Below are 144,179 nucleotides of genomic sequence, written 5' to 3'. Positions count from 1 at the left end.
TTGAGTGCCTTGGAAAAGTGACTCTGCTGTGCAAATAGTGCTTGGAAGGTCCTGGGTTTTTTGGAGAGTATGTGTGTGAATTGGCACATAGGGTTTCTGCACCTGAACAAATAGGGAGGGGAGAAAAGGGGGGGAAGAAGCTGGGAAAAAAATGGAAGTGTCCTCTCTTCCAAGAGTGTCTGCATTTATTACATGAATCAGAATGACAATGCTGATCCTTTATTGGATTTTAATTAGAGAACCCAAACAAGCACTGCTCAAAGAAGCAGATTTTCACACCTCTGCCAATTCACTGGCATGTTTGTAGAGCTGCTACACTACTAGATCTATTCATCAAGTCCCTGAATATGCAAACAAAGCTCTAGCCAGACCTTTACCGCCGGCTTGTAGGAAGGTGTAGGTTGCTAGCGGAGGGCTCCACATAAAGCACATAGCTTGTTTGTTGCCATGTCCTCCCTGAAGAGGCCTCAGAGATCTCCCCGCTTCATTTCTGAAGGAGAAGTGATAAAGTCGTTAGCAAATCAATAACGGTCTAATTTTCACCCTTCCTGTCCTTCCTGAGAAAGTCATTAGGAGACACTCCAAGGATTTATTTAAATCATAAGAGCTTCAGTAGCCGCCACAGAGGCAAAATATAAAATCTGACCGCCTTTAGGAGATAAATCACCAGGACTCTAAACTGGCATAGGGAGTAACTGGGAGAAACCAGGGGAAGGCAAGGGAGGGATGAGGAATCTCAACAGCTGTAGCAAAGCCACTTGCTACTGTGACATACCGTGGGCTACTACCCCAGTATATATAGAAAATGAGAGCTTTTAGGAGCACTGCAGAGTTCCTCGGTTAACAGAGACCAGCCTGGCACAGGGCAGAGGTCCTCTCCCACCTCTCCTCTCCACGTGGCTGAGCTTCCAGAAGGGGGGTTGCGAGAGAGACTTAAAGTCTCATCGCTATTTCTGCTCTCTTTAAACCTGCGATTGTTCCTCTCGGTTGCTCTGGAAAGCAGCAGCAGCAGCTGGTGGCAGCATTTAGTATCTATATTCTGAGTAACTCCAAGAACTGGAGGAGGTGAAAGGGGGATGTGCTTGGGTCTGGTGCAGGTGTGGGGCTGCCCAGGGACCACACGCCTTGGGACAGGGAACAGCATCCTACTTCCAGTAGGGTGGGAGAGGTGAAGGAGAGGCTTTTTTTTTCGGAAAGCAGAGTGAACCGGAATGCTGGGGATGCCAGGCAGGGGTGTTACGGGGGGTGGCATGTGCCCCAGCAGCCACCGTGCCAAACAGGAGGGTAGCGAGGGCGGGCGGCAGTATGGGGTCATGCTCAGGGTGATGGAGGGGGGCTCAGGAAATTCGGGCTGTTGCTTTCCAGTGGGGCGATGGCTGAATTCACGTGCTCCTCGGGGCAAAGCCTCCTCCTGCTCTCTGCTGTTTGCTGCCCTAGGTGGGCTCCTTGAGTAAGAGTCGAGTGGGGACCCCGAGCGTTGCGAGCACAGACGCTCGCCTAGAGGGGAACCTTATGCCAGTAAAACCGCTCATCTTTTTGAAAGCCTGCGAGTTATCTGGCATCAGGTGTCGGTGCAGGGCAAACAGTAGCCAAGTGGGGAGCTTGTCCAGAAAAGATTTGTTATGAAACAGCTTTCTCAGCGGAAATATTTTGGCCGATTTCCTTAACGGGACAAACGACCCTTGTAACTCCTTAACCCAGAGGGAGATGCGCCGGCTCAAATCTGGCAGGAAGGGGGCTCTCACTTGACCCGCTGAGTGCAAATGGAGCGTGTTCGTAGATGAGGATGGAGGAATTTCGGAGGGGAGCGAGGCTGCATCCTGCACCCCTGCCTCTCGGGCGGGTCGGGGTGGCCGGGGAAGCGGCGTGTCCCCTCGAGCCCCCGTGCCCCGGCCCGGCGGGCGCCCCCTCTAACCCCGCTGTGCCTCTCTCCTTGCGCAGAAAACTCGGTGGCAGCCAAATCGGGGGGCTGCTTCCCCGGCTCGGCCACGGTGCACCTGGAGCAAGGTGGCACCAAGCTGGTGAAGGACCTGAGCCCCGGGGACCGGGTGCTGGTGGCCGACGCGGAGGGCCGGCTGCTCTACAGCGACTTCCTCGCCTTCCTCGACCGGGAGGATGGCTCCCACAAGCTCTTCTACGTCATCGAGACGCGGCAGCCCCGGGCCCGGCTGTTGCTGACGGCCGCCCACCTCCTCTTCGTGGCCCCCCAACACAACCAGTCGCAGGCGGGGACCCCCAGCAGCCGGGCGCTCTTCGCCAGCCGCGTACGGCCGGGCCAACGGGTCTACGTGTTGGGCGAGGGCGGGCGGCAGCTCTTGCCGGCGGCCGTGCACAGCGTCTCGCTGCGGGAGGAGGCTTCGGGGGCGTACGCCCCGCTCACCGCCCAGGGCACCATCCTCATCAACCGGGTGCTGGCCTCCTGCTACGCCGTCATCGAGGAGCACAGCTGGGCGCACTGGGCGTTCGCTCCCTTCCGCCTGCTCCAGGGGATGCTGGCCGCCTTCTGCCCCTCCGGCGGGGGGGCCCCGACGGGTGCCCCCGCCACCCCCGGCATCCACTGGTACTCTCGCCTCCTCTACCGCATCGGCAGCTGGGTGCTGGATAGTGACTCTCTGCACCCGCTGGGCATGGTGGTGCCGTCCAGCTGAGAGCATCCCGCGCCACCCCGGCCGCCCGTCAGCCTCCGAGGGAGAGACAGAGACACAGACACACAAGCAGAGAGAGAGAGAGAGAGAGAGAGAAAGGAGGAAAAAAGGAAAAAAAAAAAAGAAAAGAAAGCCTAAAAGAAAAAAAGAGGAAAAAAAGTACATATTTTTAAAAGAGAGCACGGATTAAGACTTAAAAATAATAATAATAAAATAATAATAATTAAGTAGGACAGTCCAAAGTAGACTTTAAGGGAAACAAAGACCCCGGGAAGTTCTGTTCTGTTTAGTTTATAAATATATATATATTTTTATTTGTTCTTTTGTTTTGTTGGTTTTTTTGTTGTTTTTTTTTTTTTTCCTCCTCTCCTGGATATTTATTTCTTTGGTATTTTGAATAGATGTTTTAAATGATATGAACCGGACCTTCAAGAGCCTTAAATAGTTTCTTTGATAATTTATTATCATGTGAACTGTACTCACAGGGGAAAAAATTATTTTGTGAGGCCAAGCAAAACTGCGCAGAGTCTATTTTTCTACATGTCACGTGTGTCCTGACTTTCAGAAAGCAAAATTCTGTACTTTCCCATCTCTCCATTACATTGCTCCTTCATTTCAGCAAGTCTAAAAAACGAGCAAACAAACACACACAAAAAAGACAAACTTCATGGGGGTCCGTAAATTATATTTTTATACACAGAATTGTAAATTAGATTTTTTTGAGAGATCAATACTTAACTGAATCACATTTCGTTTTTTGAAATAGTGTAAAATATGAGAATATATTATTTTAATTTAAATAGTTTCAAATGTAACGTCATTTCCTGTATTGTTTTCCATGTTTTGCTTTGTAAAAACACCATTTGGCCACATTCATGGAAGTCAAGACTGTTACACAAACTTTTTATTTGCAAAAACCGTAAGAAACTTTGTTATTTTTAACTTCAAAAAAAATTTATTAGAAAATAATATTTTTTAAAAAGCGCACATGGCGGCAATTCTGTGACGATGGAGACGGTAGTTTGTACAGAAGGGAGAAAAGGATGTTTTGCATTAATAAATTGAGAAATAACTGCTGTAAATTTACTAAAATGTATTTTTGAATATTTTGTAATAGTTTTAATAGTTTTATAGAAATAAAATGTGCCATGCACAGTCTGGTTAGTATATAATAACTAAGAGTTCCTGGTGCATCCCATTTTTTTTTTCCTTTTTGCTTATTGGTTTAGGAAACATGATGCCTAAAGGAGTGCCCGTTATTTTATTTAGATGTGTTGCTTATAACTTTTAATTTTGGTACTTTAATTAAGGAAAGGAATCCATCACATCTGCACGTAACCTGGAATCTCTTGTACTAACAGTAGAACCTCACTTATTTGCACGAGCGACCGGGAGACGCGGTTTCCCTTCGCGGGAGCCCCGGCTCCCCGTCCGCGCTCGGGCCACGCTCCCCTCTTCCAGCTCCAGCTCCCTGTCCACCTCCCGGTCTGGTCTGGAGAAAACAGATTTCCGAGGGCCTTAAATCAAGTTTGCCCTTTGAAGCGTGTTAATCTGAAGGCAGGCAGCCGCCTTCACCTTGTGGTGGCACCGGCATTTTAATCGGCTTTCATTTGGGTGCCCGGAAGATAGAAACCTGGGGAAGAGACACTGACTTTGGTGAATTAACTGGGATTCTTGTGGCTGATGCTGGAAGAAGGAGATGGCCACCAGATTTCACTGGCCACCTTGCCGGAGTAACAATGCGGGGCTTGGGGCCACCAAGAAAAGAACAAAACACTCTTTGCGAAACAAAAAAAAGGGATAAAAATTCTTCCGTTTATTCTGAGAGACGTTCCCTAGCTGTAACGCATCAGAATCTGCCCTGAGCCATCGATGGGAGAACGTACTGTAGACGTGTTTTAGGAACCGAGTGGTGGGGCCAGCGCTGCACCCCCTGCCTGGTCCCAGCCCCAAGTCCCGCCGAGGGGCTCGTCCTCGATGGGTGCCGATGAGTGAGGTTCTGCTGCGCTGCGTGGTCCTCCCCGGAGGGTTTCCAGGATCCCTTTAAAAATTTTGCAAAACATTGTGTGTGCGTGCGTGTGCGCGTCTGCGACAGGACCGTGCCGGAAGGGAGCTTTCCTTGAATGTCTTCTCACCTTTTCTTCGGTTTCCATTACTCGCCGGTCTAGGACGTTCATCCACTGGGCAGCCTTTCGCTCCAGAGATGCAGCCACGTCCTCCACCGGGATGGACGGCAGCTCCGGGTGGCCTCCTGGGATGTCTCTGCCTGGGGCCACCTCCGGAGAGCGTAGACCATGCTCTTCCACGCTGAAAGCCTGGGAGCTTCCAGAGCGGTGTCAGGAGCTGGTGGCCGAGCCCTGGGCACGAGCACCCCCGTGTCAAGCCCTAACAGATGGATCTGGGCTCTCCTTCCCGGCAGCTTCTAGTCCAGGGCCAATTCCACCCTCTGAAGCTCGGACATGGCCGGGGTGGTGAGACTTTGGTGCGACCGCCGGTGTGCTGCAGCATCCGTGTGGACCGCCGGGATAGGAACCAAGCCGCCCTAATGCCCCCACGGTGTGGGGCATCGCGGGGGGACTGTGGACTGCCCGGTGGGTGCCGGGGACCTTCTGCCCGCCCCGGCTCGGACTCTGCCGCCTCCGTGTCTTTGGGGTCTGCTGGTGCGTCAGGGGCTGCCACCGTGGCTGGTTTGGGGCATGTAAAAATGTGATCGTGGAACAAATGAGTCTCTGCTGTAAGAGTCTGGCCTTTGTACAGCGGTGTCTGGGCATCTGAGCTCTCTTCCCCCTGTCTCTGAACGGCGGCTGGCATTTTGTAAAGCCTTTACACTCAAAAATTGACCGTGTTGGAGCCTACCTTCTCCAGAGGTCAGGCGGTGGAGGTGTTTAGGGATGTCAGTGATCAAACTTCAAGCCGTTGGTTTGGGGGCTTTGGTCTAAATCGTAACTGAGATGAAAAAGACCCATTAGACCAGAGCCCATGTGTCAGGTACGTGCCCCGGTAGGGACCATATCAGACATTGCCGCATTTAATCTTCACCGAAAGGCTGAGACGAGCTCAGAGCTTTGTGGTGTGAGAGAAGCTAAAATGCTGTCTTGTGCTAGGATCAACCTGTTTCGCCAAGCAAAGAAATGCTGTGCCGTGTTCTCCATCGCACGTATTTTGAGTGACTGTATGCCTCCCTCTCACTGTGTATTTATTACATCTCTTCCTTCGGCGCCTCACGTCCGGATCACCCCTCCGTGGTATGCATTAGAAGCGCTTCGTCAGATGGACCAATCCAACCTATAGCTACAGCTCTCGTATGAAGGATGTACTGTCATAACATTGCGCAAAATGTCTAGGAGATGTCACCGTCCATTTTCAGGGTCCGAGTATGGCAATAGTTTGTATAAAATGTACACATAGTGGTGGCTACAGAATAGTTTATGACTAAATACATATCTATTACTGTTAAAATAATGTATAAGAATGTACTTGAAGCTATTATCCTTGTGCTCTGTTGTCTGAATAATTAAAGAAATTACAGAGACTTCTTGAAATGTCTCTTATGTGACAGCATTCCTATCGCACTCTCAGTTCTGTGGTTTTTCTCCTGGTGACCTCGAAACGGGGTGTAGGGAGCCTGGCGGTCCGTCCTGTGGGATTTGGCACCGGACCCTTCAAACACGGCAGGAATTGTGCCCGTGCCGCTTCATGCGATGGTGGCAACCTCCCTCTTCTCCCACCTAGAGCCACATAGACAGTCTCTCATTTACCTGCGAAATACCGCGTGGCTCTGCAAAGCCAACTCATTTGGCAGCGTTTTGGGGGGAGGTCAGCCCATCAGCGGCTGCCTGTCCTCCCCAGCCTCCCCCACTCAAACCAACACGAGACGTGTTCCTAGTGGGACTGGGGCTAGTTTGTGTTTATCTGACTGGTCTTTCACGCAGAGCCCTGGTGCTCAGACGCCAGATAAACCAACCGAGGGGAAGCTTGGATGTGCCAGTAAAAGAGGATCACATCCCCCGTGCAATTAAAATCCAAGCCAAACACTGGAGTAAGCCAGGTCTTTCACAGCCAGGTAACCATGCCGTGCCACAGCCAGCAGCCTTTTGTGTCCTCTCATATGAAAGTTTGCTTATCTATATCTTCTTATATATATATGCACATGTATGTATACATATATAATATTATTATCCCTATATTAAGAGCTCAGCATATCCTACTGGGCTATAAATTTGTTTACATTGGCCCTCCCGAGCATTTCACATCATGCCAAGGTTGAGCAGGCGATGTAAATCAGCCCAGTTGCCTGATAATTGGGCAGCAGTTTTGCAACTCCAGTACAACATCTATTTCAATTACAGGGGGAAGGAAATCAGAAAGAGCATTTTATTTTACTCATTACTGCAAGCCATAAGGGACTGCTAGATTTCCTAAGCCTTTGAAATTCTCTCTTCAGCAGTTTCTGCCTTAAAACTAGTGCAAACTTCACCCCTCAAAAGGTCATTTTTTCCATGTACAGACCATTTCAGAGCTTTCAATGGAGCAATGTTAATGCAATCCCTGGCCTCCCCAGACTGAAAGGGAAAAAATCATATTTAAAAAGTGCATCTTTACAAGTGATGGGATTGTCTGAGGTTTTGATGGGAGCAGGATGAGGCCCGCAGGGGCTGTTTATGCTGAGATTGTTAAATATAATTTTTAACACTTTGCATTTGGGGTGTTTAGGCTTACTTATTTAAATAATTTTGGTTTTCAGGACTGAAAAGATGCGAGCAAATCCAGGAAATATGAGTTTAATAATCCTGACCTGCTTCCAGTAAAATCAAGAGCAGCATCCAGCGCTGATCCGGGTGCACAGGGAGTTGTGCTGTTACCTCAAAGCCCAGTGCAGGACTCTATATAACTTCCTTTCCTTCCATTTTTAAGTGAGAGCAAGTCAGCTCTTTGGACAAATATTGCTGCAAATCGGGAGTGAAACCACAAGGTCAGGAAATCTGTTTGGGGTAAAAATATTTGTTTTGATGTCCTGTGACCTAAATGTGAAATAAATATTAGATTTGCTCAGTTCGGTGTAAACAAATGTCCGTTCGTATTACCGAGGAGGAGAGGTGACAAGGGATGCTCCGTGTGGCGTGACCGCGGAGGGTCCCTTGGCCACCAAACTCGCATCTGGCTGCTGCCCAAGGGCAGGAGGGCTCGGACATGGGCAGGGATGCTGTGGGAGCTCCGCGTGCTTTGTGCGGCTCTGCCCAGCTCGCTCGGCTCCAGGGACGGCACGGGGACCCCTTCCTCACCCCATCGCTGGGGCAATGCTTCTCCGGACCAGCTCTCTGGGACACCACGATGTCTCCCTTGAAAAGGGGATGTGCTCACAGGAAAAATAGACTTGGGAACGCTGTATCGTTCCAAGTCTTCAGTCTTTTGATGGCGTTCACTGCAAGGGAACGGATGATAAATCTGTATGCAATTACAGCAACATCCTTTTGGTATCATCACACGCAGGCACTATGTCACAGACCTGCCGTAGGGTTTCGCTGGGTGGAGGAAATTTATTTTACAAGCAGGGTATAGCTCAGACTTTGGCCAGTTCAGAGCATTAAAACATGTTTTTTTGAACAGTTTAGGCTGGAAGGTGTCTCTGGTGGTCCTGGGTCCAACCCTGGCCTTTACGGGGCCGGCTTCGGGCAGGCTCCTGAAGGCCATCTCCTGTCTGGTCCCACGTGTCTTCAACGACGGAGAGCCACCACCCCTCTGGGTAGCTGGTATTGTTAAATAAGCTAGCATTTTGCCTAAATATTGCAGTATTGCGTTCCATCTACCAAGAATCTCCCTTTATATTCTCTTTGTTTGTCTTCTGAGGGGCAAAAGAAACCCAAGAGTTAAAAGAAGATTAATTTTAAGAAAACCCAGGTTCAAAATCTGGGATGTTCAGAAGTCTGCTGAGCTCTGCTTCTGCTCCTGCAGCCTGCACCGAGCAGAGACAGCTGAAACATTACTCGCCCAGCTAGCCTCTTCTCTGGAAATCAGTCCCGTCCTGTTTTCTACAGCAGTAAGCACTGGTTTTAATTATTAGACTGTGATGAATGCAAATAAATATTAGTCTTGGGATTGCTCATGAACAATTCTCTTGGAATAGTCACCAGTTTGGTGCAAGCTTTGTTGGTTCTGCCAAATGATGCCCTTTCTACTCTGCAAAGTTTTTCTAGAAACAGGAGCGTAATATATGTACAGTATCAAACAAGTCTGTTCTGGCACAATATTTGTATGAATAACCATTTTGTGCTAACACCGGTGGAAGCTACGGGGTTCACAGGCATCAGAAAGTCCAACTGCCATTCAAATATTTGCAAATAATGAATCATGTGATCCCACAAATAACAACAAACCAACCTGGTTGCTTTCATTGAGGAAAATGATTATGAATCACTGTGTACTGTGGGCTCAATCCAACAACCACCAGCGTCAAAAGGAGTCTTTCCACAACTTCAAACAGGCAGGGAGCTGAGCTGTGTTTGCTCAGCTTTACTCGGTGTATCCCTCGCTTTCATATTGCATGATTAAATAGTAGAATTTATCAGGCAAGCAGGAATTTCCTACAGCAGCCAAGAGTGGGCAAATGTCATCTCCTGACTGCATATGTGCAGCTCCCACTGATGTCAGTAGGGTTATGTATGGGCAAAATGAGGTCAGGCTGTGTTGTCCTACTTTACGTGCCCTGTGGTATTACATTCAATTAAGTTTTGTCTCCCAGGACGCAGCCTCCCACTTAAGTCACCGGGAACTTTGTCACTACACAAGAGTGCAGGAGAAGGCATGAAATACTCGTCTTTGATCTAGAGTGCAATAAGGTTTAACTCATGTATTAAGGAGCAGGCAGCTGCACTTTGAAAAGCGGGGGTTAAATTCAGTAAAAAAAAATTAAAAAATCCATGACATGCCAATGTGGGGCATCTTCAGGAAAAGGTAAGAGCTTTGCAAGCTCATGCACAGCCTTGCAGAGTGCAGTGGCCTCGGCAAGACTTCCCAAGGCAGCAGGGCATCTTCCCCGCCTTCTGCCAACAGCTCCCCACGGCTGCTTGCAGAAAGATCCTGAATATCACGGGCAACACTTTTTAGGCAGTGCAGGAGGGTCAGCCACATCTTCTGTGTGGGTGACCACATGCTAGACTACTTTGAAAATATTAACCACTGGTTATGAAGTGAAACTATAAATAGCCGTAGGAATGTTAGCCGAAGGAGAACGCAGTAAAAAAAATCCCTCATCACAGACAAACAAGTTGCCAGAACGATGCTGTGCTTTGAGTGAACCGGGTTTGGTCCTTGCTCCTTTGATGGGGTTTCTTCTGATTTTGAGCAAGTAGCTTGTTGTCTCTCTGCCCTCATCAGAGATGTGCAGAAAAACATCTCTGAGGATAATTTTCTGTGGTCTATGTGGTCTACATGATGAGAAACGTAGTGATTCAGATATCATCTACTGCCTGTGTGTCACTCTGAGGGATCTCCTCTGTGTGTACATGGTGAAACCCAAGGACGATCCAGAACCTTTATACGGCAGCCTATTTGAAAGCCCTCTTATTTATATATTGGTTAACAAATTGCATTTAATTTTTAAATCTCTCACAACTGCCTGTATTGGGCATCTTCATATATAAAGTAAACATGTTTCCTATGGGATTTTTTTTCCATTCTAAATACCTTTGGAAAGGAGGACAGCTGGCTTTTTACACGATGTTAAACTTTGCACTGCACATAAGTCACAAGGAAGACCCACAAGGCAGTAGCCAGCTCAAGGCTAAGACGTGATTTTTGGCTTCTGATTGTGTCTCCACGTGTCTTTCAGTGCAGTCAGTGGGGCCTGGGTGGCGGTTTGGTTCCCCCTGAAGTAGGTACCCCCTGACTGGCTGGAGGGGTCTGGGGGGACAAGATCTCCATGGACTAATGAGGGACCTGAGACACCAAGAGCTCAGACACGTGCAATTAAGTGTCTGAACAAAGGTGTCCTAACTTAGAGCTGAATCCTGCCCAGAATGTCATTTCAGCCCTCTGTTTTCTGCGGAGGCTCCCCATGGGGTTACACTGGGGTTACACCGGGCACATCCTTGACTCATTGAGTGGTCCTGGTGTGGGGCGTGTATAGACTTTCCATGGCTCTGCAGAGTAACAGAGCTCTGGGTGTTGACATATTCACCCCCACTCTGTGTCCATGCTGGGGTAAGCCCAGTGTGGTCCAAAGCCAGAGCTTTCTCTGGGGCTGGTCCTTCACCGTGGGACGAGCTCAGGACTTCAGAGCGGCCACAAACCTCAGCACCTCTCTTTCCAAGAGCGAGGCACGCTTGTTCAGCCTTGCCTGCGTTGGTATAAACACCGTGCACGTACAGTGTAGTTAATTAAAACTATTCCCACTCAATTTTCCCCTGGGGCAAGGAAGGGAGAAGAGATAGATGCTCATGGGAGAGGTGCTCATCACACCGCTTACTGCGATCTGGAGGGTTACACGCAGTGCCGTGGGGATAAAAAACTGCGGAGGGCTGAGGGAGCACCATGGAACACATGGAGAGCTGTCCCTGGAAAGAAATTTCCCTTAATCTGTGCACTGTCAAAAGGAAGAAGCAGTGTTTCTACGAAAGAAAACAAGGCGAGGAGGCATGGATGGAGGCTTGCCCTGATGCCCACCCAATGCTGACTTCTTGCTTGGGACCTTTTGGGATCTCGGGAACCTCCTGTTTTTGGACAACTCATGGAGAGGACAGGAGAAGTCACAGGCAGCTGGGTGTGGGTGTGAGACAGCCGGGTCTGCGCGCCGGCGCTCGGTCTCGGTGACTCAGCCCTGACGCCAGGAGCCATCCGGGTGTCGGACACAGAAGAAGAACAGCCTGCAGCTTTCCTGCCCGCTGCTCCCAAGTTACTCATGGAGACACCAGGGAGTTGCTCGGGCCTTTATTTTGTGGTGTGTGGATGAGAAAGGGCTCGTTCATGGAAAGCAAGTGTGATGGTCCATGCAACTAACACCATGACATGTAGGGCTGTTTTCCAGCTCTGGGAGAGGCTTGGTTCCCAAGCATGAGGGCAGGTGTCCTCTGCACTGAGCACAAGACATGGAGCAAGCCCTTCTGAAGCATTTTCATTTCAAATCAGCTCTGGTGTCTCACTTTTGTCAGTGCTGAGCAGCTTGGCACTGAGCTGGTGGTGCCGCAACGGGAGGGATGCAGCCGGTACCCACCAGTGCATGGGGTCGTGCTGCTTCATCGGGTCCCCTGGTGCCTTCCAACGGGTGGAACGATGAACCCAGAACAATACTGGGCGCAGAAGAAAAGGTGAAGCCGTGTGGGACCTCGCCAGCGGGCCTTGGCAGATGCTGCAGCGGTTTGCAGCAAAAGCTGATGTATGCAGAGCAAGAAGGACCTGACCACCAAGGGATTTCCACCTCCCTGGTTTCCCCAAAACAAGAATAAACGAACTGCACTTAGCGATGGGCAGGATCCTGCCGCTCATCAGGCAGGGGGCTTGTCTCCGTGCAGCCCCTGCCCCACCAGGGATCGAGCGGGCAGGCGGCTGGGCGGCAGCAATGCCGTTTCGGAGGGAGCTGTGCAGGGGTCCCTCACCTGGGGCTGAGGTGCTTTTGACCCCACAACGAAGGGAGCTGGCAGAATGGGGCCTAAGCGAGCCCAGAAGTCCAAAATGAAAGAAAAGTCATATTTCATGGTATAGGTTCCCAAGGAGGCAAAGTGTCACTTTACAAATGTAAAAGAAGTCAAGTTTGGGCTCCCCTTGGAGTTGCTCTTCGCAGCAGGAAACGTTTCACCTGATCACAAGGTGTTCAGCTTTGGGGTTTTTTTCCTCTCATCGAGGAAATGTCTGCACTTTGGCTATCAACCGAAGCTGAGGATGAAACACACCTAAATACTATTTCACCTTTGGGTATAACAGAATAAGCAGCAAAATTAGAATATCTTCTTGCAGATTTATACATGGGAGCTATTCTTTTCCTATTTATAGGGATCCTGACAGGACAGAACTATTTATTGAGGGTTAAATAATGACATCTGTTATCATGAATATCGAATCCAGTGAAAGCTGTTTCATATTAAAAAAGAAACTCAGGGCCAAATTTCCTCTTGATGAATATAGGCACAGCTTTATAAACTTCTTTAAAGTTTCACTCTTTACACCAGAATAAAATTCAGCCCAAGGAGCTTCTATAAACAAGTACTCTACACATATGCAAAAAGAATTTGCTTTTAAAAAATGCCTCACCAAAAAAAAGAAACAGAAGCAAAACCCCAGACCTTTTAGAATTTGTTCCTTTAGGTGGAATCAAAGTGACCTCTAGTGATTCCCTGTTAACCATGCAGCTTGGCAGCCGCCAGCACACAGCACGAGTGCTGCAATGGTACGCTGCTCTCTCATCTGGTATAAAATGCAATCGATACCTGATTAAAGCTAAATTATAGCAATTAATGACTGTTACAATGACCATTCCTACAATTCAAGTATAAAACATTTCCCCAAACTCTGCCGTTTCTTTTCATGCAAGCCGCACACAGTTAAAAGAAGAGGATTGTTTTTATTAGCCCATTAAAAATAAGCAACACAATGAATTTATTAGTAACTTATCATCCATGTGTCTTCTGGCACTGCTGACGTGCTGTTCTTTGGGAATAGGCAGGATAGGAAGTGCGCTAGATTTGTGATTTAACTCGTTTGTTCTTATTTTTTGGAACAGTCACAGGCTGATCACAAAATTATTACCAGTTGTGTAGCGAGCACAAAGTGCTCCTGCGGGGCTAAGTCATACCCATCCGTGGGTTCAACCAGGCTGGACAACAGGAGGAAGATTTTCACCTTTACAAGGTCGTCTTTTTCCTCCTAAACTATGAAGTTTAAAAAAAAAGGAGTGTAGAGCAGATGTTACAATTCATCAACAGTGGGGAAAGCTAAAAATATGTATCAGCCAAATTATGTTGGTTTACCCTGAAAATCAATAGAAAGGGGCTTAGAAATGGGATGTAATCATTCAGAGGCAATGTGGGGGAAGCTCAGTCAGCAGCAAAACAGTTGCGTGCCCTGGCCTAATATTCCCCAAGGATATTTCAGGGTTGGGGAAGGCAGCAAAGATGATCGATTCCTTTGGCACAGGAGACAGGGACAGGCACGAAGGAGATGCTGAGCTCTGCTGAGACTCAGAATGCAGATATTTTTAAAAAATATATCTTCCTTAAGTTAGATGTGTCAATCTCTGAACCAGAACTGGGTGAAAAACAGGACACTACTCCTGCCAGGGTAAAATCACCCAACCGCATTAGTTTCATGCATGTTTCGAAGAAGTTCATCTCCGACCTCTGATTCTTTCCTGCGCCATCTCCACGTCTGTTCCAGACCACGAGGTTTGGCATCTGCAGGAGGAAGGACAAGAACATTGCTTCCCTCTTGCTCTCTTTCTCTGTTGCCGGCTCTCAACGATGGTCATGCCGAGAGCAAATTGCTGTTTGAATCCTCTCCAGGGCTGTTTTAGCATTCCCTGTAATTTTCGTGGAGGCTCTGCCGCAGCCACTGTAATGAAACGTGCTCCCTTGTTGTGGTCAGTGCTACTTTCATCACCCACTTGCAATAAAGCTCCTTTTTTTTGCCCGGATTTGTCAGCACCTTCCACTCCCACCAGCAAGTATTATTTAGGACATTCCTAAGATACGTTTCAGAAGGACTTCTCATGGAAATGAGAAGGTTTGCAACTGGTGTCGTTCAACTCGCCGGCTCGGCCTGACCCTTTGCCTGTCCCACCAGACCCGTGAGGGATGCTGGGGGACCCTCCTGCCTCTCTGGGGGGGTCCATGGTGTAAAACTGGGCCATATTCCTAATAACTGCTGCTCTCTACCCCCAAAATGCCCAGGTCAGACCTGGATGCTGGGCTGTTATTGTCAACCTATGGTTTCACCTGCTGCTGCTCAGGAGCATCTTCTGAATTCAGCCTCCTCCATCCTGGGGCATGAAGCAACTTGAATGAGTAAAATTATGCACGTGTTTGTCCAGGGCTTAGAAATTAGCCAGAGAAGATGGATTTGCCATCAAATAATGAATCCAGCTACCAGCGAGACCCAGCCCATGTTCTCTGCTCTGCCTGGGTAAGCCTTCTTCAGAGCCACGGCTGGGGGGGCCAAGTAACAGGTCCTATCCACGTTTCTGTGCTAAGTCAAATATAACTCGACCTGTGTTTGCTTTTAAGGCTTAGACACTGAAGGAAAACATTATTATCTGTTGTGAGAAGCAAAGCCAATAAAAACAGGTAGGTAAGAAGAAGCAGGGCACTCAAGGCACAATGATCTGGTGCTAACACTGAATTATCTTTTAGACCCAGATATCTTTATTAGTGTTAAACCAAACCAGCATCTTTCTTTATTTTGGTTCATTTCTTTCCCAAAGAAACTTGCACATTTTGTTAAGCTCCTTATTAATTTTATTTTCATTTTGGATAAAATGATATAATTTTAATGAAAGGGAGCAGCTAGAAAAATGCATCTTGTCTTGAAAGAATCACTTTCTGGTAAAGAACCATTTCCATATTTTTAAAGCCAGGGGTGTGATAATCTGAAATACTTGCACAGCCTTTGAGTCCCAAACCTAAAAGCTGTAAAAATATAATTTATTTTATACATGCATGCTGTGGGTTTATTTTTCCAGCTAAGGAATGAGAATACAGAAGCTGGTTTCACTTTTGTGGTCTAATAGGTCAGTGCAGATTTACCATTTTAAACATGTGCAGCCATAAATACACAACAAAACAAATTGTTGCTGCTGCTGTGATCCAAACCCCAAATTAAAAACAAATACAAATTAGAAATCCCCTTTAGAAATCTCATCTGTCTAAAGCTGCTGAAATATCATCTTGATGACAGAACTTCTCAGATAACAACAGTGCATAATAGTTGGACTTTCTAGAGTATTTTTACTAAACATCTTTTTTGTTTGTTTTGAATATCTTAATGCTCAGAGGCTTTTTTAAATTTCTGACTCTGTAAGCCATGTGATTGCATGCGAATTTCAGATTATGTTGGGCTTTTTTCAAGTTAGCTTCCAGCCTTCATTGTTTGCAGCAAAGATGTTAAGAAGGTGAACCTGAAATCTTGAAGACCTGGAGGCAAAAAAAAAAGGAAATTAAAATAAAATTTGAGTTTAAAATGATCTTGTATTTATGTCATGGTGAAGTTTGCACAGTTGAAGTTGGCGTCAGGAGACGAGTCAAAAGTAGCACAGTGGAACATTTAAATTCTTTGATGCTGGAAGCTACAGAGAAGTATAAACCAGCCAGCTGGATACCAGCCCACCCAGCTCAGCCTGTCTGCAAGAGAGTAGGTCACCCTGGTCCTCCATGGGCACTTGTTTGACGGAGGTGAAACACGATGGTGTTGCTTATTTTATAAAAGGTTCACGGCTGTCTGAAGGAAAGTTTTCCTAAGGAAAGTAGGTTTGACAACCTGTTCCTCAGAAAAGGTCTCATCGGATTTATTGGGAAGGAAAGCAGTGGTGGAGTGCAGAAACGGAGCCTGCTCAAATAGCCTGGAGGAATAACTGGTGCATAATACGCTCCTGCAGATCCTTCACAACTGTCTGTGGAGTTTTGCTTTTCCTGCCCTGGCACCCAAGAGTGGATTTAGAAACGCCGGAGCAGGGAGCGAGTGAGAAGAGGGACTAGCACTGGGCTGGGGAGGTCCCTTCTGCTCCCACCTCCCCGGCATCTCCCGACACGGGTTTCCAAATGGAGCCAACCTCCCTCCTACCAGAGGGGAGTGAGTCACAAAATGGTAACAGCACAAAGCTCCGTGGCTCCAGCGGGGCTGTGCAAGCTGTTAAGCACATTTTGGGGCCAAAAGCAAAAAAAAAGAGTTTGCCAACAAAACCTTGTGTTAACTGAAATGACAACACCCTGATGCGCTGCCCGAACGCATGATGAAGCCCTTTGGAGGTATTGAAACTAACAGCTACTCTCCTTGTATCTTCCTGGGCCGTGTCTGTGTTTTAGCCAATTTTTAGCCAATTGTGATACTAATAAGGTGTTCAAAAAACATTTCTAGTCCGTCTTTAGGTAATCTTGGACAAAACAGAACCAGACACTAACATCACTGCAGGCGAATCACACTCCTGGAGACAAGCTGGCAAGCCCCTGAGCAGTAAGGAAACCAATCTTTTTGAAGGTTTACAAGGAAAATTGCCAACAGCCAGGTTTTGTAGCTCGGCTTTGCATAGGAAAAAGCTAAAGGTTCTTGAAACATCGAGATAAAGATGAAGCCGTGCAAGGATAACTTCGTTTATCCTGCAGAGGAGGGAGTCAAAGATAATTGAGGTACGGCTTAAAAAGTACCTTGCTGTGGTTTGTAGAAGGATGCTGATACTGAACATGGGAGGAACAAAAAAAACTGCTCATGGTAACAAGGGTGTGTATGGAAAATGACTGCATCCACCATGGAAATTAAACTTGTTCTTTTATGCCCTTAAGACAAGAAGCCTTGTTGCTCTCCATCCAAGAGCAGAAGGGAACCAACATGTGAGATGACACATTCAGGAAGAATGGTGTTAAACACATCCATCAAACTGGTTGGGTTGGCAGGTGACTGGACAACAGCGAAGGTAGGTAGAAACTCTAATTTGGGAAGGGGGGGGGGGACCTCAGCAAGTGCAGAGCAAATACCTTGACCCCAGCATTGCACAAGAAAACAGAAACAAGAAACAGGTTTTAGATGAAAGAAGGATCAAAGAGAGCCAAACAGAAAATGGGATATATAGTACTGGATTGATCGGGTCAGTTAATGTAGAATGGTTCTTTGAAAAAGTCAGCGATTTGGTTTTATTTTTAGACAGAACAATTGATCTAAGAAGAATTTGCAACAGTGTTACATTAGTATATGCTACCTAAGCCCAAGAAGATGGAAACAAGGGTGCGAGCTGAAGGCTTGCCAACAAGGGGCTGTGAAGGTCTCAGCGTGAAAATGGAAGGAGGAGACAAATGGATTTCCTCAAGCATTGATCATTTCACTCATCTATTCTAATACCCCTGGCAGAAATTTGGGAGTATGCTGTGGTGGTTGACAAGACGAGAGCTGCCATGGTCAATAAAGGTGACCAAAATGCTGGTCAGGAAGCACGAGATGACCTTGACTGGATAATAGAAATGATGTGAAAATGAATAATCAGAAGTGCTCCTTGTGCACATAAGGAGTAAAAATAGTTATTCCTATTAGAAACTGGAGGTAAGAGAGGAGAAATGAGTCCTACAGGCATTAGCCACCTCCATGTAACCATCATGAATGTGGCACACCCATGCAAAAAGTTAATAGGATGCTAGGAGGTATCAGGCGGGGTATTTCTGCCAGAGTTTGGGGAGAAGCTTTGGGAAGCAGCACATATGCATAGGAAGGAAGGGGTTTTGAAGTTGACATTTTTGCTTAGGATTAGAGTGACTCTGATGATGACAGAGATGCAGGAAGAAACCCAGGGGGTTGTGAACTCTGAAAGATGAAGTCTTAGAGACAGGTCCTCTGCTGAAAATTTGCCCATCCTTTGTGTACATTAACCCTGGTCAGTGGCACCAGTCGTGGAAAAATAAGCAGTCAGCAATACATCACGACTCTCCAGGAATTTCATCAGGTTTCACGGATATCTCTGTAGCTAATTATTTGTTATTTAAAGCAGTGTTTAGCTTGCACTTGTATGTCAGAACAGATTTTTAGGGCTGACAAGCCTAACCTGTAGGTGTAGGAGCAGCAGTTAAGAGACAGATAGATGCACAGGTCACGCTGAAGATATCCAGCCAGATTCAAGCACTAGTAAATCAGCGTGTCAAACCCAGAGGGTAGGTGTTTGGCAGGAGAGAGCTCCAGACTCAGCTGCGGGGCAGGTGTGCAGAGCCACAGCCCTGGGTGCCTGGATGGGACGTCCAGATAAGATGCCCGGGAGGGCTCGCTTATGCCTGCCATTATTTTTGGTGGCGGCAGCAAAAGGGCTGGAGTGACGTGGGTTAGGAAGTGAAGTTATGACCTCTGCGGTGTGGGCACGGGCCAGCTCTGCTCCTCTCCAGGACCATCACCCTGCGTGGAGAAACAGAGTACGCTGGTCAGAGCGGAGCCCAGTTTCTCCTCAGTATGATGAAGGGACCTTTGCCTGGCCAAACCTTCAAGTGCAAAAATCCCACCCCAAATATCTGCTCCCAGCCCTGAGCCGGTCTCTGTGCTCAGCAGCATCCCTGCCTGCCCCGCGTCCTGCCCGCCGCGGGACCCGAGCCCAGGCAACGCTCCGAAGCAGCTGACGGAGACAGCCGAGACTGCAAACCCGTAATTATTTAAGATGAATTTGCATGTCGTGCTGGACTTCATTTTCTGTTAGATTTGCTGGGTTAGCGCTTTGATTAGCAGGCAGGGCGCTTCCAGGGCGAGCTGTACTTGAGCACATAGAGCCGGGCTCCCTGTTTGCTTTTCCCCGGCTCCGCATCCTTCCAAGGACCGATGTGCCTGGCAGCGGGTCCGAGCCCCACGTTAATGGGCTCTCCAACCCCTGCCTGGGAGGAACTGGGAGCTTCCAATCCAACTACACAACAGGCGTCTATTTAACGGCAGCCAAAAGGAAACAGGGAGGGCAGGGGAGCGGCTGGGGCCCGTCCCTCGTCAGGAATGCGGGTGGCTGAGTCACGGCCCCGCTGCCCACTGGGGGTGTCCGCTCCATCCCCCCCGGCTCCGGAGCCCACGCTGCCACCCAGCTCTGCTCGTGTCCACCCCGGTTCCCGATTCACTGTTTCTCGTAGTGAGTTTCTTTCTCTTCAAGATCCTGCTTTTCTTTAATATATCCACAGTTATTATTGAATCAAACCCTTCCCTTTTTCAGCTTCACTCCAGGTAAAGAAAATGACAATTAACCTGATTTGGTTGTGAGTTAATTCATTTAATCTCCAGGTGCCCTTAGTCTTGAAATTAATACCCCTAAAACACTGCTAAATAGCATTCAAATCTCTTCCTTTAATTATGTGTATAATGAAGCTCATTTAGAAAGCAGCCAGCAGGATGGAGATCACATCGCAGGTTTTATGCCTCTTTCCCACTACCATCCAAATCACTTTTTCCAGGTTAGGCTGACACTCCGGACTTCGCTCCCCTGCCCTGGATGGCAGCCCGGGGATGCTCTGCCGCCCTGCCCAGGCTCCCAGCACCACCTGCCGACACCGGTCCTGAAAACAGCCTCGCACAGCAGCAGGGCCTGGGAATTTTCAGCTCTGCCAAATACGGAGAAGAAATGGCCTCGGTGGACTCAGTTCGTGGTGTGTTATGGTTTTCTCTGCCATCCACCAGCAAGTAAAGAGGTTTCGCTGGCAGCAATTGCTTCTCATTCCTCCAACCTCTCCCTGCATTAACCTTCCCCTCTGCCACCCATCAGCCAGGCTCCCGCATCCCACAAACACTGTAACTGAGCAACAAAATTGAGTTAAACTATTGTTTTCTGCCTGATCTCCTCTCTAAGTCTGGAGAAAAGGAGACTGAGGGGAGACCTCATTGCTCTCTACAACTAACTGAGAGGAGGCTGTAGTGGGGTGGGGGTCAGTCTCTTCTCCCAGGTAACAAGCGATAGGACAAGAGGACATGGCCTCAAGTTGTGCCAGGTGAGGTTTAGATTGGATATTAGGAAAAATTTCTTCACTGAAAGGGTTGTCAAGCATTAGAACAGGCTGCCCAGGGAAGTGGTTGAATCACCATCCCTGGAGGTACTTAAAAGACGTGTAGATGTGGCGCTTAGAGACATGGTTTAGTGGCAGACCTAGCAGTGTTAGGTTTACAGTTGGACTCAATGATCTTAAAGGTCTTTTCCAACCTAAATGATTCTATGATTCTGTGATACTTTGGTTTCCTACCTGGAGGAGCGCTGTGAGCTGGGCAGTGTTTCCACCGAGTCCTCCAGCAAAGTCTTTGCTCCCATCTGCAAGGATGACACTAGAGCTTGGGGAACCTTCTCACCTGAGGCTAAAACTCAGTAAAAGGACTGAGGACATATAAATCTTGCTGTGGCCTCCTTCGGCCGCAGCAATGAGGGTGGCAGAGAGTGCCAAACACCGGCAATGGGCTGCAGCCCCGCAGTGGTGGGCAGCAAGGGCAGCACAGGGGACAAGACTGAGTTTGGATGTCCCCATGCTGGGTGGTTTGAGCTCCCCTGCCATCGCAGCACGGCATGTGTGGGCTACCTGGGCTCACATGCCCTGGTGCAATAGTTAGCTTTTTACTCACTTTGGTTTTTGGCAAGTTGAGTGTTTTCTTCCAGGGTTACTTTGGATGAGCATCTCCAGCTGGTCACCTCTCACGCACAGGTCCCCAGGCACCAGGGGTCGAGTAACCGCCTTCCCTGGGTGTTTTGCTTGGTTGCAGGTCACAGCTGCTCGGCTCCTGGCGTGGACCATGAGCGTGGCCAGCTCACGGCCACCCCACGGCATGGAGATGTGTCCTGCAAGGAGCATCGTCCTTGCCACCCCACGCTGCAGCTGGTTGCGTTTCCAGAGCTTGTTGCTTCCTTGCCTGTTCATTACGCTTCTGTCTAAAGACTTTGCTGGGGATGCCAGGGGAAAAAAAAGAAAAAAACCAAAACCCACCCCAAACCCTTCTAATTAGTTCCTGTAAATGGGTGTCAAGCCTGGTTACATCTCTGGCTCAGTCTGACCTAAGGTTTTTTCATGCCCTTTCCAAAATCACATGTTAAAACTGGTTCTCTGAGAATATTCTGGGGCATTTGGTGTAAACAACGCTGCTCTAAAACTGCAACTGGGTATTTTTGTGTTTCCCTGGGGTGTTTCTAATAATGGCACAAGGACTATATTCCTGTGGGAAATGTGACCTCGCTCTCCCTGCCCGCTGCCAGCCCCCAGCGAGCTTGGCAGTGCCTGGCTGGGCAGCCCGTCCGCCCACCATACACCTCTCGGCACACCAGCCCCTACCCAGACCCCTCTCCCAGCACCTCTAGGCTTGGCATGAGCACGCAAAACTCCAGCACGACCAACACCACGTTCAGCATCACTCCTCCCCAGTGGCCTGGCATCACTTCTGCCCACCCCATTGCTCCATGTGGGTCTATGAAATCTTGTAGAGGCGGGAGGAGGAAGGGGAAGGTAAGCACTTGAAATGGTTCTCTAATCCACAAAATGGATTAGAGGTGGGCTCAGGCTCTTCTCAGGATGGAAGGACCCCTTCCCAGGTGAGCTGGGGCTCCCCCCATCCCACCGCCTGTGCTAGAAGAGGCAGCACAAACAGGGCAGAGAGTTTGGGAAGCGAGCCAGAGGTGCTGTCCTGGGGAAAGAATTTCTCCCTGTGCCTGTGGCAGTTGCATCATGAATTGCTGGCCTGGGGATGGGCAAAGGTGTGGTTGATGGACATATACCAGACCTAATTATTTAACTTTACGAGGTTGAGGAAGAAGAAAAAGCCCTTGTACCATCATGCCCAGCATGAGTCCTTGCAACCAGGGCCAAAAATCACCTTTCTTAATACCTTCTAGAGAGCTGGCAGCAGACGTTCGCTCTCACACTGCTACATCCTCCCTTAAAACACTCACCAACATAAGGCAACCTAAAAAAAAAAACCTGAGGACTTTTGTGAAGCTTGGCTTTCATGTTTCTTGTCATGGGTAACTTCACACCTTCACGCAGGAAGCAAACCCAAATATCTTGTAACTAAATATCACCTTCACGGAGGAGGTTCCCATCCCTTCCACTGCCTGCTCTGCACTTTTAAAAACCATGGGGATTTGAATAGAGCATGTCAGCATTTTTTCATTTGCTTTCAGGTCTTTGATGTTTCAAAATGCTCCCCTTCAAGACCTTGGCCCCATGGACAGGAGCCTGTAAGAAGGTGGGTGCTGATAACACGGCTCCTGGAGGTGGGGATTTAAGGACAGTCTGGAGTATGGTGAGAATGGCCCCGTGTTTCCCCACCGGCTGAGCCTCCCTGGTGCACCGCGGCTCAAACCCTGGCTGGGGCCGTGTGCTGGGGACTCCTGTCACCCCAACCCCTTCCTCTGCTGTGCAAAGGAGTTTTTAGAAAGGACAGAAGCGGCTGGGTACAAAGGAAAAAGCCTGAAGTGGAATAAACCCTGAACCACTTTTTCCAAAAGGGAGAAAAACTCATTTCTTTCTGGTTGTCTCTGCACCGGAGTGCTTGGTCACCCGGAGCATCCTTCGGCATTGAAGGTTTCTCCTTCCCTCTGGTCTCCTCCTCATCCCTGGGGTGAGCATCGCCTTCACCTGACTCCTCACCTTGGCTGGAAATCCTGGGTCTGATTCATCTCCTCCATTGTAAAGGAGCCGCTGTATCGGCTGTATGTTCACAAGTCCATGTGGCCTGATGGGATTCATCCCGGAGTGCTGAAGGAGCTAGTGGATGTTATGGCAGGAGCCCTCTCTATCATCTACTGAAGGTCCTGGGACTCTGGGGAGGTCCCTGCTGACTGGGAGCAAGCCAGTGTTATTCCCATTTACAAGAAGGGCGTGAGGGAAGAGTTAGGGAACTACCAACCTGTCGGTCTAACCTCAGTTCCTGGAAAAATTATGGAGAAGATTATACTGAGTGCTATTGAAAGGCATTTAAGGCATAATGCAATCATCAGGCACAGTCAACATGGGTTCACAAAGGGAAAGTCCCATCCTCAGCGTTTATTTTTTAGCAGACGTGAAGCTGGGAGAGCTGCCGGGCAACCGCTGGTGACTGTGAACGTGTGCTTGCAAGGCACTGATGGTGGATGGGAAGACAGAATCCTTTCCTGGTTGGGTCTTCTCATTCATGGGCAGGATAAGATGTTAAAAATTTGCTCTATACCTCAATCAGGGACAATGGCCCTACCTGGAGTCTCTGGCAGAAAGCACCCGCGGAGACCTGAGGCCGATCCCTGGGGTTTTGGAGTCGGGGATAACGAGGATCCGAGGCTTGCTCCGACTGCAGAGGAGATACTAGCAGCATATGAAGGAGTTTGAGCTGCCTCGGGAGCGGTTGGTGCTGAAACACGGTGCCTCTTAGCACCCCGACTGCTGGATGTTCCAGGGAAAGGTCCCTTCTGCACAGCACGCAACTGATGCTACGTGGAGTAAGCGGGTTGCGCTGATCACAAAACAGACTTGAATAGGAAACCCCGGTCACCCAGGAATTCTGGAAGTGATCATGGACTGGCCAGAAGGCAAAGATTTTGGAATTTTGCCAGAGGAGGAGGTGACACTTGCTGAAGAGGCCCCACATTCGGCGCCAAAAAGGACTGTCGTGGTGTAGCCCCAGCCAGCAACGAGGCACTACGCAGCTGCTCACTCGCTCCTCCCTGCTCGCAGTGGGATGGGGAGGAGAATCGGAAAAAAAAAAAGGAAAACTTGTGGGTTGAGATAAAAATGATTTAATAACTAAAGAAAATGTAATACTAACAACAATAGTTATAAAATATAAAATTAATAATTGTAATGAAAAGGATTATAATTTAAAAAAAAAAAAAGGCAAGAAAAGACAAGTGATGCACAATGCAATTACTCACCACCTGCTGACCAATGCCTGAGCAGCAATCAGCCCGTCCCGGCCCACTCCCCCGTTTATCTACTGAGCCTGATGTTCTCTGGTATGGAATATCCCTTTGGCTAGTCGGGGTCAGCTGTCCCGGCCATGTTCCCTTCCAGCTTCTCGTGCACCTGCTTGCCGGCAGAATATGGGAAACTGAAAAATCCTTGACTCAGGATAAGTGCTACTTAGCAACAACTACAACATCAGTGTGTTATCAACATTATCCTCACGCTAAATCCAAAACACTATTCCAGCTACTAAGAAGAAAACTAACCCTATCCCAGCCGAAACCAGGACAGGTGGGCTGGCTGGTTTTGTGGGTAGGATTTTTGGGTTCTTTTGGGATATTTTTAGGCTTTGGGGGGGTATTTATTTATACTCTTTTGATAAAACAAGTATTTCTGTGCTCAGTAAACCACCTGCTTTGCTTAACCATTCCCACGGGAGGAGCGGGAAAAGTGAGGATGCAGCAGCTCCCAGATCTCTTTCTTAACCCTTTCCTTTCCCAGCAAAGAAAAACAAGCGGCTCCTTTCCTGCCGAAACGGAGAGACGCCGCCAGCGTGGCAGGGAGAGGATGCTCGGATGACGCTGCGGCTGCTCTCCCCCAGCTCGGTGGAGATGCGCCCTGTGATGGAGACCACCAGTGTCGGCCAGGGGCTCTCCCTGGGGTGGCCGTGAGGCTCGGTGCTCTCTAGCGTGCCGCCTTGTCACTGGTGCCCACCCCATCTCCTTCCGAGACCAAACCCAGGGGGAAGAAGCTAAGGGGGCAGCAGCTCACATTGGGAGAAAGCCAAAACGGTGAGGCGCTGCATACGTACTAAATGGCCTCTCACAACCCACGGGACCTCAGCCGTATCACGGGTGAAATTCTCATCTCAAAATGCAGAGTCTCATCAGGAACAGCCACTTAAAAGAGGAGTAATGAAACAGAGACCGATGTAGAGACTCACCGAGTTGTTTCTTCACCGCTGAGGCTCCACCAAGCCCTGTTTGCACCATGGTGGCTCACGGCAGCCATCTGGTGACCGTGGTCATCATCTTCTAAAGAAACTAGATGAGCGATGGTGACAGAGCATTGCCACGCTGTGGCCAGAGCATCATCCCACCCTTCTGAGCTGACCTGAGATGGTACCTGGTTTTGCTTGGGCAGTACGCAGCACAACCCTGGACAGGCTCTTGTGTAATAATAATCAATTTAGTCATCTGTTTTGATGTATGCAAAGCATTTGCACCCTCATCAATGCAGTAACATAACTAATAAAGCCAGAGAAACACGGTAGCATTTAAGCCATCACCATCATGCTTATTTTGTGTCTCATTTCATGTTTCTTGCATGTTCAAAATATTTAGGGTTTTATTGGTGTTAAAAAAACCAAACGAACAAAAAAAGGGCTTGGCTTCAACGTGACCTGCAAGGATGCAGGTTTCACACTGGGGCGCTGTGTCCTTTCCTTCCCCAGTCGAAGTCAAGGTATTCACCCTCTCCAGCCTGCAAACAGACTCATCATATTTGTTCCCTGCAATTGATTAGAAAAGAAGTTTAAAAAAAATAAAAAATGGTGCTTTTAGATCCTGATGCACATCTTTGCAATAAGAAACACAAGGGCTCTTGCTTTGAATTAAAAAGGGCTAAGAGACTCTCACCAGTTTTAATCAATAATGCAGGGAATATTTTGGCTCTGGGCTCATCCCTGCAAGAGGATGTTGTGTCAAGGTTTTGAACCTCCCTGGGACCAGACAGACGGGAGAGATGCGCCGAGTCACAGAAGGACATCACCACGTACAAGAAAAACCTTAATGCAAGATGCTCGTGAGGGGTTTAAGCAACCAAGATGTAGGCATAGAAACTGTCGGAAAGGATCCTGCCTTCTCCCGGGACAGCCCCTTCATCAGCAGCATTCACAGTGTGAGGACCCATTTCACCTCTCTGAGAGGGGGTAATTATTTCTTGTCAGTTAGGCTCAATCACTGAACTCTAAACAGCTGGTGGTAGAGAACCATTTAGCCTCATTTACCACCGTGACAGCCTTTTAGCTCTTCCACATTTCACACGGTCTCTGCCATTTTGCCCATAAATTCTCCTTTAAAAAAAATCATAAAAATTTATGAGGGAAAAAAAAAGGCATAAAACGGAGGTGGCTAAGAGAAAAGGTACTAAAATTTTCAAATGAAGATGAGGTTACATACCCCCAGCTGTTTGAAGTGCAGTGATTGAGGGTCTCGCTGATGAGGGATGATTACATTCCTCCTGCTCCTCACCCCCATTAAAGGCGACGTGCATCCTCCCTCTGGATACGGCTGATTAACAGTAACGCAGGGAAGACCTGGGAACAACTGCATCTTCCCTGTTTTGATGCGATCCATGAATTTTCCTGACCTTAGTGAATGAAAACAAGCCCTTTCCAGTAAGCTAGCACCTTTAAACAGTCTGAAAGGTTTATAGCAGTAGGAACTGTAAGTATCACTTTCCAGGGAGAACAGTTTGTGGCAGTCTTTAAGATGGAGAATATACAAAGAAATGACCTCCTCATTCAGTTAAATGGGGTTTGGCTTCCAGGACTGGTTTTGTCACACAAAAATCCAGGCTAGAAATAAAAAAGGACATATTTACAATGCAGGGATTCTCAAACAGTACCCTGGGCTCCACCGACCAAATCCCAGCTATTTCCCTGGGACCCAGATTTTGCATCCAGCTATTGTTTGCAGAAGCCCCAGTTTCAATAATAAGGTTAATAACAATAATGATAATAATAATAATAATAATAATGAAAAAGCAAATGATAGGAAGTGACGAAGAATAGGCAGATATCAGGGCCGCTGAGTATCTGCAGAGAAATCTTAAATCCATCCCGGAGCAAATTCACAGCAGACCTTCTGTTTTAGTAAAGCCCTATCTAAGCACAAAGTAGTAAGGATTCAGATGACAAGTGTTCAGAGTGCTACTTGTAATTTGATTTGCTATCAACTCTTCTTAAAGTGTTAGTTTTCAGATAGCGTAATTTTTTAACAGTTAGATCATGCTCGTCAACTAGATTTTGCCTGCATGCAAAATACTCGACACCAGCCACCACTACTAAGAGAAGTATTACCCCGAGAGCACCCTATGCTCACGAGTGCCTGACCCAGGACCATTTTGCTCTGTGCAGCACTAGACACTTCATACTTGAGAAAATGCCCAAACTCCCTGTGATGTCATCTCGGAAAAAGCAGCTTCAAGACCCCAGCCTCCCCTGCCATAATTGACCACTATCAAAACAAATGGAACAGCTGCCTTTTTCTTTACCTGTTTCCCCAGCCCACAAGCCCTGCAGAGTGGGATCCACGTTAACTAAGGCTGTGGAAGGCACAGAGCATGGAGTCATCCACCTGACTCACTGCATAGATGCACGAAGTAAAAAGTCTCCCTAAACCCTCTCCCTCTGTTCTTACTAGCTTTGCTGCAAGTAAAAGATGGTGGGATATGGTACAGGAATATTTAGGTTTCGGAAGACACAGCCTAATTTGTTAGTGACCCAAGAAAATAGGATTGGAAAAGGCTGCTTGGGCTATTCAGTCCATCCGCTCGCTGATGTCTTAAAATCCTTCTTATGGAAGCAGAATCCTGTCATCAGTAATTTAATGAAAAGTAGTTGTTAATTAGCTAACAATCAGTGGAATACAGGACTACAGTCAGAAGAAATGGAAATGCTCAGCTCCCAAGTCCTCTCCAAAGCACCCCCAATGCCTATCGCATCTCCACAGAACGGTTTTCCCTGGCCAGCATCTTTAATTTTTCACCAGTTGAAGGCGTACCTTCCCCTGGGATCTTTTCAGACCAGCACGGATGGGTGAAAATATTTAATGTATACTCAGCAGCTACCAGAACTGACATTTGAAGCCAAAGAGCAGTGGCACTGTGTGACCAGTCAATTCTCATTGAACCCACCCATCTAACTATGTTTTCCGTAGCTTAAGCCCTGGTCTTTGAAAGGCTGAACATGTAGAGCAAAAGCAGAGAAAATCTTTGATTGCTGAACCATTCAAAAATGCTCCCTAAAATAAATATTCACAGGAGGGGTTCTACTTAAGGCAGTAGGGAGGTGGTTAATTGTGTTGCCATTTTGAAGTCCAGCACTAAATCTTCATACTACATATACACATGCTAAGAGTTCAATTCTGGAAGTGCCTGACCCATCCATCCTAAAAAGGCAGTCATCTTTTTTCTCATAGTTCACCACATCTGTAGATCACGTCTCTGCAATTAATTCACTGCTCCTTTTCTCACTGACTTTTACAGCAAAAATCCTTATTTATTAATACCAGAGTGCGTGCTCTTGCACTTTGCAAGATTAAATTTAATCGCACTTCTAATTCTCTACCCATTCAATTCCTCTAAGATGCTCCCATCCTCCTCATCGGAGCCTCCCTCATGCGGCTCCCAACATGCTTGGTGACCACACTCCAACTCTTCCTGCTCAAATCATTACAAATTAATGAAGATCAATCAAGACCAATTTTTGAAGCACTCCAGTAAGCATCTTCAAATTTTATTTTAAAGGTTTATTTGTACCTCCCTTGGCCACTCCCTTTCCATCCCTTCAATAACTAGTTTTTAGCCCCATTGATTTCCTCCATCACTTTGCAGTTGTCAGCCTTCTAATTCGCAAAGCACACCCCTGCATAAATCCTGAAATCTTACAAAATTACAAGTTCATCACCAGGACATTTTAACTCCTTAAGACCACACAGACTCGTCTGCCCAAACCTAACCTGTGCTCTCAAAAAGAACTTGTTTTTCCCCTGTGCTGTGCAATGGTTAATCCATTCCGTTTATTGCAAGAGTGGACTGCTGAACTGATGCTCAGCGGGGCATCAACTTCACTAAAACACAAATTTGTGCGCCAAGACTGCAGATCGACAGAGGCAGGGAAAGAAGGTACAAAGAAGCAAAGAGACATAACTCATCAGGTTTGGGTTTTGAGGGGTTTTGGTGAAGTTTACTTCTGCTTGGAGCTTTCTGTAGAGGAGATGTGGAAGAGGTGATGCTGCAGTCAGATGGATATTTACAGCGTGCTCCTACTGTTAGTTCAAAACAAAATCACAAGTTGAAAACTAAGTTGGAACTTTGTAAGCAAAGATGGTTATTCTTACATTGCTGACTATAAAAATCACTGCATCAGAGGCTTTTTTTTTTTTTTTAACCTTGATGAGCTTTCTAAGGTCACTGTGTTGCTGGTCACTAATATGTCCTCTATCGGGGTGCAAGCAGAAACAACTAACCTGCGGTATCATTAGTCTGCCCCCAGGTACCGATGCTCTCTTGAGATCTACCCCCAGTAATGATGTGAGATGCTGGTAATGTTTCACTGAAAATGTATATGCTGGATCACAGGTAGCCATTTCCAGGTGAGTTATAAAGGGATGAGTGGGTTTTTTTACATTTAACTTTGTGAATAATTTAAAAAAAACTATTAAAAACCCCTACAAAGTGCAAGGCAGCTGATTCTGACCTCTTTTCTTGATACACAATATGCCAGTGGAATTAGCGTCCATTTATGTTGATATAATTGTGTTCAGAATATAATTGATGGTGACCATACTGAGCTTGCTAAGAGCTCCTCTTAGCATCATCAAACCAAGATAGGCAATATTTGAAAGCAGAGATCTTTTATTAGACATGTTAGCAGTGCTGAAAACAAGCAGAAAAGCTTTTACACTTACAAGCTTTCCTCCTATGCCTATGTTATGAGATCCTTGTTAGCCTCCAGACCCTTTGAACTAGCCACACAAGCACAAGCCCCTTTTACCATCACCTACCCTCAGTCACTTGTTTTTCCACCTGGGGCACCTTTGCACAGCTCTGAAAGAACACCATGCTATGATGCTGATGTAAAAGCAGGGGCCCAGAGATGCTACCATAATAAAAATGGTAAAAGAATATGATATGTGAAGTTTTTTCTGACAAGTGTGAAGTTCAAGTTGTACATCAAGCAACAACAGAGGTAATATGATAAAGATCAAGTTTTATTGACATATTTTAGGTACAATAAATATATTTACATGTTGACATTTTAAACATGGAATTACATGTAAAAAATTTTGTACATGAGATTGTCTTTGTGTTTCCATTTTTACATTTGCTTAAATAGGTAGGACAGAAAGATCTCTTATGCGAGCGGAGAGTTTGGTATAGTTCAGTATTACATTCAAAAAATTAGTAGTAAACACCTTGTGAAGATGATGCTGCAGAAAACATGAGGTAGATGAACTCCCAGTGGAGTCAGTATGATACAGTCGGCTGTTGAATTTATCCTGAACCGCTAATAAACGAACTCCGTAATCCAGATTAAAGCAATACATTTGAAGTGATTCTCAAAACACCCAAATATATACAGCGTTTAAGACTTTACAGGTTAGGAAGGATCACATTCAGTAATAGTAATAGGAGGTAGAATTGTGTCGACAGTGTTCGTATTTCTACGTGGCAGTACAAAAAAAGTGCTATTACTATCACTGAATTCAAGAACAGAACTCCTGAAAAAGTGAAAAGGATAAAAGAGTAGTTAATCCTGTTTCGCCTGGCTTGCCACAAATGCTAGAACATGTACGCAAAATGTTTCAACTCTCCAATATGGATAAAACTGCAAAGCAAAACCATTAAGCGATGCTTCTCCAGTGCTTTGGGATGGGCAGCGTGCCTAAGATGTCACACCTGTAAAAGGAAGCTCAACTTTATATATCAAAGTCTGCAGAGAAGTACAGTATGATGTGCTTTCAGGGTTGGAGATCTAGGCTTCAGGTATCCTCAAAAGAGCTATAAGAACAGAAAATAGAGCGAAAGATTGGATGCAAGGCACTCAGATAGGAGAAGGTCTGGAGAGCGCAACAGGGAGTGAAAAGAGCAGAAACAAAACAAGGACACAAAAATCCTTGTGGGAATGGAAAACTGGGGGCAAATGAGATGGAAATGAGGTAAAGCATAGGGTAGAAGAAAAGCGTACCACAGGAAAAAAGAAAGTTGACTTACTCTAAGGGCACTGTGTATCAATAAAAATTGTATGCAATGGTACGGAACATCAGCTGTGAATAAATGAATGTTAGTGTCTTGTCTTTGCTGTATCTGCAAGTGAAAATGTGTATTAATTAGAAGTTAAACCATTGAAAGACGTTTCACTGTCTGAAAAAGAAATCCTGCAAAAAAATGGTTTTGTTATTATATAAATAGAAATAAAAGTTTAAGGTTCCAAAGTCAGCCTGACAGACACTAGGAAAAAATACAATGCATATTAAAAACCATTAGATGCATACAAAGAAAATCCTGAACCACTGAATGAACGTAACATTAATACAGCTGTGTTTTGAATTGTGATCTTCCAAGTGACTACACACAACATTGCAATACACCTACATTTAAATGTACACAGGTTCTTTTACAAAAATATTCTTAATCTGTAATACTGTTTAAAATTATTTAGATGGTAAAAATCGCTTAACCCGAGTGCTGTTACATTAAGTAAAAGCAGTGTAACCTGTTGAAAAACAGTGTATATATAAAGCCCATTTCCAGTTAGTTAGAAAAATCAGTGCATCCAACCAAGAAGTGAGAAAGCAACACAGGGACCTAAAAGACCCAGTGAGGTTAACCTTCCCCTTGAGGTTTTCTTTAGTGCAATAAGGACCACACTTTCCACCAAAATAAGCACAGAAGTAGAAAATGGAGGTTTGTTTTTTTTTTTTTTTTATAAAAAACCCCAACCCTGAGAAAAGCAGCATTATAAAGAACAAAATGATCCTTCCCAACCATATTATACCAGAAGTTGGTATACGCAAGGATCCAATATGAATCAGTGTTTTTGTACACAAGACCCTGTGCTCATGTGGATAATAAGTCATCTCCATGATTAAAAATCAGGTTACAAAAAAACCTTACATAAAATCCTTAGGATTTGATACTAATTGAAGATAAAATACTTTCGAGTATTACGTTTATAAATTAATTAGAGGTTAAGGTACGATTTAAGGTAACATTGAAACAAAAACCCTATGTTACCCTAAATGACCTTTATAATATAGCTAACTTTCTGCTACCTGTTCAATATTTGTTTCCTTCATATTTAATTTCCCATCCAACATGCTGCTAAAAAAAACAAAAGCACAAAAAAATAATTTAAAAAAAGGTTTGTGTCTCTGAACTAAAATGCCTTTTTGACAGTGAACAGGTAAACCCAGATTTCTACCTTTGAGTATCACGACCCACATAAACACAGTACTGCGCGAAGGACAAGAACAACACAATACTATGCCAGAGAACAAATCCAGGATATCTCCCAAGTTAGACAAAAAACAGGCAAAAAAAACCCCAAGAAATGAAACCCCACACCCTCCCACCCACCCTCCCACCCCAGCTATGAGGGCAACGCACCCACACACACACACAGACACGCAGTTACTGTGTGCAACGATAGGAAGCGCCTACAGCAGCTTCCAGGAAAACTGCACTACTTCAAGCTAAACAGATAAAAGATACTATGTTTAAAAAAGTATAAAAAATTCAGCACCAAGTAAAAGGTTTTTTCTTATTCCAAGTAGCTAGATAATGTTAAGAAAAAATGAAGACCCTCAAGGTTATTCTGAAATAACCTACGGTTTTATAAAAAAAACCAAAACCTCTCATCTATATCCTTGCAATGGAAACCTAACATCAAAGAACTAAAACGCTCAGTCTGCTTGGCATTTTAATGGTGAGGACTTTTTTACAGAAATTTGGAAATCTGAAGTGAATCTTCAGATTTAAACTGAGGAATAAACTAGATATCTGAAGATACTTTACAGACGGGGTGCCAGTATTTACTCTTCTTTCTCGAAATCATATTGGAGATGTATGTGGGCCAAGAAAATATCCCTGTCTAAATTTATTCTCTACCACTACTTAGAGATAAACATTTGCATGGCAGCAGCTCCAGCTATGAAGATGCTACGGACCTGTCCTCCTCCTGCTTAGCAGCAACGACACCGAGCTTTTCCAACACTGCACACTGTTCCCTCATACAGTATATGTGTCACACCAGTTGCTAACATTGTGATGAACCAATGTGTTACATGACCAACTTGAATTACGTGTAAAACCAAAATATCCCAAACTTTTGAGAACAATATTACATGACAGACCTAATTTGTACTTCTAGAGCACAACGGAACAAACCTTAGAAACCCCATGCCTTGGTCTGACAGTGCACTGTATTTCCCCTCAAAAGTTGAAGGACAGAGATTTTTTTTTTTAAATAAAAAAAAAGTAGAACATTCTACAAAAATACCACAGATCATATGGCCAATCCAATCTTTTAGTCAAGGCAAAATATGATTAGTTATAAAGTGAATTCTCCAGTGCTACAAGATGAAAACAAAATAATTTGGAAAAAAAAAAAAGCTGGCTCCATATAATCACCTACTGGAGTTGCCTATTAAAATCATTATAAAACTATGCTAATAAAAACTGTGAACAAATAATACACAGATCAGGATATATGTATTGACTTACTAGCATCTTTATAAAAATTTGAAGATATACACAAAAACACATCAACATTTATGGAACTATATCCATTAAACTTAGATAAGACGACACAAAAAACTAACAAATAGCTAAGATGTGGTTGACTGTAAGCACTCTGAGTAACATTTTAATTTTAAAAGGTCAATATTTACATACTACATTAATTTTTTTTTTTTTTGCATTTTGCATTGTATTTTGAACGCATGATAAAGAAAGAACAAGATAATGGTTGCAACAGATCTTCCAAGAAACTTAAGATGCTCGGATTTAACTATGTGCTGAAAGAGAACATGGCAAGAACACGTCCGTCTAGCTTTACCTCTACTTCCTTTGGGTTTTTTTGGGAGGAGACAACAAATGGATCTAAAAGAGCTGTATCACCCAAACTGATCATTGCCAAGAGATTCACTTGTAAGTTAGGATTTGAGAACTAACAAAACACAAACATTTTAACAAATGACTCACCTAATTGCTACTTTTGCTACTGAGTTTTTTAAGATATTAGAGAGATATGGTAACGACACAGGGCGTGAGTATGTATGTATGTGTATAATAAAATGCATATAGACATACATACATATAGTATGTTTACATATAGTAAGATAGCCAGGTACTGCAATAATCAACTAAAATCACCACCAGCGATCTGCCCATACTCTGTCTATGCACAAGCAACAATCTACTGCAACCACCTTTAAAGAGGATGCATCTAGTCATTAAACAGGCATTGCTTACGTTGCCTCCTACATTTAAATAGATCTGAGGCAATTTCATGTCTTTATTCCAAAGCCACATATTTGTCTCAAAATTTTTTTTTTAAAAAACCCAACTGAATAAAAATTCTTAAAACTTAAGTTGGCTGAACCTCAGCCTCTTTGGGATGGATTCAAAACCCAAAGCAGGAGCGTTTCTACAAACTTCTTTGACTTTTGAATCAAACCCATATTCTTAGGCTCCAAGAAACCCTCTAACCCCAATAACGTTTGCTTCTGACAGGACAGCTGATCAACTGCAGATGTTCCTACTGCTGAACTCAGCTGCTGGCCTGTCTGGTGTTTGCCTCTAACCCAGATTTCCAGACACGCACTATTATCACTCCACTCCGAGATGTCTTCCCATCCTTCTCATTAAAGAGAAGCTGCTCCCTAACAGTGGGATGAATAACTGTTTAATGACTTGTTTTAAAGAGAAGCATTTCTTTCTTAAAAATAAAAATTATATAACCTGAGGCGGCAGCGTAGGGGTCCTAGTGCTCACAGTGTGAGGAATTAAACAGCACGGGACAGATCACCTCGCATTCGTCAGGGTCGGCTCCCACCAGGCACCTCCTACCTGCAGCTCATTCTCTGTCCTTGGCTTGGGTCTACCTAAAGCCCTAATAGCACTTTATGTATAGTAACTGTGCTGGATGTTAGTAAGTGTTATGCATAAATGAGGAACTACACAGATGGGGGTAAAACTCACTTCCATGCAGAAATTCTCATCATGTTACTGTGTCTCATCACTAAGTTGTAAATGGGCTTAGAGTATACTTTCAATTTTTTTCCCAGAGCGGTATTTCCAAAGTACCACATTATTCTGTATTATTTCAATGAGCAAAGAGTAGTTTTACCTAGAAGACTTCTGACAGTATTTATTATTCAATCATTATTTTTAGTAACTTTTTCATAATTGAAAATCTAGACCAAAACTGTAAGAAAGCCAATCAGGTCTTTGTGACTTGGTTACCATTAAATCTTAAAAAAAAATAATTAAAAAAAATCTATGGTACTATAAACTTGCTTAGTTCATCCTTCCATGCTCGTCATGCCTATTTTGGACCCCATTTGCAGCTGTTTCATTACATACCAATAGTGCTCTTCTGCGGTCACTCAGCTAACAAACCTGTAAGGTTTCTGTAAGTCCCCCCATTCAAACAGTAGGTGGAGTGCTTAAGAGTATTCCTAAAATAAAGGATGAAGCAAAAGCTCACAGTCTAAAAACTAAGGAAATGTTCATAAAAACTGGAATCCAATATAAAGATGACATTTTAATAAGTTTATTCAGAAGTAACTGAAAAAATTGTTCCTTTGGCAACACCATCTAGATGGTTCTAACCAAAAGGAAATATTACGGATTTTACTTTGAATAAAATATAAGCTCCTTAATATTTGCACGTAATTTTTGGGAACTGCCACGTTCACCAGCAGATTCACAATGTCCTTATAGTCCTGTATTTATCGGGAACACCACATCAAACCAAGTCCTTTCAGTTACGGGTTTCTTATGGTTCAGCATTAGTCACAAAATAAATCTCAAAGAAAAAAACCTAATCAAAATAAAGCATAAGGCAATCATGAAACGCTATCCCAAAAGAGCTATTAGGAATGCGCCACTCTTCCTGTGTAACATTTTTGAAGTGAGCCACCAAATATTTCTTTTTCCTTGTATCTGGCAACGTCATTTAAAACAACCTAGTTACAACTTGGAGTTCACTACCCCACAATGCTAATGAAGGGCAAAGATCCTTGTTTTTAAAAACCAAGGGAAAATACAGCAATGTTATTCCTACATAGGGTTTTATGGAATAAGTGGAGTTGGAAGGAGAAAATGGAAGTCTGTGTCGGAATAGAAAAATGCAAAGACAGACTTATTTACAAAGATCGAAACTACAATTTTTCCAGTGTCACCTCCAAAGCTCCTCAGCATACTGCTATTCAGTGAAGTAGACCACGTGTAAATCTACGCAAGAATACCTTCTGTGCTCTCATATATACAACATAACTAATGTGTTTTGTTTAGAAAAGTGAGTTTTCATTCAAATACCTCATACTGAAGATAAGAGCAACCATTATCAAATATTCTTTGCTATGAAGAAAGTTTTTAAATCTTTCGATGTAAACGTTCTCTCTCAAGTCACTGTGGTCACACAGTAGGGTCTTGAAGAACAGTGTCTACATGCATTGAAAGCATTTTGAAAAAAAATCTGTAGTTCCACGTGGTTACAACAGAACATGAACAAATCGAACAGAAATTCCACCTTTGCAGATCCTCTCAAGTTCAGCTCTTCTGGAGGACATCTTGCTGCTTTCTGTAGTTCAACATAGCAATTAAAGACTAAGCTGAAAGGTTTCACAACCCGATGGTTTGGCCACTGTGCCTCATGTAGCTCCACAGTACGCTTCTGTTAGTGTCAGGGTTTCTTTCAGCAGACATCACTCAACTATCAGTGCCACGTTTATGTGGGACAGATCTATCATGTGCCTGTTAAAAGTTAAAAGGAAATTTAAACCTGGTACTTAAACTGATTCTAGGGGTGGAGAAGAGACAAGGAGGTTCTAGGAAGGTCACTAATAAACAGATGCTTGATTGGATTAAGAGAAACATTGAGCAGAGGAGACCTATTTAATCTTTTGAAGGGAAGTAAGGAACCGAGGCAGCAGCAGCGCTTTATTATTTACCTGTGGAATTTCTGTTGAAATGCTAAAGCATGTGCTGGCTCCTTAAATTTTGCTATGGCTTTCCGTTGTTGAGGAAGCATCTGTAAACTCTGCAGAGACAAAAAGCCAAAACATATTTTTAATATTCACTTAAAGTTCCACTTAAAAAAACCCCTCATTTTGCACCAAACCAATTGAAATTTTGCCATATTTCTTTTCTCTGAAACGTTGTTTCTTTTCTCTTATTGGTGTCCAAGGAATGGAAAGAGACTTCTGAGACTGCAGTCAGGGACCCAGCTGAAGGTGTTTGAGCTGGTGCATTAAGTAACTATGCCAACTGGAAAACCCAGACCATCACTTGCTAAGCAAAGGCGACAGCTCTTCAATTCAATCCATACAGAGGAACCAAACCCTGCAGCCAAACTCCCACCAACTGAGTAAGAAACATTCAACTGGCCAGAGCTCAACTTCACACACAAGCACCTGGAGTCATTCACTTGATGTACATTAAAGCATCAGGGCTTTCCACAGGTTAAACAGGACAGAAACAGGAAAAAGAAGTGGTAGGTTTTGATCTCTAGACCGCATATCCTCTCATTGTTTTAACAAAAACAAGTGGCTAGCTTTTGACAGACACTGACCACCACACAACCCCGATGAGATGGCTTAGGTCACCGCTTCCAAGTCCTCCTGGTAATGGGAAACCATGCAACACACATCTACCCAGACAAGTCCATCTGATACGTGCTTCCCATACCATGAGCGCAGCACTTCACAATGCTGGAACTATCAAAAAAACCTTATGTAGTATTGAGGTCTCCAAAACTATAGCACACCTCAGCCAGGGCTTTGGACAACTCATGTCCTTGCTCCCTGCTGCAGCAGAAGTCCAGGCAATGCCAAGACGACCCCAGAGAGCAGTCCTGTGACCTTGGTAATGAGAAGTTAATCAGGCTTACTAAGGTTAAAGTTGATACTTTGACTTAGCACTTTAGTTACAGTAGCGTATTTTTCAAAAAGACACTTAGGAAATTCGAGAAGATGAAGTTTTACACATTAGGTAGGTACACAACCAACAATCAATGAGAACATGCAACAAGTATTCAGCGTCACAGAATATTCAGGATGGAAATACTACGATTCTGTCATCCCACTGCCTATCAACACAGGCCACAGAGATTTCACAGTAACTACGTTAAAACAGATCTTCCAAAGGCTTCAACTGTAGTTTTAATGATTCCAGTATCTTACAGCAAGTTTTGGATGTTTAATGGCCCATGCTACAGCACAGTCAAGAGAGAATTGTTCTGATTCAGCTTCCAGTTTCCAACTGTTCTAATGGCTTTGGATGCAGAATTAAAGAATTACTAACGTTCTTCTTTTCTGTGCATAAGTTTCTACATAAAGCCAATGCAGTTTTGTACTGGGCTTTATAGATGTTTATATATATACACACACATATATGTATATATGTAGGAACCTTAAAACTTTTCTAGATTTCATTATAACCTCCTGATGGATCAGTAACATAATCCTCTGCTCCTACATCTCGCCTGGAACTCAGCAGCACCCCCCACTTTTGGATGATTCCAGCACTCTGATGGTCAGTCTCCAGGATTTTAAACTTCACCTGTAAAAACTCTGTATCATCATCTGGACTATTAAAAAAGTATCACATATCTGTAGACAAGAAACTATTCCCTGGGAAACCACATACAACCCCACTCGTTGATACATTAAGGGTGACATACTTTGAGATCTCTCAGTGAAAGCATTTTTAATCCAACTAATGTGTTCCCTGTTCATTCAATCTAATACAGCATTTTAAGCAAGGTATCAAATGCCTAGATGAAATTTGCTATTAAAATTGCCTACTTACATCTTTTTTGAACAGGTAAGACTCACATTGATAAGATGCTTATTTAACAAGAGCCATGGCACCCAATAGTCATACTTCTTTGTATCTAAGGCTGACAATTCAGCTCTAGGCTCTTTCTGTAACTTCTCTAACTGTGATCTTGAAGTAATTAATTTTGGAAGTAGCTACCTTGCACCTTTTTGTAAGTGACAGGAAACTTCCCTCTCAGGGAAAATCACAGAAGTTTAATATTTCCTTCACTCCTGTGATTTCAAAGTGAAAGCTGTGGAAAAGCTAGAGGATCCAGCAAACCTGATAAGCATCAGTGGGTTAATTTGCACTGTATAGTTTTTGGAAAGCTGCTACGATGGAAAGGTTTAGCTAAGACACTGTAATTTCTTAGTTTCTGAGCTGGTAGGAATGGGATTTAGCTTTAAAGTAAGAAAACACTTGGCAGATGATTTTTGTTTTTTTTCATCAGAAAGCTCTTGACAAGGTTACGCACATTTTACCAACGAGAATACAATCACGCTGCAGAAAGCGCCAATGAAAGACCCTGGACAAAGCTCAGTTCTCCTGGAGGTTATCTGTTAGAGTGGGTGAAGGAGGTGCTGAAGTGTGTGTTCTCCTCCTTCAGTGATGTCACTTTATTATGATTTATAGAACTATATCTAATACACATTCTCTTGACACCACTTTTCTGCCTAGAAAAGAACTAAGGACTAAGTCCTATCACTAAGGTCTAAGTTTTGAAGACTAAGAATTAATCACAGCCATTAAACAAGATTTAGAAACAAGAGACTTGTAAGAGTTGAAAAAAACCCATCTGAATTGCAATTAAAAAAAAAAGAAAAGTAAATCTGTTCCTTTCAAAGAACTTGACACTTCTGAGAAAAACCTCTTTGAATCACTGAAAGGCCAAGTATTTCGGAGAACAGTTGGACAAGAGGAGCTGGAAAAGAACCCAGGGATGCATTCCCTCAGCTATACCCTGCATGTCCTGCTGTCACCTGCTTCTCTCCCTTCTCCTGAACCATCTCCAGCCCTCCTGCTGGCCACTGATCCTCACAACAACGTCATGTCTCACTCAAATATCACAGGAGATTCTCCCAATGCTTTATGCTCCAGACCCCTGTTGTGATCAGTTGAAGAGAAGTTGCATTTAGTGACTTTTTCTACAAGAAAATTAAGCTATTACTGCATTAATATTCTTGAGATGCACAAAAGCAAAATGTGATTTTGCAGTTTATACACCCATAATGACAAATTATTAAGCTGCTCAGTAATTAGCATATAAAAAATTGACTCAAGGAAGACATTCTGGTATAGTGCAGACTTATTAGTGAAAGTAGGCAAGGTATCTAAATATTATTATAGACAACTTATTTATACTTTCATGTGAATTAATTAAGTTTATTGACTGACTCATTTGGGTATTATGGCACAGCCTGTTCTTATGCTGTATTATTGCCTTATTTTCCAAAGCAAAAAAAAAAAAAATCAAAACACTAAATATATTTTATTTTTAATACTCAATTGCTTTGGCAATATGGCATCAATTCTTGGGTAAGTCTATTGAAAAGCATCTTTATCAGATTTAATTTCACTTGTCAATACACACAACTGTGGAAACAAAAAGCCAGTCTGATCCATCTGATCTTTTGCTGAACTGCTTAAACACTACCCATTACATAGCCCAGGGGTAAGGCAGTAACTTTTAGCATCAGAGTCTTCTCAGGTACTGCAGTTACACACCTGCCTATGCTTTAACAGGAGAGCAAATTAAGGACTGCAAAACAAAAGGATAAACTAATACCACACAAACAATACTTCTCCAGTTGGAAACTGTCTGAAAAATTTTAATTCAAACTGTTTTAATACAAATTCTCAGCCTCCACTGCACTGAAACTATGGTAGTGAAAATGATGCAAAATCACTTCATGTTTGTTTAGGTATATTAGGTATAAACACCTTATTCAGGTATAAAAAAAAAGTTCTGGTTTGTTTTAACAAGAAAAAAGACAATTACTAAGGTAAGTTACTTAAACGATATGACCACCGTGGCCTGAAATACCACCATAACTATCTTTGCTGACAAAGATTTTTAATACCTCAACATAAATTTTTTTCTACATTGTGTTTTCAAACAAATCCTCATCTATCATGACTTGCAAATATCAACATTATTCATCCTGCTAACAAAGATCTCTTGAAACTTTATGTTCTGATTTTGGGACAATATCTACTTACTTGCATTACTATTTAAACCCTGAGTTTTATGCTTAACAACATTTGCTGTCAGGCACAGAACAAGTAGGTACAGTTTTGCCAGAGTGTGTAGGTCCTGAGCTGCTGCTATCCCACCCTGAGCAGACAGGTTATCAGCTGGGCATACAACTAGTGCTCCACTTCAGTGGAAACCTGAAGTAAAATAACTGCATACTCATCCTACTGGATTATTTCTGTCTCCTTGAATTTGGGATGACACGCTGTTTAGAGCTGATCCTGCATTTAGATGATGTTAACAGCAATAGTCTGAAGAAAACGCATTTTTTTGTGTAACCTGTGGAATTTTCTTGGCTCAAAATGTTGTTCAAGGCATTATCTTAAATATTTACTTCAACAGCTTCTGCTTTTGTTGATTCCAGATATACATGCTAGGAAAATACATATAAAATTAATTAATTTTGCATATCTTAATCATGCTCCCTTGCTAATTTAAACACACTTAGATTTTTTCACCTTTTTTGAATAATTTGGCAGCCATTTTTTTCAGTGATAACACTCAGTATTTCTAGCATCCATAACATTCTCAGATAGTTTGAGTGCTCGCACATTCACTACTTGAAATAACCTCCTAGAAAACCGTTATTTTTAATCATGCTCTTTCACCGATCAGACTATCCACTGTATTGGCCATTACTTGTAAAGAATCCTCTAATAAGTTTGCAAAATTATTGGTACCACTGACTAATGTATTTCAATAATGTAAAAACCCATACCTGTGCAAGCATTCATCTTTCACTTTTAAAGTAAACCTGAAGTGCTGCATTAGCTATTGCAGAGCTTGCACAAAAACAGATGCTTACCTATAATGTTTTCAGTATTATTTTTGTTTCCCCACAATATATTTAACTTGTATTTCCAGCACAATACTGTACATCAGGATAGATTTAAACTTTAGTGATATCTTTTCATATTGCCTAACTACTGGAGAAGATGTTATAACAAGTTAAACAAAAGTTTCACTGAACAAAAGCTCTTCTTGCATGATTCTCTATGTAACTAATCTAATATTTGTACATTTTTATCTACTGACTTTGTTTACTTTTGAAGTTAATGACATTTATTTGAAATTACTACATGTTCAGAGATGAGGGTTTATTTTACTTAATATCTAATATCGTGAAGAGAAACTACATGATTTTAAAGGAAGCAGTTAAGTCTTATTTTTGGACTACCAACCTCAACGGCTGCTAAAACTTCTATGTGAAGCATGACATTACAGATGTCTCTCCTACAAATCACCATACAAGAAGCCTTGAAGCAAGAGCTAACTATAACAGCAAGAGGCTGGGAAGATCACCACCAAAGTAAGGTGAGAAAAAAATACAGAACTGAGAGGAAAAAAAATTTTTAAAAAAATCAATCCTCAGTGTGTGACAGGTAGTAGGAAGCACAACAATTTTTAATCCTGAAGAAAATATTTCTGCTTGACAATGGTTCACGTGGGCAAGATTTACAAAATTCTAGTTTGCTCAGAAAAGGTTTTGTCCATCATTTGAACCAACAAAGCCAAACGGACCTACAGGAAGTCTCTGCAAAAATACCAGTCCTTCCTGAGAAGTACTAGCCCTCCTGCAACACCACATTTCTACAAATACCACAAGGATTGTTATTGGGGACCATGCCAGTGACCTGTTCCAAGTTCAAGTCCTTAACAGCTAGTCCTATGGCTGATAGGCGAGTGTCACAACACAAATGTCTTGCATCCTATTGGGGGTAAGTTGTTTTTGTTCCTTAAGAAATCTAGATGACTTCTGGTTTGTACTCTAAGGCTTGAGTAATGTCCTACTAAATGCATAACTATTTGTTAAAGACAGACATGTTCAAATCTCTATTAAATACTTCTTTCAGTAATGTTCAGATACAGTGAGCACCACAGACTAATGGCATTTTGTGATGGCTTGACTCCGGCTGAATGCCGGGTGCCCACCAAAGCCACTCTATCACTCGCCCTCTTCAGCTGGACAGGGGAGAGAAAATATAACAAAAGGCTCATGGGTCGAGATAAGGACAGGGAGACATCACTCACCAATTACTGTCATGGGCAAAACAGACTCAACTCAGGGAAATTAATTTATTGCCAATCAAATCAGAGTACGATAACGAGGAATAACACCAGATCTTAAAAACACCTTCCCCCCACCCCTTCCTTCTTCCCAGGCACAGCTTCACTCTTGAATTCCCTACCTACTCCCCTGCCCCCAGCAGCTCAGGGGGACGGGGAATGGGGGTTGTGGTCAGTTCATCACACCTTGTCTCTGCTGCTCCTTCCTCCTCAGAGGCAGGACTCCTCACTCGTCCCCTGCTCCAGTGTGGGGCGTCTCCCATGGGAGACAGTTCTCCATGAACTTCTCCAACGTGGGTCCTTCCCACGGGCTGCAGTCCTTCAAGCACAGACTGCTCCAGTGTGGGTCCCCCGCGGGGTCACAAGTCCTGCCAGAAAACCTGCTCCAGCGTGGGCTCCTCTCTCCATGGGTCCACAGGTCCTGCCAGGAGCCTGCTCCAGCGCGGGCTTCCCACGGCGCCACAGCCTCCTTCGGGCACCCACCTGCTCCGGCGTGGGGTCCTGCATGGGCTGCAGGTGGAGATCTGCTCCCCCGTGGAGCTCCCTGGGCTGCAGGGGGACAGCCTGCCTCACCATGGTCTTCCCCACGGGCTGCAGGGGAATCTCTGCTCCGGCGCCTGGAGCACCTCTCCTCCTCCTCCTTCTTCACTGACCTTGGGGTCTGCAGGGTTGGTTCTCTCGCATCTTCTCACTCCTCTCTCTGGCTACTGCCACAGCAACTTTTTTTCCTTCTTAAATCTGTTATCCCAGAGGCACTGCCACTATCGCTGATGGGCTCGACCTTGGCCAGTGGCGGGTCCATCTCGGAGCCGGCTGGCCTTGGCTCTGTCGGATGTAGGGGAAGCTTCTAGCAGCTTCTCACAGAAGCCACCGCTGTAGCCCCCTCCGCTACCAAAACTTTGCCATGTAAACGCAATACATGTTTCTGAAAAAGTAATTCAGTGTGTTGGTTTTAGACCTAAGGTAGTATCATAAAGAAGCTAAAAGCATCAGACAGGCCTTCACATAGTACTAATGACAGCTGTTCTCTCATTTTCAAAGAATGTGTAACACTAAAGGAATCCTTAGTCTTATGACCTCTGTTATAATGACAAAAATAAGAGTCTATCTTTCCCAAAGTATCATACCTCATTAGGAATTTGATCTGAATTTAGTACTATTCCATAACATACTGATTTTGAAAGGCCAGTCGGGGGAGGCAGAGAACAACCGGCCACGCAGCACTGCCTCTGGAGACGGGCTGGTTCTACCGAGCATTTAACAGGAGGACACTCAGACTTCCCCCACAGGAGATTTCCCTGTTGCCACACTGTGCTCCACTAGAATCTCCTTCTATCATGAATCCCTAAACTGAAACAACCACAATCCTCCCAAACGTCACAGCTCTGAGAAAACAACTTCATTCACATCTTCTTTTTAAGTTGACCTAGTCAGACACTCACCAGAGGATGAAAAACCCTTCCCGGATCCACTCAGGTGTAAAGGATTGACAATACATACAAAAATTTCCAAGGGATTTCAAATGACTGGCGACTTTACAGATTCGGGTGTACAGATCTACCGTAAAGCACCTTCCGAGACCAACCTGAGATCAGAGGTATTCTAGGCATGTTCCCATCTGACTCTGGAGAACAGAGATTACGTTCTGACATATTCCCAGCATTAAAAATAAAAAACTGGTTTGGGTTGAGGAGGAATATTTTGTATGGAAAGGATTTAGGCAGCACAGAGCTCATACGGATCTTGATTATCTCCTTTTTCTGCTTCCTAAGGCACTGCCACAGGAAAATGCAGATCTTGTGTTGAATGGAAAATGCAACAAAACCAATACTTCATCATCGCTCATGCTTTTGATTGAGAGTTTGCCTACAAACCGTTTAACAACATACTATTTAATTCAACAACTTAAAAAAAAAGTAATCAGCAGCTGTAGCTTTTTCTGCAACTGAACTATTACCAGTGACTAAAGCATGAATATCATAAAAGGACCATGCCCTCTGCAGACATTTCTTTAGGCTTGCAGACCTACAGTGCCCTCAAACTTCTCCTTTACACATGTTCTCTAATTAAATCTATGCTTGTACAATATCAGTGAAAATAATATTGAAATAGCCTATATGATATTAGCAGCACAATAAGCTAAACTTCACTGCAAAACAAAGAACCTTGAGACAAACAGCAGGACATCCATGAGTAGGAAGAAAAGAGATGGCTCGCAGAAAGCAAACATCTTTGACACCAAAACTGTCAGAGGTTACACAGAGAAGAAGAAGTTAAAAGGGAGATAACAGAGCACTGGGAGATGGAAACCAAGCAGGTAGGAGTGAGACTGGAGCAAGCACTCATTTCAATTATAGGAGACACATGGGAAATAAAAGTTTCCTCCTTTACTTAATTTCTTTCACTGAAGTAAATGGACTACCTAATAGACCGCACATTCAGTTCATCGGTGAGTTTGGGATTAGGAGTGGCAGTCCATACGAAGCTGCTAAAAAAGGGTGTCTGCAAAAAAAGTATAAACTCTCCTAACCAACATCATCTCCAAGTGTGTGATCCAACCTGCTCTGCAACAAGTCGAACAGCAGCACAGCAGGCACTTTCTGAAAGAAAGATGGGATTCTGTTTATTCTTCCCTCCCATCAATAAATGCAGACACATTTTTATTATCCTTGCAGCCTCCTGACACCTGAAGCATCTTTGCTGGAAGCAACATTTCCTAGCCACTACCAACAGGCATAGAGGCTGGGACAGAATGTATTTATTATCCTCAGCTGTTGCAACTGATCTCTTCCACCTCCTGTCCCTCCTTCCTGCTTTTCTGCCACCTTTGACTTCCTACTATCCGCCTTTAAAAACACTCAGCTTTCCATCTCCTTATGCAAGACGAGATGAGAAGAAAGGATCTTCTGTCACCGAGATGGGCATCTGTAGCTCTCACACCACTGTACAGCAGGGCCAAACCGGGCAGGCTCATGACGAAGCTGCTCTTCTCTTCCCCCTGCCCCACGGCCGGAGCAGGACTGCCCATGTTTTCTCCCACAGCTTCTGCAACAGCCGAAGACGTTTTTACAGGCAGGAAGACCACACAGGTCACCACGCCAGCCCTACACGCCGCATGCGCCATGGCACACAGAGAACCGTGCTGCTCATCTGCAGGAGCACCCACGTTCTGGGTGCGCTCCTCCACGTGCGCCTGTCATTTCCACCAATACGTCTTTAAACTAAAGACAAATTCAGCAATTTTGAATACAGTGTCCGTGCGGAGAGCTGCCTTTACCCTAACTGAGCACTAGGTAGCACTGTCACTCTAAAAAAAGTGAAGAGAAGCACATCAACATGGCAACTGTTTTTCCCCTTCTGGGACCAGAAAAGAAATTACTACCTTATCAGAGTAAAACTCGTATTTCTACAACTACTCAAAATACACCTACAATCGCACCATTCTCATCACCTCTGATATAAAACACTGGCGTTTGAGTATTTCTTTTTCCTTTTTTTTTTTTTAACATCAGAATTTATGATCTTAAATCTTCACAAAGCAATACTGAGATCCTGCACTGATGTTTTATGTTTGCAACCATTTGATGTAAGAAAATATGATTACAGATAATTACAGAACACCACCACAGAACAATCACTCAGTACTCAAATTATCTGGAGATCTAGCAAATGATCCCCTCTACTTGCCACCATACAAAAAAAAAAAAATAATCTGAAGGTGGCAATGACTAGCTGAACACAAGCATCTTTAGACAGCAAAAACATTAAACGTAGATTCAAGAGTATCAAAGAAATGTGCTGGGTTTTTCATGACCTTTGCAACTTATTAGTAATCTACTTTAGCAAGTTGTTCTGGATGGATGTGTATTGAATGTCACTGCTCCAGCACAGTCCCCAGGAGACTCTATTTTGGTGGTGTGCTCAGAAATCTTCTGTACTTTCCAACACTTTTGAATGCATAATTTTATTTATAGCATGTAATTATTTTAGATTCAGCACTCAGATTTTACTGCAGGTATATTATTTGTACCTGAAAGCTTATCCTCTCCAGAAAGAGTCTGACAGCAAACTATGTTGAAAGGAAGCACTTCTCCTGCTAATTTAATCATGTTTGAGTTGTAAAATACAGCTATGACTGAGGGGCTGTTCCTGGAGCCCCAAAGATTTTCTTCTATTCAGTAGCTTGAGAATCTTAATGGTATTTTTTTCTCCTATGTTAATAAAAGAGCAGCTTTAATGAAGCAAGGATGAGAATTAAAGAGTCTTCAGTGATTAGGCAATAGAGGGTATTTCAAAGCTGATATATGGGAAAAGATAATTTTCTCCATTTCTAGGGTATGGAAGGGAAAAAATGATGAATTTCCAACTTCAACTGTAAAAGTCTCCTTCATCTTCTCTTATGCATGCCCAGCTATTCCCAAACCCTGATTCACAGAACCACCACCTCAATGCAAGCTGATGGCAAAGCTAGGAGCACTGAACGTCATAAATTGAGGGGAGTTGTCAACTTCCCTTCCTAAAATACGAATCCAACCCTATTGTAACCAGAAAAACAAAGTGATTTCTTCCTCGTCATTCACTCAATTTAGAAATTATAGACTTTTTCCATAAATACATTAAAACTTCTCTTATGCCAGCAAAGATCCTCTTCCTGAGAAAACACATGCAGGATAAGCACACTGCAACAAAATCAGGAGCCAAACTATATATTTGAAAATAGGAGCTGGTGTGGGATCAACTGCTCTACAGATGCACCACTATTGGAAGGTGCAGGATAAGCAGAGGTCCTGTACCAGGTGGCACGAGTGTTCATGATTTATTCTTTGTCAAAAAACAGAGAGATCTGGGAGCTATGCCTCAGTACAGCCATTCCCATGCTCATGTCTTGACTGCAGCAGAAATTGATACACAAGAGGCAATATTCAAATTTATGAGCTGCATTTGCACGCTGCTTTGAAGCAAGATGCTTACTTACCATTCGAGGCATATGTCCTACCGTTGGGGAATCTTTACCTTTAACCAGGGCTTTGGGTGTTGGATAATTGGCACACGTCATTTCAAGCACTATCCAGGCAGGAAGATAAATCCTTAAGTTCTGATTCAGATTTGAAATTTTTTTTACAATTGCAAAAAGTAAGCATGAGTTTGACACACACATTTCCCTTCCAAGACAAGTAAAAAATCAAGAAACCAGTAGCTCAGAGTTCAGTTCATTAAGGAAAGTTTTGCTGAATAGTCAACAGCTAAACACAGGATAGTCTACATCTTAAAGATGGAGTCAGCTACAACTGACTCACCTTTCCTTCCTCTTACTATCTCTTGAACGCCATCTGAAGCAGCTAAAAACCTGGGTGTCTAGCTTAATTTCCAAAAAAGCAGCTAGAATTTCTCACCTTGCTGTTTTGTCACAATAACCATCTCCCCAAATCCCTCCTATTTCAGTTCATCAAGCTGCAACACTTCATCTTAAGAAGATCAGAGTTCTGTAGTACCAGAGATCTCTTCGCTCTGGTCATGGCCATGACCCGTCCTTGCCTCTCTCACATACTGTCCTCACACATGAAACCCCGCCAGAGTCTGCACGGCAAGAAGCCCTTCCGTTCACTACTCTGCTCTATTCGGTGGCTCACTTCTGCACAATTTCATTGCAAGTCACTTATATGAAATGCATTTTAAAGGACGAATGAGGAAGTAACCGAGTATCCCTTCACTATCAGAGACTCCTGACCATTGCCAGTTGCAGGGGATTTTGTACAGCACTGAGCACAAACACTAGTAAAAACATTAATTTACATCCACAAGAAAATCCACTCATGCACTTCAGGATATTGACCTCCGAAAATCTAGCACCATCTGTATAAAACTGATTGCTGTGAACAGGGACAAAACATTTTGTTTTCAGTTCTTCTAAGACAAGGCACCTAAAATTGCTGCTGCCTCTCCCTCATTTGGTGTGTTAACACTTCTGTGGTACCACTTCTCATGGTACCATAAAAAGACCCCCCAACCCCCAAAAGCTAAATATTGCATACGGTGGCACCAGTCTCATATTCTTCCTACAAAAGGATCACTTCTCCCCTGCACATCTCACTATCCACGCTTGTGAAACATCATTCAGTCTCAAACAAGCCAGGAAATTTTTGCCTTTTACAAGTCAGACTTGAAATTCAAGTGCAGAATTAGCACAAAAGCCTTCTGCATCATTCACTAAATTCAAGCATCTCTTTCAAGTACTACTTCTATCTCTCTGATAAGGTGAAAATAGATGATGATTTAGAAACCATAATTTCCAAAGGTACAGCTGATGCTGCTGCAAGAATACAAGTTCTGCAGGGCACAGGTATGTATCAAAACCCACTAGAAAACTAGTAGTTGGGTTTTTTCCTATAAGTGCATCCTTCTAAATTGGTCTGTGACATTGAATTGATACACCAGAGTTTGGAGTCTGCTATGAAACAGCAAGTCCTGAATAAATCTTTTAGCACATTTGCAATAACTTCTCTCAATTGTGAGTATTTTCTAGCAGGGTTTCTATTAATCTCCTTCTAATATTCTCATGCAAGATTTAGCAAGTAAACACTGAATAAACGTGCTTTGGAACTGCGTGAATAACTTCCTAGAGTACTACAGAACATGAAAGGACAAAGTATTTTGTGAGAGTATTTTTGCTTTCACAAACAAATTAAACGTCTCTGAATTGACAACATAAATAATTCAGCATTATTCCCTTTACTAAATTGGGAAGAAGTCAGGCAGAGTGTACATCTTTAACAGTGCACTGTGTTTAGCCACAGAGAGCTGATCCCACTAATAGAGAAATCTCATACAATAGCTCCAATTCATGCATTGCATTTGTCCGAAAAAGCTGATCCTGTCAAAAGGAGCACTCAAAACTGAAAAAAATCAGGGAAAAAAAATTGTCCTCATCTGTATGTTTCATTATTCATTGACTGATATTTTCAAATGTAATAACAATAAGTCAGAGAGGGCCTCCTAAGCCCTTCAGTGCTTTGAAAACCTCCTGTTTTCCTAAAGTCAGTTTAACCGATACATCAGTTCCAGGAGGCAGTTTACACAGCTTCACAGTAGATATACCAGTGTGTGTGTATAACCTTGCTCACAGGCCCCTCCTAAAGAGAACCTTCAAAAAAAAAAAAAAAAAAAAGGATAAATAAAATCCTTCAAAGAAGACCGTGTTTTCATCTGAAAAAGTAGATGGTGCTACATGGTACAAAATCTCCACTGGGCAGCAGTCATTAAGTGCTCTTACCCCAGGACTGCAGTGACAGTAAAAGGTAAATATCAAAAAAAAGGGTAGGTGTGAGTCAACAATAAGAAAAGGACGGCAACCAAAAATACATTTGCTTTGATATGAGCATTTGGCTTTAACAACCTCACAGAGTGGACAGGCTTGTATTGTCTAAGAAAATAACAGAGAGAGCACAGGAACTCCAAAATGAAGGAGACTCTTTTACAGCAGGAATGTGATTGTTAGCAAAATCCTACCGTACCTCCCATGCCGCAATATCATCACGTGCTTGTCTTTGCTACCAGGTGTAGCATGTGTGGGTGGGGGTGCCTTCAAACATAAATTACCAATAAACACACATTGTATTTAGTGTCAGGGAATTAATTGAGCTTTCCGGAATGAAAGCCTTTTGGCACAAAAATGATAAACCGAGGTTGACCTACCTGAATGGGTCCCACTGACATCAGCAGGTTTTTCAGTTGGACATCAGTAGTTGATGAAGAAAGCCCTTCAACTGACACAATACAGGGCTGAGGTTTGCACTCCACCACTCGCAGGTTCTGTTTATTTGGCATCAAGCGTCCTCGGCCCATCTGGCCTGCTACTCCTCTGCCTCTGCCGTGCATAATGACCTGCCAACAACAAAAGTAACAGTATTTTGATTTACTTACCTAGTGCTTCTGCTCACTGCATCTGACAGACGATATAAAAGTTGGCCATTTACCTAAAAGACTTGATTAAAGTATGCACTGATTTAAAACAGCTTGTTGCTGTTTGCTGATTTGAAAGGCCACATTAACATATTCATCCACTGCTTATACAAACCTCTTCTAGAAGGATAGCAAGTTATATATTGAGTTATATATATTGCATTGAGGCTAAAAGCCTCAGCTTTAGCACAGATCGATCAAGCAGTGCAGGGTCTCAGACCAAAATATATAACCTAGTTTTCAATTCTGATCACATTAGCAGCAGGTGTTCAGCTCCCATATTTTGAGTCTGGCCAAAAAAACCAACCAGTGATTCCTCTCCATTTCCTCTTCTCAACCCACAGGTAAATTTAACGTACCCACAAGACCAGCAAACTGCTTCAAGCACCTCCAGTCTGTGTTGCTACCAACTCTTGGTCTGGTACCAGGATGGAGTACTTGCATATGCTAAATAACTTTAACACAACTTTTTTCAAAGTTCCTTTCCCCCAAATCCTGTAGGATCTGGCATAACAGTATCCTCTTGAGCAGGAAATGTGTGGATTTAATTCTTGTAAATTAAAGGTTGAGCAGTTGGAGAGAGGAAAAATAACAATGAAACAGAGTAACAAACATTACACAGAGTTAACACTTAACATTGAGTTAACACTCAACATGGTTTCTTGATTCCTACTTGGAAAGCCTATGGAGGGTAACAACTCTTCACATCTCTCCGTATCAGCAAGGAAACTTTATCTTTGCAGGAAGATTATGGCCAACAGTTCAAAACCAAGAACTAACTTAAAAGCCAAAATACCAGCTATTTTCAGAGAGTGTGCCAGTTTGCAAATGCAGAGAAGGCACATGCCACTGCCACCTGAACAGTCTCCCTGCCTCCTCCCAGTGTGTGATCAGTGCAAAAATCAAGTTACAAGATCACTAACTGTTTTGAGTGATACCAACTTTGAGGATTGACCAAAGAGCATCCTGAAACAGTCGCTGTATGCTCCTACATATGTAGGAAACAGCCAGAATAAAAGCTTAAGCACAACTTCAGAAAAACTCTTGGTTTTAAAGCCAGAAAGCACATTGGATACTATCTCCTACGGTAGCTATCTCGGGACGCAAGCATTTCCCCAGGGAGTACTGTGCTGGCCAGAAAGTCAGCAGACGAAACAACCTGCAGGCATCTCCAGTCTGTGCTGGGTACAAACAGGTCTCTCTAGATTAAAAGCTTTGTATGCAATTATGCATCTCCTGGGTCATGCAGCCCTGCGCTAGCAATTGGCAAACAGAATGCTAGTTATTAATAGAGCAACACAGCTAGACAGTAAAACTTCTAGCAGCAATACGCATCTAAAAATCACCTTTTTAGGTTGATGGATTCCCTGGATGTTTTTGACTCCTTGAGGAGCTGGTGAATGGATCTGTGCCTGCTGTTGGTGCTGCTGCTGTTGCATTCCCTTTGTCAATGTGACCTTCCGCACTGGCTGCTGTTTCGGCTCCAGGGGTTGTTGAGGCCGCTGGGGCTGGCCCTCTGGGTGAAAAAAGCCAGCATCCTCTCCCCCCTGCTGAAATCAACAACACAACAGGCGGCTCAATGTCCAGGCACTGCAAACCCTCGCCCTGAGCAGCCTCCTGCCACATCTAGCTCGCTCAGTGCACAGAGAACACCCAGCGGTTTGCCCGCTAAAGCGAACCGGCGGCTGTGGCAGGCGTGTGCAAGGGCTCAGCTTGGAAATTGTGCTTCAGCCTAAAATAAATCCACGGCATCTGAAGAACAGTTCACTTTGTTCAGACTTTATTATAATCACAATGTTCAATAATGTCTTTTCATATACAAAGAAGCAAGGTGTTTTCACTTCTCTTTCCAAATCTTTCTTCCTTCCAGGGGTACATGTGAACTAGTGTGTGTTATTTTTTTATTACTTTTTTTTTTTTTTTTTTTTAAAGAGAGACATACACATTGCAGGAGAAGGAGCAAAGAACTGTGAAGGCTACAACAACCAGGCAAATACTCTGCTCATCTTTAAAACTCCAACTTCTCTTTAGTTAAAAACTGGTATTTGTTTTGAAGCATGTACTTATTCTGCCAACTTCTATACCAGCAGCCTTTTAAGCAGTCTCCTTCCTCAAACACTGTCCATACTTGGAACAGTTCTTCCCCAAGGGTTTTGTTTGTTTGTTTTTTTTTATTAAGCTCTTATTATATATATTTATAATCACAAGCACAACACAACACCACCTCAGTGCCTCTCTCATCCAATGTATCTCTTTGCACTATATCTCGCAGTGCAATCAAGCACAGTAAAAGCATAAGCTGAAAGCACTAAGACAGAAATTATTCCCTTCCACTGCCTCTACTCAAGCAGTTCAGGTTCTTTTACAAACAGACGAGTGGTTCTTGAATTTGTGTCCTGCTGTCCAGATCAGATCAATCACTGAAAAACATTCCGTGGAGCAAGAGACAGCAAAGCCCAATAAAAGATCAAGTACTTTTGCATCTATAAAGTGCATCATATTATTACATGGTTTCAACAGCAATATATATACCTTGACTGGACTCCAACTTTAGAACTCAAATACTAGTGAACATTATATCTGCAGGGGGAAGGCTTCATCCAAGTCCCTAACCAACCTCAGGTAACCCTGCAAAAGCCCTCAAATAGAAGGCATATCTAAAGGGAGGCGGGGGGGGAGGGGAAACATCTTTATTTACATAGGGCTTTTTTTTTTCCCCCCCTTTCCTTAAGTATTCAGAAATCAAAACTCATTTTGCATCTGTAACATATGTCACGAACCAGAGGGTTTCATACTAACTGGCACATTTTTTGCAGATAAGGAGACAAAATACAAGGCTGCAGAAGGAATAGGTTCATGGTCCAAGACCAAGACTGTCTTGATTGAGAATATAAATCATTACCTCTCTACCAGGATTAAACGAAAAATAAAGAAACACCTACTGCGGATTGGTTACTAAGTCTCTTCGCTACCATTTGAAGAAAAATAGTCTGGTACAGGTGATATGTAGGATAGTCTCATGTTTGCAAGTTCACGATTCACACTCCTAAATCAAGTCCTCTGTATTATCAAGTATATGCAGGCAACAACTTCTCAAGAATGCAGCTACTTAAATCCCAGGCAAATCAGTTTCATCAGCCCCTTGCACCGTCTATACTTCAAAAGCACAATCTGTCATAGGGAAAATCTTGAAGCTCTTCCCACTTAAGGGCCTTCATCCACAGTGTCCAAAGCAAGAAAGCAATACAGAACTGCATCTAGTTTTTCCACTTCTAATCACAGTTTTTTCTCTGCTAAACTGAATGTCTCCATAGTCTCACAGAAAATGCTGTATATAAACCTTTGAGAGCAGTAACTACTGAGAAATTATAAAGCTTTCTCTTCAGAGTGTCTCTTTTCAATTACTGCTCAAAAATATAAAAGCAACAGCTCTCCCCCTCTCCTGAAAAACCCAAACGTATGCACACAAAACCTTACCAGGAAACAAGCATTAAATCCTCCTCATTTTAGTATTAGTTCCAATATCAGCATCACCATAAGCCCTATGCCCTGATCAGATAATTTCTTTTATTCAACCCTACAGCAGCTGGAAGATGATGAAACTAAAAGGAACAAAAAAATTCTAGGAGGAATTTAAACGCAATAATTGGGAGTTAAAATCTAATCTCCGCTAACTGCCTGCTGTGAAAAACAACCATAAATATTTGCAACCATTTCTTTCCAAACCAAAAAGCAATCCCAGCACATAGGAGCATCTGAGAGTGAAGCCCTCAGGTACAAACCCACACTGAATATGCTCATTACTGAAACTTCAAAAGCAAACAATAATTTCCCATAAAAGGCTAGAATGGCCAACAACCACCCAATATTTAACTACCAAGCCCAATTATCACCAAATAAAACTGTATAACCTAAACACACAACTATAACAGAGTCAAAGGCATAAACACACAACCTTGGTTTACACTGTTGAAAAATTTGACGGGGTTTGTTCCCTGCTGGGGTCTCAGATGCCACCTTTGGGCTTCACTGCTAGCATGATGCTCCTGCAAAAGTCTGAAAAGGTAGAAACATCTCTGGACTTCTTAATGAATTAACACATTTCAGAAATAAGAAAACCTATACAAAACAATAAAGAAAGTCCATAGGATAAGAAAAGGGAACGAAGCGAGGTCTGCTTGTTGCGGCAACAAGGAAGAAAGGGCAACTGGGTCAAACCCTTTCTTTATACTACTGATCTGAACAACTACTGCTTTTTGAAACAACTTGAAGAGGGGAAGCAGAGATGAACCTGCAGCACCACTTCTCAAGAGAGGTCCCTGAGTGAGCGACTTGGTGCTCAAGGACTAACAGTGTTCCCTGAAAGCCAGCAATACATTGTTTCCCGTTACAGGTAGCTCTGGCTTCAGCTGAAGACAAAATCTGGTGGTTTTATTAAGAAAAAGAAAACCAAACATGACTCCTAGGTCACTACGTGCCTAACAAGCAAACCGATACAGCCTCAGATAACAAATTTTAGCACCAATTCCTTTTGCACTGGTTAAAGACGTGACACTGGAAGGACAAGCACTGTCCAAGCCAAAATGAACAGCATATGTAGTAGTATTCAGTGGCAAATTAGACCCACCGCTACCATCATCCTTTAAACTTCTTCTATGCAAGACAATTAGTTCTTCATTGACATGCCTGAAGAAGCCACTAAGTCAAGCAAAACACCCACAAACAGCTTTAAGATCTGGGCTTAAAGCTATAAAACCTCAGAACATTACTTACAGGTCACACGCTCATATGGAACATTAACATTTGGAGGAAAATACAGATGACTAAAGATGACTGCACATATGTTGGCTCCTGATTTTTACTCATGAGGTATAGAATAAGCTGGAACCCAGAAGGTAAATCAAAACACACAGCAAAGCTACAGGCAAGCGTGTAAATGAACTGAAGCTGCCTTGCAGAAGCTACCCAAAATGACGTCTAAATCATAGAAGCTAAATTGCTAGCACCTCTTCTACTTAAAATGTCTCAGTTCTAGCTCATTTGAAATGAACTTTTGCTTTTCCTGAAGACAATTTCTATATTGCTAATTTTTTATTAGCCTACATCTCTGCCCTCCTGAAATTTAATACCTCCTTCTGTTGCTACATGTTTGAAATTTTAAGTCTTCTCTTGTCAAAATACATTTTAATCTGGTTTTTCTTCTATAGCATTTTGGGATGTACAGGGCAACACTAAATTTTTCAGAGATGCATCTATTCATCATCATGGCCTGCCTCATACAATTTGATGCACAAAGTGCTGAAACCAGGTAGAATACTTCTCAGTCCACCATAGAGACCTGAGATTGATACAAGCTCTCATTTTATACTGTAAGTTTCCTCTAAAGTCCTCTGCAGAAAAGTGAATTTCCATTCTTTGTCTGCAAACCAATAAAGGAAGAAAGTTTTTCTGTTGTTGTCTACTGCTTAATTTCTATATTACAAAGCATTCTGACCTTCAAGCTCTGAATTTCCAAGTTTTAGAAAAGGTCTATCTTCCTACCATGTAGCCAGGAAAGAGTTCTCTTGAATGAAACTACCATTATTCAGTTAATTCTGGAGTACTGAAAATGCCTTTTTTTAAGTGGCAGGAGTTCTGTTCAGGGGAAAGTATAAAAACTATCTTTCAAATTTCAAGTACTGCAAGACTGTTAGCGGTGCCAAAACGACAAGTTAATTTCAAATACTGTGTGTAATTAAACAAAACTCAAAAGTACAAGGCAAAAGGATTTGATCTACATGGTGAATGGTTTTCAAACTTCTACTGTGGAAGAGTCTGCACAGTTTGATCTGAAATGGGACTAACAAAAAAGAGAAATTACGCCATTCAGTGGCCGTGAATTTTAGAACCGATTTCCTGATACTTATCAAGGCTGTTTTTCAATAGTGAGACTCTGTCACTACACAAATATATATAGTCAGTGTTGTGTTTTGAGAAACATAAAGACCATTCTGTCAAAAATGAGATCACAAATTCTAAAAGCAGAATTTTATGAGGGACTGCTTGAATTTAGCAAGCTGAAGCTCTCTACTCTATCATAATCATTATGACAGTTTTACAATGAAGATGAAGTTTATTTGCCACCAACATTAGCAGGACAAATTTATTTATAACAAATGGTTTAAAATGTACTGATAAAAATGCCTATTGATACTGTCAGAGCTGCTTGCAATTTGACAGATCAAATCTTATTTTCATTCTTAAACCCCATGAAGGAATGGTATCACCAACTTGCATTCTGTAGTGAGCAAATTGATTAATCCCCCTCTATAGAAATCTCAACTCTTGATTACACCTATCAGACGTTAAGCAGCATTATTCTAGAGTGACAACACTTGACAAATTCCCAAACCATTTTTCTCAGCCTTTGTGGCCCTGCTAGCTTGTATTAACCCTGATGAAAAATTAATTTTCCTTATCTTCTGCTAAACCCCAAAATCCAAATCCGCCAAACTGGCAACTCTTTCTGTAAAGGTATTATGAAAACCTCTAAAAGATTAATTGCATGTCTTCAGGTGACATTAAATTAATTTCTGTACTCATGACAGACATTTGATACTCCGTACTGAGAGGACAGATAACATTGTCAGGATACACAGAAGGACAGTGGTGCAGTGTCCCAGGGCAGCCTCTTATGAATTCTCCTTTCGATAAGGCCATACTTCACTGTCATTGGCACTGTTAGTGATCTTGCAGCCCATAGACCTCACTGCACAGGTTTCTATTAACTACGACAATGCTGTGTCTATCCATGTAATCTTTATAAAGCTAATTCAAAATCACCCAATAGTAAAGGGATGCGCATGCTGGATAAAGCACTTAAAGGAAATAAACTCTGGTTGATTTGTGTAAAAATAACACTGAGAAGCGAAATGTTTTCACCTTTTCTCAGATGCACTGTAACTCAAAATTCTCTGTAACGTGATGAAGGCTTAAATCTTGCAGGGAAATCTCAATCCAAAAATGTCTTGTAATTGATTTCCTTTAAGAAAGGAGAAACCCTTCATCTGTTACCGTTTAAGTCAATATTTCTAGAATGAGTACCTCTACAGTATCACAGTAGTCACGAGGGGGAAAAAACCATCCTTTAGGTTACTAAATTCATCTTCACTTCAAGGCTAAGAGAAATTACTATTCATCAGCTACATGGGTTTTCATACGTAAACTTATATTTTACTGATACTATGACTGACTATAGTAAAAAAGACAGACATCTACACAGACAACTGTGATCCCCATGTAACGAAGAGAAAAAACTAGTAAAGCAAAAACCACGTAGAGCAAGAAAGACTATCATTTAATATAGATGAGTATTTCCTCACTACAATTGTCAGAAACGTGTATTAAAGGCAAAACCCTAATAATTAGCTCTTTCTCTTCAACCGGTACTCCAAATGCTTTACCACTTTGATATAGCCAGTTGACAGACTGGGGACTTTGGAACAGGAGGTCTAATCACTTGCCGAATATCCCACAACCAAATGACATGACCCAGCACTGTTTCTGAAGAGTTGAAGATCTGTTTTCAATCTGTCAAATGCCAGTAAGAAACACCTGGAGACCTTTTTTTAAAGGCCTTTTAAGACATTTAAAAGTCTTTTTTTCAGTTCAAGAATAGCAGTATTTAAAAAACCTGCTCTCCAGCCAGGCTAGAATACACCACTCTATCAATAGACAACTCATCGTTAACAACTGTTTTAAGGCATACTAATGGTACGGTTTTGACTCAAAGTACACACAGAAATAAGCTACATCAGACTACAGAAGTGGTAGAACCACCAAAGCATTCCCCATTCACAGCAGAAGAAAGACACATCTGGTGCTGGCCAGTGAATTATGGGTTATTTTATCCAGCCTAAAACTTTTGCATGGGGCAAGCTTACCTCAAACAACAACACCCAGACTAAGCAACAAATAAATAAAATACAGAAACAGTTCCCTTCCTGTGATAAAAAGACACTGCTAAGCTGCTTCAGCGAGCCATGATGTGATGACTATCTTCTCTTCTGTGCCTAATGGTGTATGAAAAGTCAGAACAGCAAAAAAGAAAATGTCTTGTAAAAAAAGCAGCTAATCCCATTTAATCCCATGTACTAACAGAATTCTTACCTTAAGTATCTCCTCATCTGCCCGAGAGGAGAACTAAGGCACGGAGAAGAACTGGTCAAAGAGATGTTGGAGAATCCTAGGCATACCTGTGCTACACTGGTTTCACCAGGAGTGATGGACACAGTTGATCAGATGTCAAATCATGACTGCCTGTTTTCTCTAGTACAACCACCCACCAGTTCATTATGAAAAAAATATAAATTCTGTGTCAAAGCTACAGCAAAATCAAGGTTCTGGACTGGATATGTGTAATACTTGCAGAAGTACCTTCATTTTTATGTTGCTGTCTGCAAAATACCTGATGTAGATGTCAATAAACATGGTTTTGAGCAGTTTCCTGGTTCCGTTTTCAGTTGCCAGTCTCAGGGATAACTTTTTGTACAGAGAATTTTAGTGAAGACTGGACATGCAGAGAAATCACCAACAGGAAAAGCTCTTGTTGGAAAATATCAGCAATTCAAAACTTCTGACAGCCCAAAGCTCCTTAAGTAGCACTTCTCAGCTGGACACGAGCTGTAGCACAGAAAGCCAGTACAACGTCCCTTCTTGTGTCATGTCTAGTTTTTCTAGTTCCTGTTCCTTGAAGCTTAAAACTAACGGCAAGTCAAATCTCTCTGGTGTGTTGCCCTAAACTCCTCATACAGTCTTGACATGGACAACCCATATTACCTCCCTCCCCAACCACTTACAGTGTCAGGATTCTCCCAACTCAGAGCCACACCTCTGTACTAAACATCTAAGTCTAGGTCAAACCTGAAATACCATTTAACAAAGGCATTTGTAACTTCAATTTAAATTGGACAAATCTGCATGTTTCCCCCCCAAGTTGAGATCACATTCAATTAGTTTTCATTTGAAAATAGGCTCTTTTTGTAATGCACTTTAAAGGTGTTGCAGTTGCCTTTAGTCATTTCCTATCAGGAAACTGGGTTACTAGTTACTCTGTAACACCAACGTCATATCAATATGAATTTTGCACTGTAACACGATGGCAGAAAAACTCTCCTTTGAGACTTAACAAGAGTGACAAGCAATACCAAATGCCTTGCTTTCAGGGTGTTCAGGAGGAAGCAGCACACTTCTTCAATATACAATTTAAAAGTCTCCTGAGGAAAAGGAAAAAACCTGTTCTGCAGTCTACAACAGGAAATACTTTATTGCACTTCAGTTCAAAGATATCCACAGCAAAGTTAAATTCAATTGAGGTAGATATCTCTTCCCCCTTTTGAGGATTTTATTACACACCCATAAAAAGTACTATCTATGTCTGGTTTGGTTGTCATCTTAAGTCCCCCTAGTTGCTAATGTGTCCACACATGCCCTTGTATTTCATTTTCCCAGTAACCAAATATTCCCCAAACAGCAAAACACAGACCACCTCACTACCCTCAAGCCATGAAATATTCTGTCTCTATAGGGACCATCCTCACTGGAGGTCTGGGAGGAGAGGGTTTATTGCTCATTTTCAAATGTTTCATGAAAATATTATGTCTTTTTCATAATCAGAATACAACAGGGTTCCCTAACGTCCTTTTTTATCCATATTTTGGGGGCGTTGTGGTTTGGGTTTGTTTTTTTTTAGGTGGAGTTAAGAAATTTATGTCCATTTGTGAAATAATTCCAGAGTCAAATCTTGCAGGTTATGGCAGGCAGAGTCCTTTTTCAACAGCATTTACATTACTACTGCTTCAAAGGTCTTGCCCATTTTGACACTCTCTAAATGACAAACATGATATCTAGGCATTCAGATATCATGTTTCTGCAGCTTCTTCAGTCTGCTGCTGGTAGAATACAGACATTATCCATGCCTCCTTCAAATAGTGGGATAGGAATAAACCACAATGTCATTCTCCTGCTTCTTAAAAAGTAATAGTATGGTATGTAGCGAGAGGTCCTGTGCTGTTTCTCACAACTGGTAGAGCTGCAGAGCTGGATGAAGGGCTACCTCAAGAATCTGTCATGCAAATGCCAAAAATCTTAGTGTTTGTAATTCCTGACATATTTAGATGAAAGGCGCTATAGAGCTTTCAAGTCAAATATTTTTAATTAAAAACTTGAACATACACATGCTAGTAGAAACAAGTACAAACATTAAGCAAAGTTGGTCGATAAGGTTACATTATCAAACAACAATCATCTCAGTCAGTATCTTTTTCCATATTTAGAACTCCACATTCATCTCTTGCGCTTCTCAGTTACTCTAAATCTGTATAAAGTTGTCTATCTTCCATTCCAATTCCTCCTTCTTTTTTTTTTTTTTTTTTTACACAATCCAAGGACATTTTTTGTGACAGGCTTTTCAAACGAACGAACTTGCCAAATCTTTCTTCAGATGAAGCATCATCTCAGGTTTTCAGGAATTACGATCACTAATAAGAGGGAACACTGAGATATTTATGTATTTTTATATATGTGTGTGTGTGTATATATATATATATCTGAAAAAGCCCATTGTGCAGCTTTCCACAGAGACAAAGATTGGTGTGTTCTTGGTGCAGCATAAACCCCAGCATTTTCAGGCCTTTGGGACACACATCTCTGAGCATGGCAGGCTATTTTCTGGCTAGAGAGAAATCACCCAACAATAATATAAGATGACTGAATGATACAGAGATTTTAAGATACTACCATTTCCCACAGAACCTCCAACTAAATAAAAAATATGTTCAGCACTTATTTCATATGATCTTAAGACATTTAAGGTTGTAGCTGGTACAAACCTGTTCTTCCAGGACTAAAGACACTTCTAATACATTGGCTTAACAAATTCAATTGCATTTGGTACCAAACTATTTACTGTCAGACTGATCACAGAGAGTCCAAAGACCACCAGCCAGAAACAGCCAAGGACAAGGGAGGGGGGGAAGTGAGCGGCAGCTTGTTGCTTAGTTGCTGTCTGACGTTAAATCACCACAGTGTTAGAAAACAAGAGGGAGTGAGGGATATTAGGGCTCAGAAGCATTTAAGAGATCTTTTAAAAGAGACACAGCCACAAAGACAGATATAAATTCTTTCCCATGTCTCTTGAAGTATAATACAAATAGTCATAGATTCAAAATTGCAGCAAGAAAATGCGGTTTGGTCACTAAGAGAATTCTCCTAAATGTACATGTTAGACACTGGAATAGATGGCCAAATAAATGTCCAATAACGAAATCTCAGAAAAAGGTTGGACAAATCTGTCAGGAATGCTACAGAGTTCATCTCCTCTTTCAAGACAGAATAAATTATTTCTACGGTCCTTTCACCCCTATTTTTTATAATTTTATGATCACATTTTTAAGTGATTTATTAGGGTGTTTCTTCCCAACAAGCACTCTACAATCTCACTGAATTTACTCTTACGGGTATCTTTAGGATTGACTTCAGGCTCCTCACCAAGCCAGGCAAATCTCAGATGTAATAAAATATACTAGTATGCATACACAGCAAATACAGTGAACTCCTCTGTCTGGAAAGGATGGCTCTGAAGACATGCCACATAAAGCAGACTAGATCCATCAAAAGACATTTGGGCCTCTATGAAAACAAAACCTCAAACCTCAAAATTCTTCTGGTAAACACTAAGCACTGCCTCATTTTGCAGGAACATAACATTTGAAGGAGTAATTAAAATGGAAAACTATTCACTGTACTGCCATTCCTGCATAAATTACAGGAATATTAGAAAGGGATGGGCCTATCAGTGTTGGTGGGGGGGCACGGGAGACAGGATTTGTTTAAAAAAAAGCATCAACAGACAAAATCATTAATGACAGTACCTAATGCATCATCTTGATATGCAGACTTAGTCTGACATACAGGAAATGCTGAATCATTTTCACTTCCCTTTTCTTTAAGTATAAGAAGCCATAAATTAAGGCATCTTACGCATCAGGTAAACTGGACAAATTAAAATATATTTCTTGGAATTTAATTAGTAACTCTTACAATTCCATAAAAATACTTAAAAAGAAAAATTGTCTCAAGAGACAATATTGTGGAAACAGATGAAAGGCCATTTTACCTTCTTAAGTAACAGGGAATACTTCTACCTGGAGGTCAGAGATCCTCAGTAGTACTGCAGTGCCCAGCAACACAAATAAACAGTTAGAAGCTTAGACTGGGAAAGATATTGCCCTCAAGAGAAGAAACCATTCTGTTCTGACAGTATTTGTATACCATAAACCTCACCAATACACCAAGTACATCTCCTTAACTGTTAAGCAAAAAAACTTCACCAGCAACACAACACCATTTAATACTGGTTCTATGGATGGTCCTACTAAATTTGTAACAGTCCTTGCTACCAGCTCCTGTTTCAGGTCAATTTGGTCTAGATTGAGGCCAGACCCGTACTAACTCTATCAGCTGCTTCAACTGACAGTTCTACTATGGTGCTACACCACAGCTGGCAGGGTGGAAAAGAAGGGACTTTTCCAAGTCTTTACCAACATGAATCAAGAGAGCTTTGAAAAGGAAATGCATTGTGTCTAATGGCAAGCCATCTCGCTCATACATAGGTATTCAAAACATCTCTGCACAAAAGAGCTGTAGTAAGGAAAAAGGGTACAAATGATTAGACTGAGAGAAACTGCAGGATCAAGTCAGTGCATATAGATAAGAGATACCAGCCATCCCTTTGGCCAAAGGCAGAGAATTAGAGGAAGCACTATTACATGCTAAGGAGAATGGCTAGGAAAAATGAGATTTGGCCTTTCCTTTACATTTAGGGTTGAGGCAAGAGTTGTGAAAATAAATAAAGCATGTGACAGGACTAAACACTAGAAGGGGAAAATAAATGGGATCTGTGATCTTTATAGTATTCAGAGTCCAAGCAGCTTTTAATTCTTCTTTAAAATCCTGTCAAAATACACAAGATTGCCCCCCCGCCGCTCATTTTTTTCTTTTTCCAAACAAAGTCATAGATTCAGCTTGTCACTAACTCATTAAAAATCAATCAACTATCTTGATCAGCGTTAAACAGCTCACTACAACGCTTGCTTTTATTCTTCCACATTTGGAAGGAAAACTTAAAATGTCTGTGGCAATATGAAAAAAAGTAACAAAGGCTACACGTAAAGAACCTGCTTTACCTTGCTAAAACCTCGGTATCTGAAAGTTAAGTAAGACAGAGCAAATCTGCTTCTGTATACAATGAAAGAGGGGTTACACATGCATTTAATGAAGCTAATCACTCTTGCTTACCATGAGACTTATCTGAAACAAATCATTTATGGTTTTCTGAAATAGAGCATTATGATAAAAACTATTCCATTGTGAATGCTACTGTGGGCACTGATAACCATTTTTTATGAAGAGCTGTATACAGTGGTGACTGGCATTGTTTTGTTTCACCACATAATAAAAGAAGTTGTGCATGATTGCTTTATTCAATTATTCATGAATAAAAAACCTGTCATACCTCTTGCAGACCACTGGGATTCCTGCAGACATATTTAAATATAAATATTTTTAGCCCAACAGAATCAATTCCTTTCAACTTGTACTTCATTCTTCTGTACTTAAGTTATCATGTCTGAGGAATTAGACATCCTCCAAGTCAGGTTGTTGTCAGCTCTATGTAGTCAACAAGGCCCTTTATGTTAATGTTTTGAAAGACCACATGGTCATTATTACAATTTTAAGTGTATTTAAGTTTTCTGAGCTGTAGAAAACATTTATAAAAAGTACTTAAGACTTCGACATTTCGACTTCCTCCCCTTTTCTACAGAGTAAAGCCTAGCTTCCAAGGCCTTGTTCAGTCCCTGTTAACACACTGTTCACTTCATTGAAGACTTACAGCAGTTCTGCAAGTTTCCCTAACTAATGCTCTGAATAATTTAAGAAGCATTCTTCCAAAAAAACACCTCCAATGTACCACAGCATTAAACCACATCACATTCTTCTTTCTTCCTCAGCATAAACCCAAGGACAGATTTCACCCTGATAGGATCTCGCTATGTCGCCTCATCTCAGTTTCTTCAGAGCCCTAACAAATTAACTTGTCTTTTCATTTAAGACAGAAGAAATTTGGTCAACATAGTTTCTGACCAAAGCCCCAGATCTTAAATATGTACACTGCCATCAAGACCAGCATTGTGAGTCCTCCACAACACCGGTGCTCAAGGGACATTCTGCAGATAATAGACCCCTCATCAAAAGATAAGGAAATCTCATTTAGATGCAGAAGTGAAATGGTAAGGTTTTAAACCCAGCCTCTAACAGAAGACTTCCCCCTCCAATATACTGCTTAAATTAGTTCCACAACACGCTTGCCAAGAAAATAAAAACAGTCTTCCCTTGAGTACAGAAACCACACTAACACCAGCATCTGCACACAACTAAAATTTTGTGGCTTCAACTACCAAGCAGAGCTTTTTAACCAAACCTTAAGAACAGCCACCCAAACCCTTTTCTCTGACCAGTTATCAGACCTGAAGCAAAAGGAGCTCAGTTGAGAGTCTTTCAGGCTCAAATTACTACTTAAAGGAGTATTATTTCAGTGATAACTGCCTGGCAGTAAAGTGTTAGAAGAAACATTAATTTCTGAATAACTGCTAATAACTTACAGTTCTGAAAATATAAAATACGGACCATTAGGTTTGCTAAACCTGCTACTTCCCTTGTCAGCTTAGGCCCACTTTTTATTTCGGGATTACACAGAATGAAACACACAAAAACAAACCATGGCAACACACACACATGAGATGAGCCTTGGAAACTTACCCCTCCTGACAACTTAATCACCCTGACTTTGCTGCCGACATGGGGCCCATCTCCACTACCACTGTTTGTCCGCTGCATGACAGTCCTTTTCACACCAGGTTTCAGTTCCTGGGGCCTTGCTTGTACCGAAGCCACTCGAGCAGTCTGTGTCGTGGGCAGCGATGCTGCAGCAGGCTTTGTCTGCAATACTTTCTGCGGCGCCTGAGGCGGACTCGGAGGTACTGTTCTAGTCTGCCTCAGCTGCTTCACTGGTTTCATCTGCTGTCCTTGATACTGCATATTCGCCCCGACCTGTGGGAAATCTGTGGGTTTGGGTTGGATATTTGGAACTACCGTATCTTGCTTTTTAACAAGGAGTCTGTTTTTCACATTTTGCCTGGTCTGTAAGCCGGAGTGGGGTATGTAAGGGCTGCCATTGGTGGGGAACTCGGAGGAGTCATCCTCCTGCTGCATGTAGGACTGCTGCGTAGACGGTTGCTGCTGCTGCTGCTGCTGCGCAAGTCTTTCAAGCAATTCTCTCTTTCTAGCACCAGCCTGCTGCTGCCGTCTCAGTTCCTTTTGTTTCAGAATTTCTTCTCTTAGACGCTTCTGCTCTTCTATCTTCAAACGATACAATCTAGTTTCTTCATCTTCATCTGGATACTACAAAGGAAAATGCAAATGAATTTATAAAATTCTGAACAAATGCCTAGCTTGGCCAAAACAACATGAAATTGTTGTTTCAGATGTTGTAAAGCCATAACTCTCCGAAGAGCTTTTTAAATTATCCCCGATACCAAACTAAGGCGATTAGTGGAGTATATCTGCTGGTAAGGTTTATTTGCTATTCATTACAGACAAACAGGTCAAATCTGGTTTAGGACTTAGATATATTACTTCCTAGACAGAAAAGCTTTAATACCAGTTGAAAAATCTTATCAGAATACTAAAAAAAAAAAAAAAAAAAAGAAAAAAAAGAAGTTTTACAAATTGGAACTCATTTAGAAGTTTCGAAAACCAATTAAACTATTAATATAATTCAAGATATCAAAATATGTTTCAAATGGAAAGTAACAATACGAAGGCAACCCACTGTCACACAGGTTTTATCTTGCTCTTTTCTGACAAAGTAACAAAAGGTAGGGTGGTAAATGACCTGAAAGGCCCTGATTAGAACTATTGATTTTTCTCACTGAATTTTCAGCCTGATCTCAAACTCATTTGTCACACAATAATTGGTTATAATGAACAGCACAAGTCAATCTCTCTGACCTTGAACTCATGCACTCTCTTCAGAATCAAAATGTTGCCAAATGCAGTGTTGGAATATTAATGGTATATAGAGAATGCCTTTAATATTCCAGCCCTGGGCCCTTCTGAAAGTATTACACACCATCAAATAACCTTTCTAAAGATTCTTCAACTTTGGCAGAATGGGTTCTTATGAAAAGCTGTATAAAAATGGACAAGAGTCAAGGAAATGCAGATTCTCATCATCCTGGAAAAGAAATCAAATTGCTCTTGTGATACAATCACATGCATTTTTCAAAATTACAAAGCATACTTTTTCATTATATTATTTTTTTCTTTTCAACCATTTGAAATACTAAGTTAGAGATTTGTAGACACCGCTTACAAATGGTAATGAGCACAGCATTCTGCTCAAGATATACTAATCACCCCTAACAAAAACAGGCTCTCAAAGTAACAATACTTTGCATGTTGGTAAATCACAACATAAATAATGCTAAAATGTTTCTCAAAAACTGGGAATCCGTGATAAACAGTTATTTACCTTGCAGCAATTGTGTGCAAACTTTTTTCAACAAAAATGCCATTTTTTTTAACATATACAACCCAAATGTGCAACATTTTTGTTTAGGGTTGGTTTTTTTTTGTTTTGTTTGTTTGTTTGTTTGCTTGTTTGTTTAATTCAAGTGCTTTTATTCCTGGTATGCCCCAGAATCCTCCCCAACCCAAGGGAAGAAAAAGCAGAACAGATTCAACCATAAAGCTGGTCCACAGATATAAAAGCCCAGTAGAGTCATCTATGTACTTAAAGAATCCAGATGCACAAATCCTGAACGCTTGTTTCCTTCAGCAGTAACTGCTTCTTCCCTGAGCATGTATTGATAGGGATTATTCTCACAGCTACTAAAATATAGCTGTATGTCTCACACTAGAAGTCCAGCCTAAACAATGTAAGTAAGACTTCAACAAAACTGGATTTGTAAAATTTGTATTTATTTACTTTTTGAATATGGGCTATAGTTCAGGAATGAGGTCTAACACTGGCCTTTTTTTTAAGAATGCTTCACATACCAAAAGGTTCTGATCTTCCTCTGTACTTCTTGGACTACGATAGTGGTGATTAATGACTAATCACTGTAACAACTAGATTACAGGTCTTTGTTGATAGATGGCAACAGGAATGTACTTCTACAGGAGGAAACTAAAATATTTCATTTTATATTGAAAACTGGAGATGCTGGATTGTAGTTTTTTTTTTAAAAAAAATACGACCTTTATGAAATACAGTAAAAGGATAAGACCCTTAAATATAGTTTGCATAGGACGAAAAAATACAGGTAAGCTCCAGATAGGAAGGGGATGCGCTGTTATGCAGATCCTGATGCAATGAATAAAATTTTCAGTCATTTTCAGAGACAGTATCTCAATTATTGAAATTGTCCAAACAGAAAACTTGTTTCACTTAATAAATTAGTTTATTCACTTGCTTTGCTTTAGATCAGAATATTCTACATTTTATCTAAACAAGTTTGATGGATGCCAGTGAGCCAGTACCAAATTTACCTTTGGAGGTAGCAGCGTATTTTTTTTTCCCCTGTATGTTCAGTTGAGAGTGTCAATACCAGTATGAGTCTGCATGAGACCAGCTCTTCTATCAGCTGTCCTTTATTATCAGGGACTTGTCTGCTCATTTTATCATCTAACAAGTTCTGAAGGCCTTGGAAGTTGTATACCACGATGTGGTAAGTTGAAAAGGCTAACTCAATGGTTACATTTAGCATCACAAAGATGTGTACTTTGTGGCACTCTGAGTCTTGCCAGCAGACAAGGAATGAACATCCTGAGGGACTCTGACCAATTTGTCCATGCAGGACGGACAGATACACCAATTTCAACTACACTAGCATTAAACACAAAAGACAACTGACAAACACATATTAAATTAGATGAATGCTTAGTAGAATCTTCAGGCAACTTGATCTCAAATATAATCTGAAATTTTCCTTTCAGAATCTCAACTCCATACTTAGGAAATTAGTAATGATCCTATGAAGTCCATCCCTTCTTAAAGGGTCAGCTTTGAAATCAAGGGTCAAGAGTTCTGAGGTTATATGACAACTACAGATCAGCCTGTTAATGGGCTATAGGTAGACCTATATCCTTCAACTTCATAAGCAAGTTGCTACTACTGTTAAGTTCTCAGTAAAATACCCTTGGAGCTAGAGAAAGGCCCAACAATATAAAGGCCCTGTGATGATTAACAAAATAGTTGCATTAGGAGTCAGGTTTAATTGAAATTAGTTGTGCAATGACCCAACAGTACAGATTCAGAATGGCAGCAAACTCCTTACTAGGATGAAAACAGGGGCAGATAAATCCTTTGCTGCTCAGCTTTAAGAGTACCTTATATATACTAAACTATAGAGCGTGGATGTGTATATATATATATGACCTATAGCATATATAAATTATCTACAGTATTTAATAAGGAGCTTCATCATACAGAACAGGCAAGACAGTGTATCAGGTCAAGTCGGAAACAGTACACTATGCCTATTTCTAGTGATTTTCATCCGATTAGTTCAATAAGCCCAGTACAGTTTCCTCCAACAAGTAGCCCTGCCCAAAAAAAAAAAAAAAAAAAAAAAGCAAGCATTTTGCCCAGAGAAAGTAGACATCCTTCAAAGTTGCCCTAAAGTTCACAGCTCATGTTTGGAAGTTTGCTGCCAAAAGCAGCATTATCTGCAGGTGAAGAAGCAGAAAAACTTAAAGCAATCTTTTTCTTGACAAACAATTGATGCTTCACTGTTTTCCTGTAGAAAACTCCACAACGTGAAGAAATGGTACATTGTATACAGCTCCTCCTTTTACAGGAGGCTACAGAGTACAAAGGGTCAGAGATGCAAATCATTTCCCTTGGTTTTGTGGAGGTGGGGTTGTTTTGTTGAGTTTTGGGAGTTTTTTGTTTTTTTGGGGGGGAGGTTGGTGTTTTGTTGGTTTTTTTAAGCAGCGATTCTCATCCATCTTGGAACAGTTCTTGAACACAATGTATTTCACTGTGGTTTAAAGGGAACACTGAGCCTTAGCTATAGGTTTTTCTTCTGCCTTAAGGTCCAAAGCAGCTTTGATGGAAAGTGCCAAAGGAAAATGTTACAGGCTGCTTTTCTGAGTCTAGCTGAAGAGCAGCAGTAAGAGAAGCAGCAGTCCTACGTCATTCTCCAGGAGAACATAGAATGCCACTGTTGACTGAGCTAAAGACAGCAAAGACATGCTCTAAAACAAGGGATTAAACTTTCTACTGAAATGTAAGTCCTAGTATCAGTAACTTGCTTTCCATATAGTTAATTAAAAAACAAAACGCACACCTTTTCAGAAGTCTGCAGGCTTATTACTAGTTAATAGAACTAAATGCAGAGTGATAAGAACCAGATACTGTAAGTGTTCTGGTTTGCTATCAAGGAACAAAAAAGGAATCATGCAACCAAGCTCACTTGTGTCCCTCAGAAGAATGGGTGCAAGGACAAAGCACTCAAAACGGTTTTATCTGTAGCATAAACACAAACCTATTCAGCAGGTTTAATCTTTTTTTTTTTTTCAGTTGTCATGCTAGAAACAAAAGAGGCTAGAATACCTTGTCCAAAAATTCATGACAAGTATTCATAAAAGGTAAGGCCAGATCCAAACGGCATCATTTGGCACTTGTGTTCAAAACCACAAAACATCTTAAATAAAGGCACCCACATACACATCACAAACTTCACACTGCTGATAACATCAGCTCCCGAACCCTAGGAAGGTATGAATCATCCTACAAAACACAGGTACTGTACATCTTGGACAAAGAGGAAGTGAATTAAGAACAAGGTTACAAGTTACTCTGAGAAGTACATTGCCCTCTTGTGATCTTCCAACTGGAAAAAGACTGTGATAAGAAGAACTTTCGAAGCACAAGACAGGAGGCACCATCATTAAAATTTTGAAATCAAGCCTATTTAAACTGGAGAGAACTCAAATTTAGACATGTACAACGTTTCAGGTAGCTAATTTCCAGAAAGATTAAAAGATTTAGATACATTTGGTCTAACAATTTAATGCAGCAACTGTTTTCCATATTGTGGGCCTTGCTAAAAAGACAGCAACATAACATTCAAGAACCCAACTTCAAAATTTGCTGCTTTCGGGAGAATGGAATGTGAAGGTTTTCTTTCAGTATATCAAGGACATTAACTGCAATATAAGTAGTAATATCAGTACACCTATGATTATGTAGTGCTCTACTAATTTCTCTCCTGTTCTGAGCTCCAATATCCGTTTCTTCTAAAGAGATTCACATTACCTTTCTATATTCTCCCCCTCCTTTAAACTTAAAAATGCTTAATCTTGCCATAATTCCTCTTATCCTAAACTGACCTCAACATGAGCAGAATTATGCCAAGAGTCATCATCCATACTTTCCAACTGAGGATATGCAAGTTTAAATCTTGGAGAGTAACAGCTATTCTAAACAGAGGCATTTAAAGTCAGTATTTTTCAGCCTCAGAGAAACAGGAACACAAGCATACCATTAGTAAAGTAGAAATATAGTTTTTAATCTTCTAGTCACTCAGGTTGCAAACCTTTCAAATATCTATTTTGAAGGTGAGCAAAACCTTTAATAGCCAATATTACTATTTTTTGGTGCTTCCTGAATGATAGGGCATTTGTAAATATGGCCACTGACTCTTCAGGAAGAAGGATGCAAAGAAAAGTCTTAATAATTTTCCAGTTGAAGACACTTGCAAAATAACCTGCCCAATTCAGTTATGAGCAATACAGCTAGAAAAGATGACAGAACTTAACTCTTTCTCATCTTCATAGAAAGCAAAAGAACATGACAAAGTTAGCTAATTCCAAGGAAAACCCACAAAAAAGACTGGAAAACATTACAATCTGCCGAAAGAGAGAAATGTAATAACCCACATAACAACAACAGTTAAAAATACAATCAAATGCTTGGAAATGAACATAACTAGTGCAGCAATCCTGTTTGCAGAAGTGACAATAAGCGTCAATGAACAAGACTACCACAGTGGCACTGCTGAAAAGGGACTGTTTGTAGCTAAAGGCTCTATTTCAAGTCCACTTTGAAAGGAGAAGTGTTCTGTGCATGCACACATTCACACGCTTTTCTAGTACTTGCCAAGTGTATCTACAAAGGCTTTACTTTTACGGTTAATAACAGGAGACAATAGGAGACATCATTTTTTCCAAGGTAACATTTTTTTTATCCTGTTTTGCAAAAACTTACATAAAACAGGTATCAAACTGTTTTCAAAGATAGCTTTGACATAGAATTAAAATGAAAGCTTTATTTGTAAAATACCAAGAATTCACACAAGTAAGATTAGTCAGTGTTATAACTACAGGTTTGTTAGGATATGTATAAAACTTAAAATGGAGAGAACAAGATGACTGCTTTGGACTAGGGTTTTTTGGGTTTTTGTTTTGACTTTTTTGTTGGGTTTTTTTGTTGTTGTTTTTGTTGGATTTTTGGGGGGGGTGTTTAGGTTTTTTTTTAATTCATTTGATTAAGAGGAGTGAAAAAATATTCATTCATTTTTCTAAACACTGCCAGAGATATTTCAGAATTAATGCCTTAATTTTCATATGATTACACTATGGAAGAACTTTAAGATATTTTAGATGGGGAGGCCTGTAGGTGATTTGCTTCAAAACTTACCTTACTAACGACCTGAAAGACAGAGGTTTCTCTAAGAGGCACTGCATTTTCTGTGACTTACATTATTCCAAGAGACTGAATTGAGGGGAAGGTGATTACTTAAGTCATTTTTTCAAAAAAGATCAAAATTAAAAGCTGAAAAGCCGAAATAAGGATTTTATTTTTTTTTAATATTTCCATTGAAAAGCAAGTGCACAGGAGGTCAAGCACTGCTAGCTATGGGTTTCTTTTGTGCCTCATTTGTGAAAATTAGTTATGACCATCCCTAATTCAAGAACAAGATGAAAAGCTAATCATGAGCAGCTTAAAGGGAAGACAGTATTATCACAGTTAAAGCTTTCAACAGTTGTTGAAGAAAACCTGGTCCTTGAGACAAGATTCATGGTCAACTAAACTATAAAGATTTACAGTTCTGCTCAGAATAACCTGACACTCAGAAATTATACAGGGTGCATTTAGCCGTCATGTTCCTCTGTTACCTCCTGATGTTCAGGATCAACAGCACCATCAGTGCAATCCTACCCACTCTCTCAAGCTAACAGTGCTCATGGAGAGTCTTCTCTAGCTTCCACAAGAATCTGTGCATGGAAACGGTCGTCTGTTCACACTGCATGAGCCCAAAACACTGGCATCTCATTTTCTGATTGTGCAGAGTACTAGCAGACCAAACAGCATTTTCTCCAAAATGGAACACTTAAGAGCATCTCCTATTTTCCCTCTTGCCAAAAGGTTTCATAAAAGAGAGATTTTCTTCTTCAAGAACAAGATGCTCCATGGACGATGCAGCTGCAATCTCCTGCATGAGTGCTCAAGACCCTAGAGGAGACTGAACAGCCTAAAGGAAAACAACATGAAGATGATAGCTCTCCAAACAGCTTTGTTTTTTCTTTTTTCCTTTTCTTTTGAGCCATACGGCATCACAGGAAATAGAAGAGAAGAAGCTTTCTGACTTAGAACAACATGATTACCTGAAAAAAAAAAGGGATCATAATCCTGGAAGAAAAAAATGGGCACAATGGGTATTTCAGAGGCTTGTATCATTGATGACCTTTACTCAGCCTCTGCCTTTTCACAGTACAAGTGATGACTCCTCCTGCAAAACAGATTCACCACAGCCTTGCCAACCTTCCAGACTTCTTTTTTTGTCAATGGAGACTGGTTTTGCTATCCCATTAAAGAGAAAAGTGCAACTCAGAAGGGAGGCCTCTAGTGGCACCAAAAAATACTGGGTAAATAATACATTAAGTGTGTCAGACTAGAAAAGTTTCTAAAATGTGGGAGGGTTTTTTTCTTGATTTTTGTTTGGATTTTTTTGTGTTTGGTTTTTTTTTGTTTATTTGGTTTTGTTTTTTTTTTTTAAAAAAAAAAAAGCCTTACCTCTGGTTCAGATTTTACTTCTGATTTTGCTTGGCCCACTGGTGTGATTGCTTTAGCTTTCATCTCAGGCCTGCCCTGTGAGTTTCCAACACCAGCTACAGACTTCGTGGCAGACATCGTGCTGGTAATGGGTTTGACCTGAGCAGCTGGGGTAGAGGTTCTCCTGTTGTTGCTCATTTCCATAGCATGCGATGGTGCTATTGGCAATTCACGCAAGTTACTATTTCTTGGAGCAGTTGACTGTAGCTGCTGATTCGGACGCTTCACAATATTTTGTGATGGTGTATTCTGAAAAGCAGAAAGGAACAAAACTGCTGACTTCCACTACAAACCAGACTAAAGTGTTGCCTGTTTCACATTTTCGTGATTTAGTTAAGTTTGGGGAAAAAAGCTTTTTGAAGAGCTGTAGTATTTTCAATGCGTATTGAAGAAAAATTATAGAAATGAGAACATTTTAACAACAGTGGTTTGTTTTTTGTTTTTTTAATTAAAAGCAAAACTGAATCTCACTTGTTTAACATCTTTCTCAGAAACTGGCTTCACTGTGTGATTTACTTTCCTAATCAAAGCAATTATTCTGAACTACAGCCATGTTGCCCTGAGCACTGCTACAGACTGTTGTGTTACCGCAATCTACCAAGCGACAGAATATGCTGCAAAGAAGCAAACTCACAAGACATGAGTGGCACTATCTGAACCAGAAAGCTTATTAGCAGTGGTACAGAGAGGCCTTCAAATTGAAAGACAATGTCAGAGAACTGGGCTCCCACATGATCAGAGGCTACCAGCAGTTTTAAAATCTTATTAAGCAAACCTATCCTCCAAAACCCCTTTATTGCCAGTTTTTGGGCAACCGCATCATCTCTTATTGGACCCAGATCGAGAAAAACACTGAAGATTGGAGTAGAAAAGAAAAAGGGAAAGGTACACATGCTATTTTTAGATGTAGGTTATAAAATGATCAAGGCAGAAAAGGAGCAAAAAATGGTGAAAGAAGAGGACAGAGCAGGAAGGGAATAAATGGGACTGAAAAACCACACTGGTGAGTTTTGAAACCTGGGCTTACGTGCCTGCTACCCAGTGTAACACAAATGGGTACACCTGCTAACTGGTTAACACTTGCTAACCCCAGAGTCATGCAAGGCAACATTGATGTATGTGGTACTTACATGCCTTGGCTTCATTGGACCCTGTCGTGGCTGACACTGCATCCTGTTGTTATTTGGCTGCTGCTGTGTGGCCTGCATATGAGGCCTGAACTGTGGCTGGTTCATGGGCATCAAGGGCTGTGGCGGCCCTTGGAGATGATGATGGTGTTGCTGCTGCTGCTGTTGGTGATGGTGTTGCTGCTGCTGCTGGTGATGGTGCTGCTGAGGCTGAGGTTGTGGCTGAGGCTGTAATGGAGGATGCAAGGGACCCTTCATGTGAAGAAAAAGATTATTTGTTTTTAGTTTCAAGGTAATAAACTCCTGAAAAGTAGCTCCAGCCTCCCAAGTCCTCAAAACACCTGTATGCAGCTACGGACCAGGCTGAACTGAAAATATACCGAGTGAAAAACCAGACTAACAGAAGCTGTGCAAGGTAGTTCTACACTTAAACCTGCGTAATTCAACAGTTTAAGTGAAAAAAGGTGAATGCAAGGGTTCCTGCCCTCTGCCCCCTCTTCTAATGACTTTTAAACTGTTTTTTTGTTTGTTTGTTGGAGTTCTTTTATATTTTTTTCTCCCTCCAACATCACCAGCCTCCAGGATTTTCCCCACGTTCAAAGCACAGACACCATGAAAAGATCCCGCAGAAAGCCCACGGAACATGCAGGGCCCTCCACACCACCCTGCACGTTCCCAAAACATTTACCCACTTGAAGCAGCAATTCGGCTTCCTCCCGGTTTACGGGAGGCCCCCAGCTCCCCGCCGTGCTCCGCAGCTGAGCGGCAGAGGGCGCTCCCGCCCTGCCGCTGACCCCACCGGGGCACCGGGGTACCGGGGCCGGGGCACCGGGGCACATCTCCCTACCTCTGCAGAACTAAAGCAAGTTAAGGAGCCAGAGCCGGGCTGCAAGCTCGCTATCGGAAATCCGTTAGCGCTGGCAACTGGGGCGAAAATGAATCACCTTTTCAGGCGCAGCAATAAAAAGCGTTACAGGTCCATCTGCCTCATACCTGTAATCTCAAATAAAGGCGCTTGAGTTACGCTACTGCTATCAGCCTACCAGGCGTCACGCGTTCCTCGTAGGTGCTGCAGACCCGTACCTGCATGCTGGGCTGCGTGTGCGCGGCGAGGAAGGGCTGTCCCGGAGCCTGCAGGAACTGCTGCCTCGGAGGGATGAACGGCCGCGGGTTTGCCGAACCCGGCTGGTTGAAGTGGAGAATCCCCACAGGACCTTGAGGCTGCATGTTCGGCCGTACCGGCCGCTCTCGGGGAAATACTGGTTGTTGTCCCTGCTGATTAAATGCTGGCCCGGGCTGGCTGAAGGGCATCGGATTTTGGGTAGGGACAGGATGCGCGCTATTAAGAAGCGGGGGAGGTGGCGGTGGTGGGGGGCTTCGCTGCTCAAACAAGTGATGACTTGGAAACCTTGGATCTGTGGGAATCAGGTAAGGGATTAAATGACAAGCTCCCAGGGACACAAACGCACTCCCGAAATGAAAACTCATTCTGATTTGGAAAAGTAACCTGAAATTTGTAAAAAGCAAAATTGTATGGGATGTTTTAATTTTAAGAGCTACCCTCAAGGTTATGTTTTTCTTGCTTCTGACACTTGTGTATAAAAGAAACTGATGCTTGGAAGACCAGCACAACTGGTATTTTGCTGGAATTAGCAATACCTTTTAGAAATTCTACTTTAATGAAATCAATTAAGGATTCCAGGGATTATCGTTTAAACCACACAAGAACTCATAGAACATTGATACCATTTGCTGACCAGATATTTATCAAATTTTTTACATATTTTGTGTAAAATGTCTGTAACATATACATTATATATATGCATACTATGTCTATGCAGTATATACATGTATCTATATATATACATACACATGCACTTACCATCTATTTTGTTTGCTATGCTGTATCATTTTAGCTAACCTTAACAGATTTTTTACAGTACACACATAGTCCAGGCAGTTTAAAAAGTTACTAGTGGAAACCAAAGCCTATGGAGAGTACTAGTTACCTAAAACGTAACAAGTTACAAACAACTTTATTGCAACAATCACTTAGATATTAATTTTATTTTGCATCTGCATAAATATCCAGATTGATGGTAGTTACAGATGGAGACATACATTTACATCAAAAAAGTAAAAAGATACCAGACCACTGGAATTTTTGGGATGCACTAGCCTGGCTACATCAAACAGGATCTTGCGGCCTTCACGTTCTTCCGAACACTTCATGTCATACGATACACACTGACACTGCATAGCCATTTTACAAAAGGTGGATTTTGTATGTTAATGGAAATAAAAATGCTTACCTGCTGCTAAGAAGAAAGGATCTCTTTCCTGAGGAGGTGGAGGTGGGAGCGGTGGTGGCGGTGGTGGTGGCCCTCTCCACTGGTCCTGAATTGGCAGCCTTGGGGCTTGGGAGAAGTTGGTAGGAACTGGTCCAGGCGTATGCTGCTGAAAGTCTGGAGGGCCCTATTTAATAAGGCAGAACTAAGGTTAAGGCTACCACCCAGGAATTTATCTGTTGTCTGCTATAACTTTTTTCCTCTTACAAATACAATTGCTTTATGATTTCTCTCCTATCGTCTGTACAAATTGGCAGCTCTTACTGAGTCATTCTTTCACAATGGAAGAGATATTAAACCCCAGCACAGTACCTTGAAATGAATTCACAATGTTTTAATAATCACTAGCACCACAGGAATGCCATTTCTTCTCAAGCTTATTGAAATCCATGCAATTATTGACCTTCTTTCCCATTAATCCAAAAAAATCTGAATGTCTACTTTAGAAGACATTCCTGACATTTATCTTCTTAAACCATGCCATTCTTCACCATCAATTTAGTACAATGTAAGCTGTAGAAGTGAAACAGCTTTACTTAAAAAAAGGGGGGGAAGTACAATTTATGGCATCCAGAAAATTAAAGAAGTCATCTTTCAAAAAGAAGTAACAGGAGAGTAATACTTCTGTCTATTCACAACCTCGCATCTGAAGCATTATAAGAAAGAGTGCAAAATTATCTTTCCTCCAGTAAGGTGGTTTTGTTTTTCTTTTTTTAAATGTAAAGTGAGCCTTTACATACTGCAGAAAGCAGGATGTTAATCCAAAAGCAGAACTTTGCAGAAGACACACTTAATTGAGTAATTAATGCTATCATTTTTTTCTTTTATATCAGAAGTTGACAAAATATATTGGCAATCTCTGATAAATGAAAGCAGCTTTGCTTCACATCAATCATTATATTCACAAGCATCTCCTTATTATGTGTGAATAAATCAAATAAGTAATGAAAATCTATGAACATCCTTTTTTTTCCCTCTGTATACAGATTCTGAAATCAGTGGTGGCATCTGTTCTGTCTACATCTGATGCTTACCTTAAAGCTTAAAACCTGCCATTGCTGAAGACATGCTTTTCAAAACACATTTGAGAACAAGCACTCCCTGCTAGACTGAAATATGGTCATCAGCAAAGGACCAAACAACTAAGCTGCAGTAGCTTATCATTTATCTATTGAGCTACCCTCACCAACAGTACGCACAGTTTCACTCTACCCTATTTGTACTGCAAAAATACTAGCATTTTAGGAAAAGAATTTCCCACACAGCAAAAATGGGTATTTGCCCTGGAAACTGAAGTCTACTCATTAATGAAGTAGCAGGAGACAAAGCTGCTTCATACCCTTCTACCAGCACAACACAACTGGGATTGGCAAGGCCCAAACAAGTAGATGAGAGGCACTGAAGATCACAGCCATTATTAAATCTGTGGCCTTCTTGAAAACATCTACACAGGCATATGTTTATATGACCTCTTATTTGGAAGCAAGACTGTGACTACTTATTTTATGTCATTATACAGCCATCAACTGTAAATACTTTATCATTCCTAGAGATTAAAGGTTCTATATCCCATTGCCAGTGCTCCTTCCTAGTCAGCCAGTCTCCTGTGAGTATTTCATTTAGTGGAAAGACATTATATTACACTCAAGCATGACAGTCCTCACAACATACACACTGTTTGTAGGAGGAGCTGCTACACCTCTCCAAGTGAACAGTTACCAACACAAAATATTCTTGCCACCTCGGAAGAGACTAACACCTTTGAATTTCACAGACTGTCTGCAAACAGCAGCAGTTGGAGGAAGAGGGATTTATTGGGGATGGAGAAAGTGACATTTATTTGTCTCATCAAAATCCATTCAGGTTTAGCTGAACAAGGCTGTTCAACTGCATTGCCCTTCCCTCGTGTTGAGCCGGACAGCGCTGGCTGCCTGCCAAAACAGCAACTGAACACAAACCTTGAGGATCCTGACCCTTCACTCCCAAAACACACCTCGACCATCACCGCACGTAGGAGCTGCCAGAGGTACTTTCAGACTCAGGTTAAATGCACTCCCTGATCTTGGAAACCTTGGTGATAAAAGCCTATTTCTCAAAGCACTGCTCTTACAGCCACCCTAGGGAATACACAGTGCTTCCGCAAGCTGCACAGCCTCGAGGGAGGCACCCAGCAAACCAACTGATACTTAGCCGTTTAGTTATTAGTTTATCACTGGATAATGCATAAGGTCACTGCAACAGAGGCAGGGGAGAAAGCAGTTCATTAGGGCAGCTTCACACAAGACGGCTTTTTTCTTGCATCTTATTTACAGCATGTAGTCACATGAGCATATCGCAGCTGGGGAGAGAAAGCAGTCTCAACAGACAACCTGCTTTTTCCTATTTTCAGAGAGCTTGACTTAGAAGCTCTGAAAATTCTCCCTGTATTTTTCTCTAGACACAACATATGCCTACTTATATCTTAGTTATTTCTAAAATAGCCAGCGAAAAACAAATTACATGGAAACTTACTGAAACCTGGGCTAATAAAGTGTAAGTATCACATATTTGCCACCCAAGCTGAAGAACTGGCAGCAGTAATGTTCTGGCTGGGCTTGTTTCCAAGCACCAAATGGCACTGCAGTGACCACAGTCTCCTCTGCTTCGTCCAAACTCCATGTATTCTGTCCTGGTCAAGGTAACAGATCCTTATCAGTCTCTCCCCTCACTCCCAAACTTCAGTTTTAGTGTTAGGCTACAAAATACAGGCTTAGGCTACAAAATAAGCAGGCATCTCTGCGTCTATGACCAAATTTGTAACCCAGTCTCAAGCATCTTCCCCAATAATAATTCTTTGTTGAATTAGCCTGTTCTGGTCCTGCTTGCTCTTCAGATATATTCTCTCATCCCTATCATGTCTTTCACTCTGCCCGCTGGTTCCTAATCCCAGGATGGATTCAGCTTCCCAGCTCCCTGAGTCCAAGCTGGTGGTCTCGTCTTCTGGCAGCCAGTCAGGAGCTCCTATTTACCCAACCTTTCTCGCCTGTACACTTAGTCCAGGCAATTTTCTCTCTTTTTCCTGCCAGAGAAGGAGAAGCAAATGAGAGCACAGGTTGAAAAAGATCCTTTACTTGTATTTTAAATAAACACTTCTTCATACCAGCTTTCCCTCTCCTGCCAACCTGTACCCTTGTTATTATGCCCAGATCTACCTAATCCCAAAGCAGCCCTGCACTGCAAACGCATGGAAAATCCTGCTGAATTTCACACAGCTCTCATGTACTGAAACATCCTCAGTGCAGCCAAACTCAAATTTTCTTCCTTGAAAAACTGAGCAATAAAAAAATTTCTAAATAACTCACCTGGGCATAACAATGTTTTTCTACTGTTTCAATCTCAGAATGAAAATATTTGGAAAATTTCAACCAAAACGATTCAAAATGAGGCAGGCAACCAGCACAACATCTTGGTTCAAACTACAGAAGTCTATTAGTACTACACACACTGAGAAGAGCTTTATATTTCCCATCATAAGGAAACTAAACCCTGATGAAATAAGCTTTAGCTAAGTTTTAGAACTGAGTAATACAAGGTTATTTTAGATCTAAGGAAGGTCATACTTTAAAAAAAAAAAGTGATTATAATTTAGTTACAAAAAAATTACAGAAACCAATAACCAGCAAGATATTTTACTGTTCAAAATACAAGCAATACTGATTTCGAGCTCCCTTCAGTACCTGTTGTGGTTTAACCCCAGGCAGCAACCAAGCACCGCACAGCGGCTCACTCACGTCCCTCACAGTGGGATGGGGGAGAGAATCAGCAGGGTAAAAGCGAGAAAACTTGTGGGCTGAGATAAAGACAGTTTCACAGGCAAAGCAAAAGCCACACGCACAAGCAAAGCAAACCAAGGAATTCATTCCCCACTTCCCATGGGCAGGCAGGTGTTCAGCCATCTCCAAGAAAGGAGGGCTGCATCACACCTAACGGTGACTTGGGAAGACAAACATCACTCCAAATGCCCCCCCCTTCCTTCTTCTTCCCCCAGCTTTATATACTGAGCATGACATCATATGGTCTGGGATATCCCTTGGGTCAGTGGGGGTCAGCTGTCCCAGCTGTGTCCCCTCCCAACTTCTCATGCCCCCCCAGCCTGCTCGCTGGTGGGCTGAGAAGCAGAGAAGGCCTTGGCTCTGGGTAAGTACTGCTCAGCAGTGATGAAAACATCTCTGTATTATCAACATTGTTTTCAGCACAAATCCAAAACATAGCCCCATGCCAGCTACTGTGAAGAAAATTAACTCTATCCCAGCCAAAACCAGCACAGTACCAAAGGTGTATTTTAGACGCTTAATTTAAGAAGTAAATATTTACTGTCTTCTAAATACTTTCACTGATTTTAAGACAAACTGTTACCCAAAAGCCGGTACCCAAAATTCCCAACAAATGCCCACCAAGATACACTGAGAAAATATTTTTTTGCTCTAGTTTTATTAGTGGTATATTTCATACAAGTATATCCCACAACACAAGTTTGGGTCAAAATAACTACAAAATCAGAGCAGAAGGAAATATATGAAGTTTGGAACTCTTCCTATTGGCCTAGCATTTTTCCATCCCTTACTGTTAAGAATTCTGGGTCTTTTTCCACTTATTTTTTAAGTAAGATTCCAGTTAAACTTTGAGGCTGAGAAGTTTTTAAAGATAACAAATATTTTCCAATCCTAAAGCAAACCCTCCTTCTCTATTTTGCGTTTAAAGTAACATGAAGATCCTTTTTATAATCCTGCAACGAACATGAGCTGTCCCTCACTGTCAGGATTCATAAGTGCTGAAACAATGACCCTTCCCTGCCAGAGCACTTATTCTGCACACAGTGGAACAGAGGGTTGAGTTTTTTGCAACCTGAAAGTTTAAAAAATGGCAAAACTACAGAAGTCCAGCTGATATAAATCATATCACAGTAAAGCTGCATGCTATACAGACAATTGAGTATCGCTAAGAAATACCTACTTATTTCATCACTGAACAGCTTTTAAACTTTATGTATATGACATTTTGAAGAACTACTAAAATATGACTGATCACATTTCTTGGCTGATAACCAAAGGCCAATCATGCAAAATTAATTGCGAAGATATTTGTTATTTGCTGAAAAATGAATTCCCAATATTTGCTTCTAAAAAAAAGAAATTAGTTTGATTCTCTTCCCTCTAATATCCATGAAATGACTGACCTCTACTTTTTTCCTAAACCAGCTTTGCTTCTACTATCCCTAAAGAGTGAAATAAATTTCTGCCCTAAATTACAGTAACATGGGTAGGGGGAAGCTCATATTTTCAGATTTTACATTGCTGAGATTTTTCTTCTGAAAAAGCTTTCAGGTCAATTCCAACAGTAATTTGATTGTGTGATGGATTAAGTTCACATACTACATGTGAAACTAAAACTCTAAGGTTCAACTAGAGCCACTACTTCCAGACACAAACTTTTCTTTTTTTAAAGAAAATTTGTAAACTATGGTGGATATTTCTCCAAGTTACGAGGTGCTTGTCTATTATTCTGAAATACCATTACTTTTTTTTCCCAATTGATTAGGAATACACTAATACTACAACTTCAACTTTTACTTATGCCAAATTCTAATTGTCATAAAAATAGTACAAAGTAATGTAACAGTTCTTCACTACTTAAAGTTTTTGAGGGTGTTAGGTTTTTTGTTTGGGATTTTTTTTTTTTTTTTTTTTTTTTGCTTAACAGTAGTTAAACTATAATTCTAGGAGTGGATTATTTTACCATTAGTGTTAAACTCTACATTCAGCAAGTATTTGCTGCTAATAATCCCCAAGTGCCCTCTGGTATTTCGTAGAAATGACCACGCAGAGCTATTTAACTTCAAAAATTAATGAAGAGCAGGTGCAAAAGCCAGTTTTCATAATGGTCTATTTTTGATAAAATAAGCATACTGTAACATAGATGCATAATAAATCTTTATATGCACAGTAGTTACTCCCATTTTTCATGGGTTTGCTATCCGGACAGTTTCAAATTACAACCAACTATTCAGTACACACGTCAACTAAGACTCCCTACAGAAAATAAATTTAACTATTACTTCACCACTATTAAAGCTTTTAGGAAACTTCCCTACTTAACATGTCTCAGAGTCTCCAAAATACCTATTTTCAAGTTAACAGGTTGCAACCTAACAAAAGAGAGAATTGCAAATTCATACGATCAGCCAAGGCTGCATATTTCTACATTTCAGTCCAACATTGGGGCCAACTCTGACACTAGGGGAAAGGACAAAATATTTCTGTGCCTTTCCAGTGAGATCCCACAAAGCTGGTTCACATTCATACAGAAATGGTTACAAGACTGAGATACCAAATGTCCATATGAGAAAGACCCAGCCGAGCACATACAGTAACTTTTTGGAGGAATCTTCTCCCCTTCTCATAGTTATTGGATTATATAGTATCATTATTGATTTAGTATCATTAATATTGATTATTTAGTATCATTGTCAGATTGATTACTTAGTAGAAGTACACCAAATTGCAAGGAAAGACTCCTAAAATGGATTTTTTAGCTAGATTTAAAGCTAGTTGCACAAAGAGCACAGAATCAGGAAACGGCACAAGACTCAAAGCAGACAGACCCACCATGCCACAGTCTGGCCTCGAAGTCCTTAACCAACCAAGGCGTACCCCTTCACAAAACTGCAACCACTTCAGCACTATAGTTCCTTCTAAACCACTACCTGCAGCCCTGGTGTTAGCGAGTATTTCAAAGACCTGAGAGAGAAACTGTCATTTTAGAAAGCTGGGGGGCTCTTGAACAGCCTCTCACAGCAAGGCTTTGTGGGCTGCAAGGGGACACAGCTCTGGCCATTCTTTCTTTTCTTCTGTTAAAACCAAGACATGTCAATGCCTAAACACTGAAAGCAAGGTACTGAACATCAAGATTTTTCTTAAACTATCAAAGAAAGCAGTTTTTGGTCTCTACTTTTTCCTGGTTTTAAGGACTGTGTTGAACTCTATTATTTAATTTATCCTCGTCTAATTTTACTTTGAATATTCTTACGTACCACCTTCTTTTGAATACAAGAACTGAGGTCTAGAAGGAAATTACATTGGAAATAGGGTTCTGTGTGGATTTCCAAAGAGACCACAATCACAGACATTTTAGAAATACTTCAAAGGAGAAGATAACAGCACACTGAAGTGCTACTGACAGGTATTTTACTGTCTTAAATCTTTAATTTTGTGAAGTTTACTCTGACAAAGAAAAAAAAAGTACCCATTCTTCCTCCCACACACACTATAATTTACAGCACCTCAGACTGACATTTTTATACAAATTGGCATGCCTGCAGATTGTACAATTTCCCCTTTTACTAACTTCCACTATTCAATACAGCCAAGGCATAACTTACACCTTACCAATCACTTTTGGAAAAAAAAAATGCAATGCAAACTTGTGTCTACAATTCATTAGAGTTGTGAATAGCTCATTGAACATGACTTTCACACACTCAGGCAATCCTACCTTCTGAAAGAACATGAGATAAGGTTACTTTAATCCTTTCAAAGAACTGCACTATTTTGCCTTCCTTTTATCCCTTTAAATATCCTTCCTAGTTAAGAAATTAACATTCTCTCTCATACAATTCTTACACAAATTGTACTTTTACTTTTCTGCATCTCTTGTTAATTACATGATGTTATCTCCAATAATCTATTCATGAAGCACAGATAACTTTGGTTACCAATAAAGGGGAAAACTTAGCATAAATTGCTTAGCACAAAGTTAATCTTATAAAGCAAGGAATAAAGAGGATCTAACAGCTATTATATGACTTATCAGCTTCTCTAAAAGGGTCACTCTACTTTTTTTTCATGAGACTAATTAAATACCTTAACAATGTCATTGAAACTTCATGAATCTTTCAATAAAATACACCCTGCCTCTACAACATGTTTTCATTTATTAATCTCACTTAAAATGCAAAGAGCTAGGAGAACCCCATTGACACTTAAGCAGGGCCACTCAGTTAATTCTTCTTATACGGTTTAAATGCAAAGAATAATGACCACTATAACCTATGACAATTAAAACTATTGCCATCTGTCACAAGATGTTAATCCTCTTATTTCAGCAGCTACTAGACTTTTTGAAAAGCTTTCCTAAAATGCCTACCTTCCGGTGCAAGGAACTGACTTTTCATCCTCTTGTGTAGGAAGCTTTGCTTCATATATCTTGGACATGGTTCAAAAATTTTCAAGTAGAAATGTATATATCCCACAAACCATGGCTCCTCACATTCAAGTTTCACAGTACTCATCTACTGTGCACAGCATACAGAAAGGGAATGATTCACTGAAATTCTATAATAAAACTTATTTTGGTATTTCCTTAAATACAGTCTAAATGACCCAGTAGTGTCCCTGTGATGTCTATGACAATCATGTAATTCCATCAAGGTGAACTAAAACCTAGCAAGCACCATGATTTTCCCAATGGATTTAATATTATAAGATGACTTATCTAAAAATTCATGCCTTAAATACATTTCAATCAAGGACAAAAATTAAAGTTCAGAATGATTGTAAAACTCAAGACAATGATTGTATGCTAACCATACATGATTCTTTTCAAAGCTTCTGGAATATATTTTCTGAGGGGAAAATACAAGGAGATAGCAAGTGCTGGTTCAAGTATGTGGACTGCACAGATCCTAGAATTACAGGCAGATTGAGTCTGAGAGAGGATGGGCTGATATTCTCCTCAACTGAGCAGAGAGTAATTTTTAATATTAAAAATGTACCACATAACTTGGACAAGCTTCTCTTTGATACTACACAACTCCAAGAGATTAGAAAGTGTGTTGGAAGGTTTAGGCACAAGTCCAGGTCATCTGTAAGAGAAATCACCAATGTCCAGTTTCACTGTTTAAGGTCCCAAAATAGAGTTCAGCCATCATGGAAAACCAGTACAAGCAAGGAGACAAAGGCAGGGAATCCCTTGTTATTTAAGTCAACTTATGATCAAATAGCTAAAATAAGGACAGAGGCAATACAGAAAAAGGATACTCGCAGCATACTAAGACAATCCCAAAGTTCAGGAGACTAAAGCTAAAAATTAGATTCATTGTATATTAGAAGTATCCCTTTTCAGCAAGTTTCAGGGCATCCCCCCTAATATATCAAAAGCAGGGACATATTCATGTTGCAAATAGAGACAAAAATACTCCTGACTTCAGTGTGTTTCTGTAAGAGAAGCAACAAAGCATAACAACCCACAAGCAACCAGTTCTACACAGAAGGACTGCTTCACAGATAGGTTTCTTGAACCTCCATCTGCTCTACCATCAAGGTACGTATGTTAGAAAAGGAAAATCTGCAGGACAAGTGGCCCTGTTCAAGAACAATTCTCAGAAAACACTCCTAAATGAAATGCTGGCATAGGAAAGGTATTGTTAACTAAATCCCAACTCTAGCTTTAAATTTCTAACAGTGCTGATGTGCAGAAAAACCATGCTCCCATCCATCTGTTTTGTATGGATGAAGGAAGAGTGTCTCCAGCAAGCAGAGACAGGCTATAATAAGAAATAGTGTGACAGACAAGTTGTAGCAGCCTGCATTGCCCAAAGGAAGAGTAAACCCAAGCCTCTCAAGATTAGAGCACAAACCTAAGTAATTTCTTAAACAGGTGTTTTAAACTAATTTATCGGGAAGATTCAGTTTCACTTTAGTTTCTAATCCTCTTCAGGGGTGTGGTGTTGAAGGGTGTGTGCTTTTTGTTTGGTGCCCTCTAGCTTTTTAAGATTAAGTACAATACAAATAGAAACTGGAGAAAGAGTATAAGGGACATTAGTGCCATTTAGAATGATGAACTCTTCCTTGAAGTAAGAAAATTTCATAATCATTCTATTTAAAGGCAATAAAAGCTTTCTGCATATTTTTTGTGCTGAAAGCTTACAGTTTTAGGGATGTGTAAAAAATTAGGGATGCAGAAGTTAGGGACTAACAAAATTAATACCTTATCCTTGGACTTAGCAGAGACTACTCCATGGAAATATTATTGCAGTGTTTATTTACCTAGTGTATCTTGGTGACCTGCAAGTCACTGACAATTAGAAACAACTCTGAGGTCAGAACTAAACTGGATCATGAATATCAAATTTAGGATTTCTGCATTACACTCTAAGTTTGAAGGTGCAGCTACAGTTAATTTAAAAACAATCTGAGAACCTCAAAGATAAATACACGTGACTTGGGGACGATGCTTCTCCCTTCAACAAAAAAAATGCTCAGATTGCTACCAAAAAAAAAAGTCAAGAAGCAGCCAGCTTTACAGAAAACAAATATTAGAATTCCTGCTAACCAGGACTTTCATCTGTATTAGAAAATGACATTTCAGACCTGACTATTTAGTAGTTAAATACCTGATTCCTGATTTTTAATTCTGTAAGGAAATCTCATTTTTGAGATGTTTTATACATCTCTGACCTTGCAAACACATTGATATGAGAACTTTACATGCCCAGAGCTCCCAATGTGCCTGCAGGTACTAGTCACATGTTGTGTATGAAGGTGTGAATATTTTTTCCTTTTTGGGTATCCTACATTCAACCCATAATATTCCTCTAAATTACCTCATTTTATTGTAAACAATAGTACGACTTACTGTTTTATAATGAATGAAGCATTTTTTCCTTTCACATTCTAAACAATTAGCAAGAACTGAATGTGCAGAAGGTGAATAAATACCAGTTTATAGATTTTATTTTTGTATTGTGATGACAGAAATGTACTGAATTATCTTTTAAAAGGACATTTTCTCAGTGAAAATAGCTTAAGAGAACTATACTATCATCTAGGACTCTATAATATTATAATAAATATATTTTAGCTCTCCACTCAGTGTTTAAGCACTAGATTACTCTTACCGCATTGTAGTAGGAAGTCAATTGCATATATTAATTGGATTTCTTTATGAGTCTTGACTTATGCAAAGTATCGCTTTAACAGTGCCTAGTTAATGGCTACATAGCTATATGCATAATACTTTTTCTTCTTTGCCTCGATAAAAATTTGTGCTTTGCTTACAAGGCTTAAAAAACTTCAAATTTAATTCATACAAATATATCAAAAACTATGTACATACCTATACAGATAAATATATCTACATAAAAACTTTTTTACTGCAAGGGTGACTTGAGCACTGGCAGAGATTGCCCAGAGAGTTCGTAGAATCTCCATCCTTGGAGATACTCAAAAGCCATCTGGACATGGTCCTGGGCAGCCAGCTCTGGGTAGCCCTGCTTGAGCAGGGGGGTGGACAAGATGACTTCCAGAGGTCCCTGCCAACCTCAGCCAAACTGTGATTCTGTATTTAACAGGTACTAAAGCTGAGATTGAAGAAAATCTAGCATCATTAACAGAGAATAAAAAAAAATTTCTATAACTCCGGTTTCCCTGGCAGTGCTAAATAGCAATCACTTAACAGAAAGGTAAATGACAGTAACTATGAAACATAAATGCACAAGTTTTCTGTTCAATTTTAATATCTACAGAGCATGTGCACACTGGAGCTAGCATGACAAGTTAAAGGGTTACTGCATTTAGAAACCATCTATTTCCCTCTTATTTAATAGCTGTTAGCATCGTGTTTAGCTGCTGCTGCTCCTCCTGCAGATGGGAATTCATTGATATGATTAAATTTGATGGTATGATAATGTATGGTAATCGTGATTAATCAGAAGCCCACTAGCAAATGGAGGATGTTGGGTATTATGTCACCTGCATTTTAAACTGCATTCCCTCTATGCCAGCCTGACAAAATTTGACAGCTGGAGGGATCTCATGCTGCATCTGCTTGCTACTACTTATAGATCTGATAAGAGAAAGTGCCCATCATTCCTTCACTATCTTAAGTGCTGTAATTATAGGGCTTTGCAGTCAAGTTGTGAAAACAGTGAGTGTTAAAAACGAAAGCTTTTTGCTAGCTGCTGAACAAGCTCTGTCTCACATCTGCAAGGGCTATAATCTGAAAGAAATGTAATTTGATGCAGCAGTCTCGTTCAAACATGATTTGCATGAAATGCTGTATAAAGCACTATCCAAGAAATGTCAATCAACACCACCTGATACCATGTATCCTGTTAAATGAAAACAAAATGCTTTCTACACTACCTGTGATCTGCCACTGCTACACAGTAATAGAGTGAAAATTTCATTTACTGTTACTCATTATAGTAAAGCCATAGCTAAAGCAGAATAATTGTGAGGAAGTAGGAGAATCATTTTCACAAGTGGCTTTTTATTTGCATTAACAGTTTGTCTCCTACATACATACTGTTGCAAACGTACTAGTTACTAAATACCATTACTTACAAAATATCAGTTTAAAATGACTGACTGTACTCAGATGCAAGACTGTTTAAATTGTCCTTGCTGTGAGTACTGGAGAATATCAGCCACGACCTTAGTAGGAGTTGCTAAAACCCTTATTCTCTTGTAGCAACTCATGATCGAATTTGAAACAAGGGAAAAAAATTTTACTCCTATTTGCATTTCCCACAACAAACAGCAAACACTATTGCAAGGAGTTTTGTTTTCAAAAGCACTGCAAAAAAATTGCTTCTACATACTGCAAGAGGTGTTTACATAAAGGCACACCCATAGACCCAGGTACACTGTAATATCCATTAAACTGATCCCAGTTTGCTAAAATGGTGTTGCAGGCTGATCCAAGTCAGCCCAAAGACCACTTTGGGGAAAAAAGGTAAACTGTATTCTAATGTACCTTTTATAATTACTTTGTATAGCACTAACATATTGCTCGTCTAAAAGCAATGTTTCAAGCAAGTGGCAATGAAGGACAGCAACCTCTGTTTTGAGCAATGACTGGGCACCTATTTAAAAACTTCTCACAGACTAAAGCATAAAGTGTCTAAAGCCAGTGTCTGAATTACAAACAACACTTGAACGCTCAGAATTCATCAAACTAGAGTTTTCAGAAATGGTGAAAAAACAGAACCAAAACTAATCACAGCATCCATTTAAGATACCATCTGATGTCCTGGAGATGAAACGGAAGCATGTTGAATGAGAATATAAAAGAAAGTTTACTAAGGTTTTTGCAGTTTAAGGAAAAAAAATAAAAATCAAGTATTCTTTGGGATAAAGATGGTCTGAAAAGAAATTTTAAGGTAAGTTCCAAAAACAAATCATGTCAAAACCCCCTGGAAACTGAAAAGACATGTGATGTAGCATATTCACAAGGGCCAGAGGACAAGTCACTCTATTAAAGTCTTATTTTTAAACTGAATAAAACATAAAACTTGTGTTATACAATTCAACTTTTTCAGACTTGAATTCAGCAGTTATCTGAAAGGCACTCAGTGCACTAACTAAGGTGTCCTATCAAATGAGGAAAGCTTTGTGCATTAAAAAATATCAAAACCTTCCCGGCCTACATTAGTCAGGCAGACACTAGTGCCACTTCAGACTATTCCTAACTTCAGCTCTGAAACTCAAGTTGACCAAAGTTAATAAAATGTGTCTGTGGGATGGACACCTGCCCAGCTTGTACCATACCCAGGGTGTCACTTTAAGGATAGCGGCTAAATCGGAACTTATCCCAAGTTCCTGAAAATTCTCCTGGCAAAAGGCATACAGCTGTGTTAACAGGCTCTGCGCTCTCTGCAGTGGTTTCAGAGAAGGATCCAGGAAAAGACAGGGGGGCATGGCCTCTGACCTGAGGAATTCCTCTCTTCTGCATTGAGCAGTGTGAGGCAGGTTCTCCCCAGCTTCCTCTTCACTCCAAATGCCCCACTCCAGGCCCAAATTTGGATGCTAGGGATACCTCACAATTTCTGGCTGAAGAATGTTGATGGTGAAAACCTTTCCTCTGCCACACTCCATCCCAAAGTGGCCACGACAACACTCATTCCACTTTTATATGTCCTTAAAAAATTGCACACGTGCTGTGTATGAGTATTTCTTCAGTGTTCATTAAGTTAAATAAATGATGTTTGAAGCAAAAAGTCTATAAATTTTTCTTCAGGCAAACACTGAAATATTTCAGACACAGATTATGCTAGTGGACTCACATAAGGGATGAAAAGATCTGGACCATCAACTTAGCTCCTAGTTTCATATTAAGTGATGATCTGGCCTCTATAATAGTCAGTTAGTAGCAGCCTACATACAAAGTGTTTAGAAACACCTCTTCCATTTTCTATTTAATTTATTCTTCCCTTGCTTTACCCCATCCTTCTTCACAGAAAGCAGGAGCTGAATGAGAAATTACCCCAGATAACAAACACTGCTGGACAGAAACCACAATGGTCCCTCTTGTGTAACAAGAAAAACCACAGGCTCCATACGTGCACTGCGACATTCACATGAATTAATAATTTGGTCAAGAAAACATGTGAAAAGTTCAGAAGACCCATACAACTAGTCTGTGAACAAAGTCTTCTGTCACCTTCCTTTAAACAGACCAGTCTCCAAAGTAGACTGTTATTTGTGACATACCAACTGTGACACTGAGACAGAAACTCAGAAAAAGGCATCTTAACTGCTTTAAAGCAAAGGCAGATGACAAAAAGCAAGACCTTCAGGAGGACTCTGCCTAAGAAGTTAACTTAATCTGTTCTTTAAACAGTTTAAAGAAAACACGCGGTTGGCACTTGCACAGTTCCAGGTTAATTCAAATAGCTGGAAAAACATTAGCATCAACTATGCTTGAAGATTGGATTACTATCATCTACAGCCACTTGAAGAGTACTGTGTAATTTAGACTAGCATAGGAGCCTCCACAGAAGTAAGGTCTTTAACTCCCAGCTACCACAAGTTCACCACATTTCTCAGCTATAACATGTCTCAGATCCACCACTTATTCAGTCCTAATCAGCTGAATATAGCTCTCAAACATCATTTGCACTAATAGCTTCCTTCCTTGATTCAAGATTACTGTAAATATTAAAATAACTCTAAGTAGGGAACACAGATTCATTCCATTATGTCCTTTCTAGTTCTTCCTCTCCAAACATTTCAGGAGGTAAGCTTTAAGTAAGAAATAATTGAACAATGAGCCCTAGCCTGAAATATAAAAATTTAGATTCAAGGTTAAGTGAATTTAATCAGTCCCAACTCCAAGCAGGTTCAATCCTGATCAACATTACCCTGATTTAGTACTACATTATTTCTTATAATTTAGAACTCACACCAATATGCTAACATGCTCATTACAACTTTGTTCAACTCTTCAATTACATCCTTCTGCAGAAGGTTGTAAGAATTAACCATTACATGGTTACAAGTCACTTCATTAGCCCTAAATTAATAACACCTGGTTTCCAATGGATTTATGACTTGCAATTGATTAGCTCTGATTGAAGCTCTTGCCATGTTTGGAGCACACACAGGCTTCTCTGTGCTGAGAGGTTTCTCTACTAGATAAGACAGGAACTCAGAGGCAATTTTTCCTTCTGTTAGGGTACCAGCCACTCTTAGTTCTCTCCCTTGCAAGAATTTCATTACCTTTAATGTTTCCACCCCTGCCACATTCAATCAAAATAAACTACCCAGTTCAAAGTTAAAAGGGGAAGCAGGCTACAAATATTTAATTCTAACCCCACAGTTTTTTAGAAACAAAGCAAACAGAAAAATCAGTTGACTATTATCCTTTGATTAGACAATCCTAAAACCAAGAGCAAATTCAAGTTATTACATATCCAGAGATTCTTTCTACAATGAGGAAAAGTATGAATGAACTACAGTCTGGAATACTACTTTGATCTTTTTCAAATGGCTTGTCAAAGTTGTCTAACCATTGCTATACTGCTATAAGTCAACATTTATACATAAACAAGTGAATTATAATGGCATAAAGGCATTTGACATGTAACAGAGCAAAAAAGCTAGTTCTGCAAGATAAAACCTTAGTCAGAAAGTAAATTTGTCTGCAGCTCAAGAGCTGCCATACTACATTTAATAAAACAAACATGAGATATGTACACAGTGACACTTAATTCCTAATCCTAACATGACTGATAACCTATGCAAAATTTATAAAGTACTTCATAAGGGAAGTCCATGTTATACCCATTTTGTAACTCAGTGAGTCATGGAAAGATTAAGTAACTTTCTCAGGGTCATATAGCGGGTTACAAGCTGAAGCAAAAAAAACCCCACACCCACTCAGGGCAACCAAATCACAGTACGGGATCCTCCTAGTTAAGCTAGTCCCCCTCCTCTTTATGAAAAAAGAATTACACTGACTCTTTGCTAGTGCATTGCTTACATAAAAAGGCAGCAAGAAGGCAAGTATTTTCCTTCAGGCAAAAGGAGCAAGAGTCCTACCAAAAATGCTCAATCTATTTTATTCCCTTTTAAAAACTGTTGCATACAAGATAAGCTAGGTTTGCAGTACTTCTCAACTTGCAAAACCAAAAGAACAGAATTAAAATCTAATTTCACAGTCAATTTAAAAAAATTAATTTCCAATTTTTCTACACTGATGTAAACACACTTCAAAGGTGTCAATTACAATGCCTTTACAGATATTCCTTGTCCTCCAATTTCTTTTCCATCCCAAATTGTGTTTATTGGCAAAGCAACTTAGGGTCAAAGGAAAAAAAATGCAATATTTTCATAAAAAACAATGTGAATTACTTTTAAAAATGTTAATAAGGTCTCCACACAATACTAAAGGCTGCTGAAGAAAACTATTTCCTCTGAAATCTGCAGTATTTTTTAATAGAAAAACATCTCCAGTTAAAGCATTGATGATAAAATTACATAACATGAATGTACTTAATGAAACTGGTTTTACTGCTTAACCTTTTTATACTTCACAGAAGAAACATGGCAATTTAAAAACTCAGTTACTGTACAAAATATGGATATCACAATTCGAAAGCTAGATGTCCTGTACAAAAAATATTCTGCATCAAAACCAACCAGGTATGCATACGGCAATCAAAAGTCACAGCAGGTTTCTGAAATCTGCTTCTTTCAAATACATCTGATCTCTATGCAAGCAATTTACTGTGTGATACTACACAGATGTTCACAGACATCTACTTTCCTCCTTCAACACTGCACACATTAACAGAGGATAATTTTTGTGTGTTTTATGTATTTGGGAAACATCATATATGTGTCTTTATTTGAAAATACTTAACACAATATTGCACAAACTATTTTTTCTTTTGCTTATTTTGATACTCTGCAAACCACCTGAACTAAAAATTTAGGACAACAAAACTGAAATGATGAGAAAAGGTCTAGAAGCACACATTCTCTCCATTTGCAAAATTAAAAAAAAATTATCAAGTGAAATTAGCCTAGTGAAGCAACTAAGTGCCTTGTTTGTTTTAGAAGTTAGAAACATAAGAGAAAGCAAGGTCATGCAACGCCATTCCCATTTTTTATATAAAAAAAACATAAGAGCATTTGAATGCCTAAAGTAATGATAAAAATGATTGCTGATTTTTACAATAAGTATATATTACTGCTTTTTAAGCTTAGGGATTATTTCAAATAGCCTTTTATTATATCAAATAAAATAAGGATTCTATTTATACAGAAAGAGTCAAGTAATAAAATGAAGCCCATATTCCTTAAGACAAGATGCATTCATGCCTCTCCCACTGGAGAGACTGGTTCAACAATTTTACAGTTAAACAGAATTAATTCTACTCTCAGAAATCCATTGACCTTAAGCTTTTAACAAACATTTTCAACTGCAGAGTGTATTGTCAATATTTACAAATCCTTAAAATTATATTTCACTAGAACAGCTTTTATTTGCTATATTAATATTTCCTTGCAAATGTATGCTTATCCATATCAGAGAAGAAGAAACAGCTGCTACTCACAGGGAATCTCTGGGGTCCTACAGCAGGTCTTGGCTGGGCTGGAACTGGCAGCAAGGGCACTGAAACAAGAAGCACCTTTTAACACCATTTGTTTTACCTAACAGTTGTTGCTGTTATTTCCAAAAGCAGTTGCAATAAGAAGCCATGATTAAAATCTGCTACGTTTACCCTCACATGTCAGTTCCTACAATTAACTTTAAGCAACCATTCTCTCCCCTACAACATGCAACAGGGCAATTGGGATTCTTCTAGTTAATTTATATAATTCAATTCTGCATTTTCCAGAACTAAATTGCTCCTTGTTGAAGGAAGGAAAACTAGAATATTCAGTCAAAGACATCTCTTAGACAAAGCTGACAGAGACTCTAACAATAATTTCATGTTTCAAATAGAAGGATACATAATTAACTCGCCTTCTCAACTTCACACCCCTCAAGATTTCCTAGGTATCTCCCAGTCTCACTGCCAACCTCTCACAATAAGCATGGGCATAAGAGACTATCTGGTATAAATCACTGTTCATAGAAGGGGCAGTGGCAATTAACAGCAAGCAAAAACTACTTAATCTGGCCTTGCCACCGTAACTGTATATGCAACTGATCACTGTTTGTGTAATCACAGAACTGCTGATCTCAGATGAAAGACTGCTATTTCATAAAGAGACACCATGAAGAATGAGGAGACCCTCTTCTTGAAAAATAACCTCCAAAATTAGTATTTTGGGGGGATTAACATGGGTGACTTGTCCACACAACTGCATTTCAAAAGACCAGTCACAAAAAAATATCTCCCAAAACATTCACTTAATATTATGGCATAACACATCTACAGCTGGATCACCTTGGGGACTGAATCTATATTTGAATCACCAGTACAAAGTGTAATGACAGGTTTCCCATTTTCCAGTGCACTTTTTATTTCCTCTGCATTGTCTGAATGGTTAAAAATACAAATGTTTCAATGTTAAACAAAAGGCCTAGAGAACTAAAATAAAGCATTTCAAACAGCACTAAATGTGTTTGCTCATCTACTAAAAACTAGCAAGGTTGGTTTTCTTCAGGTTTTTTTTAGCACTTCTGAAACTTACAGGGAAACATTTCCCACACAGGGCTAAACACCAACTTTGTAGTCAACTACTGTATTACACTTCAGAGCAGGAAAGATAAGAAATGCAGCTAGTTTAAGGGCGAAGTTGGGTGCATTTCCCAATGCAGGAGTTTGCTAAGATGCCTCAAAAATCCCTTTTTGCTTGGTAACTGAGGCACAAGAACTAATGCATCAGTGGTTATTTTTAGTTCATGTCCATGTCTGGCATCTATCCACTTTTGTTAAGTACTTGTGGTTTACTAGTTCAGGGACTGGCGGAGTAAACTAATTGCACCAGTCTTTCAGCACCAAAGGACTGCATGAAAACTTTGTATTAGGTTACACCAGAAAATTACTTGAATAGTCTCATCTTGGCTTCTAATGAACATCTGTCAATATCAAACAGCCATGGCCACCTGGAAAAATTGACAGGGTGCTCTTGACAGACCTAGGACTAAAATAGCTCAGGTATTACAGGTCAGAGAGGCACTGAGAAAAATTGCATAAGGTGGGAAATGCAGAGAAATGTCAACTGAACAGGACACTTGTGTCTATTTCAGTATACTGCCTCTGGCAGTAGCATATATAGAGATAGATATTTATATATTTTAAGCAAATGAATTTAATACTCATGAAAGGTAGTAGTTCAAACTCTGTGCCCTTTCAATTCTTGGACACTTGCTGAAGCAGCAAAGAAGTCTCAAATAAGCATTCATTTTCCTGATGTCAAATATTCCATAGGTTTGAAAAGTATGTTTCAAAAATAATACACAGCATGTTGTTAGACACTATTTTAAGAAGATTAAATTGCTTTGGCTGTAAATTCCAATGCTATACATGAAAAGATGAAGAAGCAATTCCCATATTGATTATTTAGGAGAATTATAACATAATTTTTCCCAAGACACCAAACAGTTTTTAAAAGGTAAATGGCATACTCATCTGCCGAGCTGCCACATAAACTGCTCATTAGTTCATGTCAATTTTGACAGCACCACAGTATCTTTGAAACACTTATTTGTGGTATAAACATTAAGTGAAAAAAACTCAATACCTACTATCACAGGCTGAATTAGTATTTTCATAGTACATCTATGTACAGTCCTCCAGCATTCGTAAATTGATCATACTCAAATTTGGACATGCATTACAGCCAAAAATTACTACTTACAACTAAAAACTAATTTACAGAATAAGAAAAAGTAAAGAGAAAACTACATGACAAGCAAGCAACTAAAAGACACGGTATTCAAATGCCACAAAAGGCACAACTGAACGCCAACTGAACAGTATCTACAGCAGGTAAGTGCAGAGGTTCATGTAACTGTTTCAGGGGTTTTGATAGATGGAGTCCTTCTCAATCATTTATGAAGCTTCAAAGACTAAAAATAGTAGAAATTTGTTTGAAAGAAAACTGACTTGAAAGTAACTTTTTTTGAACCAAGATTTAAAGCTGGACAGGGAGATGGTGGCCACTGTAAGAGATTTGCCTTTGAGACATCAAAGGAATAAGCCAATGATAGGATTATTCAAGAGTGCTTCAACTCGCTTTCAGACTGAAGTAGCTGGCTACTAGAGCTTTTATACATGCTATTTTATTCACATGAAAACTTCATAACAATTTACAGGAGGTTTGAGTCTATTTTAGAAAATACTGATATACACAATGCATTTCAAGACTAACTCAAACCAAAAAGATGTTGAGAAAGTATATTTTTATGATTTGCGGTTAGAAAAAGTGTCCCTGGTGCTGACAATTAGAAGTATGTGAGCTTAATCCTGCCATAAAATTAGAGAGGAAAAAATGCCAGCCTACACTAAAACATGACAGCACACCATTAAAATTACCAGAACCGAAGTGTGCATATCATGCACTTGCAGATATGGCATTTTTAGCTTCCAGGCATCACATTTTCAACAACAGAATCCCAATAAACGCTGCACCTATCTGACTGTATTCTCTAACGTGCAAAACCCCTCATGTATCTGGAAAAATATTCAGCCAAGAAGGGGCAGGACATCATCAAGAACATGAAGACAATCTGATCTTTCATACTTCCTGTACCCTGAAATAAATGACGCTGTACATGAAACATCCCAATGTGGTCAACTACCAGTCTCTGCCTACTGGGGCCTCTAGCAGACAGATTAAACTGAGGAGGATGGACTTTTTAAGAGGAAGTTTAGAACAGCTCTTCCTACACTGGAATTTCTGTCTACTGTTTACTTGCAGTGACTGCTTAAAAATTCATCTTAACATGCAAATGCCATTGAAGATTTTAGAATTACGCTCATCTTCCCTGAAGACAACTACTGATTTCCTACACATTCTCCTTAGGTGTCCAAATGTATACTTTCATGTAACATAATTGTACTGCTGCAGACTAAAAGACTGAGATGGCTACTACTCTCAACCACTGCAGAAGACTCAGCTTCCCATATATGCTCCCTAATCAAGATTAAAATTCTACAGTGATTTAAAAGATTGCATTTAATAGTATGCTGCGCAACTATTAGCAGATATATTCAGTAGTCTTGGCAAGGATTTGTTCAGTAAAATGGATGGCACAAAGTTATTTCATACGAACCAGCTGCCATCAATATACATAGCAAAGATCTTCTTCACTGAAATACAGGTCTCGCCATTCAAAAATGATCACTCATTCTCCTGGGCTGCTCATTCTGAGAGCACAACTAGACTTTTACCAGCCAAGAAAGGAATGTGCACACAAAGTCAGCAAGTACAAGATCAAAAAGAAAGAAACTACTACACGTCCAATACTGAAGACATCCTAACATGCAGGAGGTACACAACTTTGTTAAAATGAGGATCTGCAAGTATTGACAGAAAAAAAGACTATGCTCAAGATAAAGCAAGGCCCCTGGAATACCCATGGTGCCACAGATGCAGTGGTAAGGCTGAGACAGCCTGAAGCCACCTGATAACACACGCGCGCACACACACACACACACACAAAAAAGCCATCAGACAAAAGAAAGAAGATACACTGCTATAATTCTGACAGCAAAAATCCTCAGTAGCCATTGCTGGCATTAGGAGGACACTTGTTCACCTAGATACAGAAGATCTGTTGACTGTTTCATGGGGAGAGAGGAGAAGCATCTAGAACAGTCTAAAAACAATTTTTGCTTTTCACAAAACAGTAACTGTTGCTTTCAAAATGTTAGGAAAATGCACAGAAGGCATGAATCCAAGACTAAAAGGACCTTTTGAACTGCTTCCAGATAATCTGTCCCAATGCATAATTTGGTGGGAAGCAATGATTTTATTAGACAGGAAAAATCAAAATACTCTCTAACGCAGCTACTATGAAGCCATCTGTGAGAAGCCTAATAGATCTCTATCGACTGGCAATATCCTATCCTGTCAAACTCCTTCTTTTCAGTGGTCAAAAAAACAAAGCAAAGATAGCACTGGCTTGGAGTTCTGCTGATTTGAAGGGGGAAAAATACAGCAAACCTAATGGCAAATATGTACGAACATGTATGTATTCCTTTACTTTGTCTAGACCCAACAGACTCACAAATCAGAGCTATGTAGGTGTCTTTTTTTTCATCCTTAGGGATTACACACTTCCTAAATAAGTAGTAATGTTAACAGCTCTGCTGAGAGCTGCCCTAAAAAGTATAGTCCAAAGAGTGCTTGTGTAAAGTTTTGGAAAAAATGTACTTGCAGGCTGTGAATCAAACAATCACAAATGTGGCACTGAGAGGAGAACTGAGGGCATGTATCTTGACAAGTAACGATAGCAGCTGGTACCTTTCACAGAGCAATTACAGTGCAAGGAGTGCCTCAGTGCACTCTCACTGAAATAGGTGGGTGGTCATTCTGTGAATGGTTGGCTGAAGCTGGAATGATGTGGGAAATTATAAACTGCAGCACTTACCTCATTTTGAAAACTGACATTGGCTACTTTGAAAAAGCACATTCTCTTTTCAGTTTCCATTTTTACTGCTCTTTGCAGGCTTTACAGTAGAATAACAAAGATGATAAAGAAGTTGAAAAGGCTTTACTATTTCAGCTGGCCACAGTCCAACAACATTATGTCTTACTTCAGGCAAAACATTTGTTTCAAGCTTCAGGAAAAAAATATCAGCCTGAAGCACATTTCCATGAAGTGATAAACAAATTGTTGCATCTCTGGCAAAGAATAAGATGAGTCACGCTCGCATGACTGGGAAGGTGTTCAGAAAGCTCACCTTGTACAGGCGTCACTACTGTCCCCTTGAAATGTGGATTTATGTGTATGTTCTTCGGTTGCTGAGGTGTCACTGGAGGTGGAGTCATCATTATTCTAGGCGTTTCTATCTGAGGGGGCATATGTAGCCCTGGAGGAGGAGAAGAATGATGCTGATGCTGTAAAGGAAGCAGAGATTGTAACTGTTGCTGCTGCTGCTGCTGTTGCTGCTGCTGCTGTTGCTGCTGCTGCTGTTGTTGGTGCTGCTGCTGTTGGTGCTGCTGGAACAGACTCCTAACAGGTTGCTGGTGTGTTGGAATTAACCTCTGTGAATGAGTCTAAAGTCAGACAAAAGAATAAAGTCAATAGGCTTTAAAGTTAAAATATTCTGCCATAAACCAGCACAAAACCAAGACACCTTTGTAGAACAATTAAGGCCAAATATGAACAGAAAAACTTCTTTCCCGTATCATCAACTAGAACTGTTAAGAACCATCAGCACAGGAAAGCAAAGGAACAATCGAAGACATTCATGTGAAGGAGAGGACGGCAAAGAGCAAGGAAGCACACGGGGAATGCAGACATTCGTTCACTTATTTTTAATAGTGAAACTGTCTATAGTTTCCTATTTTAGGGTTCTGCATATGTCACTGGAAACTGATGTCACTGTCATGACAACTGCAATAAGGTATATGTGATGATCACTAGAAATCTGAGTCCTAGTATCAAAACAAATCCACTAACTTTTGTCTCAAATGTAGAAGAGTCCCTCTGAGAAAACAGATCTAGCAGTAGCAACAAAAGTCAAAGCACAACTTAAACTATATTCTTAAGATACCAGTGCAGCCCATCCATACTGCTTGAAGAAAAAACTACTTTAAAGATACCTTTCAAAGGTACCTTTCATAACATACAAGAAAGTCTCTTGCTACTCAACACTCTCAAACGCAAATGGCCAAAATCAGTTATAATAATAAATAACATGTTTCTCCTCACAGACATTCTTCTGCTTCTGAACCCACTAATACTAGATATCAGTCCTAGTCCAGTAACTTCCAAATGGTAGTGCAAGAAGAGTCCCAAACAGGCAACCTTTTAGTAACAAAGATGTGACACATTTTTTTCAGCAGCCATATACATAAAGCAAAGCAGCTACAAAGTATGCACAAGAAGAAGATATTGCAATGAGCACAAAAATGTTTACAACATTTAAGATCAAAATAACTAGCAAAGACTGCAGCAATACAGAAAAAAAATTATTCCACCTTCATTGTTTTAAAAGCACGAAATATTCTACTGCAGGGCTCTCAACCGCTGAGATATCCACCGACTCCTGCTAGTGATCAGCACCTAGAGTTACTGCTGTTGGAAAAAATCCCCTTTGTTTAATACAGATGACCTTGTCCTGCAAAGACATACACAGGCTTTGTTCTACAATCTCAGCTTCCAGTACATTTTATGACAGTTAACAAAAATGAGTGTGGGCTACCTCTTGATCATACACTTGCTGGGTTTTTTTTTGGATGGAAAAAGTAACATCTTTTAGTCTGTTATACAAAGCACAGGGTGGAGGGAAGAGACTAACAAAGCTAAATTTCATCTGAAACTGCAAGATACTAATTTTTCTAGTGGTGATTACCTTCCTAGGGTTTTGTTTGCCTCCATAGTAGCATGGCAGGTATACAAATAGATTTTTTTTTTAGAAGTATCAGAAGAAATATTAGTTTGACAAAAACCAAGAAATATTTTACAGAATCATATTTTTTTAAAACTAAATACTATTAATAATGTGGGACTGAACATGTTTCCATGTTGCATGTAGAGGACTTCTCAGAGGAATTAACATTTTCCTCTATCCTTACACAAACCAGGAGGTAAGCCTGATTGCCTTGTATGAGTCGAAATCCACTTTGCATTTGGAAGCCTTGAGATTCCTCAAGTTGTGGTCAGTAACAGGACTAAGCACATACTTTCACAATCACCATGTTATGCAAAGCACATCTTGCCTAACAGTGCTCTGAAAGAGCAAAAAGTGTATGTTGGAATATATATTCCACCTCTGTAAAGATTCACAGTTTAGAATGCATTTCTCCATAATTTCCTGAAAGTATGTTCAAAGAATACTAAGGATTAAAAGGTACCATTGTTGATGGCTGGTTTGGCAGCAGTGCAGGTCTGTGATCCTTCATCCTCCCCCTATCATTATTGTCTCTCCTTTGTTCTCCCATTCCATGGCACATAACTGAGCCTCCTCTTCGCCCTCCTCTCCGTGAGCCGTACCGCCCCTGTTTAAGCTGCCTTTCCCTCTCTTCAAATTCAAGTAACGCTGCTTTGGCTTCTGCAGAAAGTTCTGTTAAAAGAGAGAGATGGGGAAAAAGAAATACTTTAACTTTGTGCTGAAAAGATGGAAAATATCATGAAAAAAACATCGCTAGAACTATAGAAGCATCCTTGCGACTAACATAAAATTTGCAGGCACTTTGATCTCCTTTAGGTGGCATGTTAACATTTCATTAAAGACATCTTTAAAAGGAAAAAGCACAGATACTTGTGTCTGTTGCACAGGCAAAAAGCAGCAGGTAAATGAAACAAACGTGAACAAAAAGGTTTGGCTGGGTTTTTTTTTTAAATGCTACTGAAGTTTGCCTAATGCTATAAGAGGAGGCTGTGACTCCTCTCACATTTTTGTAATCTTAAACAACATCTCACTTATCTGCAGAGATGTCAGGCAGTAAGATGTCAGGCAGTACAATGAAACCCCCAGTAAACTTTACAGCAAAGGATATATTGAGTCTTCCATACAAACAGATTTTACCCGCCAGATTCTTTTGCACATTGGCCTGTTCCAAAGAAGGATTTTCTAGTCACTGAAGTGTTTTTCCAGTATGTAACCACTTAATATTTATTCTATTGTATGTGATTTAAGAACCAGCTGTACTTTACAAGTGATAATTCCACTTAAGAAAGAGCACACTTCAAAAATCTGTGCTCAGCTCAAGTCAAAATACATGGCCACTGATAACACCCACCCAACTCACATCACAGGTAAACACCAGAGAACAGATGGTACTCAACGAAGACTGCCAAATTTGCTTGAAACCTGGGACAATGCTGATAACATTAAGAGAAAAACATGCAGTAACAGGCCCAGGTAATCAAATTACTTGGAAATACAGAGAAAAATCTACAACAAACTTCAGGAACCACACCATGACAGTATGAGCAGTGCCACTCACCAGGTTTCAGGTCCTTAATGGGAATAAACTTTAACCTGAACGTGCAGCTGATCATTTTGCCATGTGCCAGTCACATCCCTGGTTACCTCTAAAATTGACTTCTGCCTCTAACAGGGCAAAATTAAACTACTCTACAAGAAACACACTCCTGACAAATAAAAACACATTTTGAATTCATGTAAATGGCAGTTAGTACAAGTATTCCGGTTTTCCATTTAAAAAGCCTGCTCTTAATGTTAAAGGAGACTGGGTACAGGGACCACTTTTTAAGACAAAGTGTTTTTGCTTGGTAATGCTACACATAGTAGCTATAATATCTGAGGAACAGAATAAAAATAGTTTGTATCCAGCAGCTGAGACACTACTACAACATCTCCACATCACTACATATCTTCCATCAAGAATATATAACAAAAGCAATTAGAAAACTTAAAATTCTTGTGAGTCTAATAGCCAAAGCTACTTAAACCACCATCTTAAACATCTTCATCAATTAGTCTTTGAAGTTGAGGATTGACAGAAGGGCAGAAAAGGGTAAGCACCACGCATTCCCACTGCGGCAGTTGTTCTTACTTGGCTACAAAAACTACCTGCATGACTGAGCTGCAAAGACTGTAAATTTGTGTGTTCCAGTTTGAGGTATTCAGCACCTCTAGAAAGCAGGGGCTTTATGATTTTTAAAAGAAGAGTTAGAACCTGCTGACTGTCTAAGAACACAGCAGACATGACAGACTCCTAAAAGCCCAGGATCTGCCATATAGTTTCCTATTTCATTTCTGCATATTGCTGGTGAGAGAAGTTTCTGTACCTCCTTTTCTCTCCCCTCTGACACCACAATTAAGTGCCATAAAGCCATAATTTACAATCACACCAGATACTCTTATGAAATGCTACCTTTGCCCTAGAATCTGCCTCAAGACATTGGCAGAGCCCAACACAATCAGGCTTTATAAGGAAAATCTCACAGCATGCTTAGAAAGGGGCAAGGAACCACACTCCCTCAAGTCTTAGCATGGTATTAAATGTGCACTCTATGGCTTTCTGAGGAAAACTAAGACAAATATACTCTTGTCCAAAACAATCAAAAGAATTAGATGCAACTAAAACAACCACCTTATCCATGCTTAGCTGTCAGGGATGAAAAAAGCTGGTTTAACAGGAAAAATTAAGCTCTGATTTCAAGCCTCCTTCCTGTCCATGCCTGCAGCAAGTTCAGTTTCTTCACAGGCTTGCAAGTCTGAAAGGGCTAACATGGGATTTTAATTAGTCTGCAGGAAAGAAAGACCACTAGCTCCCATATACTTGTGGGAAGAAATGGTGCCATTATATTGCAAAGCAATAGCTCTCCTCCCTTTAACCAGAGAGGATCCAAATCCTGCAGGGCATGCCTGGGCTGCTAGTTGGAAAGCTTTTTTTTTTCCAGGAATAGGACAGGCAGGGCAATTTTTCTGCCGTCATCCACACTATAACCCTGAACTCAGCAAGGTAGTTTGGAAAGCAAAGTTCAGTCATTGCAACAAGTACCCACCACTGATAATCATTCAAGATGATAAGAAGCTATTTCCTATTAAACAGATTAGAAGTCACATGTGAGGAAAGCAACTCTTAATGAACCTGAGAATAGAGCTAGGCTTCCTACAACGCAAGATCATGTCCGAGTCTCTCAGCCTCTTGAGGACGTATCAAAGGACACTGAATAGAAACACCTTTAGAAGAAAGAATGGGCTGCTCCAAACAAAATTACTTCAGATGGTTACACTGATTAAGCTTAGGGAAGGGATGATAGCATCCACAGCAAAGTCAGTCCTGATCTCCGACGTGCAGGTACTTTTCACTCTCTAAAATAGCAACTAATAAATTGTCTTCCTACTCACTTTACACAAAAGTTCTCAAACTTTAAAGGCTGTGTCCTTAGAAGCACAGTCCATGTATTCATTTTTTCAGCCAGAAAAGTGAAAACGTGTAACACTGACCTTGGAAAAAATACCCCAACCAAAACAAAAACCCCCATGAATTCACTGCAGCCAGCTTCGTTACATTCATACCACATCTACAACCACAAAAGTACAATATAACCATTTGATGAAAAAAAAAAAACCAAACTACCTTAACATCAAGCATACTTCCCCCACAACATGCCACTGAAGGCAACAGTGTCCTCCTACCTGTGAAGAATTTTGCTTACACACAGAACTGCAGGTTCAGAGCCTCAGAGACAGACTGCAAAAATGAAGACTCATGCAGTGTACGAAACTCATGAATACCTCAAGTGCTTTACATTGTTATCAGTCACCATGAAGCAAAATATACAGTTGGCTCAATTATTAGGTGGGCTGCTTATTGAATTTGAGAGCATTGTGCCACACATACAGAGATTAAAGAGAGGAGATGGTGTGGAAGACAGTTTTGCAAGGAGGGGAGCAAGGAAAATAGTCCCTGTCTTCCCTGAAAGCAAGATCAGACTGCTAACTAGAAGAGGTGATGAGCAGAGGAAGAAGAGATCCTCTTCCCCTCCCTAGACTCTTCCAAAGCACAGCCAGGTATTCACATGATAAGTCCCACTACTTTTCCCTGGCTAAGAGCTTGTGTGAGTTGTGACCAAAATACACTGAGCCAGGCTGGATGCTGCCATGCTCCCCCTGGACAGTGTGTGCAGGCTGCTGCAGCACACAGCCACCAGCTCCTGCCTACACCAACCCTAAGCACAGGTCTCTGCGGCTACATCTGCCTTGAATTGCTCCCTGAGAGCAACAGCATTTCAAATCCCCGGGTTTGAAAATCCCAAAATCCACAGGTCTCTGCGGCTACATCTGCCTTGAGTTGCTCCCCAACAGCAACAGCATTTCAAAACCTCAGGTCTGAAAATCCCAGAATCCCTACTATCCTGGATAATGCAGAGATTTACAACATAAATCACATTCCAGAACAGCTATAAAAAAAATATTCATATGCATATATATCTAAACTGAGAGAGATAGCAGATGTTCTCCTTTAACTTTTTTTCTCCCCATCATGCAGACTTGCAACCTGATTATACTATGTGCTTCTGCACACACTGCAACAGGACAACAGTAAAACCACTCATTTTAATTTCCTCGTCTTGCCTGAAATCTCAGCAACTAGTTATCGGAGTGAACATAAACCAACTAAGCAGGACATAACAAAAAGTACTACCACATTCAATAACCTTTGTTATCACTTTGCAAATGGCTCTGCCTAAGTGTAGGGTTTTGTTTTCTTTTTCTAAATTAGGTACAAAGGGAATACTTTAGTTTGGTGATGTGAAACAAAGCCATTTCTCCTCTTTACGTTCCTTAACGGGTAACCAAATCCAGAGCATAATCACAATTCCAACTCTGGGAAGACTTGCTACGTGCACTGAAAGAAGCTATATATTTCTCATCAAAGATGACAAACATAGTAACTCTAGAAATCAATTGCATAGTTGTCCTACAATATCTCTCCTTTAAACTTTTCGAAACCACTATTTATGTTACCTTGGATAAAGAAATGTTTAGGAAAGATCTCAGCTACATTCATGAGAATAGATTTTTACATATTTTTCACCAGCACACACTTAATTCTCATCTTGACTGTACAGTTCTCACACACACAGTTAATGCAGTGAATCAGCAATTATTTTTCTAGTGTCTCAAAGTGTCAAGATTAATTTCACTATTGCTGGTAATAAAATGGTTTCAAATGACACCTTTAATCAGCAAGCAAGAATGCACTCCTCCAATAAAGACAAGCTGTCACAAAAGGTCACCAAAATGTGACAGGATGGAAATTACGTTTGTAACTTCAACTGAAATGTTAATTCCTCTTTAAGTGTTTTCTCAACTATGTTCAGATTTTAAAGTAAGGAGATGTAGCTCTGCCATGAAGTTTCATTTTTAAACCAGTAGCATCTGTAAAAAATTGCTCTATAATGTTAAAAGCAAGCAGATATTTATATGCAAACAAGTATTTTTTGCTGTTTAACTTTCCACCACATGGTCAATCATTTGGTCTCTTTATCAACAAACTAACATGAAAAACTGGTATGAATAGAAACCATTTCACAATGGCGAGATTGTATTTTTACCAAAGACTAGTTTCAAAAAAAGCTCTTTACTTTATAGTTTCATCCACACTTGCATCACCTTTTCCTTTTATCTCAAAGCTACATCTCAAATAATTTAAAATTACACTTAAAAATAAGTCTAATTTGAATCACTGTTCCTTTAACAGTCAAGCTCCACTACAGGTTTTCTAATCGGCTGGTCTTGTTTTTACATAAAACTATAGAGTAAATCCACAGATATACAAAAATGCATGCAATTGTCATTTACCTTGCAATTATGTGCAGAGATTTAACTATTCCAGTGCACTCCTGGTTTTAAAATACTCTGTTTTGTAAAGCTACCAGCACCATTTGTATAAATAAGATATGGTCTGTATGTTGTATGTCAATATATGGTCTTATGGTTGAAAACACACTTGGAATGCACCTCAGCTAAAATATCCCTTGCCCATATAGACTACTCTGTGCCTCTAGAGATTCTCTTCAGTCTTATTCTAACCAGAATCAATTCCTGATTATTAAAACAATGCTGAATAAAGGCCCTTAATACACACTTTGCCTGAAATTGCAAGTAAGAACAGCTATTTGCTAAATACAAACAACAGGTGAGAAAGATCTTGATTCAAAATCACGCACTGACATCCCACATCACGACATGGCCTACATGAATACCACTGTGAAAGTCTGGTTCAGCCTTTGCAGCTGACTCCTTGCTGCTCGTGAACAAGTCCTCTCAGCTACAACACCTCTGTTATAAAATTAAGGCTTCTCTGTTCTTGCAGGCATAGTAAAAGCCCAAATTCCTTGCAACCAAATTAAAGAATTGGACTATGCAACCAAATTAAAGAATTGGACTATGCAACTCAAGAAAATTCCTTACAATTAGCATCCTTTGCAGAGGAAGGCTTTTAAGGGAAGAGGAACTTTTCATCAGGATGAGTTCTAGCAATCTAGGTATGTGCTCTGGGAACATAATTCCAAAATACCCAAAGACACTGACTCATCTGGAAAGAAAGCAGAAGCACCCAGCTTCCAAGCTCATGCTGCATGGCATCCATCTTAAAGCAGTCCTGTGTGATGAATCCATCCCTACAGTCTGGCAAAACTTGAAGCATCATCAAAACATACATCTTCTCCCAGTGGTATCTGACAATTAGCCAACAGTATTCTGACAATTTGCCTTCATTACCAGTTCACCTCTCTTGCATATCTTGATTGCCTTCAAAAGATCAGGGCTGCTTCTCCATAGTTTGAATTGATATTTTGGTTCAGTAGCAAAACTATGAAAATGGTATACCTTTCTGAAAGCAAAACAATTTCTCCCTAATATCACCTTTTTAATTTGACTTTTTATTATTATAATTTATTATTATTACCGTAAGGCCAACATGAAGAAACAATATAGTTATTCCCAGTGGGGCAGGTACAACACCAGTATCAGATACTTGAGTACACAGGGGACATGAGGGGTCTTGAAGTTAACTCTCAATATCATACACCAATGTGATTTTATTTCTAGACTAAAACAGAGCAGCTGCAAGAAAGTTGCAAATTGCTGCTGCTTCTGAACTAGCAGTGGCAAATTCATTAGCTACATGGAGCAGTGTTTCTAGGAAACAAACACACTTGGGTTATGCTATTCAAATACAAGGAAAATATACCCTTTTAGACACTAAAGAATCAACGTGGTAAGAGATCCAAATTGTTCCATGTTAGAAAAGCTGAACCCAGAAAACAGGGTTTTCCACATTTTTCTAACACACTCCCCAGCAAGTTACAATTTCTCAAGGCCAGTGCAACAGTAGGAACAACAGGTTGACAGCATGCTTATGTTCCTGGGGGAAAACAACAAACATGCAGGTATTTCACAGCAGAATGCAAGTAACAAGATTTGTGTTATCAACTGAAAATCTTCCAAGGATGGAAGTCCAAATGAATTCACTAAAATGTATTCTACCACAATACATAGTGAAGCACAGATCAGATAGCTGCTGCTCGAAAACAGGAAAGCTTTTGAAGACACCACAAAAGTCTCAATGAACAAAACATTGCACTGGTTTTGAAAACGTGATATGCTTAAACATTCTTCCCAAGGAGACAGACACTACACATACTACAACAGACTGCATACGACTTTGGACAACTGTGATATAGGCCAGTCTAAGTTAGAAGGCGACTCTTCTATCTTGTGTCATTAAACTCTTCTCTAAAAGTTTTGGCAAGCCTGTCTTTCACTTTCTTTTATTATAGCTCTTCAAAGTAGTCCACTGCCACAAAACCTCACCCAAAGTTTCTGGAATGTTTCTCCTTTCTCTTGTCACATCTGAGAGCCTAATTATCGTTCCTTCTTTCCGTTCAGTTTTGAAACGTAATCGTCCAGACTCTTCGTCATCATCCTCCTCTTCATCAGATTCTTCTTTTGTTTCTTCTTGAAGTTCCAGAGATTCAATAGCTGCCTGAATCACAAAATACAGAGGACATGCAAACTGAAAAATCTACTTTCTTGTGATCAGTGAGTGTCAAAAGACAAAGCTTTTTTTAAAGGTCCCTTTGTACAAATTTTGCTGGCATTATACATTATTCTCATACATAACCCAGTGAACATTTAAGAGCTTGGTGATTTTTGTTTTAAAATACAAAGATATGAATTATATAATAAATTATATGGTAAAACGTATTGAGAAAACACATTTTGCTGCAATATTTAAGGGAATATGGAAACTCCAGTTAGAACCACCATCTGATTAGTAGCTGCTTTTGCACACAGAGCAACATTTTATCACTGAACTAAGATACAAACCTCGGATACTACCAGATTCAAGTAATACAAACACTAAATCATTATTTGTTTTTGTTAACGACAGGCAGTAGCATGTTGTTAAAAAAAAAACAAAAAACAACAACAAACCAAATCAAAACCCACCAAAACCAGATAACCTTATATCTCAATTTTATTCCTCTAGGTACGTATAACTGTGCTTGTCTTTACTTTTTCTACTCCTTGAATTCTTCCCAGTTTTAATTTAGCAATTGACAAAGAGAATGGAGAACAGGATTGGATAAAATTTGAATATACTGAATTTGTATATGGGAATGCTACTCCCTCGTTCTCATTTACTTTCCAGCTCTCTCTATAACAGCGAACATTTATTTAGATGAAACAATGTCCCAAATGAAAATGGATCCTTCCCCTTCAAATAATTAAAAAAAATATTAAAAAAATCAATTTCATTTTCCTGTGCTGGCATGATAAAATTAATGTTCAGAATGTTACACAATTTATATTTGATTTCTAGAGTTGAAAATTAGAAGTACTCTGATATAGTATGATTTTCCATAAAATATTTGGTTACTGTGTATTTGGTTATTTCTTGTACAAGCCTACTTGCTCATTTCTTAGCGACTGCACATGCATTTTAATTCTTTGCAAAGCCACTAAATACGTCATAACTTTTATGTTGCTTGAGAATAGTTAAAAGATGAGTGAAATATAACATGCAAAAAATGGTTTAATCTTCTAATTAACCAGATTGGTGCAGTAATTAATATGAAAAAGGCACAGCAAGTGTGTCAGTCAGGTGGACAGATACTAAGTCACAAATCAAGAAAAAGAATTAATGGCAAAAAGGTGCAAGAGATTGCAAATTTCCTTATCCAGGAGCCAAACTTCATCCAAACCCAAAAAGAAACATGGGAAGCAAGATCAGAGACAAGACTTAGGCAAGACAGTTTCCACTTCAAAAAGACAGCACACCATAAGAACTCAAGCTCAAAGCTACTCCAACGTTAGTCTGGTGAATACATGTTCTGTATACTTAGTTACTTGGCTTTAATGAGCTACTGATGCCAAGTTATTTTCATTTTATCATCTCCTTATCTCAGAATGTGTTTTATCCATTCCAGGCAAACATTCAAGCACTACATTTACTGACCTCACAAAAATGCTTTAAGATATAGTTAAGAGAATAGCTGATGTTCACAAAAAGCTTTAAGTCTTGTATTTTAAAAAGTTATTTACTTTTATATAACAACTATATCATATCAAAAAATGCAGCTAAAAACAACAGACAGGATAGCAGGCAAAAAATAAAATAAATTTAAAAACTCCTTCAAGACTGAAAGAAATCCAAACCTCAAAAGCAAACCCAAATTGAGCATAACTGGTCTGATTAACATATCCATGTATCATCAAAGCACCTCTGAGGACTGGCAGTTGAGATTCATGGAACAGAGGAGGGATGTTAACAAGGAAATAGATGCTAACGTGGTTTAATAAAAACAAACAAAAACAAGGGAGAAAGGGTTAGCATTTTACTTTCAAAAGAGGGAATCCCAAGAGAGAAAGGAGTAGCAATATCTCTATCAAATCTATGTTTCTAAGTATCATAAACCCCGTAATTTTACTGTCTCAATGCTTGTCTTTAAAAATCTTTCCCTTCAGGATCAGTATTTGGATGTCAAAACTGGAGTGGCTGTTTTGCCAGATGTGCTCTCTCACTACACTGGGCCTCCTGCTTTACTTCAGAGCATAAATCCCAATCACATCCACTTACTATGTCCACATCCCTTAAAAGCAACATTGGAATTCCAGTTTTTATTCATCGAAGACTGGTCTCAGTCATGTGATCCCATCTGTGAGTGCAAAACTTACTTGTGCAAGGCTCTATGTGTGGCTCAGACTGCAGAATCAGGACTAGAATAGTTAATGCAGTCTGTATTGTCCTGAAAAATTTTGCAATGCTTTAATGAAAGCTACAGAAAACACCTGTGGAAACTCTGTTGCCTTTTGATAATTATTCATTTTGGGGAAAAAAAAAATCAATTCTACAAAAAAAAAAGCACAAGCTGTAACAGACTACAGGACAACTACTTTCCCAAGCAACAATAAAAAACATTCTCAAACTTTTCTAGACCAGCACTATTCTATTCTTAGCCACTTAAACCGATTTTGTAGTCTTCTGGGTCTAACTCACTTTATTGATCAGTATAATGCTCATGCCACCTATTAACAAACAGACGTACAAGTGTTAAATATCAAAGACAAAAAAAATCAAAGACAAAAAAAAGGAGCTAATGAAAAAGCAGGCACCAAGGAAAGGCAGTGCTCGAGAATGCTAACTGACCCATGTCCAAGTCTGATTACACGTATTATTGAGGGATTTATATTAGTTGTGATGGAGACACAAACATGTCTGACAGCCAACCATATGTTCTCTACATATAGCTCCAGGAAAGGTTATCTGAGCTGTGTAGGAGCATATACCCTTCCCCCGCAATCTGTTCAATAGTTGTAGCATGCAAGACTTCTTTAGATCATCTTTTCCAGCTTCCAGCCTAACAGGATGAGTTGTTTTGCCAAGATTACAGTATATGAATGGATTCTATGTTTCAAAAGAAAGTTATACAGGAAAAGACACAAGTGCAGACATAAAATTAGTACATACTAGTACTTACAGGATTCTATTTAATACTTACTAATCATGAATATCTCTGCATATACATAAACAATCCTTGAACAGCCACTTGAGGTCACTTGACTGGACTAGCCAGCCAAGGCTTCTTAGCCACTCTCCTCAAAGGGAGCTTAACATTTCCCATTATGACACCTTGCACAAAGCTACCAAAGAGCTTTGCTGACTTTTCCTTACAAAGAAAAATAATGACCTTTCTTCTATCACAAGGTCAGAGTTTTCTGCCATCCTCATTAAATAATCATGTCATAAATCCCAGTCATTGACCAGAACTCCCCACACTGAGTTATGATCTGCTATGGAGCAAGAGTGAGTGCTCCTGCCCTGAACAGCTTACCATGCAGCTGCAGGACTGATAACAGACATGGCCCAAGGAAAGCAGAAGAAAACACTAGTCAGCACGATAAACAGTGATTTTGGCACAGGATCCTCCTAAACATGGGATTGTCAAGCATTGTGTAGAGCTTTGTGCCAGAGAGTGCCAAGATGTAGAAAACACCTAAGCGTTGTAAAGGCTAAACCAGATTCCTTCCATATGAAACGTTACGAAGGTGAAAAAGAACTTTTTTTAACTAGCTAGAAAATAAGCAGTGGAGGCTTCTACTGGAGGCTAACACTGAAGCAGCAGAAATTGCTCAATCCTAAGGGATCAAGAAATAACAGACAGCAGATAAGAGGATCTTACACCTATTCCAAGGGCACCTCCACTTCACAGATGAAAAATGGGAATAAAAAACAAACCTAAGAGCTTCTAGATATGTTTAAAACTTGGCTGTTTTGAGTTACGCTCTTTTAATGATTTTCCTCCAGGCTGACAGGTAATGTCTTCAAACTTTAACAAAAGAACTAAAACGCATAACTTTTGGCTAAACACAGATGGAACAATTCAACAGACAGACATATTGGTCTTTTTTTTTTTCCAAGTCTGTATTCTATCAAAAGAAAAGCAGTATGCAGCACTTCTTCATGAAATGTTTTCTTGATTAAAGTCCTCATCATTTCTTATCAGCATAACCAAGACATGGTTTAAATTTATGCAATGAGAAACCCCCTATTGTAGACTTCACAGGAGATTAGTTCCAATATAAAACAAAGAAATTATGAATTCTAATTTCAGGAGGTTACATTTTTATGAACATTTCGCAGAAATAATTAGTGATATTATTCCTCTAAAAATATTTAGCACATGATAACTCATGTAACCGACAGTTTTACCACACCTAGTAGCTGCTGAAACTTCTGGGTATTGGGTTTTGCTTCGTACCTTAGGAAGGCAAAAATATTTTCTGAAGCACTGCTACATTTTTCAAGGAAGCTCCAAAGAGTGTTATTTATTCAAAATCCAAGTTCTAGGCACTGTTTCAAATTAAATACCAAGTGAAAAAGTATGCCTTGAGCCTGGTCTGGCCAAGGACAAACTTTTCCTGCCTCTTCCTCACACCTCCCACCTGAGTGCTACTCTTAACAGGTGTCTTCACTTCCCTTATTCAGCAGTTTCCTCTCATCATGTTCCAATTCCCCAGCCAGTCATCTTTTCTCTTGGTTTACAAAATTTCTTCATGCAATATAAGAGGCAGCTCTACTTGGTTTTAATGTGGAAACTGCTTAAAACACAACCCTGCCAAACACTTTTCTCTATCAGCTTGCTCTCAATTATTCAGATGCCAAATTTCAATCAAGAAATAATAATGCTATTTATTTGTACCACATCTATTGCAGTTCCATTTTTGTGTTGCATTTTCTACAGGAGAATGCCAACAATTACACTTGTTTACAAGCAGTGAATGTTATGAGATTTAAGGAGGAGTGCTGTTATGTAACACTCAAATAAATAACAAAACTATCCAGAGCTGGAGGCATGCATCTAACCATGTAATAAACAGAAGTGCGTACTCTACAAAGGTTACCTCTCCTGGTGGTATTCTCATTTGAAAAGTGCAGTTGTGAGCCTACTGACAAATGTAAATAAGCTACAAATTAAATAATAGAGGAATAAAAAGATGGTATTTATTTTGGTATATATTTTGGAAACAAGCAACCTGTGGCAATCTGCAAACCATCAAAATGTAGATTAACTGAATAAACATGTGGCCAAAACAGTCACATTCATGATAAACAAATTCTCTAAAAGCTCTACTAAAATCAATTAAACACTTGCATTAATGTTATCTTTTGAATGAAAGGAATTTAATTCTGAATTGCACAAATTTAAACAATATGATTATTACAGAATTCTCACAAATTCATAGTCTAAAAATGAAGCTGTGCTTTTTTAAAGCTGTAAGTTTTACAGCGAATCCCAACTACGTACTTAAATTTTATACAATGTGCAGTGCTTTCATCATCTCATACAGTCTGTGGCTGAAGATAACACAAATGCATCAGTCTGCTTTTAAAACACCAGAAGGAAAGTGTATATAATCCAGTGAATGAATACAGTGTTTAAGTGTTTCACAGTTCTAATAAGTTCTAATACTTAGGAAGCAAGAAATTAACTATGTTAAGGTATATTTGGTGTAAGATGTCATGCTTGCAACAGCGAAGACTGAACAATGCAGGCGGCCCCTTTCAATGCATCTCTCTTCACCTACCAAAGAATGTTGTTTTATTATAAGAAGTTTGATACAACTAGAGCATCACAGCACGCCCACTTGTTAGAACTTCATAGAATAACGCTGCTGGGTCTTTGAGGAATTAATTTCCTGATGAGTTAAAGCTCCAAAGAGGGAACACACTCTGACTACACTTCTCAGCAGGTAATCCACTCAATCCTATTTAATTAAGAACTGGAATAGAAGTAATATTAAAGCAGATTCCTGGTGGGGAAAGGAAAAGAATCCCATATCAAAAACTTGCTGCAAATTAATAACAGATACAATACCACTGTTCCAGGCTACAACCAGTATACTTGACAGTTTTTGGCATAAGCTTTCTTCCTGCAAATGAACGAACTCATCCTTTTTCCTAATCAAAGAATTAGGATAAGCTTCACAGAAGTTTCAGTCCCAATACAACTTCTTTCAGAACAACACTCAATCTGACCTTTGCCTTTCTAACATACAGAACTTCCCACGCTCATGCTCACGTTCCTCCTCAAAGTGGGATACCCAAGAACTGTACCTACACTCCCCAACAGCAACAAATTATCCATCTGGAAAGTGATGCACCATAACTGATAGAGATTTAACAGACAGCATGCAGTATTACTATCATTCTCCTACCCAAAAGGGCCGCTGAAGTTTCTAAAGTTGAAACTAAGATTAAATATAGATGTTTTGAGCTCTCCATTGCAATTTTCATCCCAAGGCAGAGAGGAGATCTGATGTATCTGACAATATAGATGTTATCACAATTCATCTTAAACAAAGAGTAATACCACCAATAATTAAACACTTTCAAAGATGCATCAGTTCTTACCCAGCAATATGGACAATTCTACAAATTCAAATTCTGAAACAACTAGTTATTTTAAGTTTCCATTAAATTCACAACATACCTCTTCTGATTCATTTGTCATTGTTTGGGATTCTTCCAGGTCCTCATCAGCTGTATATTCTTCTTGTTCTTCCATTGCTTGCTCACTATATGATTGCATGTAATCTTCATCCTAAGGCAGTAACACGTGAAGGTGAAAAGACATATGCCAACTTTACAGAATCACAAACATGTTAAGACATGGGGGTCTGTACACATTGTTACAGTTTCCAGAGTGAGAAGTACTGTATCTATCAGAACTGTCAATTATAAGTGACATATCATATAAGGTATGATTAGCAGGACTTTTAACTAGACAATAATTTCAATATTATCAAAAATATAACCAGAACAGTTTTCATTCAGATCCTAGTAATGTCATCATGAAGATCCCGTGTACTACTGTTTGCCCCATCTACTTCTGTACTTCTACATCCTTTGATTACAAATTCATGAAGCAAACAGTGCAGTACTTTCTTACCAGAGGAAACATGCATCTATAGCACATATACATTAACATCAGATTTTACCTCACCAAAAATACAAACATTCTTAAAACATTCTGCAAGTGCTTACACATGAAAGAGTTCAATTCTGAACAATTATGAACATAAAACAAGAGCAAAACCTTTCTTAAGTAAGTTTGCTTGTATTTTAAAACACCTCACTGATCACATACAGTTTTAATTAAGATTAAATCATTTCACTAGCAATTAAAGCCAGTGCATGTTCTCTAATACACTGCTTAAATTATATTGAATTATGCAGGTGACATTTTCTGAACTAACCTCCAATCTCTTTATTCAGGTTTAGACAGTTCTCAGTTACAAAAAGGATGAACGAGCAGGACATCAATCACTTTGGGATATTAGCACCTTAAAGATGTCTTTAGCAGGTCAATAATCTTTTCACCTTCGAAGGACTTTATCAGATCTTGTCTAAAGCCTGGATAAAAGCTTTTGCATTAAGTACTTCTAACAATTGGCAGTGTATCTCCACCACACAAAGCTGTTTTCTTCCTTAAGGATACAATCCTCAAGGTCATGATTCTCAACTGCCTTCCAGCATGACAAAGGAGCATTACCTACCGCCAAACAAGCTGTCAACACAAACTTTGTCACAGCCTAGATAAAGAAACTGGCAGACAGTGATAATAGGTCTAATTTCCCCTCCTCCCTAGGGAGGTAAACAGATTTCAAATCAGTCTAAAACCCTATGCACATGAAGCAATGTTATCTTTGAAGATACAATAGAAAGAAACTCACTGGAAATTCATCTAGGGGTTCATTGATTTCAAGGTCTAGCACTTCATCTTCTTCTCCAGGCTCTTCTCCATATTCTATTTGGTCTTCTGTCAGTTCAGGATCATTGCCTTCATAATGTCCTTCCTCTGCATACTCTGAAGCATATACTTCAGGTGCTTCAGATTTGTCATAAACAATTTCATCTTCCCCTTGGTCATACTCAGACTCATGTTCTATTGATGGATCATTGATGGTCTCAGATAGTTCATATGATGTAAGTATGCCAGATGTAGCATTGAGGCTAACTGTGACACCTTGAGAACTATGGTATAAGGGGGAGGGGGGGAAATTCAGAGGTTGAAGCATAACAGTCAACTACTCACAAAGACTTAGCAAAACAAAGCCAACAAATACAAATTCTCTAAGTTGGTGGACAAAATTATACCTCACACGCTATTTGACTCCATGCCATATTCTCATAATGCATACTGTACTGCAGCTTATCACGGGCTGCAGGCTATTTGACAGGGGAATCAAACCAACCAGATGGTTTAGCAGGTCAAACTGGCAAAAGTCCTGCTTGATAACCAAAGCAGACTGCATTCAATTTTAATTCCAAGACTAACAAAAAATACACAAAATTAATATAACTGCATCTGCTTTCCCAATCTTTCAGAATACTCTAGTAAATTATTTTTATTATATGTATTAATATTGTTCCTTCTTGATTATCTTGATTTCAAACTTGCATTTATGACAGACTTAATATTCTACTTAAAATAATGTAAAATATATAGTCAGGAATTGTCATTCAAATGCCTAAGACTTACTCTAACTTAGTAACAGCACTGGCACAGACAATGAAAAAAAACCAATCCATACAAAAACTGGCAAGTTTGAATTCTGAGTTTTGCTTTTCCTCCAGATGACACTGTTTACAATAGCTAGTGCCATCAACACATAAAAGAGCAACTAACCAACTGCAGGCTAATTAGAAAAGCAGGGGTAAAAAGCTCTTCTTGATTTGAGGGCTCCAAGTACAAGGAAAACAGTTGGTTTGTTTTTTTAAATTACGTTCCTATTATTCACTATTTTCCTAAGTTTGGGGGAACAAGACCCAGGCAGCTTTGCATTATTTGCATCTATAAGACGGAGAAGATTTAAAATGAAAATGAAGACATTATGCAGGATTATCATTATCCTCCAAACTACAGAGGCATAAATGAGTTTGAATGAAAATAGAGGGAGAAGAGAAAGGAGTGGAGCAAGGCTGTCACTCCCTGGCAATAAAACTGCTAAAAATCAAGGTTTGTCTACAGAAACCTGCTTCCACTGACACTTTTTCATCACTCGTGCAACCACATTGCCATCCCTGCCACCCAGGGCTCACAAGGAGGAAATCCAGAGAAGAAAGAGCAAGGACTGTAACTGGGATTCCCCATTTTGAAGGGAACAGTCCAACCCTTATTCCTGCATGGAGGAAAACGGCAGCCAATGGAGACATTGGTGGTCTAAGGTATTTCACCACACTCTCATCAACCCAACGCAGGGACAGGACCCATCCTAATTCCAGCCAAGGACAGAAAGGAGATCTCAGAGCAATATATATATATATATATATATATATTTCATACCCCTTAGGTGACATGCCTGCACAGTATGCAACAAATAAAGGAAAAGATGGCAAAACACACAGGCCATTAAAAGCAGCAGTGGTACTGCATCACTTCTGCATCACAAGTATCTTCCTTCCCCCTGCAGTCCAGCTTGAAAAGTAAAAATGTCAAGACACTCATTTTGACTTGTAATGCCCATAATTCAGTTGTGGAGCTGTATCACCACAGAGTATTCACAAGGCAGGATCCTCAGTAAACTCCCATGGAATTACCTGCTCAAGCCTAGCCTATAAACCCAGTACAAAAATTTTTGCTGCGTAATTGTACAGAAATATTTAAGCCACAAATCAAGCCTTACAAACTATGAAGCTCCCCTCCTCAGGGTCTTATGAGGCAAGGTATATTTTTAAAAGAAAGACGGAAGAAAAGGACTTTACAGGAGAAGGAAGCCTACAATGATACCAAGAAGGCACAGAACAAGAACTCTAAGTATTTATAAATAATTCTAAATGCACAGGAGATGATGCTGTTTCTTCTTTATAAGTTTTTTTAATAGATTTGAGTTAAACTTACCAGATTCAAATAAACAAAACACCATTTTACTGAAAAGCTAACAATGCTACTAAACACATTATATATACATCATTAAGTAGCTGGCTAGGTAAAAAGCAGGACTATTTTAAGTATATACCAATAACTTCAGTTTAGTAGTTATTAGCTATCAGTAGTAGTAGTCATTAACAGCTTTGAGCTATCCAAAACACAAGATTTAGAAAAGAGATACCGAAATTCTTGTTCCTCTTCGTTGTCACTTTGCAGAAGATCATCATTCAGCTCTTCATCTGACAAGTCTGACTGATTCTAGGTTTCAAAAAAAGTCAATCATGAACATAAAAAAGGATATAAACTTTTAACTAACTAGGTACTGAAACTGTTGAACCTTCTGAACACTAAGTTTTTTTTATTAAGAACGCATCCCAGACTAAGACCATATCTTCAATGAAATTACCTAATTTGATGAGAAAAAATATCCTACACAAGACAACAAATCTGAAAATAAATGTTTGACAGTCTTATGGAAATTTACAAAACTCAAATTTGCCTAGCTGTCAACACTTTTCACTGATGCGTTCCCAAATATAGCCAAAGATCACAACTCACTCAAGAAATACCAGGAAGAAAGAAAGGTTAGCTTTAGTACACTGCCTTGCAACCTTGATGCATTAGGCAAGTCAAGAAAATCCGCTAAGTTACTGCTGTTTCTAGAGAGCAGAGATACTTAGGAAACTGGATGAAAGGATATCATGATATCAAGAAAACTGAAAAAAAACGTAATTAGTTTGTAAGTGAAGAAAAAAAGAGAGAAGAAAATATTGTGCCTTTTCTGAATCCTCCTAATTTGCCTACCATACTTTCAGTTGTTTCATTTATCCTTTTTTTTTTTTAAAATTACCCACTAGAAAGAGATACCTGCAGTTTTGCTCAGCAACATTATTTCCATCCCCTAAAGTAACAGGGGCAGAAAGGTTATACAAGGGTAGATTTATCTAGAAGTACTGGGATAAGGTTAAGTAGATGCAAGTTTAGCCGAAATAGCTCAGGGAAAACTTCATGGGAAATCTATTATTACTCCACCATGAGTCCATACCCACAGATACTGCTCAGAGCCCTGTAACATGGCAAACTGGAAACAAGACTAGAGAAAGCACTAGAACACATAATACAGTGGTGAAATCTAGTATTGCTTAGCATTCACACAGATAATTTTTTTCTCTTTTTAAGACAAGTAGCTTTATCAACCCACATTTCAACTATACAGATGTATGCAATATTAACTGCTTATATTTTTGATAACTGCGTAACACACATCTACAATCCCTATCCTCCTGGAATTTTATTTTATTTTTTTAAACCAGTACATGAGACAAAGGAACTTCCTACCTTTAATAGGGATTACTTAAAGAATAATTTCAAGAAGCTAAGTTCCAACATTTAGACAGTGATTATAAAAAACTAGATCAATTGAAACTCACCTTTTACTAGATCTGGGTTTCTTAACAAACCTATTCATCTCCAACTAAATTTTTAAAAACTATTTTCTAAATTAATTGATTTAGCAGATAAAGTGGATAGAGAGGTGACTAGCCAGTTCTGATTTCCCAAACAGAAGCCCTGCCTTCTCCTGCAGATATCTGGCAAATCCAAACATACATTTACTTCTTTTCTGAGAGTTCAATTTTGGAAATAGGTATCAGAGTGAGGAGTCTACAGCAGACAGGGGACTCATTTATGTTCTCCAATGCTAGCTGCTCCCATATTCTTCCCTCACTGTCAAGGGGAAATCCTCTGCCTACTTATCAGACAAAGTAGTAGTGGACTGTGTGCAGTGAGTGGATCTTCAATAGATACCACTGACTGCTTTTTTATTTACTGTCTGGTAAATACTGCTGTTATTTTGATGAGTAACTTTTAATAGCCAGGAAACTGGCAGTTGAAGTGAATTCTTTAGAATGCTAATCAGCACTCAGGAGGCATAACTGGGGGGCGGGGGTTAATTGTTAAGTCAATGTGAGGTACAGAGAAACTGATTTTGAGAACTGTCTTTTTAAGTTGAGTGTTATGAGACAAAATGCTATCTCGGAAAAAAAAATTCTAAAAGTTGCATTTTAAAAACCCACACTTGGAGGTACTTCACAAAAGGAAACAGAGCTCTGGGTGCAGAGTGCTCTGGCAACAGGGCAGATGTCAGGTACCTGTGGCTGTCAGGTTTTAGGGAGGTGACCATAAAATACATAAAAGGCCATACCAAACAACTGAAGTGGGTAAGTTGAACAACAATCACATTTTAGTATCTGTAACAATTCACTTTAATGAACACCTCTTACCTTTTTGCCAGTTAGCAAATCCTCTCCAAGCAAGTCATCATCAAGTTCACTGGAAAACATTAACAAATTTAAGAAGTTGTACCTTAGAAAACAGAAACAAACACCATATAGGGTTTATGCCTTAAAAAACTAACTTGAAGAGAATTGTCGCTAAGTCTGCACAAAGCTTTCCTTTTAGCAATGCATTCAGCAACTTGAAAAAGGAGATACATATTTTAAATGAAACAACAGACCATACATATTAAGTAAGACTGTTGTTGCGCAGTCATTTCATTTTCGTATGCTCTCCTTTCTGTATCCGTCCCACTATTACACAGCACATAATCCTAGACAAAGTGCAGGCATTTAAAACACAGTTAGCTAGGTCCCCACGCTACATCCTTCACTTCAAGGCCATTTGGGCATATTGTCCAAACTGCTGTTTCTCACCTCCCCAGGGAAGAAGCAAGTGAGACATTAATGTCCTGTGGGCAAGATTCAGTCTACACGCCACTACCTGGCCCAAGCTGCACTTCAGCAAGAAGGCACTGGGAGGCCAGCTGGCTTGGGAGCCACTTAGGCCTAGAGCTTTCATTAATACTTTATTCCCTCCTCCTCAAGTTGAGGGTAAGGTCAAACAGACTTTTGTAGGATGACAAAATCCAATGCATGTCTCACTATCTTGATAAGTGTGGCTAAGAATTCAGGAAGCATAGAAATACCTGGCTTACAAAAACTACTGCCATCACATAGCATCTGTTCCCATTAGCAGGATGCAACACAAAGAACTACAGTCCAGATCAGTTAAACCTCAGGACAACTGCTTAATCTCATTCTTCCTTCAGTGAAAGAGTTATGTAGTGACAGGAATAAATGGATTTCCCTTCTATAATAAACACTTATTACTGACAAATGCCCATATTAGAACATGCATGTCCCAATACTAAAACGAGATGCCAGTGATTTGAAATATGAGCTGTAATTCAAGAATGTGAATCTATTTCTACCTGCACACCTTAAAAACAAAAACAAAAACCTATGCCTTAGATACTACATAAAATGAAATATCCCAAAGTGAGAATGGGCTATATGAACAGAATGGGAGTATGTGTAAGAGCTCCTTGAGACTATATAGCAAATACTTGGAAATGGGGAAGCCAATTCCATGACATAAATCAGTGCTAAAAGTTGGTTTTGAAGATGGATACATCTCTTTCAGAGCTGGTTACTGTACAGATAATGCAGGCAGGGAATAAAAATCTTGTGGGCTACAAGAGAACAGATGATATTCCAAATCAGCCCTAAACAGGATGTTATCATCAGTACACAGTATTTGTCCATAGTTACTGATGTCAAACAGTTCTAGGAATGACTGAACATTAACGAATAGCAATTGTTTTGTGCTCCCTGCAATATTAAACAAAAATTGGGACATAAGACTTACCATACATTCCAAAGAGCAAACTGACTAGGATTTAAGCCCTTTATTTCAGAGACGGAAAGCTCTACACAACAGAAAGGGTTTCAGAACAATTTAGAGCCAAAACTGAAGTAGGAAGAAGTCACTGATCTCTTCAGCTGCCATTAATCTGACAAAAGCTCCAGAAGATTTGAAAATATTTCTGAGCGCTATGGTCCACCACTGACAGCTTTTAACAAGACAACGCTAGAGAAATTCCAAAAGACAGCAAGAGCACGTTTTATAGCAGCATTTGAAGACAAAAAGCAAGCTCAGGTAGTAAAAAATTCAGATCAAAAAGGAATGGAAAAGAAAGTGAAAGATTAAATTAATTATTTAAACATAGTTAGGGCTATTCAACGCATTACTAAAAAACATCCTCAATGTGATTCTTTGCATTGGGTTTGCATGGCAAGGTTTTGGTAGCAGAAGGGCTAGGGGGTGGCTTCTGTGAGAAGCTGCTAGAAGCTTCCCCTATGTCCAGCAGAGCCAAGGCCAGCTGGCTCCAAGACAGACCCACTGCTGGCCAAGGCTGAGCCCATCAGCAACAGTGGTAGCACCTCTTGGTAACACATTTAAGGGAAAAAAAACTTGATCTGGCACAGAAACTGCAGCCAGAGAGAGGAGTGAGAACACGGTAAGACAAACAACCCTGCAGACCCCAAGGTCAGTGAAGAAGGAGGAGGAGGAGGAGGAGGTGCTCCAGGCACCGGAGCAGAGATTCCCCTGCAGCCCGTGGGGAAGACCCTGGTGAGGCAGGCTGTCCCCCTGCAGCCCAGGGAGCTCCACGGGGGAGCAGATCTCCACCTGCAGCCCATGCAGAACCCCACGCTGGAGCAGGTGGGTGCCCGAAGGAGGCTGTGGCGCCGTGGGAAGCCCGCGCTGGAGCAGGCTCCTGGCAGGACCTGTGGACCCATGGAGAGAGGAGCCCACGCTGAAGCAGGTTTTCTGGCAGGACTTGTGACCCCACCGGGGACCCATGCTGGAGCAGTCTGTACCTGAAGGACTGCACCCCGTGGAAGGACCCACGCTGGAGTAGTTCATGAAGAACTGCAGCCCATGGGAAGGACTCACATTGGAGAAGTTCATGGAGAACTGTCTCCCACGGAAGCAACCCCACACCGGAGCAGGGGAAGAGTGAGGAGTCCTGCCCCTGAGGAGGAAGGACGGGCAGAGACAAGGTGTGATGAACTGACCACAACCCCCATTCCCCGTCCCCCTGCGCTGCTGAGGGGGAGGAGGTAGAGAATTCAGGAGTGAAGCTGTGCCTCGGAAGAAGGAAGGGGTGGGGGGAAGGTGTTTGAAGATTTGGTTTTATTTCTCATTACACTACTCTGGTTTGATTTGCAATAAATTAAGTTAATTTTCCCCAAGTTGAGTCTGTTTTGCCCGTGAGGGTAATCAGTCAAGTGATCTCTCTCTGTCCTTATCTCAACCTGTGAGCCTTTCATTATATTTTCTCTCCCCTGTCTACCTGAGCAGGGGGGGGAGTGATAGAGCAGCTGCGTGGTGCTTAGTTGCTGGCTGGGGTTAAACAACAACATTCTTTAAAAAAATATTAAACATTTGGTCAATAGAAGTAATTGCATATGTATTCTAGATTTTTAAAAGCTTTGGCTTATTACACGACAGTCAAAAAAAATAGCACTAGCACATAAATGAAGCTCAGAACAGAAACTAAAGTGTTTCACAGAATGCCTCTCAAAACCTATTAAAATATTCAATGTCATTCAATATTTTCATTGATAAATTAAAAGAAGAAAAATTACCTTTAGTAACTTTTTGAATAAACAAAATAACAGTGAGAAGGTCCACTTTACTATGCAGGCTATCTCAAGCTTCTTTTAAAATAGCCAAATCTGAAGAGGAGGGACCAGAATTACCAGATCTAACTATTTAGAAAAAAAACACAACAAGCCAGATACTGAAAGATCTAAGGCTAGCTGAGAAAAACAGACAAAAATGAATGGTTGCAATGTGATACCACACAAAGCCACATAAAATAAATTAAACTGGAATAAAAGTACACATCTCTGATAGTTCCAAGGCAACTCACCCTCATTATCAAGACACAAAGGATTTTCCAAATCACAATTCTAGGAAATTAGGGTTAAGATAATCTGAGAGTTCCCTGCTCTCACAAGAGACGAACCCATTTCCTCCTCTTCCCCAACTTCCAAGACTCAACATTCCCCTCACTGAATAAATTCAGCTCACCAAATGAGCAAGAGATAATAAAGACAGACAACAAAAAGTGGAAAGTTTTCTGCCAGTGTAGAGAAATGAATAATCTCAGAGAATGGTCAGAGCAAGCGAATTTCAGCAAAAGTCAACTACTAAATCAGCCCTGTCACCTCACAGCATAGCACCAGAACTGCATGTTTTTCCCAAACCCACACTTTAGGCTACTTAGAGATAAATGTATAAATTAACAGCCCATGATAAAGACGTCAGACTGGCCCTTTCTGGCCTCCAATTTCATGAGCATGCCTCATTAAACATGAGCAGTAGCAAGGACACAAGTGTTTCAGGAAAAGAATTTGTAAAAAAATGTAATGGGAAAAATTCTCCAAGAACAATGTTACATTTGTACTCCCAAATAGCAGTGGCCTTCCAACTCTCGGTTATCATCCTCCAGTGTTTGAGAAAGGGAAGAGATGTGGAAATTCAAAATTATTTAAATGACTGGGGGATGGGACTCAGTTAAGTAGCAACACTGCAAGAGTTGATGGTTGATCAAGACGTATGACTAACAGCATAACCCCTTCACCCTCCCCCACAAAAAAAAAGTGATTTAGGTTGCAAAACAAAGCATGAAAGATTAAAAGTCTACTGTGTTCATTCAGGCTTTTTTCCACCTTCACAAAACTGTGTCCTGTACTGAATTAGGCCAGTAGTTAAAAAAATTCAAGCAATTATATTAGGCAACAATATATCCATGTACAGCATTTGTAATTGCCCAGACAGCCATAGTACTTAACACTTCCAAAGATAGCTTGGCAATCTAAAAAGAATTAAAAATAATAATTAAAATAAATCATAAAATTCCAACACATTCAAATAAAATAATATTCTATTAGATACAGTTGTAAAAAAAAACATTTTCTGAAATGATCAGCAAGATGAAACTCTGGAATCTCCAGCACTGCACCTGAAACCACTTCCCTTACAATTTCACTAAAGAACAAACATACGATTTTTGATCATCTATCTTAAATTATATGCAGCTAATAAAAAACACAAACAAAAACTTTTTTTTAAAACTGAATCCTTGTGTGCTTCAAAGTCTCAGCTTAGCAAAAATACTCTATAACCTTTCTCAAGTTCTGTAAAAATAACTATGCCACAGGGAGCTCACCATTGGCAATAAGCTTACAACTTCTGATACAACAGCTGTTTGACTCTTCCAAATTTTCTGAAGCAATAAAAATAGGACAGCTAAAACCAAACGTGACCAGCCAGCATCTAAGAGCCCACCTATTAATACCATGAAGTCAGCAAAGGCAAAAAGTTCAGAAAATATTCTAATATAAAGCATTTTGCCTGTAATATTGGCTTCAGTATTTCTGAATACCCAGAGCTGGGGCTGGGAGGCAGCACGGTACAGTGACCCTGCCTGAACAAGTTAATTACACTCTCAAACCAGAGCAGTTCCTTGATGCAGTTTACCATCCAACCCACAAAGAGCTGTGCTGGCTTGACAGAAAGCAGACACCCCTCACCAGCATACAGCAGAACACTGTATACTGAAGCTATTGTCCAAATTCCTTATTCACTCTTACTCACCTCCTAGAGCAGTGAAAACTACCCACTTAACCTAGCATGGAAGAGGAAACTAACACCTCTGGAATGATGATATATGTAGAGTAGCTGATTCACTCCAAGGGCTCAACTCAGTGGAAAACTAGTTAGAGTAAAATTTGTTTACTACAATCACTTGAATGATTATTAGAAAAGACAAAAATCTACTTGGAATGGTTTTTTCTCCTTTTTACAGTGAAAATCACTGGCAAAGTCTGAACAAGTCTCTTTATTACTAAAAAGGAATAATTAGAAGTGAAAAATTTTCTCCCCAAAAGAATAGACAAGTCTAGCCAGCAGCTAGATTCAAGTCTTTCCCAGTTAGAGCACCTTCAAGTAAAAAAAACACGTTCTTTTTCTCCCTCAAAATAACCAAGTTAACACATACTTCTAAATCTTTACAACAGTCATATTTTTCAACAGAAGCCCATACCTAAGCTCCATTACTCTTCCTCAATGTAAAACTGAAGTAAGAGTTTGAGGATAAAAATTTAAACATCAAGTTAAAAAAAAGTTAAGTTCAGCAAGTACTAGCAAAAATCTGTTTAAACCACCGAGATCTACTCAATATTTAAAGGGAAAACCAGCACATTAATTGCAAAGTTAATCACACACCACAAATACTTTGTATTTATCCAATTTTAAATGGTATCTCTTCATAGTGCTCTCTATATTCGTCAAGGCAAGTATATGTTTGGCACAATCTAGCATTGGCTGACACATGCATAAAACCAACATCTTCATTAGTATCTAAATGTGCGCTACTCAACGTTAGAATACAAAATGCCAGAATGGGAAAACAGAGCAATGTCATTCAGTATACAGAAACTGAACATGAAAACATTCTACGTACCTGTCCCAGTCGTCATCTCCAGCTCTTCTTCTCCAAGACCTTTCTGCACCAGGCTTATCAAACTGATCAAAGTCATCATCTGTAAAGAAGGTGATTACATTAAGTAATTCTTACTTAAAGGTTTTTGAAGCAACCACATAGGTGGGTTTTTTGGGGGGGAGGGTACTGTTTTTCAGAAGATGCAAAAATACCTTTTTTTACTTCCCATGTTAACATGAGGAAAACAGATAAATACCAACATGCTTCAATAATAAAAAACCATAATGTACTATACAGATTTCCCTCTTCTCACTATGGAGGTGAGGATGATCCAAGGAAAACAGATAGAGCATGAGATAAATCAGTAGAAAATTTTGCCAACAAAGGTCATTCCAGAGACAGGAGCTCCCCAGAAATACATGAAATTGAGGTGCAGTGGAGGTGAAAGGAACCACATCTACCAGATCTCTGCTTGCCTTGTGGGCCACAAGCTCATCTACCCACACTGAGCCCGCAAAGCCACTTTGAAAATAGGAGTAAACCTCAGGTCAGCACAAGGCAGGAGAGTAACAGCAACCCAAAACAGAAGAGGGAAGTCAGGTGTAATACACAATCAATTATCTCAACTGGGGCATTAAAAACACTAGAAGTCATTGAAGCAGGTTACACTGTGTGCCTAAGCATGTACCTGCCTTCCAAGATAAAACTGGTGCTCCATATATTTGTCTCAATAAGTACCCTCACTTTAGCCTATCAAATCACAAATTACTCTTGCATAGCTTAGTTTGCAAATGACAATTTTGCTACTTAAAAATATTAAATCTTCCATTTATCTGCAAAAGAAATGCAAAGCTCATCTGCTCTGTTCAGACATCCAGATGTCTCATCATCTGTAAACTGGAAGCACATACCTTCAGAAACACTCAACCCTCACTCTCCCATCCTGTGGCTACAGCCCAACAGAGAACGCACACCTGACTGTAGTGTCTTTTCACACATTTTGATGACTTTTGTAAGAGAGAAAAAAATAGCAAATAAAAGTTATGCTCAACACAGGGGGAAACTGCCTGCAGTTTAATGGACTGCAAAATACAGGAGGTTGAACAATCCAGTCCTTGCAGTCTGAATTAGTGATCACTAAGATGCCATATATCCAGTCTTTCTCCTGACTCTATTTGCACTCAACTCTTTGACCAAGTACAATGCCAAGGATCAACTGGTTTTTTGTGTGTGTTTGGGGTTTTTTAATGGACTTTCAAATCAAACCTGTCTTCAGCTCCATAAACTCAATCCAGTATCCTTTAGTGAATATTCTCCACATGCAATGACAAACCTATTCACATCCTACTTCATATAATCAAAACACAGGTGTCAGTGATGAACAGAAATTTAAAAGGAGGTAAAAACATTAAAAAGAGAAAATTCAGTTCTTGCTATGTCACTAAATTAAGAGCTTTCAAACAAGAAATTTCAATCATAAATAGCTATGAAAATAAGACTGCTCAGTATGAATCACGATGCACCACAAGTCAAGTTAGGCAACTCTCTTGTTTTAGAACAGTAGGTAAAAACAATTCCCCTTGATCAGGTTCCCCCCCTTTACTGCCTACAGCTACTTTTGTATTTTAACTAATCTTCTATATTCAAACTAACTTACATGGGCTAACACCATTGAAACAATTGTTTTATGTTGCTCTGCTCAAACACCTACATATTGCAACCTCCTTCTACTCCAACTCCTTTTTTCACCCACAGGGGAAAGCCAGACAGATATAAAAGCATTTGCTATCTTCATCTTGAGCACTAAATTATCCAATTTTGTGGTCTGAAAAAAAAATGCCACCTTGCTTTCCTTATGGTCATTAAAAACCATGCTGCAATGATTATCTTAGTGCATTGCTGTTTTAAGGGCACAAATATCCTTCACTGTCATTGTTCCTACAGCTGGACTGCAGCAATCCACTGACTTGATGTAACCACCTCCGAAGATGTTTTGTTTTGGTTAGGTTTTTTTGTTTCATTGGGGTTTTTTTAAGGTAATGCAACTGGGTTTACAGCAACCCAGATTACAAGCGTCCACATTATTGACTAACACAGCTCAAGACAACAACCACCATCAGGAAGCCAAGAACTTCTTTTTAAGCTATGCCTGCTTGTTTGCAAGATATATTTTTTCATGCCAGGCAACACTAAGAACTACGGAGAGCTATATTACAAACCAACACCACTTGAAGACAAGATCTTAGCTCTTCAGCACACAATTCTTACACAGACAGACATTCACATCAGCCAGGTTTAAATCTAGACAACACAAAGTAACATGCCGAACCCTTTTTCTTTGTTGAGACCTCTCTACAGCAAAAAGGAACACTCTTCAGTACAATTCATAGTACTTTTCCAGGCCAGATATTAAAGTTTCACAGCCATAAAAGTGCTTCAACCTAGTATTACTGCGAGTGAAGAAACAATACCCAAAGAGGGTCCAAGTTCCTGCCAAATTTCTAGTGTAGAGCTGGACCCTCACTCAGCCAACATCATAAACCTTCACCCTCCATCCAACCCCTCCAAATTTCTCACATCCTAGTCCTTATTTATGAGCAACTCCTACCAATATCCAAAGCTGAATTATATCCATGCAAAGCCCTTTTCACAAGTCCCCTCTAGCAAGATGCATACAAAAGCCTCAAAAATGACAGGTCAATCTGTGTTTGGAGACTGCAGCTTATAAGAACTGCTCCACATGAGTCCCCACCATCTCCCCATTCTCATCTCTTCTCTCCCTGTCTCATCACACCTTATGATATAAAGATCTCTGCCAGCTTTTCTTTTGTATGCTTATTTGTTCTGTGACAGCTGACACTGACAATGAGCATTACAAATTATGCCATTCTGACATTAAGTATTGTCAGAGTCCAAAGCAGGTTGTAGAAAAGGAGGTCACCACAGTCACACATCTACAAATAGTATTCATTGCCAGCTTCATCATTTGTGGAATAGCAAGCACTGCAGTGGACACAGGCCTTACACCTGCAGTGCAATGTGATACCTAGCAATCCTCAGAAAGGCATCATTTTTTTCCATTTCGTAAACTACACATATTTTCATTTTTCTTTTACCCGTCTAGGCAATAACATTGGAAAATACCAGTAAACAACAACCAGCATAACTTTTATCAGTGTTTCTCCTTAAGAAACTCTAAGTCAATGTTTGTGTCAAGCGTGGTTAAGTGCCTGTAAAACATTAGCTTGTACAGAAAGAAGAACATTCAGCATCAGCAGAGCACAAAACCACTGACAGCAACAGCCAAAGATTATTTTTTTTTAATAATTCTCGGTAGTACTGTGTGGGAGGTGAGGAGCAAAGAAAGAAAGGGAGGGGGTTGATCCACGAACATAAGCTTTTTTAAGCAGGAAAATGTCCACTGTAGGAGTTGGAAAAGGTTTTGTATTTCTCCCAGCAGTATCAGTGCAGCCTAGAAAGCTAGTCGTACGTAGCAACTGTTGCTAAGACATGCAATGCAATGGCTATGGCTCCGCATTTCAATTCAAGGCTCTCATGGCAAAGCTCACCAAGATGTGTGCACATTAACTGAGTATCATCTGGAAGATCCTGACAGGTGATCACTAAACACACTAAGCCCCCTCTCTAACTTCCAGGCAGCACTAGAAGGAAAAAAACCCCAAGACCTATCAAATACCAAAAAAGCACTGAGTAAGCAAGACAGACCAGTTATACAGGAAAATGAAAGAAATAATCCAACACTTGGCTCTTCCTACTGCAGCTTTAAGAAAATTGCCATTACCAAAGCAACAGAGAAGTTGCAGGATGCTGCAGAGACTAACGCTGCCTGTTTTTTCAGCCAGCCTGCCTCACAAGGCTCTGGCCAGCTGTGAACCACAATAAGTACAAAGACAGCCAAACACACTTGGTTCCCCACACTAAAAGGTTGCTATTTGCTTTATATTTACCCTGATGTAGCATCAGCAGTGCTATAAGCAGTTCTATGAAGCTTATTTTTTGGTTTTATGATATATGCCCAGAACTGTTCTCTTTTTTCCTGCTTAATAAGAACAGATCATCCACACTAGAAATCCACAAAATACAAGCCTCATTTCCTCTTTGGCTATGCTGATGGTAGTTTCTAACTCTGTGGACACCCTGTCAATACAACCTTCACTAATCATTTTTCTATGTAAAATGGAAGTCCTAAGCTACACAGTCAAGTCTCACAAGCGTAGGACGTGAATCAGCAGGAACACTGCAGAGCTCTTAACATCTTAAAATGGTACCAACATAGCCTAAAAAGGTAGTCCTACATAGCAACTGTTGCTAAGATGGAGTATTTTACTGTAATAAGATGGCCAAGACTTCTAGACTAGGAAAAACATTTGATGACTGCATCATTCATCTTCCTAGAAATACATCTGCACACTTTCTGGAACACCAACCACATGCTGTCTCATAAACCTTAACAGTTCAAAATTTTGTATTTTGTTTCACTTCAATATTACACTATCATGAATATAAAACATACTATTAGTTTTAGGCATTGAAAAAGCATTGAAGATTTCTCCTTATCCAAAACAAGATGGAGATACCACAATGATCCAGTAGTTCAATGGATTAAAAAAGTATTATGCACTGCTTACCCAACAGGTCTTTTAATAAAGTAACTAAGCTGCACTGCTTTTGACAGAACAGGTAAGGGAGCTATTCAAAAGAAAAATAAAACTAGAGGAAAAAAAGTAATTTACCACATGAAAAAATGCCACTTCTCTATGTTTAGATTTAATGCTGAACATAACAAATCCATCTTGATCTATCCCATTCCCCAATATCATATTTAAAACACTCAACATGACAACTTGACAGCATTTCAAGCACAAGTATCCAGATTAAAAACAGCTTACCAGCTTATCTTACATAATAGTTTATTTCTACAGAATATTCTTCTTCCTATTTCATTACAAAAGGTTGCACAACACATAGGTATTGTAAAGCCTCAATTTTCAGAAACTGAGCATACCATTTAAAAACAGGCCTACGTTTTAGCCTAATAGTGAACTGAATTTCAGTATCTCTTGCTATGCGATACAGAAGAATAATAGGTGTCATGAGGAACAGCTGTGTCTAAAACATAGGCTGGCAAAGTACTATTAACACCAGTTGAATGAAAACTTCTGGTAACAAATCATAACAGCATCTAGCAGTAGAAACACAAGGTCAACAGGAACTCCTGAATCTGAGTCTGTGATGTAAACCTAACACATTATGAAGCACACTATAAATCCAGTTCCACCTATTACAGATAATCAAGCTCTCTACCCCATCATAAAAACCACATTCACACCTACTACTGCATTACACACAAGAACACACATGCACAAATACACCACATCGTGTAGTCTTTATATTGGTAAACAATTACTCATAGAAGCCTTAAGTACTCAGTGACTAAGTATAACAATGTAACAATTGCATAATATGTTCCTCAGCTAGTGTATTTCCTGTTTTCTTTCCAAATTACTCCTATTGGATAGAGTTAAACTTTCTCAAAGAAGTAACATAGAAAAATTAATTTCTACAGGAGACGAGTTCTTTTTACCTCAAAACCAACTTTTTTTAGAGAGTTTGTCATGATGCAAAGCAAGTCACTAGCAACAAGCAAGAACAGAACTAATTAAGATATGCTGCCTGGAACTGAAGTTCTCTAACTGGTGCTTGAAAGAAATAGTTGGGTTTTGTTTTTTTTAAATAAACTACATCTAAACGCAAAACCACCGAGCCACAAAAAAAACATTTCCAAAGTCTGCTTGGATTTGAAAATATATCTGCTTTGGAAAAACATTTGAAAAGTGTCATAGTTCTTGCCTCACAAATGCTGAACAGCAACTGAAGGCTGAGTTTAAATGAAATCCACATGAACTCAGTTCCCAAATGGCTTTGGATACTGATGAGAAACTGCAACTCTCCAGCATCTTTCACAGCCACCAAAAGTTATAGTTAAAACTGAGGCTGCATTACAGCAGAATATAACACAGGACCAATCACATTACTTACTTGGAGGTTTTTTGGTTAAGTCAGTGACAACCATCATCTTAAATTATTCTGGAAAAGTTCTATGTAACCTAAAATCTGAGGTTTAGTATTTGACACAATAAAGCATGGTTTGGCTTTTGTAAAAACAAGTGATACTAAGGCTATGTTTAATTTAGATGACCTGAAATGAGAGAACATTCAGAAGAGCGTGACTTTCAATGAAAGCTTGTCAAAGAAGCACAAAGACATTAAAAATTGCTATGCTTTAAAGCAAATCTGCCTGCCACAAACTCATTCAAGTAGTAATGTTTTTTGGCACTAGTCCTTAGCTGGTGCAATAGCCCATGATCATTATTTGTATTTCATGAATTGTAAACTCTATAGGCCTTTGATACTTAGAGGAGTTTTAGTGCGTTCATATTCCAATATAACTCTAAGTTATAGTGACCTGTTGCATCAGTCCACCTAATAAAGCAGGATGCAATACTCACAGAGACCAAAATACAGCCAGCACTCCTCCCACTTTCATCTAGGCACAAATGCAGAATCTATTTCCAGCCCCTGTATGCTGCTGCTGAACAGCCTGAAGCACGACAAATTCAATTGAATTTGTCACACTGGAGAATTTTTACTACATCTTTGAATTGGATAGTGACCCACAACACAGAGAAAGGTGCCTGCTGTGCTAGCAGTATAAGCTTTTTTCCAAATTTTATCAATAGCTTCATAAGAGGTTTTTAAAGCCACTACATTGCTGAGAGCACAACAGCAGCCCTCAGATAAGTTAAAATGAAATTAAACTGGTGACAGCTCAAGTTCAAGCTGGAGGAGTAACATAACAGGCTCAGAGGTAGAGAAACACCCATTCAGCTACTCTTGGTACAGGACTTCCAGCAGGAATATGGGGTAGACATGTATAGATGGGGCCTTCTTCAGCTCCTCCTCCACCCCATCCTATCATGATTCACATCCCAAGGATATCCACAGCTCCAAGTCTTCTAGACCACTGAAGTTCATGAGAAGTGAATTAATCTGAAAGGAAGAAAACTTACAATAGTTTTCCCTTACTTCAGTATGGCAGACAATCGAGATTAGAAGTGCTCCTTCCTTTGTTTTAGTGACGGTTTATTGTTTACCCTGTAACCATCTCTCCCTAAATGAGATTACTGCAATCAATTTACAGCTAGATTTTAAATACCAAGAAAAAATTTCAGCATCTATACAACACAGTTGTTAGGTTACACTATAAGCAGATGATCACTAAATCATAGAACAGCCCAGGTTGGAAAGGACCTCAAAAGACCATCTGGTCCAACCTTCCATGGGAAAGGGAGCCTAAATGAGATAGCTTATCTAGCACTCTGTCCAACTGCATCTTGAAAACCTCCAGTGATAGGGACTCCACCATGTCCCTGAGGAGGTTGTTCCAGTCACTGATTGTTCTCACTGTAAACAAAATGTCTTTCTTAATATATTGAGTGTGAATGAAGCCTCTCCTGATGCAACTTGTAGCTGTTGCCCCTTGTCTTCTGCATATGGCTCCTCATGAAGAAAGGGTCTCTGTCTTCTCCATAGCCGCCCTTTAAGTAAGATGATTTTACTCAACATTCAACATGTTTGCTCTGGTTCTGTTTTTATATGAAAGTTTGAATCAAAGTTTGGGAACCATTGTCTTAACCATATCAATGGACTAATGAGCAACTATAAGCCCTCAAAGTCCCTCATCATCACTAGCACAGCCACCTTGAACTTCTGTGTTTCAACACAGCCATTCTAGAATTAGAAGCAAGTTGGAAAGGAATTTGTGAAGTAATACGAAATTGTGAATCACTTGCAGAGACCTCACAGACCACCACTTGAAAACTTTCCAGTTTATGTTTGTGAAACCTATCACCAAAAGAGTCTTTACATTTATCCATAGAAAGCTTAGCTGCACCAATACAAGTATCTGGTCACAAGAGTACATATGAATACTTTATTCTTATGAATCAAGCCAGTATTCCCAAGAGCCTAAAAAATTATAAATGACCAATGAGTCCACACATGCTGTCCAACAGACAAATCATCTTTCTTCCACCCCATCGAATATATTTAAATGTTCAGCCAACATATCCATTTCACACTTCATTTTTCAGCCCTGCATCACATCCTTACAAAATACTTAAACTTTAATCTGCATCTTCAAAGACAAAACTATGTGTCAACTGTTACCCTGCAATGCCATCAAATTAACACTCCATTTATTTTTCCAAGACCTATTTCGTACTACTTCAGCAATCATTAGAGCCATTTTATTTTTAAGAAAACACAGAGGTGCTGCTATCTCCATATTTTAAAGTCTTTCCCTCCCCCCCCAAAAATCAAAAAACTAAATCCAAAACATTAGTTCCTACACTTTAACTGACTAAAAACATTTAAGCCAAATAACCACTCAGTCCTGGGCTGCTTTCCCATTTGTTACCACTACTAATTTTGGATGGCAGCCCCTTTCCAAAAAGGGTTGCACATACCATTCCTCTAAGTTCTAAGCTTTTTTACTGGGTCTTAAAAGTGTATTTAACAACTCCAACTAGGAATTTTCCTTGACTAGTCATATGGACATAAGTGTGTGACACCTCTGCGTTTCTTCATTCAGGCAAGTGCTGCACAGTGATCATCTAGACTAAGCAAACACTCTATATGGGGCAAGGATCGTATTTAATTGGCCACCACTTATTGATGAGCACAGTGTTAATGCTGAACAAACAACTGCTTGTGCCCACTTAATACAAAGGGATCCTAATTCATGGTTAGACACAAACAGTACTCCACAACAAAAAAAACTAGTCTTGAAACTGCAGTTTCACCACTTAGTTGAAGGTTGTCTGCTGCATACACCTTTCTACATGAAAGCATGCCCATTCAACTTGCAGTAGAGTTTTAAACACAAGAACCAAAATGCTTCAAAAGTGACACTTTCTTTAAATTACTCTGCCCTCATACTACTACAAAAAAACTTCCACAGATAGAACATGCATGCAAAGTGCACTTCCACATCACACATAAATGATCTGAACCACAGAAACTAGCACTTAAACACTGCAATATATTTAACACCATTAAAACATTGCCCAAGATATTAAAATATTTACTGTTTTACCAGTCAGTGCTGTCCTTCCTAGCCTTCTTCCCAAACCAAACTTCTAAATTCAGAAATTTCTTTTTAACATTTACTTTTACTAAGAAATTTATCTGTGTTTATGTACTTTGTTACCAATTAAGCTAACAACGAACAGTCTGACCACTTAAGTGAGCGATCATGAGGACAAGGCACATTCTTCTCCCTGACACCTACTTACAGAAAAAACAGACTAAAATCATCACAAACTTTTGTATAGACAAGGACAAGTGGGTCAACTGACAACTGTGACCAGCCTTTATCAAAACTATTATTCCTAGTGAAAGCAAGGCCCACAGCACCAGAAACAGATATGTTCTCTGAACTCTCTCTCTCTTGAACACCCCAGTGTGACCCTTGCAAGTCTTTCTTTTAATCACTCAACCAAATGTTCTCATTTTAAAATTTGATTAATATATCAGTCAGAACCACAGAGGGGTTTGAGTTGTCATTTAAAATGTTGTGAGAAAAAGTGTCCTTAGTCAAGAAGAGCAGCAGTGGCACACCTGAGAGTCCAGGGGTCAAGAACTGACTTCATTTTACACTTTCCAAGCGAGACCTTCTGCTTCTGGGCAGTCTGTAAAATAAATTATAACTACTCCCCAGATGAGAGACAAGTTATTTAAACAGGTCACACACCGTAGCTGTAAAAACTATGGGAATGAACGGCTCTAAATGAACGCATCTATCCCACCCGGAGGTCCCACCTGCGCTCAGCGATGAAGCTGTTGCCCCTTCCCGGCCCTGCCCCGCCAAGGGGAGACGACAGTTCCCATTCGCAAGAGAGGACCCCTGGGGCCTTGCGGTGCTCCTGCTCCCCGCCGGGAGCGCGGGGCCCACCCGATCCGCGCCCCGCCGGCACCCCCGAGCACGCAAAACCGGCCGCCCCCGCCCAGGCGGGAGACAGAGGCCACCGCCCCACGAAGGCCCCGCAGCCCACGGCTCCCCTCAGCCCGGCCGGCCGCTCCGCCCCCAGCCAGGCCCCGCGCCGCGGCTGCAGCCCGTCCCGCACCCCCAAGCGAGGCCCGGGAGCCCCGAGCCCGCCCCGGCGAAGCCCTTCGGGGCCGCGGCACCCACCTGCGCCTCCTCCCAGGGCGGCAGCCATGGCTCTTCGCCTCGCCCAGACGGCGGCTCCCGGCAGCGACCCCGTGCCGCCCCCAGGAGCGGCGGGGAGCGGGGGGGGGAAGGGGAAGGGCTCGGATTCAGCGCCCGGAGGCTCCCCCTCCCGCCGCCCCTCCGCACGCACCCACCACAGGAGAACAACAAACTACCACAACATGGCGGCCGCCGCCACCACCGTCGCTGTCGCCGCCGCCCCCGCGCTGCATCATGGGATGGCGGAGGACCGGACCCTCCCTCGCGGGGAGGGCGGCCAGCGGGCGCCGCTGGTTGGTTAGCCAGGGCCCAGGCGCTCCGCGCGCCGGCCACCGTCAGCGCCCTCTGCGCATGCGCCCAAGGGCCTCCGCTCGGCGGGGTTGGCCGGCCGGGCCGGGCTGGGCAGGAGTGCGCATGTGCGGCAGCGTGGCACGTGCCACCGCGGAGGGGCGGGGGCGCGCGTGCGCGCGGGGCGGGGCGGGGAGGTGGGCGCGCCCTGCGGGCGGAATGGCGGCGGGGCCTCTACCGGCCCGGGGGTCCTTCGGGCCTTGGGTCCGCGGTGGTTCTGGGGAAGGGTTGTGGAGCGGTGCCCGAGTGCTGCCGCACCTTGCCCGGGGTCCCTGCGGGCAGCCCGTGGTGCCTGGGCCTAGTCGTCCCCTCGGAGGGGAGCAGGCCCGCCGGCCTCCGGCCCTGAGGGAGGCTGCTGTCCGCGGCCTGGCTGCGTGCGGAGGCGGCCGAGCCGGCTGCGGTGCCTTTACCTCAGGATCTGTAGATGTCTTTTATCGAAGTGGGAGGCTGCTCACAGTACCTCCGAAATGCCCAGCTCGCATTGGGCTGCATCTAGGCTTCAGTAGGCCGTAGGTCCGGCTTGAGCCCCCAAGTACAGCTGCCTCTTGTGTGGGGAGAAAAGCCCATGAGTTAATGGGATTAAAATACACCATGAAAGGGACAGTTTGGGCTGTGTTACATAGATCTGTGGTCCTCCATCTCTTAAGGCTTGAGTGTGCAGGGGAGTTTGCGCTTGCATAAACTAAACTAAAGTGTTTCAGGCCGTGTAGTTATTGCTTCACCACTCAAACTTCACCTGGGTACGTATTTTACAGGCTCAGTGTCAAAACATGCTAAATATGGTTTCACTGCAAGCTAGAAGTCCTTTTCTGCTAGTCCTTTAACTAAACACTTTTCTCCTGGCTGCTTAGCTACATGTTCCCCCCCCTTCCTTTTCGAAGGTCCTAGTGATCATGTGGCTGCAGAGTAGATCAGTTTGGATCACTGATCCCACAGAAAAGTAATTCACCAAAAAGCTTTCCTTTTTGAGTTTCCTTCCTACCTTTTCCTACTTTTAACGGAGGAATTGGGACTTGAGGCATTCTGCACTGACCAGGTTAAACACAGTATAAAATCGTGCCTTGATGTAAAACAAACTTTTAGGTAGGTTACACTGCTTGTGAAGAAGCCAAATCTGATCCGACACAGTTTAATGGAGCCTACTATAACAAGACTAGTTCAAGTAAACGGCAAAACTTTCCCAGGTGGACAAGTCCTCGTGGAAATAATTAACAATGTTAGTATTTAAATTATCAGCGTTATCTGATTAAACCCTCGCTATGAGAATAGGGAAGTTCTCATGTCACTTTGTTCTGGGCTCCCTGCAGACTTACTTCTGCATTGCATTTGGTCTCATTTTTTAGGTTTTCTTTACAACTGTACAGCCAGAGATTTATTCTTTACATATTCCTACAAACTCACAGCCAAATTCTGAGTTTAATTTAGGAAATAGACCATCAGTAGGCGATGCTTGCTGATAATCTAATGCATAGTCCATCAGTCCAGCTCTGACGTGGAGGTGATAAGTGAAGTGAATACTACTACTGTCAGTGGTAAAAACCCATGATTTCAGTGGGGCCAGGATTTCAGCCATTGCTCCTTGGTATTGATCTTTGTTTTGGCTAGCTGGTTTGCAACACAAAAGGATTTCCTGGCAAGGGAGGGAGTTTTCTGGACCCTTTAAAGGCTGGACGGAGAAGCATGTGGGGCAACACCCGGCCAGTCTGGGCAGCAGCCTGATAACAATCCACAGCACTCTTGTCATAATTCTCTGGATCTGTTCTGTTTCAGGCTGGGAAATTAAGTGTTAAATATAAGCAGTATTCACAATGAGCATCTTCGTGGCATTCAGATATGCAAAAGAGTGTATTTTATGAATATTTTATGGTCTATTTTTGCTCATTCTAATAGCTGATTTGATTTCCATGACTGACAGTCCAAACACAAATCAAGTTACCATTTGCTTAACACACCAATCCAATATTAAAGAAGAGTAACAGGATAGTTCGCTATTACTCTGGTAATATAGAGACCCTTCAGCCATTTTGCACAGCTCTGGTACAAAAAAAAGGCTGTTCCCAGATGTCTGAACTTCAGCAGGTGTGGAACAGGGACCTAAACTATGATGACAGAGACACATATGGTGACTCTACTTGCCTTCACTCAGGACTTCCTGTGAGTTTTCAAATTCCATGAATTATAGTTGGTCTGGATTTTGTGTAAAAAACTCCAGCTTCTTCTGGATACTACCTGACCTGTGCTATAAAATGCAAGTATGCTTGTGTCTTTTCTGTAAATGGGGGTTAACACACTTGCTGCCTCTGGAATCCATGAATTAGAATGACTGTATGTGAACTAATCGTCAATTTATTAAATACTTTTGGAAGTTCTGCATAAATAATGTATTTGCCAGTGTGTCTTCAAAAGCAAATCCAGCTGCAGTTGGGAATGCAACAGGTTGTCTTGCAGGGGCAAACTGAGCCAGAACCAAAGAAACATGTAATCCTGGTTCTGCACTTGCTTGCTGCATTACTGTGGCAGGTTGCCTTGCATCTGCTGGCTCAGATTTCCCTCTCTAAGCTGGGGAGAATAATGCTAAACTTCTTTTTTTCTGATTATTTGAAACCTTTCGGTAAAAACTGTTGTGCCTTAACTTCTCTACATTAAGCTGTTTCCACTGCAATAGTCATTATCAGTTTTATTTACACTGGGTTTGGATGCTAATATTTTTTTCCAAAATACTTAGTAGCTTATTTTTAGAGCAGGCACATTCATTTTTTAACTGTTTTTTATTTAAATCATTATTTATTTTTGCATGCATGCTCAAGTGGTTAAAAATCACCAGTCAGAAATCCAGTAAAGGAGACTTCCAAGTTTAATTCCATTAAACACTTAAAATTAATATGAGGGTATTAAGAACAGTGTTATCAACAGCAAATGGCTCCTAATTCCCTAGAGAAAATGTGCTTCTGGCTTATTTTTTAACCGCAGTTACCTCTTTGTGAGCTCTCATTCTTGTCTGGCAAAACCAGACTTGAGTTTTCGTAGCATGGCAGGCTGGCCGAGATGGGTGGTCTGGTCGTGGGTTTGGCTCATAACCTTCTTGTGATGAACCTCTCAAAGTGACACCTAACTCCAAGGCACCGTCTTCCATTCGAAGTTAAGCTTGTCTTCAGATGAGTTCCTCCAAATGAGACACTAAATAGGTCTTGGGTTATTTCAGCAACATCCTGTGATGGAGCAAATGTTCTGTCACACCTGACAGGAAATTCTGGATTTAAAATGTATGAGGGGTACAAAAGCAAACTCACTCTCTTGTAGGTGCCACTGGGGCTGATCTGTGACCCATTGGCAGTGGCAGCAATCTTAGGAGGCAGCAGTACCTTTTAAAAGATATACACAGGTGAAAGATGCATTGTCTTTGAGTGTATTCCCCAGAAGGGCAAAGGCAGAGTAAGAAATGGGGAAGACTTTAATAAATATCTTACTTAAGGAAAGAGAACAGTATGAGGATTAAAACAATTAAAATATATGAAAAACACTGCTGTGATAAACTTTGAGCAGAAAACATTCTGAGTGTGTTACAGCCTCCATACTACCATAGTTTCAGAGCAGCAGGCAGCGTACATGTGTATCAGATTTTGTTATTGCTGTAATTTCTCTTTCTGTTTCTTCCACCATTCTTGTTACTTGTTTATCCACTTGTTGCAGCTTATCTGCCTTATTGTCTGTAACCCACTTGCTGCATCTTATTTCAGCTGTAATTTCTTCAGAGCAACATGACCTAAGGACCCCTGAAACAGCTGCTAGGGTGGAGAATAGGAGAGCTTGTGTGCAGAGAAATGGTCTAAACAAGCAATGTGTCCATCAAGTGTGTTATTAGTGTGTCACGTGTGGAGTCCCTAGAAAGCTGGTCACCTACAAAAGATCAAAATCTCAACAGAACACATATATTGTTGAAGTATAGTGTAAAATGTATAAATTATTACCAGCTCCAACTGGCTGCAGGGAGGTTTGGGCTGTAGCTTTGGATTCTAAACTGAGCAGCATGCAGAAGCCTGGGTATTGCTCTGGACCCCAGTATTTGCAATATATTTTAGGGATCTAGAGAAAAGAGATCAAGAAACACCAGAGGAATCCAAGTGTTAAACATATTACATAATTTTATTTGTAATTTTTTTTTTTTTTGGTCTGGATGCTGGAAGTCTTACTGACTAAGCTTTGCTTTTTTTCATCAGGAAGCCCATTTGGTATCAGGGGCAGCAGGAGAATCAGGGTGAAGCTGACAAATGTAAGGCAGTCCTTCCTTTCAAGACTGACTCAGAATGTAGTGGAAA

The 144,179-nt window shown here is 40.7% G+C and overlaps 2 protein-coding genes across 6 annotated transcripts in view; one reads left to right on the top strand and one right to left on the bottom strand.

Annotated features, from left to right (window-relative positions):
* The window catches only part of SHH (sonic hedgehog signaling molecule), a 13,406-nt gene extending 7,443 nt beyond the window's left edge, over positions 1–5,963 (top strand). The window contains exon 3 of the mRNA XM_075022444.1: positions 1,942–5,963. Coding sequence (XP_074878545.1) covers positions 1,942–2,648 — 707 coding nt within the window. The 3' untranslated portion in view covers positions 2,649–5,963. The remainder of the gene's footprint in view (positions 1–1,941) is intronic.
* Positions 5,964–33,812: 27,849 nt separating this feature from the next.
* RBM33 (RNA binding motif protein 33) lies at positions 33,813–139,759 on the bottom strand. Of its 5 annotated transcripts, none has more exons than XM_075045354.1 (19): positions 139,498–139,759; positions 129,246–129,324; positions 123,154–123,202; positions 121,053–121,129; positions 118,674–118,974; positions 117,431–117,541; positions 110,748–110,919; positions 103,303–103,511; positions 101,184–101,499; positions 95,877–95,935; positions 77,963–78,125; positions 76,734–77,065; positions 75,654–75,902; positions 74,485–74,772; positions 66,159–66,800; positions 52,649–52,849; positions 51,036–51,224; positions 37,156–37,244; positions 33,813–36,958 (listed from the first exon to the last, which is right to left on the bottom strand). In XM_075045354.1, exons 1-19 carry the CDS (start codon positions 139,523–139,525, stop codon positions 36,910–36,912), a joined length of 3,603 nt encoding a protein of 1,200 aa, XP_074901455.1. In that variant the 5' UTR covers positions 139,526–139,759; the 3' UTR covers positions 33,813–36,909. The 5 variants fall into 5 exon arrangements, with proteins under 5 accessions (XP_074901455.1, XP_074901446.1, XP_074901465.1 ...); XM_075045345.1 differs by having other exon boundaries at positions 52,649–52,852; positions 139,498–139,758; XM_075045364.1 differs by having other exon boundaries at positions 52,649–52,852; positions 101,184–101,340; positions 139,498–139,758.
* Between the last annotated feature and the right edge of the window lie 4,420 nt (positions 139,760–144,179).

This window comes from Buteo buteo, chromosome 2 (assembly GCF_964188355.1).
Source record: "Buteo buteo chromosome 2, bButBut1.hap1.1, whole genome shotgun sequence".
NCBI lineage: Eukaryota > Metazoa > Chordata > Aves > Accipitriformes > Accipitridae > Buteo > Buteo buteo.
Note: the sequence above shows the minus strand (reverse complement) of the source record. Positions and strands in the feature narration are given on the sequence as shown.

Coding starts and splice junctions, on each gene's coding strand:
- RBM33 (XM_075045345.1), bottom strand. CDS start 139,525: ATGGCTGCCGCCCTGGGAGGAGGCGCAG. Junction 118,975..121,052: donor GAAGAGGAACAAGAATTTCG/GTATCTCTTTTC, acceptor CTTATACCATAG/TTCTCAAGGTGTCACAGTTA. Junction 78,126..95,876: donor TAGGACCCCAGAGATTCCCT/GTGAGTAGCAGC, acceptor CTTATTAAATAG/GGCCCTCCAGACTTTCAGCA.